Genomic DNA, 116,577 nt, shown 5'->3' with positions numbered 1-116,577 from the left:
TTCATTTATTCTCTTATGAAAACAAACATTTCCCTTAGGTACTTAATCTCTTCTGAGAACAAACGTCTTTATTCTATAACCACTTGGAGTTGCCAGTCAAACTGCTCACTTAACAGGTACCCCACTGTGATGATTTTAGGTTGTAACATAAACTCATGCAGCACGGTAGCACAGTGGTTAGCACTGCTGCTTCACAGCTCCAGGGACCTGGGTTCGATTCCCGGCTCGGGTCACTGCCTGTGTGGAGTTTGCGCATTCTCGTCGTGTCTGCGAGGGTTTCCTCCGGGTGCTCCGGTTTCCTCCCACAGTCCAAAGATGTGCGGGTTAGGTTGATTGGCCGTTGTAAAATTGCCCCTTAGTGTCCTGAGGTTTGTAGATTAGAGGGATTAGCGGGTAAAAATATGTAGGGATATGGGGGTAGGGCCTGGGTGGGAGTGTGGTCGGTGCAGACTCGATGGGCCGAATGGCCTCTTCCTGCACTGTAGGGTTTCTACGATTTCTATGAAATCCTATAATGATAAACTTATGTCAACAGACTGAAATAGCCAGCATTTTTTTTTAACTGCCCAATTTTTTTAAAAGCTTTAATAGTTGCAATGAGCTCTGTTAGTTCTTTGGTAGTTGTCAGTTGTTTGACAGCTTGACAGTTCTTTGACAGTTCCAATGGGTTTATGCACTTTTTACATACATTCCAGTCTACTTTCAACAATTTTAAATGGACACCTGACTTCTCCGAAAGGGTACTTTACCTCTCCCAAAGGGCACCTGATCTCTTCCAAAGGTGTCCTGGAATCATATGAAAACCCTTTTCCAAAAGAGTTATCCTGGTTATCCAAATGAATGCGCAAGGTTCAGACCTACTCCAATCAGATCGAACCTGCACAGCTGGACATTACTGATTTCAGAAACCTAGTTCATCAAAATCACATGAATAACAGTTACTGATTTACATGGGCAGCTGCCTCGGGAAACCATAGATGTGCCAATTAGAAACTGCCCCCACCCATGAGAATGGCAGAGGCTGCGTTCAGGGGTAGAGCTTCCAGATTTGGACCTCTGCGGGCATTTCCGCAGAGAAGGAGATCTCTGTGAAAATACAGACCATGTATTTCTTTTCCTTTCACATTCAGGATATATAATCTGGGATTGCACAAATCAAGTAAATCAGTCATTTTATTCAAGAATGTTGCTGCCAGCAATTTTTATGTAAAATGACCCCCTTGAAAAAATAAATCTGATCACTATAATAAACCATCACTGAAAACAGGTATGTGATAATTGCAAACTAACTATAGCTTTATCGTTTCTGGATTACAGTGGCTCACTTCTTTTCCAAAGGAAGAGAGTTGGTAACCAACCTGTGTGAACTACTGAGAAAATTACACCATGATTCCATGAAGGGCAGGAGCGATGTCCTTGATAATGTAAGAGAAATCTTTCAGTGCTGTGTCATCCAGTGCATGCTGGACACAACAAACCAGCCTGTGGACTACAGTGAAATCCAAACTCTGGACCCATACGAAATCTTTGAAAAAGCTCAGCATGGCATTCCAGAAAGTGCCATCAGAGACATCCTGCACCTTCAAGATTTATCAATGCTCGACAAATCCACCACACTTGAAGATTTTGCAGAGAAACTCACGATGAGCATGCACCGTCTATTCTGGATTGTGAAACTGGTCTTCGTCAAGTGTGTAGGTAAGTCATTAAATTGAGGGAATTTAATGCTTTCTTCCATTGTATCTTTGCCGTATCTTAGCCCTTATCATTCTCTGTGAGCACGTCTTAGAAATCTTAGAAAATCTTAGAAACCCTACAGTACAGAAAGAGGCCATTCGGCCCATCGAGTCTGCACCAACCACAATCCCACCCAGGCCCTACCCCCATATCCCTACATATTTACCCACTAATCCCTCTAACCTACGCATCCCAGGACAATTTTAGCATGGCCAATCAACTTAACCCGCACATCTTTACGTGTGGGTAATGCTGGTAATACAATAATATGAAAGTAACACTTGCAGCAAGTTTTTCCCTCACATGTTATTAATAACAGGAGATTTCATCTTGCCTTACAATTAAATCATTTAATTATTAATCGAATGTAAGTATAAAATCATCAGTTCAGGGCAATGGAAGACAGGAGAGAGATGTTAAAAAACACATTCTATACAAAAGATGAAAGAGGACCTGAATATTGTGAGCACTAAGGTTAATTGGTTGAATATGCTTTTCTTGTTCCTGTCATTTTTATCTGACGAATTCTCACTAAAGTAATGACAATTGAAAAGTTGCAGCTGTGTCAGTGCTTTAGTCAATCTCCCTTGTAGTTCCAAAGGGGAAACCAAGACCAAGTGCAGTAAGTGAACCTTGGTGAAGAGAAGGGAGGCCTGGAGAAGGGAGAGAGGTAGAATAGAGGAAGAATGGGAGAGAAGGAGAAGTGGGCAAAGGAATTGCTACTGGAGGAAAGGAGGAACCAGAAGTGGTGGTGGAGGAGAAGGAACAACAGAGGACAACGGGACAAGGCCCATTTCTTTGCGATAGCAGTGGATGGGGGATGGGAAGAAGCGGACAGCAAGAGTGGAAAAAATTGTGGGGTGAAAGCGAAGAGAGCTGAGGGGTAACTGAAACGGGCCAGCAAAAAGGGAATGAAGGAGAAAGACGATGGGGATTAGAGAAGAATTGACACTGGAGCAGGGCAATTTTCTTCCCAGTGGATTTGGAGCTGCATCATTACAGGGCCCAATTTTATTTGCATAGGGAAGTACTTTTTTTATTTTACTGGGGAAGGGGGGGAAAACATTACAGAGAGAGGTTTTTGGCTCAGGTTGCTGCTGAGTTGCATCTGGATAAGGGGTTGGAAGAGACATGTTGAGTTTGTGGGGTGGGAGCAAGAGATTTGCTTCTCAATGGGTGTAAGGCCAGTTATCGCTCATGGGAGGCCATGATTTGTTTTATATAGAAAAGGGGTGAGGAGGCTTCAGCTCAGACAAGGAGAGGAATTTAGTGGACAGAGGAATATCAAGAGGTTGGCCCAGCGTGTGCTCAGAATGAAGGAGAAAATATAGCTTGTCCTCACTGGGAAAATGGGTTTTCTTCCATGAGGGTCTTTGACCTCGGTGGGTAAACCAAGCTTATCTTCACTGAGGGTATGGGTAGCTCTCAATGAGAGGTGGGGCAATAATTGCTGAAAACTGTTCCATGGGGAGGCAGACGTCAATTAAGTCATTGAACCCAATTAGTTTTTCCCTTCCTGTCAGGTCAATCAAGCAGTGAGAGAAGCGCAAACAGATTGGCCTTTTTAACAATTTCTTTACTTTCCTTGTGGAGTCAGGATGGACAGGAGTGCTCCCGCTAACCCCCCCAACCCACACTGAAAGCTTAAGCCTCCATGGCTTCGGCCTTCATGAGATCCTGCAAAAGTTTGCTCTTTCTGACTTATTCAAGTGCTGTTGCTCTGCCGGCCAGGATGTGGGCAGGAGACTGACCAGAGAGATGGAGATAGTGCTCAGTCTTCACGCTGCCAACACCAGCATGGTTTTCTATAAGTCTCAGCCTCGCACATACCATTCTTGCCCGAGATTAAAATCGGGGAATCACAGTCTAGGAGCTGCAATTTTCTCCTACATCGCATCAGCATTGCATACTCTTCAACTGAAACCATTACCATTTCTAACAACTGAACGCATTTTGCAAAGTCTTTGGTTCCATGTGGAGCATATATTTTTGTTTTACAGATGGAAAAAGTACAAGAGAGAAAAGCTTGGAGGAGTCCATTAGCATTCTGTACTTTCAAAGCTATCAACGCTACATAGAAAGTGAAAGGGAACTTGGTGCATTGAGGAAACAACATGAATTAATAAAAGAAAGAAACTCAATTCACAAAAGAACACATTGCAAAGGTAAAGATCTGTTTCCTGATTTAAGTTTTATTTGATGGTTTGACTTGGGTCAAGTATATTTTTCTGAAGGAACGGTTTAGGAAGAGGTTTTGAGAGGATTGTGTTTATCATTGCTGGGATAAAAACAAATCTTTTTTTTAAAGTTTAGCCCGGTAATGGTCCCTTTGCCTCAGCCAAGAGTTGGTCGTAATGCCAAAAGTGTGCCATGGCAGGACTCACTCTTGACATTAGATTCACTGCTCACTCGGCTGTTAAGCTAGATTGTCATCTGCATTTCCAGATGAGCTTGCCTTAGTGGTGCTGCGGTGTGTGCCTGGAGGGTTGGTGTGGCTGGTCCTGGCATTTTGCATTGTGTTACTTGACAGGGAGGCTCTGCGCTACTCTGTTTAATTTTTGTTTTGTTATGGAAAATTGTACCTATGCAATAGCTCACACACCACATTCCCTCACAATGCTGTGCTCCAGGACTGAACAGATATTTTGCACTCTGGATTTCTCCAGCAGAAGCAGCGAGTCAGGTGTGTCACAGTGTGGACAGTATTTATTGCAGGCAACGGAATTGCACTCACCATCTGGAGCGAGCCAGCAGGAGCCCCGCATCACACCTCTTTGTGAGGGAGGCATGCTGATATTAATTGCCACTCAGGCACTAAGGAAGCCAGTGTATGCCTTCTCCAGGAACAAGGACATCGGGAGTGGAAGTCCTGCCCCCAAAAGCTGCCGGTCTATCAGAAGGCAGCAGCTATCTAAGGCAGGCATTGGGAGTGGTGACAGTTGCAAGCAATGCATCCAGGGTGAGGCCTAGAATCACTGAGCAACCCGGGCTACAGGTGAGCGAGGGCTGGATGGAAGTCCTGGATAGGATGGTAGGGGCTCTCAGGAAGGCAGAAAGGGTAGCCAGGATAGCTCTCAGCAGACATTCCCCCCCACTCTCCACCCATTCCCCTCATCCCACCCCCAGACGGTGGGTCCCTCAATCAGGCACTGAATGCCTTTAAACGAGAAAATTCCCCCCCACCCCCACCACTGTAAGCTCACAGCCAATGAGTTTGGTTTTTGAGCTTCATGTGTGATAGATAACTCCCACCACCAGCTCAATATCGGCTGCAGCGGGACCAGACCCTTAAGTGGGTGTTAATTGGCCTCGGTTAGCGGTGGGGTGAGGGCATCCCTGAGTGTAGACTTCATCTGGGCAGAGACTGGCAGGCAGCGGGCACCCCACCAGGAACTCCCCCACCCCCAATTAAGTGATGCCTACCTCCAAATGTGCCTCGGTGGGTGGGATGGGGGGAGTTAAATTCTGCCCTGAGTTTAAATCTTCAGAGGAGCAGAAATAATGATATGTGGGACCGACACTACATAAAACTTAGTTGATCTCATGTGCATTCCGCACACTGAAATCATTGGATACCTGCTTTACAACAATAAGAATGTTAATGCCATGTTGGGAACAATAATGCCGCTGATTTACAATAATTGAATAAATCAAATTCCATTTTAATAAAGTGATATTCTGTGATTCATAGAATCCCTACAGTGCAGAAGGAGGCCATTCAGCCCATTGGGTCTGCACCGACCACAATCCCACCCATGCGCTATCCCCATAACCCCATGCATCTTTGGACTGTGGGAGAAAACTGGAGCACCCAGAGGAAACCCACGCAGACACAGGGAGAATGTGCAAACTCCACATAGACAGTCACCCAAATCCAGAGTCGAACCCAGGTCCCTGGCACTGTGAGGCAGCAGTGCTAACCATTGTGCTTTGTGTATTAACGGCAGTTTTTATCTGCAACATTCATAAAATCATACTTCCCATCTATTGGGGTGTAAAACACCTCTGCTCATGGGTTGACCCAACCGTGTGTCTTCAATCTGTGCAGGCCTGGACAGGGTTGTTGTCCTGAGAGGCATATAGGTCATGGACCCTCCCAGCCTCTACTCCCACACACCCCCCCCACTTGACTTAATTCTCCCTGACCATCCCTCACTAACCCCACTCACCCCTACTCCCACCCACCCTCCACACCCTCACTCTATATCCCTACCTCCATCCCTCCCTCCATCACCCCTACCTCTACTGCATCCATTGACCTCACCTTCCTCCAACTGTCGGCTTTACTGAGTCGCAGAAAACCTAGTATTAAATTCAAAATGGATGTAAAGTCTGAGACATGGGGATTTGAATGGGCAACATGCCCCTGGTGGCACATTGGTCACTCACCACAAATATCTCCTGGAGTTCTTCCCCAGAAATGCATATTCCTGAGGCAGGCAGGCAACAAAAGTGAACATCTATCTCTCCCTTTTGTTACATCCATCAAAAACATGTTTCCTTGCACATCCCACATTAGCTGGCATATTGACTGTGTTGAAAGTTAACTGCAATATGTTGCCCTTCCAATGTGTTCTTCAAGAGAACCACAGATGAAAGAATTAAGCACAGACATCAGCTTCAGTCTGTGCACACACCCTTATATTCTGGTTCAGGTGGATGTTCATTTCTCCTATACTCACGTTTGTTTCTTATCAGATTGGTTACGCAAGAACTTCAGTGGCTTTGTACAGAAAATGGGTGAAGGGATTCAGAAGCCTGTGGTAGATACACTTTTTGAGAAGTGTCTGAATAAAGAGGAAGTGAATAACGTTTCATCAAAAACTACCTGCCAAGAAAGGAATCGGGAATTGCTGAGCATAATGCTCGACAAAGGTGAAGATGTCTGTAGAATGTTCCTTACCATTTTCTGCAACAAAGATCCTTCCAATGAGATGACTAGAAAGGTAAGTCAAGTAACAGCAGTTAACTTTAGTGATCAGTTTTTGGAGTTATTTACTGTAATTCCATCGCAAACCCAACGAAAGACAGGCATTGAGTGTTATATTGGCCCAGGACCACTGCATAAAGAACTGGGAATTCATTGTTTTGTGAGCAAATGGGATCAATTTAAGACAGTCCGAGCGACATGGTGGCACAGTGGTTAGCACTGCTGCCTCACAGAGCCAGGGACCCGGGTTCGATTCCTGGCTTGGGTCACTGCTTGTGTGGAGTTTGCACATTCGCCCCGTGTCTGTGTGGGTTTCCTCCTGGTGCTCCAGTTTCCTCCCACACTCCAAAGATGTATGAATTAGGTTGATTGGCCATGATAAATTGCCCTATGGTGTCAGGGGGATTAGCCATGTAAATTCATGGGGTTACGGGATAGGGCCTGGGTGGAATTGTTGTCAGTACAGGCGCAATGGGCCAAATGGCCTCATTCTGCACTGTAGGGATTCTATGTCCACTCTCTGCTCGCCAATAGTACAGATGAAGGAATCAATATTCTCAATTAGTTATTATTCTAATTTTCCAGTGATTGAAATGAATTTCAGTTTCCATTTTTGTGCTCTTGCAAAGCAGACTCGGGCAGTATGGAGTGATGCTTTATAATGGTTACTTCAATCTCTATAGATAATAATCCTCAACATAGAAAGTTTATGCAAGTAAGGATCTAGATATCGCTAATCTGTTCAAGTTGTAATACTGTTTCGATATGAATACTTTACTTAAATTCAATTTCTGTAGAAGGTCTACCCTGACCACTTTAGGTTTGGTTGGTAGTCAGTCAGTTGCCAAAGATTTTTTCACCACGGAGGAAAATAACAAAATAAAACCAAAGGGTCAATTCTCACAAAATGTATTCTGCTAAATAACTAACAAAAAAGTGGACCATTTCATGTCACAGCTGCTGTGGGAACATTACTGCGTTCATTCAACCACTCAAGGGATCAGAGTCAGTCACATGAACATCACAAGTCGCACTCGAAACCTCTGTTCGCACATCTGTCACAAACAATTACAGTCAAAGAACAATTAATTGTTGAACTGAGCTATGTGTAAGCTAAGTATAATTAACAGAAACCTTCTGCTCCTGACCAGAAATAATCAACCAGTTTTTACCAGAAAAGTTAATTGTACTTGCTATAGATGAAAAAACACTGAACTTGATAAAACACAATCAATTATAAGGTTGTCACTGATAATTAATTTGCATTCAATCTTTCAGTTAAAATGTACAGTTGAAATTTTCAAATTCCGTGCTGTGTCCTCAGTGTTAAAATCAATGATGCTTTTCATAAGAACATAAGAACTAGAAGCAGGAGTAGGCCATCTGGCCCCTCGAGCCTGCTCCGCCATTCAATAAGATCATGGCTAATCTTTTTGTGGACTCAGCTCCACTTACCCGCCCGCTCACCATAACCCTTAATTCCTTTACTGTTCAAAAATGTATCTATCCTTGCCTTAAAAACATTCAGTGAGCTGGCCTCAACTGCTTCATTGGGCAGGGAATTCCACAGATTCACAACCCTTTGTGTGAAGAAGTTCCTCCTCAACTCAGTCCTAAATCTGCTTCCCCTTATTTTGAGGCTATGTCCCCTAGTTCCAGTTTCACCCATCAGTGGAAACAACTTCCCTGCTTCTACCTTATCTATTCCCTTCATAATGTTATGTTTCTATAAGATCTCCCCTCATCCTTCTCAATTCCAATGAGTATAGCCCCCATGTACTCAGTCTCTCCTCATAAGCCAATCCTCTCAACTCCAGAATCAACTTAGTGAATCTCCTCTGCACCCCCTCCAGTGCCAGTATATCCTTTCTCAAATAAGGAGGCCAAAACTGTACACAGTATTCCAGGTGTGGCCTCACCAGCACCTTATACAGCTGCAACATAATCTCGCTGTTTTTAAACTCCATCCCTCTAGCAATGAAGGACAAAATTCCATTTGCCGCCTTAATTACCTGCTACACCTGCAAACGAACTCCTTGAGATTCCTGCACAAGGACACCCAGGTCCCTCTGCACAGCAGCATGCTGCAATTTTTTACCATTTAAATAATAGTCCATTTTGCTGTTATTCCTACCAAAATGGATGACCTCACATTTACTAACATTGTACTCCATCTGCCAGACCCTCGCCCACTCACTTAGATTATCTATATCCCTTTGCAGACTTTCAGCATCCTCTGCACACTTTGCTCTGCCACTCATCTTAGTGTCATCTGCGAATTTTGACACACTACACTTGGTCCCCAACTCCAAATCAACGATGTAAATCGTAAACAATTGCGGTCCCAACACTGATCCTTGAGGCACACCAATAGTCACTGATCGCCAACCAGAAAAACACCCATTTACCCCCACTCTTTGCTTTCTGTTAGTCAACCAATCCTCTATCTATGCTAATACATTGCCCGTAACACTGTGCACCTTTATCTTGTGTAGCAGTCTTTGGTGCGGCACCTTGTCAAATGCCTTCTGGAAATCCAGATACACCACATCCACAGGTTCCCCGTTGTCCACTGCACATGTAACGTTCTCAAAGAATTCCACCAAATTAGTCAAACATGACCTGCCCTTCATGAACCCATGCTGCGTCTTACCAATGGGACAATTTATATCCAGATGCCTCGCTATTTCTTCCTTGATGATAGATTCAAGCATTTTCCCTACTACAGAAGTTAAGCTAACCAGCCTATAGTTACCCGCCTTTTGTCTACCTCCTTTTTTAAATAGTGGCGTCACATCTCATTGCAGAACCTGAGACACTTATCTATGCGTCATGTTATGTCAAGTAATTCTTTCCCCTCTGTTACAGGCTCTTGCTGAATTAAATATCAGATTTTCCACAGCAGAAATGGATTCTCCTTCAAGTCTGTAACTCCTAGAATCTAGACGTGTTGACTTGGGATTCATGAGTGAATCAGGGCAACTGATGAGTTGGGAACAAAAACAGAATTTTGGATATATTGCAGGAAGTTGCATTCATTTACGCTGACAAGCTTTTGTTATACGAAATGGAGAAGTAATAATTTTGCTCCAAACTGAATTACTCTGATTTTTTTATAAAATGCATTTCTGTAATTATGTACAAGACTGTGGGTGGGATTTTCCAGCTGCGCTCGGCACAAGACAAATCCCGCCAAGATCAATGGCTTTTTGCACGTTCCTGTCCCACCCGCTTCGATTCTCGTGGTGGACGGGATGGGAAAATTCCGCCCTATGAAAGCGACAAGACATTTGCAGTTATAACATTGTAAATTTGCAACTGTTAACATGTGAGTTTATAATTCCGCTAAAATATTCTCAGCTAGCAACTATCTAGTCAAATCCAGTATTACTAAATCCCTTGTATATTTTCATGTTTGATATTCCATCACTGACACTCAGTAGCAGCAGTGTGTACTATCTATAAGATGCACTGCTGCAATTCACCGAAGATCCTTAGACAGCACCTTCCAAACCCATGACCACTTCCATCTAGAAGGACAAGGGCAGCAGATACATGGGAACACCACCACCTGCAAGTTCCCCTCCAAGCCTCTCACCGTCCTGACTTGGAAATATATCGCTGTTCCTTTGCAATCGCTGGGTCAAAATCCTGGAATTCCCTCCCTAACGGCATTGTGGGTCAACCCACAGCACATGGACTGCAGCGATTCAAGAAGGCAACTCGCCACCACCTTCAGGGCAACTAGGGATGGGCAATAAATGCTGGCCAGCCAGCGACACCCATTTCCCACGAATGAATTTTTAAAAAATCCTACAAATGTCACAATTTAAGAGTTAATTTTGTAACTTTATGATGACAACTATTTGTTTCCAGACTTTTTATTTTTACAATAAAGGCTAATAATCTATAATATGGTTCGTTTTTGTTCAGTGTATTGCTCAGATTATATTTAGCATGTGGAATTGATTTACAAGAAATGTTTCTCAATGCTAAATGATTGGGAAATGCTGAAGTGGCATTCTGCTGAACCTAGGTTTGCTGGTGCAACATGATATAAATGGCAATGGTACTAGATACTATGACCAAAATGTTACTGGTCCGCCCGCCATGAGAATCGGAGTGGCCAAGGGGCAGAGCATGAGAAGGCCCATTGACCTTGAGTGGGATTTTACGGTTTCGGGATGAGCGAGTCTGTAAAATCCCACCCGATTTGATGATGTAATGGTAGTTATGATGGACCTGGATGGTGCAGTAAGTTAATATATCGGGGGCAATTTGCAACTTCATCCAAGGTGGGAAGCTGGTAACTTGACTGCTGATATACACTCTGCATAATTTGGGGCCTGATTATCCTGATTAACATCAAATGTTGGAAATGTCTGTCAACAGGAGGTGGCTCCCTTTCAATCATCAATATACCAGAAAAAGAGATATGGGGGCAGGGTCCCGAGTAGGACTGGAATAGTGAATTTTCCACATATCCCAAGAAAAGGCAGGAATAACTGGGACCCATCTAAGTTTTTCGGGCAACTCAGGCTTTTTTTTTATGAGCTGGGAAAAGAACTTGAACCCTAAAGAACTGTGAAAGTGGCCACGCGTGTGTGCGCGTGCGCGTGCGCGTGTGCGTGTGTGTGTGCAGTCCAAAAATTGCAAGCAGCCAGAAACCAGACAGACTGCTGATTAGGTTATCACCAAACTAGGCCGGCAGCAAGACAATGCACCTGGTCTGGACTCAATACAGGTGATAATGGCCTTGTCCCAGAGCGAGGAGAAGCCCATTTCCCTAATGGGAAAACAATTAAATGATCTCCGATGGAACAATACAGGACAGCAAGGGACCTATCACCTGGGATGGGACCATCTGGTCTCTATGGACTGTAAGATCGCAGCTGCAGATAACCCTAGCAAGCCTTTGTCTGTGGAAACTGCCGGTTGGAAGGGGGGGCGGAGTTGGCTGGAAAAAGAATTCAAGTTTACAATATAAAAGGATGGTCAGGCCGGCCATGTTCTCTCTTCGGACCAGCATGACAGCACTCTCCACTCGGTCATCTCCAGTACGCAGCCTGAAGCCCACTGAGCAATTTAAACTAGGATTGTGAGTATCCCCTGGTAATTCACGAAGTTCCCGAGATCATCATAGTGGATGAGGCTTTGGGGAAAGTGGGGGGGGGGGCTTTTGCATGCACCTTTCATAGTTTAAGACACTGGTAAACTTGTATAAAGTAAGAATTCCGATGCATCCGTTTTAGTATTTCCTTGCATAGTTATAGTCTCATAGAGCATAAGGCAGTGTGTGTTGTTTTCCTGGTGTTTGGTGACCTTTGACATATAGATATATATATATAGATATATATATTCTAGAACTGAGGGTACCCTGGGCGCTTCGGAAAGGCTGCCAGGTAGTGGATAGGCAGCAGTTTCCTTTTCTCTCTCTTGGGAGCACTACTCTAGTGAAGTAGACGCAAGGTGGCCGTTGTTCCATCGGCGAGAGAGAGAATCACTCGGGCATTGGTGGGGTTTGGGTGACGGAGAACCCAACCTAAAATAAGCCCAGTGGAGTTAAAAAGAGGGATCCCGCTACAATCCAGGCATCCATAGTGTTATGGTTCAGGTCAGGAACTCCAAAGTGTTCTATGAAGCCTGCTTGAATCATAAGTTTTGCATCTTAAAGTTGGCTAGGATAAACATGATATGTTCCATTTCAAGTGTGATTCAAAAGAGCCACTAGCGAGCTTTTATCAAATAATGTTTATTTAAGTTAACATGTAGAGTAAGAAAATTAGCAAGAACTTTTATCAATTGAAAACAAGAAACAAAATAATCACGATAATATATAATCCTTAACAAAGATACCTAACGTGTTCCAATGAAACCAAAACCCTTGCCATAGACAAAACCCATTAAACAGGTTCAATACAGAAAAGTCGACTGCTCACGTGATAATAGAAATTGAGTCCTTTGGTTGAAGTCTGCAGTTCTCTGGATTCACTCCAAACAGTTTGAAGACAAAACAGCTTCCCAAAACACCAGAGACATTCTGTTCCAGCCCCCAACAACAGCAGATTTTCACCCTTCAGGAAAACAAGATCTTCTTTTCAGTTAACCAACAGAATTTTCAAAAACAATAGGGAGAGAGAGAAAACACTTCTTTTTAGCTTGCTGTCCCTCCTAAAACTCAAACCTGCAGCTCCAAACTGAAACTGAACTCCTGTCACCTGACCTGCCCAGTTTTTTTTTTCCCTCCCAACAATGACATTACCTAAGGCTGTGAACACAAGACACACTGACTGTGAAAGCTGCAGAGATCAAGATTTAAAAAAAAACACTTCTTAAAGGTACACTAACATCACAATAGCAACATCTTCTATTTGGAACTTCTGACTTTGGTGTTTACATGCTGGAAGTGGGCATTTTTAAATCTTTCAGCGTCTTCAAGGCTTTGTAAAGTCACATGCTTCACACCAACTGAGAGGTGTTGTGAGTTACATGGGACCAATGGTTTGGAGTCAGGCACCCAATGAAAAGGAAGTTCAAAATGTGTTGCCAATTTTACATGTGTTACATGTCAAAATGAAATAGAATGTCATAAGATATAAATGATTTTAATACAGTGATTTGCTTTTGAAAAGGTAAATGATGATTAAATTGAACAGCATTATTATAAAAGTGTAAAAGTCTTCAGGTGCTTTAGAGTACATCGGCCACTGAATAAAGACCTATTCTGCATTGTTCAATAATGAAATGCAGGTTTGATCATGCAAAATGTCTCCTTTACTTTCATTATCCCGTGAAGTTTGTGTGTTTGACTGTTTCAAAGTTTTGACAGGAGACTAATCATCTGGCTGCCTTCAAAGTCTTTAATGTATTCAGCTTGGAGATTTTGTTGACATAGATATTCGATGAAATCTCATTCAAATGCTTGGCTGATTTACAAATCCACTAATGGATTAATCTTAGCAGGAGTAGTTTATACAGCTATTCAGTGGAATCTCATTACAGCTGTTTTTCTAAGTTCCAAAATGTCTAATGGATTCTGTTCAATGGGGTTGTTGAGAAAGCTGTCAAAATTAACGTGACCTTGAGTATTTTGACAGATTTATGAGCTGTGAAGAGGATTATGTCCATCGGATGGATATCAAAGTGCTATTTGTTTATTTTCACACAGATGTATAAGTTTCTTAAAGACCACCGAATATTTAATAGAGTTCATTAATTCTATACATAGTAGATACTGGGTAAGTGTGTTGGGGGAAAGGGAATGAGGGTATTTGAGTGCAGGAGTAGAAAGTTAGGAGATAGGGGATGAGGCTTAGTGGATCTCACATTCATCTCCAGAACTGGACTGATGTATCAGTGAATTGTGACAAACCTTTCAATCTGACGGCCCAGACTCCAGCTATTCCCAAATCCTGCCGTGAAAATACCATTGGCAGACACTGAGTTTGTGGTATTGGGATTGTGATGTCAGAAAATCTCCCAGCTTCCGATTCCTGCCTACAAGAGGAAAATCAAGCACCAGGGCTAATAAGGCATTCAGCAGTTAAACTGTACAGAAGGAGACCACTTGATTCTGCACACTGTCGAAGAGCTGTCAAATTTAATCCCACATTCCAGTTTTGTTTTAAAATTACCCTGAAAATTATGTCCAGTCGCCTTCAGCAAGTCGCAGACCTGAAATGTTGGGCATATTTTCATTTTGGAGGCAGGGATCAAGAGCCAGTAGGTTTCCTAATATTGTAATCCCGCCTCCGGACCTGCAGTGCCCACCCACGATATTTTTATGGTTAGGGCTGGAGTCGGGCCTGCTGCTGAAGATGGCCAAACTAAAAGGTCTGCCTCCATTTGCTGAGACACCAGCACAGGTCTGGAAATGAATGTGAGCACCCCTAAGCTTCACCCTTTACCCCGTTAACTCCATTTGACATCCTCTGTCTGCAGCTCCTCAAGCTTATTTGTAACAGTCCTGACATTAAATACATATATATTTTAACAGCAAGCTAGTCTGCTGTGCTTGTTTTTCTCAATGTAATTCCTATTCATTATTAGGTTGCTACTTGTAATTCTATGTTTTCTACCTCTCCTCTGCGCTGCAATATCCTGCTTCCCCTCCCCTGCCAGATTAGTCGATGGTGCCTACACTAATTGATGGTCACAAGAGAATGAACAGACAGCTTTTGTGAGACCACAGCTGATGACCCCAATTCCAAACCCCCACACAGCCGAGCACAGGTTCTGCAAGATACATGCACATTGTCCAATCACCACACGGTTACTTAGGCAACGGTTTGATTTTTTTGGATCGTTCAGGCAGAATTGTATTCGGCACTCCAGGCAAAATCTTCAAAATCATTGTCAACTGCTGAATACAATCAGGAATGGTAGCATAGCGGTTATACTAATGCACTAGTAATTCAGAAATCTGGACTAATCACCTCAAGGCAAGCGTTCAAATCCCAAACTATCATCTGAGTGACTTAAATTTAGTTAATTCAATAAATCTGGGGGATAAAGTGCTGGTGCAAAAGTAATGGAGACCATGAAACTACTGGATTATTGTAAAACCCCACCTGGTTCCCCATTAGCTGATAGAAATTCCTTACCTGGTCTGGTCGATGTGTGACTCCAAACCTAAATGTGACTGACTCTTAACTACCGTCTGAAAAGGGCCCAACCAGCCACTCAGTTGTATTAAACTGCCATAGTAAAGCCAAGTAAGAGCAAAGCTGAATGGACCACTTTGCATTGACAAAGTGCTAAACTTTCTATTTTGGGTGGGACGGACAATTTAATGGACCATTAAAAGGTCCATTGACCCCGGATGGGGATTTCCGGACACCAGGTGGGCTGGACTGGAAAATCCCTCCCAAAGGGTCCGAATGCACATCTTCAATTGTATGTCCAATTTCCGATGATCTGGAGACTGGAAGATTTGACCTATTTTTGCTTTTAAACTCATGAAAGGACATTTCAATTTTATAGAAAAAAACCTATCCATTTACACTTACTACTTCAGTAAATTTTGTTATTTTCCTTCTTTTTTTTTAAGCCCTTTTTGTCCTTAATTTTTATTTCTTGATATGAATTTTCTCCTACTTTAAGGTCATATTTGTATTTTTAAATTAACACTGAGATCCACAAGTGAATGTTGGTGTAGTGTTGCCGTTCTGCCAAGACATGGTGCCGGTGCACTTTGTAACAGAGCTGTGAATAAACTCAAAATAGTTATAGTGAATGACAACGTTGGGGCAATTTGAACGTTTACCACGAGATAGCAAATGGTCAACGGTGATCGTTCCACCCGCAGGCGTTCCAGGAATATCCCTCCCTTTCACATGAATGCAAATGGGTTCTCAATCCTCTCACCCTGCTGGGAAGCCTTTTCCTTGGCCTCTGCTGGAAAGAGGTCAGACACCCTTTCACTTCCCATTCCTCCAACTCAGCCAAACGTGTTCAACGTGCAGAATATAAGCTCAGCTCCATCTGACCAAAGCATTTTGCAATATCCACCCATCGTCATTTCCTTCCTTGCCCAATTCTCTATATTGTATTTCAAAATCCACTTCAGCAAAGGATGTGCCTATCGCCCGTCACTACTTCTGGCAATTGAGACTGCTGATCAGCTTCCGTCATTTTCATTACGGGCCTTGCTTATGTCTGCGTGACTTGCAATGTGAAAAACCTGAGATGGAAGTTCATTCAGGCCCCCTGAACAATATTATTATTTACAGAATCTCCCAGCATTTTCACTGGTCACACTTGCACAAGCAACTCGCTGGATCAACTTCAGGCCATGTACATCACTGGGAACAGCCCAAGTGCAAGTGGGGAGAGGAATGAAGAGACAACCGGAAGTGGATGTGAGGAGGTATGATAGGAGAAATTGTGGAGTCAGAGAAACCCTCCTGCTATACAGGAACAGCTTTTATTTATTTTAACAAGGCAAAATCTTGATTTTTGTTGGCCACAGCGATTGCTTAAGAATCATAGAATCCCTACAGTGCAGAAAGAGTCCATTTGGCAGAGGGCTGACTACAATCCCACCCAGGCCCTATCCCCGCAACCCCACGCATTTACTCTACCAATCTCCCTGACATTAAAAGCATGGTCAGTCAACCAAACCTGCACATCTTTGGAGCGTTGGAGGAAACCCATGCAGACACGGGGAGAATGTGCAAACTCCACACAGACGGTCACCTGAGGCCGGAACTGAACCCAGGTCCCTGGCACTGTGAGACTGTGGTGGTAACCACTGTGCCACCGTGCTGCCCTACATCCTAAACAGAAGAGGCAATATGGTATTTAATTTTACAAGTTAAATATTAGACCTTTTCCTTTAGGTGACTTCTGGCAAGGACACCTGTAAAATGGCTCAACCCAAAATTGGGTTGGACAACTATCAGTCCTATTTTGGGAACAAGATAGCAGCCCCTAAAACTGACCCGTGTTACACTCAGAGAACAGGTGCAAAGAGATACCCTGCTGAATCTATTGCTATTTTGTGGGTTTTTCAAGTGCTGTAGCAGCATGCTCTTTGCAGACGTCAGAAACCACAGCTTTATCATATCACTCAGACTGTGCTGGTAATTGCTGCACTCGGTTAGTTAGTTATCAGCCCATTTGTTGCATGACTTCAATCTTACAACGAAGGAGGCCCAGAAAAAAATTGAAGGTTTTTTTGTTCTGGAAATACAAATTCTTATTTTCGAAAATACCTACAGGGCATCACTGGTAAGCAGTTCTCTGAATTTGATTATTAAGCATGAAATTATACTCAAAGTAATTAACCACGATATTGCTACATGCTGCTTATTGCTTTACGAATATTTTTAAAATGCATTTGATCTTACAATTGCACTGCGTTTCTGTAAATTAGTGCTACAGGAGTGTATTCTGTCAAATAATAATTCTTCGTCCAAAAAATTCTTGAATAAATATAGAATAAGTGGAACTATAGCCTTCAAAAATTGAATTTTTTACATCCTCTTTGAAACAGAAATCAGAGGTGATGCTAACCTATTAAAAAAAAATGCATCAACCATATAGCTGAAAGTCTCATCGGGAAAATCTTGATGACAGATCAATCCAACCTCGGAGCATTCTAACTGAGGCTTACCCAATGCAGTTCCATCCCGTCTTGGAGTTCTTCGCAAATATGAAATATGCCCGTGATGCTACAGGATTTCAACTCGGTTCAGCATTTGAGTTGATGTTCAATTTTGCCGAATCATTTGACTTCAGCTCAGAAAAAAAAAGATAGAACTCAACATTCAGAGTGGTAAGATATATCTGGGCGGCACGGTGGCACAGTGGTTAGCACTGCTGCCTCACAGTGCCAGGAACCTGGGTTCAATTCCTGCCTCAGGTGACTGTCTGTGTGGAGTTTGCACATTCTCCCCGTGTCTGCGTGGGTTTCCTCCGGGTGTTCCGGTTTCCTTCCACAGTCCAAAGATGTGCAGGTTAGGTGGATTGGCCACGCTAAATTGCACCTTAGTGACAGGGGGACTAGCTAGGGTAAATTCATGGGGCTAGGGCCTGGGTGGGATTGTGGTTGGTGCAGACTCGATGGGCCAAATGGCTTCCTTCTGCACTGTAGGAATTCTATGATTCTATCTGTGTGCTAACAAGGCAATGGGAGACATTTAATGGTGGTGGTGTGGATCTCACCCTCAGGCAGAAAAGCAGCTAGAACCCTGCATTGCATCATTTCAGAAAGGCCCACATCACAGAGCAGCCTTCCCCAGGATCAAGAATCTCATGGGCAGTAGTCCTGCCTGCTAAGAGCTCTGGCAGCTTTTAATTGCTTGGTACTACCACGAAGGAGGTGGTGGCTGCTGCTGGTAGTCTACCTCCTGAGGCCTAGGATTTCTGCTGGACCCAGGCACAGGTAAGTGATGGCTGGAGGAAGGATTCACGGAGGAGAGGAGGGTCAGAAGCTAGGGAAGGGCTCAAGGCAGGCCCCCTTTTCCAATCCAGGTCCATCAATTAGCCATTGGGTGCCTTTGAATGAAAGATTCAAACCCCCCACCACTATTCTGAAATTTCACAGGTAAATGCACCAAGATTTGCTTTTTGGGTTTCCATTTAGAAAAGGTCTTCACCCACCACTGGGTGCATACCAGCAATGGTGGCTGGGTCAAAAACCTGGAATTCCCTATCTAGCTGCATTGTGGGTGTACCTACACCACATGAACTGCAGCTGTTCAAGAAGGAAGTTCACCACAACCTCCTCAAGAGCAATTAGGGAAGGACAATAAATGCTGGCCTCGCCAATGATGCCCACCTCTCATGGATGAATTTTGAAAATGATATCCTCTAAATAGGTATGTTGTGGGGAATTTTTTAAAAAGGTGGACATGGTCTAAAAACTTAGACTCTATTCAAAAACTCACCAAAGGCAAAGTCTGTAACAAAATTTATTTAAAACACAAAAATCAAACAGGGCAAACAATACATAAACATATGACCGTTTGGAGGTCTCCAAAGGGTTAAACAGCTCAGGTTCAGAGTTGTAAAACGTCTCCAAAGATCTGGGGCAATCAGCCAAAATACAGAACAATTAGATCTTTTGTTATCTAAGAGATGCCTCTTCATTAGCTTAAACTCAATTTCATTTTCACATGTCAGTCGTCTTTGACAAAGCATCTCAGCCAATTGCAATATCTCATTAGTCCATTCAATCCGGACAGCCTTCCATTTTGGCTAAACCCATTTCCTGGTTGCGATGGAATTACGGAATCTTTCCATAGATGAACCTTTCCCACAGGCACATTGCCAAGACAGAAATATATGTGATTTTTGGGCCCTGGAAATGCATTATCTTATGTCTGCACAATGTATGCTGCTATAAAGCCACAATATTTGTCCCAAAAACTTGAAACTTTCTAATACTCACTTTTGCTAACCAATGGATTCCCGGTTTATAGTTCTAACCTTACTATTACACTTTGCAGCATTTGTTCTTTTTGACTGAGCCGAACAATACATTTTATATATTAAAATAGATTCAATACTTTGATATATATACTTTAAAATCATATTCATTTGTTTTAATAGTTATTCACATATGAGCAAACTGTCCATATTAACTTGTTATAAAGCATCATTTAACCCCTTGTCGCTATCCTGTCTCCTAAAAAGACTACATCTGTCTGTGAATTGCACTAGCTGATTTAAAATTCCCTTCTACAAGGTATTAATTGCCCACTTACAGACCTCAATTGGCAGTGGGATGAGAAGGCGGACCATGGGCCTTCCTGCTATGGACTTCATTGGGGCAGTGGTGAGACAGCAATGAGTCTCCACCCACAATGTTCCTGCATGATTAAATGCCCCTCCCAACATCAACCCTACCGTTAAACTTCCTTCCAAAGTTTCACTTCTCTCCATTTCTGTGTGCATATACATACACACCATGCAATATTTTACTGATGACAGCCAGAATTCTCCAATGTCGTTCACCCCACCTCCACTGCCAGTGAGAATGGGGAATTTGGTACTCAGCCAAAACTCCATTTTTAGCATCGGGGCTGGAGAATCCCAGCCGCGGACAAAGTCAGAGAATTCAAATCAAAGAGGGTCTCTGTAGTTGGAACTGTGGTTATGGATGAGTGAAAAGGGCTATGCTCTGATGAGATGGTTCATGATTTCAGTCTGAAACCCACACAGATATGCACAACTGCCCTGCAATGATAACCAGACTGCCATAAGAAGCATTATGGAGCACAACACCTGTACCCTCAGCAATGTTTCTGCTACCTGGGCCCGCTGGAGGAGCCCTGCAGCGCTCAGCTGAATGGGAATCAAGATTAGTGGCAGCATCTTGCACAACCCGGCTATTATGAGGGAACAGTCCTTGCCAGCAGTAATCAGCTAAGAAGCATGAGCATGAGCAAGAAAAGGAAGAGTGGAATGAGGTGTAAAGTAACGCTTATTAGTTATAAGTAGGCTTACATTCACACTGCAATGAAGTTATTGTGAAAATCCCCTAGTCACCACACTCCAGCGCCTGTTCGGGTACACTGAGGGTGAATTTAGCATGGCCAATGCACCTAGCCAGTACGTCTTTGGACTGTGGGAGGAAACCAGAGCACCCGGAGGAAACCCATGCAAATGGCAAGTGGAGGAACAAGACGTGGAGAGAACAACATAGGCACCTGCTTTCTAACTTGGGATGTAGGAATCACAATTCCTGAGTAAGACCTGCAATCATAGCAAGTCCCCATTCTCCCACAGTCCGTATCCTTTCCTGTCAATAATCATTACATTTCTCCCCTTTCCAACAACACAAAAATAAAACTGCATAGCCCAATCTTTATATATTCAATCATTACATTCTGTGAGCAAAAATAAGTTAATCACCTTGGTGCACTCCCTCAGTGCCTACCCTGTGTGTGCCTTTGCATGTCCTGGTGCTCCTGTGTCACCAATAGCTGCAGTAAAGCTCTGGAAGGCTGCTGACCTTCAATGATGTAGTCTGCACATGATTTTGCAGACAATCCCAAGTGGGCCTAGCTTCAGGCTGTGCCAACCCGGCCTAGGCAGAAGCTGATAGACAACAGCAAATTGCTGTCTATCGTTAGACAACAGCGGCATGGTGATTCTGCGGTTAGCATTGCTGCCTCAAAATGCCAGGGACTCGGGTTTGATTCCCAGCTTGGGTCACTGTCTGTGTGGAGTTTGCATGTTCTCCCCCTGTCTGCGTGGGTTTCCTCCGGGTGCTCTGGTTTCCTCCCACAGTCCAAAAGATGTGCTGGTTAGGTATTAAATTCTCCCTCAGTGTACCCGAACAGACGCTGGAGTGTGGCATCTACAAGATTTTCACTTGAGTAACTTCATTGTAGTGTTAATGTAAGCCTACTTGTGACACTAATAAATAAACTTTAAAACTTTAAACTTAAAGACACTGGCAGAGTGGCAGAGGTAAGAGCTGGAATGTTGTCATCCTGAGGGTTCATGCTCTGTAATGCCACCACTGCCCTGTGGGAGCAATGCTCCTGCAGTCTGACTAAACTATTGGAGAATAGAATGATGGATTGTTGCAAAGTCCTGTAAGCTCCTTTGGACATTGGTATCCAGAATGATAAGGACAGCGATCTAAGCTTGTAAGGCAGTAGCTGGAGCTTTCACTGCAGTATCCAGACCTTGGCTAGGAGCACTTGTGCTGCTATTGGAAACAGTGCAATGTAACATTGGCCATTCGACAATGCAATTGGTTGCACAGGCCCAAACTGGAAAGAAATCATAGAAAACCTACAGTGCAGAAGGAGGCCATTCAGCCCATCGAGCCTGCACCGACCACAATCCCACCCAGGCCCTACCCCCACATATTTACCCGCTAATCCCTCTAACCTACGCATCTCAGGACTCTAAGGGGCAATTTTTTTTTAACCTTGGCCAATCAACCTAACCCGCACATCTTTGGACTGTGGGAGGAAACCGGAGCACCCGGAGGAAACCCACGCAGACACGAGGAGAATGTGCAAAATCCACACAGACAGTGACCCAAGCCGGGAATCGAACCCAGGTCCCTGGAGCTGTGAAGCAGCAGTGCTAACCACTGTGCTACCGTGCCATACCAAAGGATGGGCTCTACACAACAACCTGTGCCATGGACACCTCTATACTACTTGCCATAAAGTGCATGCCCTCTGGCAGGCTGTCTCTTACACCAAGCATTTGGTTGTACACAAGCCTTTTTCACTGTCACATTGAAGTCCTCAACCAAATTCATGTGTGACCTCGCCCTCTGCCAGGACACCTGCGCTATCCTTTCCCTCGCCCCGGCTCCCATACATGCGTGCTTGCTGTTACACCAAAGGCAGATCCCTCCGCTACCCTAGCCATTGAAAGACACACAGTGTCAGTGTCTAAGATGACATCCATGACTATCTGACATCGAGCAACAAAGTCTCTTCATTTTCATTGTCTTCATCCTATCCCTCCACTGACTGCCCAAGTTCCAGTTCTTGGGAATCTGAAATAAGGAAGAGAGACAATGGCTGGGTTGTGGTCAGAGCCGAGGAGGAAGTAAATACATGTGCTTACACCATCAACAGCTCCAGTTGAAAGAGACAACTGTTCCTACCCACTGGCAAGGTCTTCCAGTCTCACCAAAGGCAATCCTCCCACTGTGGGTCCCCAGTGGCATGACTGGTGAGCAAAGCAAATTGTCATTGACTTCAGTGGGACTGGAAGATCCTGCCAGTGGCCATTAACAAGCTGTCTCTGCCGCGAGAAAACCCACCATGGAGGTGCCATAAAATCCCAGCCTAGGAGTTGAGGTAAAAGTGGGATGAGAGAAGGAGCATTAGATACCTTGAAAACTTCAGCATCAATCATTTCAGCGGCATACCTAACCAGAACCTCAGTGACACCTCACTGATGGTCAGCACTGTCTCCTCCATAGGTGATAAAACAGGTAGGTACAGTTGTCTTATTTTTGCTGCTGCCTGCTGTTATTTGCTACTTTCCCCTGCAAGAGAGAGAGGGAGAGATGTCAGTGAGTGTCCTGCAATTTGTCTGGGCAATTTGGCTAACATGGTTGAATAGTTACAGGCATGTGAAAGCTGTGAGGTTGGAGATGTGACGTTTGCAACAATGTTAAGTGTATTAGAGTGAAGTAAAGCAAATGAATGTTAGGGCAAGTCCTGGTTGATGGTTAATGGGGTGTAATGAATTAATCGGTGAAGGAGGCCAGCTGTGAGGTTGGTAGGATATGCCCTGAAGATGAACTCACTTATCTTGTCAACTCATGTTAGATCATTAAACTTCTTTCTGCACTGCCTCCAGGTTCTAGGACCAACAGTCCAGGTACTCACCTCCACCGATACTGCCTCCCACTGTCTCTTGTTGTATTGGGTGGACCTCCTGGCCCCTGCAGACACAGGACATCTCTCTTGCTTGCCACTAAATTCGACCGCAGGGTTTGAAAACCTTGGTGACGCTCTCTCTCATGTTTAGCAAATTTTCAAGGAGAGATTCACTTGTGAAATGACTTCCTGCAGCCACCATAGAGCTCCCTCTGCCTTTGAGTATCTTTGGCTACTCAGGATATTGGACCACCTCCTGATATAAGTGGCTAATGAAAAGCATGGTTAGCGCTGGCTGCAAGCAGCAATCATGCAAATCAGTAATCATGCAAATCAGCAGGCAGCACTCATTCACTGTGCTTCCTGCAATTAAACAAACAGGCGTGGGTTAAGAGTGCACCACGTCCATTTGTGGTCCCTATCCACTTAACCTCCATTTTGCTTAATTCCTGGCAGCCTGGGGAGCTTTGTAACAAACCATTGGGATTGAACTTTATCTGCAATCATGAATATTCAGATTTCATGTTTTTTTTAATATAAAACTAGTTCCTAATATCATCCTCTGATAAACTTCCCCACAAAATAAATTATTCTGAAATTTCTCATTTGGTGTTTATCAACTGGGAGCAGAAATCATAAATGAAAGGGTGAACAATGGGATTTTAAAAATCTCCCAGTATTTCTCTGATACTGCATTTTGAAAATTTCTTACTAAGTGAGAAATGTATTTCCATCTGATAAATCTGTCTCATATTAGAAAACCATTGTTCTTTTTCACCAAGTCACATGAACAACCTTTCATCTTCCTTGGCTGGCCGTAGAAACAATTTAAAAAATGCTGCAGCTTAATTCACGGAGTTGTGAGCATTAATCCAGCACTAACAAGGGATTACTTGGCCTTTCTATTTTTCTTTGAAGACCAAAGGATCTATAAAAACAGTGCCTTGAGTCCAGATAGCTGTACATTATGTAATAGGATGGCTAGAGCTTCACTCAAAGTGTGACAAAAGTAACCAGGAACTGGAAACATGAACTTGCATTAATCAGTGCCTCATCATTGTACCCTGCTCACCCTAATAACATGCTCACTGCGCGATGATTGTTTTTTATCTTGCAGTGCAGTCATTGTTACCCGGATGGAATTTACCATCTTGTTGACAATTGTTACTCACAACTAGCCTTCTGGGATTGACTGTGTTTCTGCGCTCCATTATCCCCAGGGCTCCCAATCTTAGTCCAGCTGTTACACTTGTGCCTTGTCAACAAAACAGAAAAACACTGGCTCAGAAATAACTTTGATCCAGGAAGGCCCTAGTGCCTGCTCAGGAGTGGGAAGGCAATCCTCCACCCAGTCAGCTGAAATGTTGCTTCCCACGGAGCATTGAGATAGAGGGCAAAAATACCTATTAATTCAGTCAGCATCCGTGGACAGGTAACATTTTTGTTGCAGTATTTTCAGAATGTTAATCTGATTTTAATCTCATGTTAGTGCCTAGTTTCTAAAGCTGCCAGATCTGACATGCTATTGTTTTGTTTTAGATGTGGCAATGATCTAGACCGAGAGCTGCAATTTGCACAGTTGTTTTCCTCCCACTCCCTGTGCTCCAGAAATCACTGGTATAAACAAAGGTTCTACACTATATGGGTAGTTTGGACTATAACTGGAGTGGGGATTGATATAGCACAAATAGGGATTGCTGTTTTTGGGACCTTTCTGTGGGTAAATTGGCTGTGACATTTGCCTACAAAATAGCAGTGGATGCACTTTGAAAAGAATTAGTTAGATTTTTAAAAATTCATTTGTGGGACATTAGCGTCGCTGGCTGGTCAGTATTTATTGCCCATCCCTAGTTGCCTGAGGGCCGTTGGGAGTCAGCCACAATGCTGTGGTTCTGGAGTCACATGAAGGCCAGACCAGGGGTAAAGACAACAAATTTCCTTCCCTAAAGGACATTAGTGAACCAGATGGGTTTTTTTCTACAATCAACAATGGTTTCATGGTCATCAGTAGATTCTTAATTTCAGATTTTTTTTATTGAATTCAAATTCCACCATCATGCTGTGGTGCGATTTGAACCCAGGTCCCCAGAAATTAGCTGAGTTTCTAGATTAATAGTCTAGCGATAATACCACAAGGCCATCACCTCCCTTTACTTTACTTTAGAAAATGAAAGGCAAATTCTTGTTTGAACTTCAGGAGAGAATGACTAAAAGGTTAATCAAGAGAAAGAAATTAGAGCATTGGAAGAAGTTAGCTAGCAATATTAAATGGATCGCAAGTTTCTACATGTATTTAAACAGGAAAAGAGTAGATAAAGTGAGTGTTTGTCCTCTAGAGAGTGAGAGGGGAGTTAATAGTAGTTAATAGGATGACATGAACAAATATTTTGCTTCTGTCTTTAATATCAAGTATATAGAAAACATTCCAGTAATCAATGTAAATCAGGAGTTGGAGGGAGAGAGGAACTTGGTGAAATAATAATCACTAGGGAAGTGGTGCTGAGCAAACTGATGGAGCTGCGGGCTAACAGGTCCTGATGGACTTTGTCCCAGAGTCTTAAAAGAGATGGTTAATGAGGTAGCAGATGGGTTGGTGTTAATTTTCCAAGTTTCTTTAGATTCTGTAAAGGTCCCATTAGGCTGGAATATAGTAAGTACAACCCCTCCCACCCCAAGAAGGGAGGAAGGCAGAACACAGGAAACTATAGGCCAGTTAGCTTGATTTCTATTATTGGGAAGGTGTTAGAATTGATCATTAAAGAGGTTATAACTGGGCACTTAGAAAAATTCAAGGTACTCGGGAAGAGTCAACATGGTTTTATGAAAGGGAAATCATGTTTAACCAATTTACTTGATTTCTTTGAAGAAGTATAGCCTATATATAAGCTATACCTATAAGTATAGCCTATATATAAGCCTAGGTAGGTAGGGACATGACCGGGGCAACTTGTGGGCCGAAGGGCCTGTTTGTGCTGTATTTTTTTCTATGTTCAAAGTAACATGTGCTGCGGATAGTGGGGAGCCTGTACTTGGATTTATAGAGAGCATTTGATATGGTGGCACATAAAGGTTATTGCGGTAAATAAAAACTCATGGTGTATTTGGGACCAGTTCTGGAGATTGTGGTGTTATCTAATAGGTTCTGTTGATAGATGTTAAATACACAGTAGTTTAAGATTATAAGGTGAAATGGTGTTGGGTATTGAATATTTGATGTATATATAAAAAAGAGTCAGCCAGCACTAGGTGTCTAGTGTTAGAGTGGAAAATTAAGATCTGTAGTGAGCAAACAACAGTCTCTACTAAAGCATCTTGGTCTCAGTGTCTTTGTCACAACCAGGCTTGGGAATTCTCTGACATCACTGACAGAGAATGGCTGCCTGAAAATGAAGATTGGAGAGTAAGATTTACTTTCAGACAGAAGGTTAGAATTGGAGGTAATTTTTTTGAGAAAAGACTGTAATTGGAGACTCTTTGAAGAAAGATGACTGAAACCAGGTATAAGGTGGCGGGAGATGATTTCCACCAGTGTTTTGTGAAACTGAATTTTATGATTAATGGATAGACACGGGTTATGTCTCTACCAAACAGAAAGCGAAGGATTGCTCTGGCACTTTCACTTCCTGCCAGGCGCAAGATCCGCTGCAAAGTGTTCTTGGAACATGACACTCAAGATCTGGTCAATGGTTTAAGTTGGGACATACTCTGAAAATTCATGGATACAATTTGGATGAAAGATTACTTATTCAATGGCTATGGGGCTTGGATTCAGTTTCATAAATTTAGGAAAATGTATGATTTTTCTATTCAAGAGTACATCAAGGAGTTTAACTGACTATGTATGGGATTGCAACAATTCTACTTGGAAATTCCTAAATGATTGGACTGTGCTAGGATATCAAACATGAATAGGTTGTTGGTTTTAACCAAAGTTAGATTCAAAGAGAAAGAAATGCCTTTGGATCAGATGGCTGAGGTATACTTTGCCTGTATGACGCACAAGAAACAATACTTTTCACTGTATCCCAATACATGTGACAATAATGAATCAAATCAAATCAAAAAGGTGAAGAGGACATTACTGACCAATCAGAAGGAATTGCATTGGTCACCAGAAGCTTTAGACCAGTAGTGAGTACCCTAGTTGCAGATTTGTTCGGATGTACAGTTTTAGACAGTAGGTATGCAACTATGGTATGTGGAGTGTGGACTGGCTAAAATTTTACATGGATTCTTTAAGTAAGGAAGACCAAAGGAAAGACAAAGAATAGAACGGTTCTGCTTGTTTCAGGTCCAGTGGTGGCAACACATTGAAATCACTAAAAAGAGTAGTACTTCTGTGAAAATAGCTGGGGTAAATCATGTTATCATCATCGATGTGGCATCAAGTGAAATACCTTTACTGTGAAGTAAGCCTTCAAAGAAAAAGGCCCAAATAAAATTGGACATGGAGTATGAAAAAGCAATTTGTTTACAACTGACACGGTTAGAAGATTATTGTATTCCTTTAATACCTATCATCTCTAGACAGAATGTTAAAAATGTATTGATGGCAGCTGGGAAAGGGATCTAAAGGAGAAGAAACAAATTATTACCAAACTGCATCGACAATTTGCCGCATCCCTCTGGCCTCAGGTTGAAGATTCTGTTAAAGGATGCAGGGCTACAGGATGAGGAATACACTAGACTTGTTGAGAATATTAGTGAAAAATGCAATACTTGTATAAAGTACAGGAGAACGTCATCGTGACCGGTCTTCCATTGGTGACAGACTTTAATGAAACCATAATGCTGGACCTCAAAGCATGGGATGAAGAAAAATATTTTTCTTTTACATTAAAGTTAAAAAATTAAAGTTAAAGTTTATTTATTAGTCACAAGTAAGGCTTACATTAACACTGCAATGATGTTACTGTGAAATTCCCCTTTTTACATTTTGCAGATGTAGTGACTAGGTTTAATTTGTCAATGGTAACTTTTAGTAAAGGAGAAATGTTATTATGGGTAATATGATGGAAAGACAGATTGAAATGGGGCTGAGAGCACCAGCTAAATTCTCAATGAACAACGGAGGAGAATTTGCCAATGATGAATTCGGGAGGATACGTGAAAATCTGAATATTGTAGCAATGCACACAGCAACAGAAAGTCCTTTTAGCAATGGAATATGTGAGAGAAATCGTGATTGATGAAATGCTCTGAAAATATTTAGCTGACCAACCGAATTGTAAATAGACAACTGCTCTAGCGTGGGCAGCAAACGCAAAAAACATGCTCCGAATGATTGAGGGCCGCAGCCCCATCAATTAGTTCATGGCAGGAACCTGAAGATTCCTTCAATAATGTGGGACCATCCCCTGGCTTTGGGGGGGAAACCATTAGTTCAATTTTTGCTGAATATTTGAAAGGCATGCATGAAGGGAAGAGGGTGCTTATTCAGGCAGAGGTTCAGAAAGAATCAGGGGAACTTTGAGGTGTTGAATCAGCACATCAGAAATGGAGATAGAAGGCAGGATTTACTGTGTAACTCACCGTGTGTTTCATGGCAGCAGGAAGTAGCCCGCCATTGGACAGCGGCAGGATCTCCTGGTCGCCATTGTCAATGGGGTTTTCTGCTGAAAGCACCCCTCGCCGCCGTGAAACCCGCAGCAGGTGTGTCGTCGGCAGGGCCAGAAGATCCTGCTGACATGAACAGCCATAGAGGTGAAATTATAAAGGCTGAACAAATGTGTTTACATGCTAAACCCTGAAACCTTACTGTTTGTTGTAACTACAAATGATTTGGACTTAAATGTGGGAAGCATGATTGGGGAAATTTGCATATGACACAAAAATTGGCAGTGTAGTTTATAGTGAAGAGGATAACTGTTATCTCCAGAATGATTTCAATGGTTTTATTGAGTGGGAGAAAAGTGGCAAATAGAATTCAATCTGGAGAAGAGTGAGATAATGCATTCGGAGAGGGTAAACAAAGCTTGAAATAGACAGTAAATGGGAGGGTATTGAGAGGGGTAGAAGAAGTGCAAGATCTTGGAATGAATGTTCACAGATTCCTGAAGAGGGCAGAACAGTTGGATCAGGTGGTAAAGAAAGTATGTGGAATGCTTTCCTTTATTGGATGAGGTATTGCATACAAAAGCAGGGATGTAATGCCAGAAGTGTACAAAACGCTGGTTAGGCCACAGCTAGAATTCTGGCATTATAGGAAAGACATCATTGCTCTGGAGAGAGTACAGAGGAGATCTACAAGAATGTTGCCAGGGCTTGAAAATTGCACCATGAGGATAGATTACAAAGGCTAGGGTTGTTTTCCTTTAACAGAGGAGGCTGAGGGTTGATGTAATTAAGATGTACAAAATTGAGCGGCTGACCTGTTTCGCCTAGCTGTGGGGTCAAATAACAGGGGTTTAAGGTGATTGGTAGGATTAGAGGGGACATGAGGAAACACTTTTTCACCCAGAGGGTGATGGGCATTTGGAATTCGCTGCCTAAGATGGTGGTTGAGGCTGAAATTCCCAGCTCATTTAAAATGTACCAGGATCTGCATCTAAAGTGCTGTAACCTACAAGGCAATGGACCAGGTGCTGGAAAATGGGATTAAAATAAGTAGCGAGTTTCTTTTTTTCTCTTTTTTTGGCCAGTGCAGATATGATGGGTTGAATGGCTTCTTCATGTGCTGTAACTTTTCTAAGATTCAACATATTAGCCTGGATAGAAGATTGACTGGCTGGGTGGCAGAAAACAGAGTATGTATAAATAAGTTTTTGTCTGATTGGCAGGATGAAAAGTGGAGTCCCTCAGGGATCTGTGCTGTGGTCTCAACTCTTTACAATTTGCATCAATGACTTAGATGAGGGGAGCAAAGGTATGGTAGCTAAATTTGCAGATGACACAAAGATAGGTAGGAAAGTATGTTGTGAAGAAGACATAAGGAATTTGCAGTTGGATATTGATAGGCTCAGTGAGTGGGGAAAAATCAGGCAGATGGAATATAGATGTGGGAAAATGTGAAGTTGTTCACTTAAGTGGGAAGACTAAAAAAGCAGAGCATTACTTAAACAGAGAACGACTGCAGAATTCTGAGGTACAGAGGGATCTAGGTGTTCTTGTGCATGAGTCACAAAAAGTTAGTATGCAGATGCAGCCTGTAATCAAGAAGGCTAATGGAATGCTATCCTTTATTGCAAGAGGAATTGAACATAAAAAGAAGGATGTTATGCTTCAATCATACAGGACTGCAGCTCGAATACTGTGTGCAATTTTGGGCTCCTTATTTAAGAAAGGATGTAAGTGCGTTGGCGGCAGTTCAGAGAGGAGGTTTACTATGAGTGGGTTATCTTATGAGGAAAGTTTGGACAGGCTGGGCTTGTTTCCGCTGGAGTTTAGAAGAATGAGAGGTGACTTGATTGAAGTATGTAAGATCCTGAATGGACTTGATAAGGTGGATTGTGGGTGCATCCAGAACTAGGGGTCGTTGTTTGAAAATTAGGGGTCGCCCTTATAGGACAGAGAGGAGGATAATTTTTTTTCTCTCAGCGGATTATATGAATTTGGAACCCTCTGCCTCAGAAGGCGGTGGAGGCGGGGCCACTGAATATTTTTAAGGCAGAGTTAGTTAGATTCTTGTCAGACAAGGGAATTGAAGATTATCGGGGCATAGATAGGAACGTGAAACTTCATGATCTTATTAAGTGGCAAAGGAGGCTGAAGGGGCTCAATGGCCAACATAAATATGTTCATATTTATATTACCTTCCCATATTCTGGGTAAACTTAGCCCATTGAATTGTATTTTTATAAACAGCCGTGCCCCCAAAAACAGAATTCCCAGTTTAAAAAGTTGTTTGCTGTATGTTTTTGGAGCCACCAAGCCATTATAACTCCCCATGTGTGATATATTTTATCAACTGCAGACTTAACAACTTGGAAACAACAGATTGTCTAGAGTTCATTTGAAGTATGATGCCTTCCAATTGCAGTCATTTGGCATTTAAGTCAAATGAGCCTTAAATCAGTGTGAGGTTCTGACATGTTTACATCACCAAGAGGAGACTATGAATGCAATCAATAAGTTGGTAATGTGATCATTTGAAGAAGACAGGAAGGATAATTGCTAAATTAAAATACATAAAAATGAAAACAGAAACAAAATGACAGAGACTAAAAATTGTCACAAACTTTTAAAGAAACCACTACTGGTTTCAAAAACATAGAATATCAAATATTATCATTTGCAATCTTCATTTGTCTTTTTAATTAATTAGTAGAAAATGTAAAGTATTTTTAAACTGCTGATGGCAGTTGTAGAATATACAGCAACAGATGTGCGCATGTAAAGATGGAAAAGATTGTTCAGCGACAGGCCCAGAACTGAGTGACCACACCAAACCACATCCTCTTGTTTCTTCATACTTTAGACATACTTACTGAAAGTAACTTGCTGAAGCCAGAGAGTATTCAGATTTAAAAATTAACTCTTATGACATATTTTTCACCAAGTGTGTACTGCCATCATTTAATATTAACACACAACCAAAAGTTCTTTTCATGGACTTGAAGACATTTAGGTACACTGCCCAGTAAAATATTTTGCACACAGTTTGTGGCTCAGTTGGTAGCCATCCAAAAACTGAGCGTTGGGCGGAATTCTCCCAAAAGCCGATTGTCATAGCAGTGACAAAACAGGAGCAGTCCGTGCCGGTCTATTCGGTGTGCTCCACACCGCAATCCTCCCACATTTGGTGCACTGAACGAGCATCCACATGAAACATGCCATGATGGAGTCGCCAGGAGTTTGACTTGCCCAAACCAGCTGCAGCTGTGCACCATTAACAAGGGGCAGATGCATTTAAATGCTCCCCCTGCACTCAAAGCCAGTCACGCCAGGAGGGCGGCAGCGCATAGACCAGCCCCATACTTCACGGAGGGAAATTTAGGACAGCTGCTGGATGCTGTGGAGGAGAGGTGGGCCATCACGTACCCTCGAGAGGGTGTACAACCTAGGAGCAGGTACGCCAATGCGGCTTGGGATGCGGTGACTGCTGCAGTCAGTACACACGTTCTGACACTGACGACCAACGCCCAATGCCACAAGAAAATGAATATTCTCATTTGGGCTGCAAATGTGAGTGTCCATCCGTCTCATCTTGGCAACAGTCCAGTTCCTTAGGAAACCTGCATCTTTGCAACTCCCTTGTCCTGTCCAGCTTCTCCTGGCAGAGTTGAGAACTGTTCACTCCTCAATGATTTGTCTCCAACTGCTGTGGCTTCCAGTTAAAACTAGGAACAAAAGAAGGCTCTTTTTACCTTACAAGACCCCCAGTTGCCAAGCAACACCAATATGCTTACACCTTTTATTTATCCTTCACGCCTTAGACCTCTAAGCACAATAGAAACACAGTTGCAACTTAACCAACCTGCACAAACAAATACCTTTGTTGGACCTAACTATAAGTCCCTTCCAGGTACAGAAACACTAAATTAAACCCATTTAAAACTATATCTTATTTCTAATATTATCAATACAAATATAAATCCCTTAAAACTATTTTGGTTTTGTTAACAATTGATGGTAATCTTCCAAGAATCCTTAAATTCCAGAAAAGTCCTAGAGGATTGGAAAACTGTCAATGTAACACCCTTATTCAACAAAGGAATGAGACTAAAAATGGGTAATTATAGGCCAGATAGCTTAACATCTGTCATTGGGAGTCCGTTATAAAGGATGTAATAGCAAAGCATTTAGAAATGCATAATATTTCTATGATTAGAGTCAGCATGGCTTCATGAAGGCAAAATCGCGCCTGACAAATTGATTAGAATTCTTTGGGGATGGTAACAGGCAGGATCGATAAAGGAGAACCAGTAGGTGTAATATACTTGGATTTCCAAAAAGTGTTCAATAAGGCATGCATAAAAGGCTACTTCATTTTGGGGGTAGTATATTGGCACGAATAGAAAATTGGTTCACTAATAGAAAACAGTTACCAGAATTTTACCGCCTTGCCCGCCTGAGGCTCGTAAGATCCTGCCTGAGGCCAACAGAGGCCTTGCTCACTCCAATTCCGGGGCGGGTGTGCCGGTAAAATTCCAGCCAGAGAGTTAAGATAAGAAAAGCATTTTTAGGATGGCAACCTGTAACTAGTGGAGTGCCACAGGGATCACTGTTGGGACTACAATTACTTACAATCCAAATTACTGACTTGAATGAGGGAAGTTGCCAAGTTTGCGGATGACACAAAAATGGGTGGAAATTGCCCATCACCATTTCCCTGTCACTATAGAACTTGGCAAATGAACCTGATAGAAGCATGCAGGTGACTTTGTTTCACATGGGGAACAACAAGCTTCCGCTGGCATCATTCAAGGGATTGTCAGAGCACACAAGTCTCTCCAATACATCAAGGTGGCAATCTGCAGAGGTCTACATGATTAATTTTTAGCTTCAGCTTTTATTTGTTATGAGTTCAGGGTCAGGAGATTTTTTTGGATCTACTCCAGTAGTACTGCATTGTTTTGTCGGAAGTGCAGTGGAAACCCCGTTTACCACAATTGAGCCAATTTAAATATGTCAGATAGAAATACTATCTGGAAGTCCCCTATACTGCACCAGGAACTGGCAGACAGCAACACATTACAGGGCTGTGGTTACACCTATTGAGCTAATTCCTTAACATTAACCTAGAATTATTCTTTTGTGAGGGTGGGCAAAGGAAGAGACGGTAGTCCAGGGATTGGACAATGCAGCAGGATATTGGAGGTCTTGGGTAACAATATGTTGAAATGATAAAAGATAGTTGTGATAAGTTCAAAAGTGAAATATTTGTCAGCATGGCCTGCATACATGAACAATTTTCACTAAAACAGCACTTGTAGAACAAGGTATATACACCTTGTATCAGAACAGAAATTGGCACAGAGCTGAATAAAATATGCAGATGGGGATTAACATCCCATCAGTGGGCCCAGGACTGAAGCCTTCGTGTCTGCTAACCTCTTCCCCCCAGCCCGGCCAGGAATGTTTCACTCCAGCGGGGTTTACAATAGCTTCCCACTTGCAGGGAGCTGATGGCCTGACCCCACTGGAGTGAAGTGGGGACATGTAGGCACCCCAGGAGGTCAGGTGCAAGGGGGCTGCTCCCTGGGCATTGCCAGCTTGGCAGTGCTAGCCTGGGCCCCCTGAGCCCAAGGGACAAATTGGCAATGCCCAGGGAGCATCTTGGCACTGCCCACAGGGCATCAGGCAGTGCCAAGGGGCGAGACTTGAGACGGTGGGGCCTAATTGGGGTCAGGGCCTCGGTGGAGTGGAGACCATTGGGGGTGGGTGGTCCCGCTGCCACTCTCCACTCTGACAGAGGAGGAAGGCCAGCGAATGGGGCTGGCCATCGGGGTAGGGAGGCGTGGTCAGCCTGCTTGGCCGGTGGGGGGGGGGGGGGGGGGGGGGTGGCGGTTCAGGACTGATGGGGGGTGTTGGGGCTGCTGGGAGCGTTGGAGATCGAAGTGGGCTGGGGGGGGAGGGGGTTCGAGGGTGACCCGTACACATCTGGCGGGCCAGCGATCTGGCCCTGGGGGGATTGGTGGGGCAGCGATGCGAGGGTCGAAGGGCTGGCCAGCGATTGGGAGGCCAGCAGTCTGGGCCTACTGTGCATGTTCCGATCTCGGCGCTGACAGATCGGCTCATGCAGTGACCCACTCAGTGCTACACTGCCGGCCTCTTCAGCAGGAATTGGCCCCGTCCCCAGGTTTTTAATGATATTCACGCAGTGCACTCTGCAGTGCACAGAGTGTGGGAGATTCATTTTGAAACTCCTGCTGAAGAAACCAATGGGATTTACTCCCGTTTTTACGTGAATTCGACACTTAGAATTTTTTTGGGAGAATCCCACCCATGATGTTTCAAATGCTGATCCAGATATTTTTTAAAGGTTGTAAGGTTTCCAATTTCCACTATCTTTCCAGGCAGTGTATTCCAGATTCCCACCACCCTTTGAGTGAAAAATATTTTCTCCAATCCCCTCTGAATCTCCTGCCCCTTACCCTCAAACTGTGCCCCCTTGTGATTGACACCTCAACCATGGGGACTAGCTGCTTCCTACTTAAGACCATAAGACCATAAGACATAGGAGCGGAAGTAAGGCCATTCGGCCCATCGAGTCCACTCCACCATTCAATCATGGTTGATTTCAACTCCATTTACGCGCTCTCTCCCCATAGCCCTTAATTCCTCGAGAAATCAAGAATTTATCAATTTCTGTCTTGAAGACGCTCAACGTCTCGGCCTCCACAGCCCTCTGTGGCAATGAATTCCACAGACCCACCACTCTCTGGCTGAAGAAATTTCTCCTCATCTCTGTTCTAAAGTGACTCCCTTTTATTCTAAGGCTGTGCCCCCGCGTCCTAGTCTCCCCTGTTAATGGAAACAACTTCCCTACGTCCATCCTATCTAAGCCGTTCATTATCTTGTAAGTTTCTATCAGATCTCCCCTCAACCTCCTAAACTCCAATGAATATAATCCCACGATCTTCAGACGTTCATCGTATGTCAGGCCTACCATTCCTGGGATCATCCGTGTGAATCTCCGCTGGACCCGCTCCAGTGCCAGTATGTCCTTCCTGAGGTGTGGGGCCCAAAATTGCTCACAGTACTCCAAATGGGGCCTAACCAGTGCTTTATAAAGCCTCAGAAGTACATCCCTGCTTTTGTATTCCAAGCCTCTTGAGATAAATGACAACATTACATTTGCTTTCTTAATTACGGACTCAACCTGCAAGTTTACCTTTAGAGAATCCTGGACTAGGACTCCCAAGTCCCTTTGCACTTTAGCATTATGAATTTTGTCACCGTTTAGAAAATAGTCCATGCCTCTATTCTTTTTTCCAAAGTGTACGACCTCGCACTTACCCTGATCATACCCCTCAATCTTATACACTTCACTCATTTCCTCCCTCAGCCTTCTCTGCTCTAAAGAAAATAGTCCAAGTCCATCCAGTCTCTCCTTATAGCTCAAATGCTCCATCCCAGGCAACATCCTGGTGATTCTCCTCTGTACCCCCTCTAGTGCAACCACATCCTTCCTACAATGAGGTGACCAGAACTGTACACATTGGAGTAGTAAATTGCAGTGGAAGCATCCCAAGCCACTCAATGTGGCAACCAGAAAGGAATCGGGAGGAAGGGGACTGAAAGATATGATTAAATAGCCTTTTGTAGATCGAGAGAGATGTACAAGGAGGAGAGATTTAATCAAACAATTCCAGAGTGTAAGCATCAGGTGACTGCAGACTCTACCACCAAGAGTGGAAGTGAGAATGAGTGAGTGTATGCCAGAATCAAAATAGTAAACAGTGTGAGCTGGGAAATACAACAGAAACAGATAAGAGCAAAACTGTGTACTGAAACTTGACAGGTTGACAGGTTGTATAGGGTTACTCATCCTTCTGATGATACAGAAGTCACAGAAGGAAATAAGACAAGCTATTTTTCATCTTTTAACCAGAGGGTTAACCTGCACTTGAAAGAAGGTAAATTCCAACTAATCTGTGGAAAAATCCCAACCAGAATTGGCTGCCCTCCCACTTGACTACCTTCTTGAACCAAGCCAATAACCCCCCACACCTGACTACCCTCTCCACCTGACCAACTGCTCCCTCCACCCAAGTACCCCCTGCCTGATTACCTATTCACCCACTTGGAAAGCAAATACCAATACCAAGAATGCATAAATATTCTAGACATCCCCAAAGCCTCTAAATGTATATTACCCTCTTTGTACTTAATATGATCCATTCTGCCCCTTACTACACACTTGCTATTTAAATACTGGTAGAGGCATGATACATGTTTCGGTTACTTTTTATGTTGACTGCCATTCTATGCTCATACTCTCTTTGCCAGTCTTATTTGCCTTTTCATCCTATTGTATTTGACCTGATTCTCAGTTGAAGAATTCACCTGACAATCATCATACATTCTCTTTTCCACCATAATCTCTCTCTTCCACATCATCCAAGGACCTCTTTGCCTTTTGCCTCTGTTGGAATGTACCAAGTGCAATAACTCTTTGGAGGCAGAAGTCCCCTCACCAAAATCCCTTTATTTACAAACTCTAACATGAGTACACAGAGAGTTAGCAGTCTATCTTCGGGGGTATCAGAGAAACTTACACTCCTGGTTAAGAACAAGGCAAAGACTTCCTGATTGGCCCATCAATTGGATTCTTAATCAGGGACATCTTTTGTTGTCCAACCAAATAAACTAAATCAAATGAACTGAGGGATAACTCAAAAGGGGCAGCTCCCAATCCTTAATCAGTGACATCTTTTAGTGAATCCTTAATCAGGGAGTTCATACTCCATTAGGCCAACCTCAGTGGCCTGATTGAAGTCATTACGCCTAGCCTGCCCTGAAGCACAACTTCCTTAAAGATCAGCCATTGTTCAAAAACGGAGGTCTTGTGGCACAGTGGTAGCGCCTCTACCTCTGGAACAGAAGTTCGGGGTCCAAGTCCGACACTGGGGCTTGTTGGCCACAGAAGGAGCATTCATAATGTGGTTCGAGGGGCTGATAATCAACTCGGGAATCCTTCCATCATTATTCCTCAAAAGGAAAAACAGTGTGGGTAGGAAGATATGCTAAAAAAGAAACATTGTTCCGTCCCTGGCTAGATCCCTTTGCACCACATTGGAATTAGCCCATTTGCAATTTAGAAGTTCAGCATTAGATTGTTCCTTGCTTTTTTCCATTACTAATCTAAACTTTATGATACAATGATTATTCTTACCCAGATATTCCTCCACAGACAGTAGGTCCACATGGCCCACATTATTCCCCAGCACTAGATCCAGAAATTACTCCAAAACCTCCTGTCTAGCTGAGCTGAGGGCACACTCATCAAAGAACTTCTCCTGAACAAATTTCAGAAATTCCTCCGCCATCCCTGCAGATTTGTTCCTTGATCTGTCTCTCACTATTTAAGGCTGATGGAATATCCCAAGTAGTGTGAGCTATATTTTGCTTCTCGAGAGAGGTGTTAGATTTGACACATGGAATCCAGGGAGAACTCATAGAATTATAGAATCATAGAATCCCTACAGTGCCGAAGGAGGCCATTTGGCCCATTGAGTCTGCACCGACAACAATTCCACACAGGCCCTACCCCCGTAACCCCACATATTTACATTGCTATTCCCTCTAACCTACTCATCCCAGGACACTAAGGGTCGATTTAGCATGGCCAATCCACCTAACCTGCACATCTTTGGACTGTGGGAGGAAACCGGAGCACCCAGAGGAAACCCACGCAGATACAGGGAGAACGTATAAATTGCACACAGACAGTGACCCAAGCCAGGAATTGAACCCAGGTCCCTGGAGCTGTGAGGCAGAAGTGCTAACTACTGTGCCACTGTGCCACCCACTCCTGCTAGTTCAGATTCCAGAAGATGGTTTTTAAAAAAAATTTAAGCAAATGTACTTTTAGTTGGAAATTGCAGCTGGAATCCTGAGTAGGACAGGTCCAGGACACATTCCTGCTCAATTTCTGTTGTTATTTATCTATGTAATAAACAGAATAGACATTTTAGGTGACAGGCAGGGATGCTTGCAAAATCCCCTACATCAGACATTTTTCAGGCACTTTCTGCAGCATGTTGCTTGCAAAAACTGGCCCTTGTTACACTTGTAAATTGAGCACACGGTCCAATGTCTATTGCTTAATATCTGCAAACCATAGGACCTTCCCACAATAATGCTTCCATCATTTTATTGTGGTGAATAAACCTGACACAATTGCCTCACTAAAGAACGGAATTGAGCCAACTTTCAAGGCTGAGAGATCGATGGATTTTTGTTAGAAAAGAATCTATATGGAACAAAATCAGGTAAATTCAGCTGAGGTTGAGTTTATTCATGACATAATTGAATGCGAATCAGGCTTGTGAGGGTAAAAGACTCACCCTTGTTCTCATCTAACTGTTTTCCACTTCTGCTTTCTAAGTTAACTGATTTCTTGACTGCAGAATATGCACAGTATCGAATTAAGAATGGAACCAAATTGATTTCCTGATTGCAACTGACTTTAAATTGTTTCCTTGACTTGTAAAGACCCAAAATTGAATTATGTTGACATTGTTGTTATTCTCTGAAACTGATTATATCTGCTGTTTTATTTTGAGTATCAACCTGACTGCTGCAGAAATCAAACCCTCTTGAATGTTAATCATTGTGAAGTAGAATTTGGTCTTCAGTGTGCCTAATTTTTTGAGGCATGCATTTGTAATGAGGACAATGAAAAGCACAAACATTACTAAGAAACAAGTAACTTACTTCTGGCTGCAGCAGGTTAACACAGGAAACTGAATTCGGCTGGTGGTTTGAACAACACTCATTCTTCAAGATTTTATCTCAGAAGTGCATGCGATGATGATTGTAGATAGCACTGTGTGGGAGGATATCACTTGCACAAACAATTTAACCCTTGCGTTGCACAACGGTTTTCACACATTTTAGTGGGCCTTCCCAGCTTTGGCGAATCTGGCAACTTTCCTTTGTGGTCGCTGCCGCCAATGAACCAGAAGTTGCTGGCCACAGCCTCATCACCAATCTCTCCGGAGCCATGAATGGCACCCACAGCGAAACTAATGAGGCAGGTGGGACAATTCCCATGGTCCTAAAACTGGACTGTTTGAGACTGCACCGGGATCAGGGCGCCATCACATTTCTAGACCATCATTTTTGAATTCCGGCATATGGTCTGCTTTCCTACCACGATTTCATTTTCACACCAGACCATTTTCTTGGATCAAATCAGACCATGCAAATGTTGTTGTCATGATCGACCCTTAACTGCAAACTCCACATCCTATTTGCCAACAAGGTATATTATACTTGGGGCGAATGGGATCAAAGGTTATTGGAAGAAAGCAGGATTAGGCTATTGAGTTGGGCAATCAGCCATGATCATAGATCATAGAATCCCTACAGCACAGAAGGAGGCTATTCAGCCCATCGAGTCTGCACCAACCACAATCCCACCCAGGCCCTATCCCCATAACCCCATGCATCTATCCTACTAGTCCCCCCGACACTAAGGGACAATTTAGCATGGCCAATCAACCTAACCCATCATTAGACTGTGAGAGGAAAGCGGAGCACCCAGAGGAAACCCATGCAGACACGGGGAGAATGTGCAAACTCCACACAGACAATGGCCCAAGCCGGGAATCAAATCCGGGTCCCTGGTGCTGTGAGGCAGCAGTGCTAACCACTGTGCCACCATGCTGCCCTATGATCGTGATGAATGGCGGAGCAGGCTCGAAAGGCCAAATGGGCTCTTCTTGCTCCAATCTTCTATGTTTCTATATTACCTGATTTTCCATTATCTACTGTCAACCCTGGACTAAGTAGGAATGAAGTCCACACATTTTACGCTGGGGTCAAAGAGAAAGAATATCAGGCAGAGAATAAAATAGTCTGCCATGGCTTTGTTGTGGGATCACCTCCCACCTTAAATATTGAATTGAATGCAAAGAAACTTTTATCATAAGCAGATTGTTCTCTGTACTTTATAGTTTTCTTGAGATGAAAAGTTTCTTAAACAGGTTCTGTCTCCTGGTCTTAAATCACTTCCTGACAACCTATCGCTACAGTTCATCACTCTCAATTTCATTGAATCCCTACAGTGCAGAAACAGGCCATTCAGCCCACCATGTCTGCACTGACTCTCCGAAGGTGCATCCCACCCCAGACCCTAACCCGTAACGCCACATATTTACCCTGCTGATCTCCCCCCTAACCTACACATCTTGGGACACTAAGGGTCAATTTTGCATGGCCGATCCACCTAACCTACATATCTTGGGATACTAAGCCTGGGATTTTATGACCTTGCTTGGGCAAGGCTCGTAAAAACCCACCCGAGGCCAATGCCAACGGAGAATTCTGTTCTGCGAGCCTAGTCCACCCCAATTCTGGGATGGGTGTGGGGGTAAAATTCCAGCCTCAGGGACAATTAGCATGGCCAATGCACCTAACCTACCCTCCTTTGGATTGTGGGAGGAAACCAGAGCACCCGGAGGAAACCCACGGAGACACAGGGAGAAGGTGCAAACTCCACACAGTCACCAAGATCAGAATCGAACCCGGGTCTCTGGCGCTGTGAGAGAGCAGTGCCCATCACTGTGCCACCATGCTGCCACGGCTATTTCCGACATATGTCCTAAATTCATGAATAGGATCCTTTATCACAGCCATTTTGTTAGCTGCCACTTCACAATATTTGAAGCGAATAGAAATTAAAATTGGGAGAGGTATAGAACGGGTGACTGAATCGTAATCACTTGTTTCACATTCGCAGCCAGAGTCAAAATGCCTCTGAATGTGATGAAGTAACAACGCCCCGATGTGTATCAACTTTCCGCTTGGCAAGTGCTATCCCACATGTGCCCACTCTGCAATCAAGTTGAAGTGCTACATATAGCATAATATTTCTTTATATAGGCTTGTGTATTTCGTTACAGTTTCCACATTTCAAAGGAACAAAATCTCATTAATTAATCTTTAGCAAATGTAGAATTCGATGGCCCTGATTAATTCTGGAAAATTCATTTAATTTGATTTTATTGTCCAGACATTCTTATCAAAAGTTTGTTAAGTTAATTAGAAGCTTGAGGTGTCTTACAGCAATGTTTGGACAGAGGGTAACCTTTACAGAAACTCGTTTATCATTGTCTTGGTGTAGCTGACATGACTAAACAATTAACCTAATCAGATGGGTGACAAATAAATGCTTATTATTACATTGCTGTTTGGATTTTACTTTTCTGCATATTTTAGGCTTATTTTTGGCAGCTTTGTTACGGTCAGATTTGAAATGGCACTCCAACACCCAGCACATGCTGTATGGTTCGGTGAGGTCAGTCCGAGATCAAGCTGCAGATAACTTGAATTCTCAGAAAAGGTGACAACTAATTTGAAACCCGCTGAACTTGTTTCAGTAAAATATGCAGCAAAGAGGGTCAGATTTTAAAATAAGCAAGAGACTTGTTACCAGAAAAAGCGAGTTGGGTTTACAGTGTAGCAGTCTATGGGATTACTGTAAATTAATTGAACTGGGTTTGGTAGCTCAAGATCTGTTGTTATATGTGGAGTAATTCCATTATATTTAAGATAGTTCCATTATGTTTAAAGTTGCAATAAAATAAAGAAAGTAAGCTGTAAGATAAAGAAAGTAATGTCGATAATAAGGAATGTCATATTGCCTCAGTTTTCGCAGACACAGTTGATATTAGGATAGTCATAGTGTAGAGCTGTGAGTAGAGCCCAGAGAATAGAGCTAACATTTCAAGTTTGTGGGATGGCATGGTGGCAGAGTAGTTAGCACTGTTGCCTCACAGCGCCAGGGACCAGGTTCAATTCCAGCCTTGGTCACTGTCTGTGTGGAGTTTGTATATCCTCCCTGTGCCTGCGTGGATTTCCTTCGGATGCTCCGGTTCCTCCCTGCCACCCCCCCTCCCCCCCCCCCCCCCCCCACCCCCCCCCCCCCACCCCCCCCACACACACACACACACACACACACACACAGTCCAAAGATGTGTGGGTTAGGTTGATTAGCCATGCTAAAATTGACCTTAGTGTCAGGGGGATTAGTAGGGTAATGTGTGGGGTTACGGAAACAGGGCCTGGGTGGGATTGTGGTCGGTACAGACTCAATGGGCCGAATGGCCTCCTTCTATACTGTAGGGATTCTATGATTCTCAGAGCTGATGAAGAGTCATCCCGACTTGAAACGTTGGCTCTGTTCTCTCTCCACAGATGCTGTCAGACCTGCTGAGATTTTCCAGCATTTTCTGTTATGTTTCAGATTTCCAGAGTCCGCAGTATTTTTCTTTAATGTTTAATGGAGGCAGTTCTTCAAATAGTAGTAGTAATAATGAGTGAAGGTTGCAAAATCAAAGGGTAGTTTGCCTACAAGGATACTTGGGGAAACTCGGAAGAAATACCGAGAATTGTTTTTTTATTTTCTGAAATCCTGCATAGTTTAGAGGGTAAGATGGAGAAGGGGCCTTCACGTGATGAAATATTGGACAGAATTATGTTGGGGCAAGAGTTGGGAATAGGACGGCACAACAGTCAGCTCGCCAGATTGTGAGATCAAATGCAAGCCCTGCTCCAGACTGCACAGGTGTTGACTTCAAGGACTTAAACTTCTGGCCTTACACCAGGAAATGCAAAATGTGCTGGCTGACAGCTTAAACGTGAGTCAGGACTTCATCCAGAAGCTGGTTAAAATGGCATCGCTGTCATTTAGATTGGAAATGGGGTGGGATCCTGACCTGAATTATTAATAAGGCTTCCACCAGAGTCTCAAAGTATCAAAAGCAGCATTATTGAAATCACAGCAAGACCTGGACAACTTCCAGGTTTGAGTCGATAAATGTCGATAACTGATGCACCATCAATCAAGCAAAGACTAGTTTGTATGCAAGAACAAATAGGCTTTTATTAGCAAAAGACTTGGAGCACACCCATGCCGATGAACTGGTCCAGACTGAGGCAGGGGGGTGGGGAGCAGTCGCCTTTATACCTGGACCAGGGAGGGGGAGGAGCCACTGGCAGGGCCGGCAGGGACGTGTCCAGGCATGTCACACACACACACACACACACACAGGCAATAAGCTAACAGTGGTTTACCACAATAACTTTGACATACAAAAGCGCCAGTGATAACCATCTCCAATAAGAGAGAGCCTAACAGCCTCCTTTAACATTCAAAGGCCTCACCATCACTGAATTCCACCACAATCAACACCCTCAGCCTTCAATGCAATCAGGTCAAACAACCACAGCTCGCCCCCTCGGCCTGTCAGTGCCCGTCGGCACTCAGTCTCTTACGCCTCTGAGCGACACTGGGGAGATGGCCAGCCTTCAATACACCTCCACACAGTTCCATGCCAACTCGGTGCTCACTCTTGCTGACCTCAGTGGCTCATTAAGCCTTTTTCTGCACTGGACCACATCATGGTGGCTCACCTCGGCTACCACCTCTGACAGGCCTTCTTAGTCAGGTGCTGTGCCTTCCTCCTGCCATCACGCATCATCAAAATATCCTTCCTGGCGCTGACCTCCTCCACTTGTACTTCGAGGCATTCATCCAAAAAATGGGGATAGACAGCCCACTGGACTTGTTCTTCCACTGGCTGTACCCACTGGATGCTGAGGCCATGACTGCTGAGAAGGATAAGGTCAGTCATTCTCTTTCAGACAGCTCCCTGAGGCTCCTCACCAAGAGAGCTGTCCCCACCAGGCTACCATTGGACCTGGCACCAGACCAGCTCTTGCTCTGCTTTCACTCGCACGTCCCACCCTCCCAGGGGTTGCATTTCATACTGAATGGTCTTGAATTGGCCAGGCAATGTGAAATCGCACTGCTAATGTGACATAGCACAGTGGTTAGCATTGCTGCTTCGCAGCGCCAGGGACCCGGGTTTGATTCCTGGCTCGGATCACTGTCTGTGTGGAGTTTGCACTTTTTCCTTGTGTCTGCGTGAGTTTCCTCCGGGTGCTCCGGTTTCCTCCCACATTCTGAAAGATGTGCCGGTTAGGTGCATTGACCTGAACAGGCGCAGGACTGTGGCAACTAGGGGAATTTCACAGTAACTTCATTGCAGTGTTAATGCAAGCCTTACTTGTGACTAATAAATAAACTTTTTCTTTTTCTTTTCTTTACGTTGCCTGGGAATGGATTCCACATCCCAAAGCATCCGACAGGCATGAAATTCAGGCCATGAAAGCATGTGACAATTATGTAACAACAGAAATAGACAAACAAATAGGGGAGTGGTGGACGGGATATTAAGGAAAGAATATTGAATTAAAATTATATTACAATTACAAACCAAAACACTATTCCTACATTGCAGGTACAAAAGTGCATTGCTTATTAACTACGAGTCATCGACAATGATAATGATCTGTCAAAATCACAGTGACGTTATTAGCATTCACTATTTATGTCAGTGCAAAGACCACTGCATCCTCGGGCAAGAGCAGATGCACACTAAAACATGGAAATCTAAAAGTTGTTGCCAGAGTTGCACCTGATTTCTCTGTAAAAACAGCATTGTGCTGTTAGATTCTCTGTTCAAATGCATCGAGCAGAAAAAAGTTGCTGTACAAACTAAATTTGCTACAGGAAGTTAAGTCAATTCTAAGTATCATTTTAACAGCATTGGTGTTCATGACTGCCAGACAATCTCTCTGGCATTGAAAATTAACCATCACAAATGTGGAATCTCACTCCTTCAGGTTATAATTGTTGTTGGAGTTTTAAAAAGACACATTTTTGTTTAGCTTTCTCTTTATGTTTTTTTCTTTCTCTCTTAATCCAATCTTTCCTTCCCTCTCTTCCTTTCTCCTTCTATCCCTGATCTGACATTGAATTCATCCACTTCGCTTCCTCTAAAACTTGGGAGTGGTTTTATATTCCCTTATTCTGACCTTGTGTTTTTCAACTCACAGTGGCTCCAGTCAAATTGGTTAAAGAGAAAAACAGTTACTTGTCAGATCCTCAGATCTCTTATGACGGAGGTATGGATGCCCAAGAGGTCTTGACCCAGTGGCTAGTTCAGCGTATAGAAGGTTTTTGGACATACAGCTGTCATCCATCCAATTAATGCGCCGAGCCAGTGCCAACGGCCTTGGCTTAGCAATGAGTGTATGCTGATTGAATTAGCATGCTCCAGGTCCTCTGAGTTGGTGCCTCTGTCCTACCAAAAGATGCCAAGGATACATTTGAGAGATCAAAGGTGGAAAATTTTCAGCCTTTTCTCCTGACTGGCATATATTGTCCAGTTCTCACCATTGTAGAGGAGTGCAGGGAGGGCATAGGGTCAATAGACCCACAATTTGGTGTACAGAGTCAGGTTGCTGTTGGTCCACATTCTCTTACTCAGCGTGACAGGTTGCTGGTGATTGTGAAGTCTGGATATGTGAAGATATTCACAACATCCAGTGTCATATTGTCAATGCTGATGGATGCAGTATGGCAACATCTTGCACCATGATATTTGTCTTCCTGATGCTGAAAGTCAAACCAAACTCTATACAGGCATGGGAGAGTGTGTCCATTTGCACCCGATGGTATTCCTCGGTATGTAATGCTAGTGTGGCATTGTCAGCAAAGTAACTCTCTGATGAGGACTTGACACACCTTTGTCCTGGATCTCAGGGGGACAAGGTTGAACTGAAAACCAGCAGTTCAGTTATAGAATCCCTATAGTGCAGAAGGAGGCCATTTGGCCGATCGAGTCTGCACCGACAACAATCCCACCCAGCCCCCATCCTTGTAACCCCACGTAATCCCCTTGACATTAAGGGGCAATCCCACCCAGATTTGTTGCCCGTAACCCCACTTATTCACCCTGCTATTCCCCCTAACCTACACATCCTGGGACACCAAGGGGCAAATTATTATGGTCAATCCACCTAACCTGCACATCTTTGGAGAGTGGGAGGAAACTGGAGCACCCGAAGAAAACCCACGCAGACATGGGGAGAACGTGCAAACTCTACACAGGCAGTCACCCGAGGCTAGAATTGAATCCGGGTCCCTGTCACTGTGAGGTAGCAGTGCTAACCACTGTGCCACCGTGCCACCCGTGTGTAAGTAAATGCCCTCTGTAGGTGACCTGAAAGCTGAAGGCTAAATAGACTAAGACTGGTTGAACACAAGACAATAATTTGGTTCTGTTTCGAAGAGCAGACCTGGGTGATATATTATTTCTATCCATTTCTAATCAAAATCTTGAAGATGTATGCACTTTCAGTCTGCACCAGTTGACCTCCTGTTGTCAGCTTTTTGTAACTTGTTTGAGTGAACTTTTACCATTATAAATGCCTGTGGCATGTTTATTCTGGGAACCAGCAAACTTTGTCACCCATTGTATGAAATTCTGAAATTTCTGAAAAATCTCATAACTCTTGCCCTCCATCCTGGTTTCTCTGCAGGTTTTTTTTTGTTGGTATAAATGTTTTCCTCACATTTGGAGACTTTGAGACTTTGACCGAGCTGAAACCAAGATGTAGAATGACTTTACCACAGTGTGGTCAAACCTACCTTCTCAGACTTAAAAGTTCTGCCTCTGGGTAATCAGCATGGTGGCACAATTGTTAGCACTGCTACCTCACAGCACCAGGGTCCTGGGTTCGATTCCCAGCTTGGGTCACTGTCTGTGAGGAGTCTGCATGTCTGCATGTTCTCTCTCAATCTACATGCGTTTCCTCTGAGTGCTCTGGTTTCCTCCCACAGTCCGAAAGACATGCTGATTAGATGTGTTGGCCATGCTAAATTCTCCCTCAGTGCACCCGAGTGCTGGAGTGTGGCGACTAGGGGATTTTCACAGTAACTTCATTGCAGTGTAAACGTAAACCTACTTGTGACACTAATAAATAAATAAACTTAAGAGCACCTGCCTGAATTAGGCGATAGGCCTTTTTTAAATATTCACATGAGAATCCAATAAATGTTATTTTGCAACTGAGTGAAAAGAGTATCAAGCACACTCTGTGCAATTTCCGCTGACAATCTGGCCGAACCACAGCCTGGATGGTAAATGTTTATTATTTTTGAGTGACTGGGAAGAGTACGATTGCTCCATCAGTCTTTACTAAAACAACTCTGGTGGCCAGCAATGTAATTATGCACCAACACCCTCATGCTCAAAACACCCCTCGTTGTTGAAAACAAGCACAATGGCACGGTGGCACAGTGGTTAGCACAGCTGCCTCACAGCGCCAGGGACCTGGGTTCGATTCCCAGCTTGGGTCACTGGCTGTTTGTTCTCCCCGTGTCTGTGTGGGTTTCCTCCAGGTTCTCTGGTTTCCTCCCACAGTCTGAAAGGCTGTATAGCCAAATTTGCAGATGACACAAAAATAGGCGGGACATTAAGTTGTAATGAGGAAATAAGAACCTTACAAATGGATATAGATAGGTTAGGAGAGTGGGCCAAAATGTGGCAGATGGAGTTTAACGTGGATAAGCATGAGGTCATGCATTTTGGTCGCAAAAATGGCAACGCGACTTATTATCTAAATGGGGAGAGACTTCGGGGTGCTCCAGAGCAGAGGGATCTGGGGTCCTCATTCATGAGTCACAGAAAACTAACATGCAGGTGCAGCAGATAATAAAGAAAGTGAATGGAATGGTGGCTTTTATAACTAAAGGAATAGAATATAAAGATAAGGAAGTATTGCTGCAACTATACAAGGCATTGGTGAGGCTGCACCTGGAGTATTGTGCACAGTTTTGGTCCCCGTATTTGAGGACAGATGTTGACATTGGAGGCAGTTCAGAGAAAGTTCACTTAGATTGATTCCAGAGGTGATCGGTTTGTCGTATGAAGAGAGATTGAACAGTTTAGGCCTATACTCTCTGGAATTTAGAAGAATGAGGGGAGATCAAATTGAGGTATACAAGAGGGCGGCACGGTAGCACAGTGGATAGCACTGCTGCTTCACAGCTCCAGCGACCTGGGTTCGATTCCTGGCTTGGGTCACTGTCTGCGTGGAGTTTGCACATTCTCCTCGTATCTGCGTGGGTTTCCTCCGGGTGCTCCGGTTTCCTCCCACAGTCCAAAGATGTGTGGATTAGGTTGATTGGCCATGCTAAAAAAAAAAATTGCCCTTAGAGTCCTGAGATGCGTAGGTTAGAAGGATTAATGGGTAAATGTGTAGGGATGTAGGGTAGGGCCTGGGTGGGATTGTTGTCGGTGCAGACTCGATGGGCCGAATGGCCCCTCTTTCTGTACTGTAGGGTTTCTATGATTTCTATGATAAAACATATGGATAAAATAAATGTGGAGCGGATGGGGGCATTCTAGGATAAGAGGCCATAGTCTTAGGATCAGGGGCAGCAAATTTAAAACAGAGTTGAGGAGAAACTACTTCTCCCAAAGGGTTGTGAATCTGTGGAATTCGTTACCCCAAAGTGCGGTGGATGCTGGGACAGTGAGTAAATTTAAGGAGGAGTTAGACAGATTTTTAATTGGTAATGGGTTGAAAGGTTATGGAGGGAAGGTGGGAAAATGGGGATGAGGAGCATATCAGGCATGATCAAATGGCGGAGTGGACTCGATGGGCCAAATGGCCTAATTCTGCTCCTATATCTTATGAACTTATGAACTTATGTGCTGGTTAGGTGCATTGGCCATGCTAAATTCTCCTTCAGTGTACCCGACAAGGCGCCGGAATGTGGCGACTAGGGGATTTTCACAGCAACTTCATTGCAGTGTTAATGTAAGCCTACTTGTAACTAATAAATAATAAATAAACTTGATATCTGAAAATTGCTGTGCCCTGTTGCCAGTTACTCCAGCAACATGCTTTCTACACACATCACCAGCAAGAACCCCTTCCACATGAGTGCAGGCTTTAGGGAGATAGTCTGCCTTCCCGAGTGGCGAGATTAGCCCTGACAGCTCGCCACTCCAAATTAAATGAGGCCCAATCACAAAACTTGATGGGCTTTTTATAGAAATGGTACATCCTAATCCCTGGTCGAGTAACTAAACTGGGAGACCTGTAATGGCCTCCAGAGAGTTTGTGCTTTCTACGCGATGTATATTTATTTATTGGTCTGTGCCACCAAATGTGAAATGCAGCTTGTACAAATTCAGCAATTTTACACTTAATTTTACTTTGGCTTGGAGCGTGACTCAAAGTGATGTGTTGGTAAGCAGAAACGATCGTGTTTGATTTCTCTGTAACGCTGTGGCGTGCAGCAATGCATTTTCTAACATGTCAGTCCAAGATTATAAATCGGCCGTGACCGTTGAGAATCTCGAAGAAAACTGTGACACTGACCCTGAGAAAAAGGAAATGTGATCAAACTTGTTCTGACAGCTATACTTAGTGACCAAATAATAAATGGCAGAAGTACACTGGACTCATAGTGCATCACTGATGCCAGCAGGTGCTGCATTAGTGCAGCATCCAGAACTGCCAACAATTATTGTCACAATTGGTACAGAGGAGAGGGTTGTGGGGGTGAGCCAATGTTGATAAAACCTTTAAATCGTCCATAATCCTAATTGACGTTTATTCTGAGGAATTGCCATAGTTTTTACAGTTAAGATTTTATGGTGAAGATCTCCCTGTATATTACTTGTGGTAAACTGGACATTTATAGTGAAGCTTATATTTTCACTGCAACTGAAAACAAAAGAAATCTTGCCCTTGTGTGAGACATCAGTGATCCACACCGAGTAGGTTTGATATCAAATGTGCACATTCGAAGCTGCCCAGATTCATCTTTATTATATCAAAGCATACACGTATCTTTAATGAGCACTGCCCTTTTTCCAGGATTTTATTCAGTGGGAAAAGAGGACAGAGAAGCGCGTAAATGTAGTTGGTGTCATTATATCATTCTTTCTGCAAACAAATTAAAACGTTTACCATCTTTGACGAATGACTACGTTTCCCTGGAAATTTCCATTTCATAATATCTTGATCTGCACAGGAATCTGATGCTTGACAGCGAGATTTCCGCTTCCTCCTTTCTTTATTTTATTTAAAAAATTGCAACTACAGCCTTTAATTTTGGTAAAATGAGTGGCGACAATTGTTGAACTTTAATCGATAAACTGCTCTGGAAACAGAAGTGATAATACTTTAAACTCATAATCGGGTTGTTTCCTGATCTAACCATAAGTAAAAAGTAAGTAAATTCATTTATTAGTGTCACAAGTAGGCCTATATTAATACTGCAATGGAGTTATTGTGAAAATCCCCTAGTCGCCACACTCTGGTGCCTGTTCGGGTACACTGAGGGAGAATTTAGCATGGCCAATCCACCTAACCAGTGCATTTTTGGTTTGTGGGAGGAAACCAGAGCAGACACGGGAAGAACGTGCAAACTCTACACAGACAGTGCCTCAAGCTGGGAATTGAACCCAGGTCCCTGGCGCTGTGAGGCAGTAGTGTTAACCACTGTGCCGCACCACAGGTGACAATTGGATCCTGAGATGTGTAATTTTTGTCCTCAGTCTCATCCATGACGGTTACCTTAAATCCAAATGGTGGATATTTGATGTAAAGGAGCTATTTTACTCTGGCAGAACTTCCTTTAGCTGGCAACCATGAAATTTTGATCACGGTAAATCTGTAACTAATGCCACCTCAGTAGGTGGCTATGCAATTAGCGCACATCCTTAATTGTATTAGAGATATATTGAATGGTCAGGGTCTGTCTAATCCAATGAACCAAAGCAGAAATCTTACAGAATATCTTGGTCCACAATTGAATCTCTGCTGACTTCTTATTGTATCTATTCTTCCCCTCCCCCTCTCAGCTTCTCGACAGTGCCACAGGCTGTGAAGCTGTGTCCCAGTCAAGAGGATGAAATCATCTTGGACAAAGGCTTCTCCAAGGAAGACATGTCTGAGTAGCACTCAGCTCTGGGACTGAAACCCATGGGCTGTTTAAAACGGAAGACATCGCAACAGCTACTGTGCTGAGCTTCTCGATCCTTTCAATTCAAAACATAAATACAATATAAACTGAAATAAATACAAAAAAATGCTTGAAATGCACCGCAGGATATAGAGAACGAAAGGTTAATGTCGCGACTGTAGCCTTTCATGTTGTTTGCTTTTTTATGCCATCGTGTCAGGTTGTGAAGTCTGAAAGTGCTTCACACAATGAAACACTTTTGGATTGCTATGACAGGTGATATATAGAGGTACAGTTCTCATAAAGGGTCAGAACCACAATATAACCTTTAGTTGTCTTGCAGATTGTTATTTTTCCATTTTTATTTCAGACTTTCCACGTTTGAACTCAAAAACAAAATCTCTACTTATCAATGGCTCCAAAAAGAAACTTGTTTCAGATCAGTATTGTGAATGTAAACCAATTCTGGCTGCCCCTTCGGATAAATATCTGTTTGTGGGGAAGAGGAGGGAAAGGCATTGCCATATTAAGAAAGAACTTGAATTTAAATGGTGCTTTAAGATGTCAATAAGAAATATCCCAGATTATTTCACACACTTTGAAATGCATTCACTGTTGTTGTTGAGACAAACCTAACAGCCAGAACACATCAAACTCCAACCACCATTTAATGAAAGGCTTGTTTATTTTTTTCAGAAGTAAAATACTGAAGATGCTAGAAATTGGAAATAAAAACAGCAAATGCCGCAATATACTCAGCAGGTCAGGAAGCATCTGTGGAGAGAAACAGAGTTAATGCCTGGAATTTTCCGGCCATCCACACCCCGCCGCTGCTGTAAGCAAGGACAGAGAATTTGGCGCTCAGCCAAATCTCCGCTTACTGCAGTGGAACCAGAGAATCCCACTGGCCTGAACAGCCGGCGAATTCCAGCCAATAAATACTTCATGTCGACGACCCTCCATTGGAACATCTGATGAAGGATCATTAACCTGAATGACTCCGTTTCAGTTAACTCTGTTTCTCGCCACAGTTGGTGCATGACCTGTTTCACTTAGCTTTTGATGATTTTGGCTGAGGAAGAATAGCAACCAGGAGACATGGGGGTACAGTCGGCTCTTGTCCAAAAATTGGAACTCTTAGAACAGATCGACTGGTATCATTCAAAAATGGAGCTGCAATAATGCTGTACCAAATGAGCATTTGTTTTGATTTCTTTCATCAGTCCCAAAGTGAAACTTAAAAACCTATCCTTCTGACTCGAAAATGGGAGTGCTTCTAATTGAATCAAGTTGACACTCAAAGCATTTTCTGGATCGCTTCTGTCTTTGCAACTAATTAAATCCAATTTCTTTGCCCCTAATTATATTTTGTGTAATGCAGATTTGTTAGTCTAATCACGGCCTCATGCCATCCAAGTTGATGTTTCACAAATGCTGAAATCTCCGGGGAAAACAATGGGACCAGTGTCCAAGTTGTCAATTATCACCATGCTCATTATAAAATGTCGGACAGATGATCCAAGAACCTCCTGAGCTTGTCCTAACCAGCAATGACAGCAGAGGTCACAGGCTGCTGGAGGGTGCGCAAATTTTCAATTAGAATATAAATTTTTGGTGCAGTGCTGTATAAAGTAGCAGGCAGACATTCATAAGCTCAAGTACTCTTTTAGCCGCACAACAAGATTGAACGTCAAAGATTTTCCCTAAAGTTTCCAGAAACTCTAAACCTTTTCGTTTAACATGATTCTTTTCCTCCAATGTATATGACATTCTAAAGAACGACTTGGCCCCAGCATGTAACAGCGTTTTAATATCTATCATCTAGGAAATACAGGTTTTAATTGCGTTTTGTTTTTCCACTTAAGGATACAGATTCATTACCGCCTTGCAAGTCACATTTTTTAAAAAAAAATTGTTATTTTCACGGTGGCACAGTGGTTAGCACTGTTGCCTCACAGTGCCAGGGAACCCTAGTTCAATTCTCGGCTTGGGTCACCGTCTGTGTGGAGTTTGCACATTCTCCCTGTGTCTGTGTGGGTTTCCTCCGGGTGCTCTGGTTTCCTCCCGCAGCCCAAAGATGTGCGGGTTAGGTGGATTGACCATGCTAAATTGCCCCTTATCGTCAGGGGGACTAGTTAGGGTAAATGCATGGGGTTATGTTACTTGTGACACTATTAAATAAACTTAAATCTTTTCACTTGTGAGTAATGTTTTGTACCAATTATCCAATCTGTTGGAACTGTGTCTATTTAGCAAGCATGAGTACAGTGGATGTTGCTGGAAACGCTTCAAAGTTTTCTTTCCCATGATTATTTAACCGTCAATTCTGATAGGCTTATCAAATATTCTCTGGATTTCATGTGCACGCTGCTTAGCAGTGCTGACATTCTTCAACCCTCCCCTTTCTGTCCTGACAAGCCTGGAAAGGGGAAAGTTAGGGAAATGCTGCACTGCCTGCAATTTTATCGAAGCGACTATCATATGTCCACTTAGATAGAATCCACAGTAAACAGTTTGTCAAAAAGCCAGAATAAGGAAGAGAGAGGGAGCCAGTGAGAAAAGCTTCTGACTATAGCAAGCTTATGTTCCCCAATCTGCCAGGTTTAGAAGCTGATGGCGTTAACTAGATCATGTCCTGCTATTTTTAGAATATGCCTCCAGAATTAAGTTACCTAGAGGGGAGAAGGACGTAATCTGAGGGAGTGAAAGGACAGATTCTGCTGTAAATAAAAATGCATAGCATTGTTTGCTGCCTTATCTAACTCACCATGCCATTGAAATGGAAACTCTGTAATAGCCCCAGTGACAGAAGGTTCTTGGTTTCTGTTCTCAAGGCTTCCAGGACAGCTTCAGCCTCTCCAACATATATGTAAGTGGAATTTTATTTTTCTTTACCAGCATGCTTCTGTGATCAGATAATCAGAACAGGAGTTACTAATCAGAAAGCTGCATAAACTATCTCAGAAAATATATAAGTAAGAATGTAATGAGGAGTATTTTAGCAGGAAAAGACATCATGGAATTATTTTGATATCAAGACACTTTCTTACAACCTTCTAATGGTACAAGTGAGATATGTCATTCTAAAAAGCTGACATGATTCTGATTAATGTTGATCAGAAGCTATCAACCTGCCACTTTGACATGACGAGACTGTATATGTCCTGTGTTGGTCTGAACCACTGTGGTTGATATTTATAAATACAGTTCTTATGATTTAATTGTTTTAAAATCTGAGTGAATTGTATCATTTTGAACTCAAATCGTCGAATGCCGACTCTCTTTTAGTACATCCACAAGTACCGGAAAGATATTTTGGGAAGTATATCGTGGATGTTTTTAAATGGCAACATTACAGTAATGAGTATACTATTTGTGGTTATCCAGTGGCTTTTATTTAGCTCAACCTCCTTTTACAAACATACCCACTCACAGGATATCCATTAATAGCTGGAAAAGGCATGTTTGGCTTTTTATTTAGAGAGAACAACAGTATCAAATTATATTTCTCCCTCTTAGCTTTGTTGTCCTTTGTTACCCTGTTTCCCCATCCCTTTGTGTGCAATTCTTTTTCTCCATTCAAAACATGTGAGCATCACTGAAGGTCAGCATTTATTATCTTTCCCAATTGCCTTTGAGAAGGTGGTGGTGACCTGCCTTGTTGAACCACTGCAGTCCATGTGTTGGAGGCACACACACAGTGCTGTTAGGGAGGGAGTTCCAGGACTTTGACCCAGTGACAGTGGAGGAACAGTGATATCAATCCAAGTCAGGATGGTGTGAGGCTTGGAGGGGAACTTGAAGGTGGTGCTGTTCCCCATTAGCTGATCAATAGTGTCTCAGATCTACATTATCGGAGACAAGCAACTTTTTGAAAATTCCTGGAATCATGATTTTTTTTCTCTCTCTCTCTTTTGGCTTCTACCTTTCCCTCAATGTGCCAGATAAGAGCTGGTGCTGGAACTCACCAGGTGGCTCAGTGATTAAATGCACAACTCAGTGTGGAGCTGATCTCCACACAATGAGTTTAATGTCACAGCCTTTGCCAAATTTGCTCATCACAGCTAGGGACAGTAACGGAGATGAACCAATTAGCCACAATATCCATCAGTTCTAATTTGGAAGAAATCATCCTCGGTTTCAACACCTGATCAATGTCCAATTAATCCTGCAGCAATTGCACATCCATGGCTGTGAGGTGAGGATAAGATCTAGTTTCCATCTGATACCCCTCACGGTCATGCAGGCTGCAAACATTCATTATTTAGGCTACTTGGACCATATACCACAATGCCCATGGAATGATACGCCAACATTAGACAGTAACTTGAGAAGAGGAGGGGAAGAAATACATTTTCCACCACTCCGTGGTATAACTTGTTTTGCATTAAGTTACAATAAGGATAAAATTGTACATTTGGCTATTCTATAGAACATAGAACAGTACAGCACAGAACAGGCCCTTCGGCCCACGATGTTGTGCCGAGCTTTATCTGAAACCAAGATCAAGCTATCCCACTCCCTATCATCCTGGTGTGCTCCATGTGCCTATCCAATAACCGCTTAAATGTTTCTAAAGTGTCTGACTCCACTATCACTGCAGGCAGTCCATTCCACACCCCAACCACTCTCTGCGTAAAGAACCTACCTCTGATATCCGTCCTGTATCTCCCACCACGAACCCTATAGTTATGCCCCCTTGTAATAGCTCCATCCACCCGAGGAAATAGTCTTTGAACGTTCACTCTATCTATCCCCTTCATCATTTTATAAACCTCTATTAAGTCTCCCCTCAGCCTCCTCCGCTCCAGAGAGAACAGCCCTAGCTCCCTCAACCTTTCCTCATATGACCTACCCTCCAAACCAGGCAGCATCCTGGTAAATCTCCTCTGCACTCCTTCCAGCGCTTCCACATCCTTCCTATAGTGAGGTGACCAGAACTGCACACAATATTCCAAATGTGGTCTCACCAAGGTCCTGTACAGTTGCAGCATAACCCCACGGCTCTTAAACTCCAACCCCCTGTTAATAAAAGCTAACACACTATAGGCCTTCTTCACAGCTCTATCCACTTGACTGGCAACCTTTAGAGATCTGTGGATATGGACCCCAAGATCTCTCTGTTCCTCCACAGTCTTCAGAACCCTACCTTTGACCCTGTAATCCACATTTAAATTTCTCCTACCAAAATGAATCACCTCACATTTCTCAGGGTTAAACTCCATTTGCCATTTTTCAGCCCAGCTTTGCATCCTATCTATGTCTCTTTGCAGCCTACAACAGCCCTCCACCTCATCCACTACTCCACCAATCTTGGTGTCATCAGCAAATTTACTGATCCACCCTTCAGCCCCCTCCTCTAAGTCATAAATAAAAATCACAAAGAGCAGAGGACCAAGCACTGATCCCTGCGGCACACCGCTAGCAACCTGCCTCCAATCCGAAATTCTGTTTAGAATTTACAGCACAGAAACAAGGCATCTTGCTCAGCTGGTTCACACTATGTTTGTGCTTTCAGCATATCTTTATCGAACCCTATCAACATAATCTTCTATGTCTCCTCCATGTATTTATCTGGCTTCTCCTTAACTGCTGATAATTCATCTACTATTTATGCATCAGATTTTAACTGCTCCTGTCAGGTGGCAGTGGCAAGAACTCCTTGTTTAACACCCCAATTAATTTTCCATCTTCATTGACTTCCCAGCAGGCAGGAATGGTTAACATCAAATCCTGAGATTTGTATAACATAGCTAACAAAAGGTCAACTGATCAACTGACTTTGAGAGCTGAGAGATTAAGCTGTGGTCTGATACAACAGTTTTTATTGTGCTCTGCTGTATAATATCTAGATACAAAAATACTAATGTAAAGGATATATGTAGAGCTGGCACAGACAGCTCTAGAAAACTTCTGATCTGCATTGAGTACACATTAGCTACAATGCAATTAAAGTCATCAAAACAAAATTTAAGCAAGGTACTATAACAGGTATGGTAGTTTATCAACAGAGAACAATAGTTTCACACCTAGTGATTACGGATGCAGAAGGATTTTCCAGTACAATCTTTAAAATATTTTGTAGTCCCCACTGTGCACTGTAAAATAAAGCTGAATGTTTGTGTATCAGCAAACTTAAGTTATAGTTGGTGACAGCGACTGGGTCTCGGGGAAAAGTAAGGTCCCAAAATTATGCTATAATATTTTTTAACTGCATAAATTAGCTTATTCACTAAAACAGGAAAATGCTGGAAAATCTCAGCAGGTCTGGCAGCACCTGTGGAGAGAAAAACAGAGTTAATGTTTTGAGTCTGTGTGACTCTTGTTCAGAGCTTATTACTGCAAATTCATTCTAAATGATCTAATGTTTCCCATTCACAACATCCAGGTGTAATTTTGTGGCCCCAGCAACAAGCAGTTTTTTTTCATAAGAAAGTTATCGTTAAAGCAATGTTCTGTACCAATAATGAGTAGAATCTGTGGTGGTTCCAGATTATAAAGCAGTTCAGAGCTAGGATATAATTGGACCATGTCTGATCAGCACTATGGAACGGCATAGGTAGGGGAATATTTTTAGCAACAATAAAATGCATTTTTTGCCACCAGAAACATGCCATCTACAGTTTGGCACCAAGCCAAGCTTTTTATTTAATTAGTTGGTCAGGAATGTGTGTAGGCTGCTTTTCCAGTGAATGTAAGAACCGTTTGTTCAATTATACTCTTGGAGGGCAGTGGCGATTTTTAAATAAATAGTTCTAAAGATGACCAGCTGGACAGGAATTAATAACAATAATGAATTTAATATGCCAGGTGATTAAAGTACTTTAGCAAACACTTTATTCACTAGACAGCATGCTGAAATGTGTTACATAAGAAAGTTAAATAATGGAAATATGCAGCTGGTTTATCATCCATGTGAGTTAGACTTAGTTCCGCTATGCGGAATACTGGGCAGCAAAACCACACCACCGACCTTAGTCCATCATAATCTCTTTCACTCCAGTCCATTATAGACCAGTGAGCCTTTCTTCTGTTGTGGGCAAAGTTTTGGAAGGGATTATAAGAGATAGGATTTATAATCATCTAGAAAGGAATAATTTGATGAGGGGTAGTCAACACGGTTTTGTGAAGGGTAGGTCGTGCCTCACAAACCTTATTGAGTTCTTTGAGAAGGTGACGAAAGAGGTGGATAAGGGTAAAGCAGTTGATGTGGTGTATATGGATTTCAGTAAAGCGTTTGATAAGGTTCCGCACGGTAAGCTATTGCAGGAAATGCGGACGCAAGGGATTGAGGGTGATTTAGCGGTTTGGATCAGGAATTGGCTAGCTGTAAGACGACAGAGGGTGGTGGTTGATGGGAAATGTTCATCCTGGAGTTCAGTTACTAGTGGTGTACTGCAAGGATCTGTTTTGGGGCCACTGCTGTTTGTCATTTTTATAAATGACTTGGATGAGGGCGTAGAAGGATGGGTTAGTAAATTTGTGGATGACACTAAAGTCGGTGGAGTTGTGGACAGTGCGGAAGGTTGTTACAGGTTACAGAGGGACATAGGTAAGCTGCAGAGCTCGTCTGAGAGGTGGCAAATGGAGTTCAATGCGGAAAAGTGTGAGGTGATTCACTTTGGAAGGAGTAACAGGATTACAGAGTACTGGGTTAATGGTAAGATACTTGGTAGTGTGAATGAACCGAGAGATCTCGGTGTCCATGTGCATAGATCCCTGAAAGTTGGCACCCAGGTTGATAGGGTTGTTAAGAAGGCGAACGGAGTGTTAGTTTTTATTGGTAGAGGGATTGAGTTTCGGAGCCATGAGGTCATGTTGCAGCTGTACAAAACTCTGGTGCGGCCGCACTTGGAGTATTGCATACAGTTCTGGTGGCTGCATTATAGGAAGAATGTGGAAGCGTTGGAAAGGGTGCAGAGGAGATTTACCAGGATGTTGCCTGGTATGGTGGGAAGGTCTTATGAGGAAAGGCTGAGGGACTTGAGGTTGTTTTCGTTAGAGAGAAGAAGGTTAAGAGGTGACTTAATAGAGGCATACAAGATAGTCAGAGGATTAGATAAGGTGGATAGTGAGAGCCTTTTTCCTCGGATGGTGATAGCTAGCACGAGGGGACATAGCTTTAAATTGAGGGGTGATAGATATAGGACAGATGTCAGAGGTAGGTTCTTCAGTCAGAGAGTAGTAAGGGCGTGGAATGCCCTGCCTGCAGCAGTAATGGACTTGCCAACATTAAGAGCATTTGAATGGTCATTGGATAAACATATGGATGATATTGGAATAATGTAGGTTAGATGGGCTTTAGATTGGTTTCACTGGTCGGCGCAACATCGAGGGCCAAAGGGCCTGTACTGCGCTGTAATATTCTATGTTCTATGTTCTATATGGTGTCCCACTTTTGATGGTCCTCCTTAAATGCACTTTGCCAGGTCTTCTTTGGTTGAACCCTTCTTCCTTTGCCACCTTGTGATCGCCATTCTCTCCCTGTCGGTGTGGGTTTCCTCTGGGTGCCCCGGTTTCCTCCCACAGTCCGAAAGATGTGCTGGTTAGATGCATTGGCCATGCTAAATTCTCCCTCAGTGTACCCGAACAGGTGCCGGAGTGTGGTGACTAGGGGATTTTCACAGTAACTTCATTGTAGTGTTATTGTAAGCCTACTTGTGACGCTAATAAATAAACTTTAACTTGTCTCTTCATATGATGCCCAGAATCTTACAACAGCAGTGTTGGTGTAAGATGTTCACCTTACGTGACACCTTTGCCGTTCTCTTCCATGTTTCACTGGCATAGATTGCAATTGGTTCTACCATGGACATGTAGGCCAGAACTTTACCGGCCCGCCGGCCACGGGAATCGGAGTGGCTGAGGGGCAGACCATGGAAAGGTCCATTGACCTCGGTTTTAATGGTTTCGGGACAAATGAGGCCATAAAATCCCACCTGTAGAATCACAGCTTCATGGTTGCATTGATAGTGTTGGATGCCGAAACCATGCGGAGTACTAGAAGATCGATGCTGTTTTGCCAATTCTTGTACAGTCTTGACCTTTACAGCACCCTCCCTGGCAATGTTGCTTCCTAGTTAGGGGAAGTGGTCAAGACCCTTGATGTCCTGTTGCCCGATCTTGACGGAAGGACCTTGTTGCCATCCCGTCACCATTGTCTTGATCTTTTTGCAGCTGATGCACAAATAACCTTGGCATTGCTACTCTCAAGGCTGCTGGTCAAGTCTTGGAGCACACCCAATTCTTGGACCAGCAAAATGATATCGTCTTCAACATCCAGCTTCATCAACCTGTGGCGTTGCCATAGTCTGCATCCACCATCACCTTCCTCATGATGAAATCAATAGCCAAGAGAAAGAGGAATAGGGAGAGTATGCAGCCTTGCCATATTCCTGTGATGATGTTGAAGGAGTCTATAATACCCATGCTGGAGCTGTGGTGTAAGGCTTTGAAAATGTTAGTGAGGGGATGCAGTACTGTCTTGTGATATACCAGAGTGATTGGATGTGATTAAAAACCTTCTTGAAATGAATGATGTTGATAACAAGTGGTTTCTGGTATTTTAGACTTTGGTCTCCCATGTTCCTGAGTGGAATGACATTTTTGCTGCATTACTTGCCAACCCAGAAACCTGCCTGTGATTCACAAATGGTTTCATATTGGTACTGACCATTCGACAGCCCTTGGGTTCAGATGTCTTCATTTGAATTCTCCCTGCATAACAGATGCATTCATCCACTGGAGTTAATAGCACTCACATTCACCTGGGATAGAAATACCTGTAATTGCATCCTATGTTAGTGACAATCAGATAACTAAAATTAATAGAGTCTTTTCTATCTACACGCAATATATTAATTCATAATATAAGCAAATGGATATTAGCTCAGATCGCAACATTTTACTTAGCCTGCAAAGCCATGCTAGTCACATTCTGTGCAGTATATATCATTGCTTTGGCTATTTCACTTATCTACAAAATTACTTAAGGTTTGAAATATTAACCCTGTGTCACTCTTCAAAAAACATTCTAAATCTCTGAGAAATTCCATGCCAAAGAGTTGTTACTAATACTTCTGATATTGTCCTGTGCGGAACTGGTAATAAACACCTTGTATTTTTACATAATACTCATTTATATACTAATTTAATGAAAGGATCAACGTCCTTGCTTGAAATGGGTTAATTTGTAATAGGAATTTTATGTGAATATATGGGTGAGTCTGTTACTAATCTTGTACAGCCCGATTTGAACGCAAAAATGCTGATCAGGCATGTTCTGGCATTCTATAATCTCAGAATCCAGTAGGGTTGAAAGAGGTGTGTGCTGCCTTAGTAGATCAGAGCCTCAGAACACATCCTATGAAGCTGCACGGTGCACATTTATACCAGAAAGCAGCAATCTCAGCTGTATGTTGTGTGACAGGTTGAGACCAGATGTCTTATGAAGCAGAGGCAGGAAAAACTACAAGGACAATTATCTGAGCTGCCTTTCGTAGCACTTTGAAATTGAGAATTTCAAGACAGTTCGACAGAGGTGTGGATGCTGGGGTTTTTTCTCTCCCTCTTAGCCAGGTTTGGTGTGTGACATGTTGAGACCTAAGGGCAAGGTGAAATTAGATGAAAAAAACTGATGATCCCTCCCCTTTTAAACAGCGGTCTAAAGATGACTGGTTCACTGTTTAAACAGAGAGGTTTCCTCTGTGCATGACAAAATTGAAAATCCACTTATAAAAAGCAAATTTACAATTTTGTCAACCGCACAAAGGAAAACTCTCTCCCAATAATATATTTCCTAGTGTTTTTTATATTATTTATTCTTTCATGAGATGTGGCTGTCACTGGTTAAAGCCAGTATTTCTTGCCTATCTCTAATTGCCCTTGAGAAGGTGGTGGTGAGCTGCCTTTATGTGGGGTCGTTGCACCCAGAGTGCTGTTAGGAAAGGGGTTCCAGGATTTTGATCCAGTGACAGTGAAGGAACGGTGACAGATTTCAAAGTCACTTCCTACTTCTTCAGTTGGTTAATAAATAAGCCAACTAAAGTATAATTCAGAGGTGCAGAAATTACTGCTATTATGCCTTCGGTGTAAGTGCTGGTAAAATGGTTTGAGCATATTTGCACCAACATTTCCCTCTCCAGAGATTAATGTCTTGATAACAAAACACTTTTTGTTTGGTGATAACTCTGCACAACTATATGGTTTGGTCCTTTTATTTTGAGGGCACCAACCACTTTGTTTTGAACTGATTTTTACATCCTCCTTTACCCCTGATAATCCCCAGAGCTGCCCAAAAGGTAGAGGGTGGGTTGTGGAGAGGGACATCTGGCAACATCATTCTGATCAGTAAGGTTTGTACACCAGCCCATAAAAATCATTCCTTTTCTTGGAAAGTATCTGCCTATAGTTGTAACACTTAAACTGAAAGAAAAAAAAGGACTCGCATTTATATAACTTCACAACTAGTGAAGTACTTTTGAATTGTTCACACTACTGTATTGTAGGAATCACAATGGCTAAATTACACACAACCAGGTTCCACAACAATGAGACAAACGTCCAAATAACATGTTTTAGTGATTTGTTTGAAGGATGAATGTAGAACAGAACACTGGGAGAAATCCCCTGTTCTTCTTTGAAGAAAGCCACGGGATCTTTTATGCCTACTTGGCAGGATCCATTTGCATAATGAGTACTGAGACGGGTATGTCATAGGCCCTGATTCAGATACATAATGGGAAACTACAATGGGTATGTAACAGGAATGATCCTGGTGGGTGATGGGGAGCTATTCCTAGGTTCGTAATGGGCACATTATTCACAGGTATAACATAAAACAGAGTTGATCTGGGTATGTAACGGGCACTGATCTGAGCATGTAATGGTCATTGATTTGGGCATTTAACGGTCATTAATCTGAGTATGTAATGGGTTGCTGCTGTGGATATGCGTAGTTTGCATGGACCCACAAATACAACAGAACTGATCCAAGTATGTTACAGGATTCTGACCTGGATGTGTATTAGGCACTAATCTGTGTATGTAATGGGCACTGATCAGGGTATGTAACAAAATTGATCCAGGTATGTAATGGGCACTGAACCGCATGTGTAACAGAGCTGCCAGGGTATGTAACGGGCATGCAGCCAGGTACATGATAGGCAGGTGACCTGTGTATGTAATAGACCTGATCCAATGATGTAATGGGCACTGATCCAGGCACATAATGGGTAGCTGATCTGCTGCTGCCAGATTTCCACCCAGTGGAGTTAAAATCTATCTCATTTGCCAGCAGAATTAAAGACCACAATTTACCTTTCATTGCTCAGGCGGCTGCTTGGTACCAAAACAGAAAATGCTGGAATATCTCAGCAGGTCTGACAGCAGCTGTGGAGAGAGAACAGAGCTAATGTTTCAAGTCCAGATGATACAGACTCAAAACCTTGGCTCTATTCTCTCACCACCTGCTGAGATTTTCCAGCATTTTCTGTTTTTGTTTCAGATTCCAGCATCCGCAGTATTTCGGATTTATTTGAGTTGGTCGGGCGTTGGGCTGGAGTGAGCCACAGTGATCTTTAAATGAATCTAACAAAGCTTTAGGTGTTTCATCTGAGCATCTATCCTGTATCCTCCAATTCGTTCTTTTAAGGGCAATTAATGCAGCAAACCTGAAAGTTGACAAAGGTGAATTAATATGCGTGTCGGTTTGAGGAGAGATTACAATGTGCTGTGTGTGTGTGTAGGTTTGAGGAGAGATTACAATGTGCCGTGTGTGTGTGTGTAGGTTTGAGGAGTGTTACAATGTGCCATGTGTGTGTTTGTGTGTGTGTAGGTTTGAGGAGAGGTTACAGTGTGCTGTGTGTGTGTGTAGGTTTGAGGAGTGTTACAATGTGCCATGTGTGTGTTTGTGTGTGTGTGTAGGTTTGAGGAGAGGTTACAGCATGCCATGTGTGTGCGTGTGTGTGTAGGTTTGAGGAGAGGTTACAGTGTGCTGTGTTGTGTGTAGGTTTGAGGAGAGGCTACAACGTGCCGTGTGTGTGTAGGTTTGAGGAGAGATTACCGTGTGCTGTGTTGTGTGTAGGTTTGAGGAGAGATTACAGTGTGCCGTGTGTGTGTGTAGGTTTGAGGAGAGGCTACAGTGTGCTGTGTGTGTGTAGGTTTGAGGAGAGGCTACAGTGTACTGTGTGTGTGTAGGTTTGAGGAGAGTTACAATGTGCTGTGTGTGTGTAGGTTTGGGGAGAGTTACAATGTGCTGTGTGTGTGCAGGTTTGAGGAGAGGTTACAATGTGCCGTGTGTGTGTGCGCGTGTGTGTGTAGGTTTGAGGAGAGGTTACGATGTGCCATGTGTGTGTGCACGTGTGTGTGTGTGTAGGTTTGAGGAGAGGTTACAACATGCCGTGTGTGTGTGTATGTGTGGGTTTGAGGAGAGATTACAATGTGCCAAGTGTGTGTGTGTGTAGGTTTGAGGAGAGTTGCAATGTGTCATGTGTGTGTAGGTTTGAGGAGAGGTCACAATGTGCCGTGTGTGTGTGTGTGTGTGTATAGGTTTGAGGAGAGATTACAACATGCCGTGTGTGTATGTGTAGGTTTGAGGAGAGGTTACAATGTGCCGTGTGTGCGTAGGTTTAGGGGAGAGATAAGTGTGTATGTGTGTAAATTTAGGGATAGATTACAATATGCTGCATTTGCAGGTTTGTGGATGTGGTGATTGTCCCTTTAAAGACAACACAGGAGAAGAGGGTCACCTGGCTTGAGGGACCAATGAGGACTGAGAGTGGGTAAACACCCAGGTGGTGGAGGCCTATCTTGAGCAGAAGACAGTCTGAAGACATATGGGAAATTGGGCAACTGGTGAGCTGTTCCAGGCCAGCCAGGGAGGTTGCCAGCCACTGTGCTGCCCATTTATACTTGATAAATAGAATCTTCATTACTGCTTGTCTTAACTTCAGCTAAACCTTTTTGACTTCACTGTTGGTTGGGTCTGTCTCTGACGAAGTGTTGACTTGTTTCACATGTATATGATATATGTATATCATATATTACTGATATTTGGGATATCAATAATCCAAAATTACTGATAACTTGGGATATAATAATGATGTTTTCTGACACATTACATCAATAAACTAAAAAAAAATCCAACCTAATATTTTCTCTCAGGGAATCTTGGAGAAACAGGTTTTGCCTGTGGCAAAATGATGACTATCCTTTATTACCTATCTAACCATGTGTCTATCTTGTCCTTCCTTTCAGTTCACTGCTGGAAGAGGACACTTTCCCTCTGAAAGTGTCTTTGGCCTGTCGGAGGATGGGAGTGTCAAAGAATTGCCAGCTTTCTGCTTCTCTTGCGGGCTCTCAAGCCTTCAACAGTGAAACACACTGTTCAGCAGTGCTGCAGGTAACTTCAAACATCTCATTATTACTGTCACACCTGCTGCTGCTTTGTGAGTAAAAGAAGTTATTTTTCAGGTGAGGTAATACCCAGCAGAGTTTGAGAAGCCAATTTGCTCTCGCTTATCAAAATTGCTTATAGGATCATAGAATCCCTACAGTGCAGAAGGAGGCTATTCGGCCCATCGAGTCTGCACCGACCCCAATCCCACCCAGGCCCTATTCCCACAATCCCACATATTTATCCTGCTAATCCCCCCAACGCTAGGGTCAATAGGTAGCATGGTGGCACAGTGAGTAGCACTGCTGCCTCACAGCACCAGGGACCCGGGTTCAATTTCAGCCTCGGGTCGCTGTGTGGAGTTTGCACATTCTCCCCATGTCTGCGTGGGTTTCCTCCGGGTGCTCCAGTTTCCTCCCATAGTCCAAAAATGTGCGGGTTAGGTTGATTGGCCATGCTAAATTGACTCTAGTGTCGGCATTAGCAGCGTAAATATGTGGGGTTACGGGAATAGGACCTAGGTAGGAATGTGGTCAGTGCAGACTTGATGGGCTGAATGGCCTTCTTCTGCATTGTAGGGATTCTATGATTCTTTACTGACAGATGGCTATGATCGAGCTTTCATTGCAAATCTTGTCTACATATTCTCTTTGTGAACTTATTTTACAGTGAGAAAGTATTAGAATGTCAATATTTTTGCATGTTTTGCTTTGTTTCTTTCCAAAAGCCACATGAAGCACTCTTTGATCATGATCATGTCCACGATGCATGAGAGTTAAAATGAGTGGCCCGTTAATCTTTGTATAATAGTTTGTTCATCTTTAGATAGATTGTTTTGGCTCTTTTGCTTTTACCTCTGCAGTGGTTCACACTTGCCATGATGTTTTCCAATTGTTAAATTCTAATCTCTGTGTCTTATCTCCCCCTTTTTCAGGGATTTAACAACTTGAGAAATAATGGTTTACTCTGCGACGTAACTTTAGTGCCGGAAGATGGCGATGAGAGGTTTCCAGTGCACAGAGCGATGATGGCATCAGCAAGTGACTATTTTAAGGCAATGTTCACAGGTAATTAGGAGTTCTGTCAATTGGCTAATCTAACCTAGTTTCATTATTTTGCCTTCAGGCACGATTAACAAGAACATAAACAATGAATTGAAGAGTGATCCATACCTTCCAACAAAGGATATCTGTAGGCATTTTCCTGATGCTTTCCCTGCCATAACTTCAGCAAAAGCTTTGTTTAAACCATTTGTGGGATTGTGGGCAACATAGCAGAAGAGGGTCACCTGGCTTGAGGGACCAATTGGGACTGAGAGTGCGTTATCAACCCAGGGGATGAATCTCTCTTTAAAGTTTATTTATTAGTGTCACAAATAGCCTTACATTAACACTGCAATGAAGTTACTGTGAAAATCCCCAAGTCGCCACACTCCGGTGCCTGTTCAGGTACATTGAGGGTGAATTTAGCACGGCCAATGCACCTAACCAGTCATAGACAGGAACAGTCTGAAGGCATGTCGAAGGCATGTAGGGACTGGGCTAGCTGGTGGGCTGTTCCGGGGCAGCTGGTGAGAGGATGCTGGTCTCTGTTCAGTTTTTCCTTATCAATAAATGTGCTTTGTGTTCCTGACAAAGTCTGTAGCGTGCATCATTACATTGGCGACAAGGATAAAATGGATTATGATGATACAGCTAAAGACCTCAGGATAACAATAAAAGACCTCACAAGGAGGGCAACTAAAGACAATAAATGACCAAATAAAGCACCATGTGAGAATTGCAGAATAGAAACAAGTGAACATTTCATCAGAGACAGACCCAAGCAACAATGAGATCAAAAGGGTTTAGCTGAAGTTATGACAAGTAGAAATGAAGATTCCATTTGTGGAATATATATGTCCAGTAAGAACATAATGGATTCACCTTGGAAGAAACACAGAAATTAAAGACTTCGGAAAAAAAACTAGAAACTATTGAACATAAAGAGGAATCAGCAAAAAGAATTAAAGCTCTAGAGGAGATGTTAAAACTACAAGATAAAATGACTGACAGCAAACTTGAAAAAACGTTGCAAAAATTGAGTAAATGAAGTTAAGAAGAAGGAGAGCTTAATGGGACAATAAAGAATAAGCTGAATTCCTTGAAAAAGCAACTAGAAAATAAGAACATGTCCATTGGAGAATTGAATCAGGAGAATAAGAGATTGAAGACGGAAGCTTGACAATGAGAAATTAACTGAAGAGGTAAAAACATTGAAATTGACAGCAGATCAACAATTCAGACAGAAAAAGAAACAGATTATGCTGGCAGAACAAGATTGCTGAAATGGTCACGCAAAGGGAAAAGCAGCAAGCCTGTCTGGAAGAACTCCTTGCAAGGCCATGCTTGAAACTGTACATAGTTAAAGCATTAAAAGTGTTTATGTTTGGACACACAAGCCTCAAGATCTCATCAATGAGTCACCACCACTGCAACAATAAAAAAAACATATTCAGTACATAATATGACATGGTGCCATAATACGAAACTTCAGTAACAGATCAAATTAGATCCCTGGAATTATTGTCTCTGTGACTGGACTCCTATTGTACCTAGTAGATGTGGAGGGACAGATCATTCGTAAGCATGTGGATCACCAGCGGAGTAGAGAGACACACCAGCAGTCAGTGTTGCCATCAAGAAATGTTTTCAAACCTGAAAGAACCAAAGTACCTGATCGACCTGTTATAGACATAACTGCTGTCGCAGTGGAAGCAAGTAGTAATGAACTGCCTGTTCCAGAAGAGGTCATTTGCAGTTCTTGTTAATGTCAATCTGATGGAAGCATCTCAGACCACAGAATTACGCTTTTCTTCAAGAAAGAAAAAAAACCCTCAAAGACTCGATTTTTAATTGCCCAACTCGTATATAATGTTTAGTTAGAATTTGGGCTTGAGTAACTTAGTCATTGTATAAAAGAGTTAAAGGGGAAGGGATGTGATGATTATCCTTTGAAGGGAAACACAGCAGAAGAGGGTCACCTGGCTTGAGGGACCAACTGGGACAGAGAATGGGTAATCAGCCCAGGAGGTGGGAGCTCTCTCTTAGACAGAAGACAGTCTGAAGGCATGTAGGAAACATGTCGAGACTGGGAGAGTCAGTGGGCTGCTCTAGGGCAGCTACTGGCCTCTGTACAGTTTTCTTTGTTAATAAATACCTTTTGTGTTCCTGATGAAGTCAGTAGCATGCATCATTACACCATTTCGATTAATTTTCTGCTGATCTTCCACGAAAATTACCTTGAGGAATTAGGAGAACCTCTGTGAAAAATGTATGCTTGAGCTATAAGGAAGAATCATAAGGAAGACCAGCTACTCTTCAGACAGATTTTTGATAGGAAGTTCCTAGATGAGCCCCTAGTGGGGACAATGACAATCACTGCTAAGCAAACCCCCAATTTTACAATGGTGAAAGTCCTGGGCAGAGATGCCACTCTTCAAGAACATAATTTCATCTTCCTCATTGGCATTCTGCAGTCCTTCATTCTGGAACATCATGTAAAACTGCACATCTTGCCTGTCTCTCCCATTCTCCTGCTGGTTTCTCCAATTCATCTTGCAATCTCTGTTTCATTTTTCAGCTGTTTGACTCATCTTTTGTTCTTCTAAATAACTGCACAGACTAAACTGAACAATACATATTATCCATGCACTTTCCATCTCTTTCCAAAGCTGAACAGAAAAATCAGTTCACAATCTAAAAAAGTCATCGGATGTTACTTTGTACTCATAATTACTGCAGTGGCAGTGGCATAGTGGTATTGTCACTGGACTAGTAATTCAGCGATCCAGAACAAGATCTGGGGACACAGGTTCAAATCCCAGATAGTGAAACTTGAATTCAATAAAAGAAATCTGGAATTAAAAGTCCAACGATAATGAAATTATGGATGATTGTCAGTAAACACCCATCTGGTTCACTAATGTCCTTTAGGGAAGGAAGTCTGTACCTGGTCTGGCCTACTCCAGATCCACAGCAATGTGGTTGACTCTGAAATGGAGGGCAGTTAGGGATGGGCAATAAGAATGTTGGACCAGCCAGCGATGCTTGTATCCTATAAAATGAATTTTTAAAAAATATAATGAAAAATGCCTGACATCTATTTGGTAGTTACAGCAGTGCAATGCTATAATTCTGGCAGGAGATGATCTGAATTCTTCTGGGGACACTTGGAATTACTATTTTCAGACTTACCCCCTCGAGGATCAATGGTTATTCTGTGGTGGTACTGACTGCCCAGTCCTCCATGGATAGGCACCAGCGTTTCCAGAGAAAATGGGAAGGTGGGCTGGTAATGGTATACATGCCCACAGTGATGTCTGTGCCCAGCTATCCCATGTAAATGATATGTGCTCCCATCACCCCGAAAGGAGGACTAAAGAATTTCAAGGTTGTGACCTTTATTGTTTTGTTTTCTTTTAATCCCTTTGCTTTATATCATTTTGTAAAGATGTTCGTCCATTTTCCTTTGTTAGATCTAAGGGTAGTTCAATTATCCTAAATGTCTCTGCTGCCAAGAATCGAGTAACCTGAATTTCTTTACTTTTGAAAGCTTTTCCTAATGAGTGCTTAAAAATAGAATTTGTGGAACTTTAGCAAATGTATTAAGGGCATGCTCTCGCATTTGGAACCATTGTATATCTAATCTTGAGTTCAATTGTTCTTAGGTGGTATGAAAGAAGAGGAACAGATGTCTATCAAACTACATGGAATAAGCAAAATAGGACTGAAAAATATCATTGAGTTCATCTATACATCAAAACTGTCTCTCAATATGGACAACCTTCAGGACATTCTGGAGGCAGCCAGCTTCCTCCAGATATTGCCTATCCTTGAGTTCTGCAAAGAGCTTTTAATTTCTCAGGTTTGTCTCACTATCTCTTTCATACCCGTGTAAAATAATTTCTCCACTTTTTGCCATAGTAGGATATGTTTTGGAAATATGCTGCAACTTTTTGCCTACAGCTTCACTTTGCTTTGGTTCCATACTACTCTTTTCCATGATTCACTACAGATTTGGATTGCTACTCAATTCCAAATTAATTATATTTGCCAATTCTCTCCTTCAAGAGCTTAATCTCATGTTCTGTTGATTCAATCAAGAATCAATAACTTCACTATTGGAGACTAGGATTCAGACTGCAGCTTTTGAAAGAGAAAAATTCTCCCATGTTTATTAACCCAGACGAACTGCTCATTAAATGCACAATCCAGAAGTTCTGGGGTACAAACTTGATACCACCAAAGGTACACATGCAAAGTGTCCCTGTGCAACTTTGCGCCCTGGGCTTGTTCTTCAGTTAACCAGGCAAGTATACTCATAAAGTCAATGAGCAGAATGTCAAGTTGTACATTATCCCAAATTTTAGACATATTGTGTGTGGGACCCTCATGACATTTACATTTCAGTCAATCCTTTCTGACTTGTTCCCAGTACAAAACTTGACCATCTTTTTCACCTGTTCACTTGTTCAGCATTGCTCAATCCTCAACAAAATTGTTGCTTAAGGTGGAAATGACAGCAGGTTCAATGGGAATCAGTGGGAGGACCTCCACTTGTTGGCACAAAGAAAGATGGTTATGGTGTTTGGAGGTCAATCATGTCAGCTCCAGGACATCACTGCAGGAGTTCCTCAAGGTAGTGTCCTAGGCCCAACCATATTCAGCTGCCTCAATGGCCTTCCTTCCATCATATGGTCAGAAGTGGTGATGTTCGCAGATGACTGCACAATTTCAGCATCATTCCCAACATCTCAGATATTGAAACAGTCTATGTCCAAATGCAGCAAGACCTGGACAATATCCAGGCTTGGGTTGACAAATGGCAAGTAACATTCACGTCACACAAGCACCAGGCAATGACCATCTCCAACGAGAGAGGATCTAACCATCGTCACCCCTTGACATTCAATGGCAATACCACTGCTGAATCCCCCACTATCAATATCCTGGGGGCTACTCTTTGACCAGAGATTGAACTGGGATAGCCATTTAAATATAGTGGCTATCAGAGCAGGTCGGAGGCCAGGAATCTTGCAGCAAGTAACTCACCTCCTGACTTCCCAAAGATTGTCCACCATCCACAAGGCACAAGTCCGGAGTGTAACTGAATACTCTTCACTTGCCTGGATGAGTACAGCTCCAACAACACTCAAGAAGCTTAGCACCATATAGGACAAAGCAGCCCATTTGATTGCTACCCCTTCCACAAACATTGAATCCCTCCACCACCGATGAATCTTGTGCTATTTACAAGATGCACTGCAGGAACTCACCAAGATTCCTTAGGTAGCACCTCCCAAACCCATGACCACCTCCATCTAGAAGAACAAAAGCAAAAGATGTCTGAGAACACCACAACCTTGATGTTCCCAACGAAAGTCACTCACCATCCTGACTTGGAAATATATTATTGTTCCTTCTCAATTACTGCCCCTAGCTGTGATCAGCAAATTCGGTCAAGGCTGTGATATCAGCTCCACATTAAGCTGTGCATTTATTTGCTGAACCATCTGGTGAGTTCCAGAACCAGCTCTTATCTGGCATATTGAGGGAAAAGTAGAAGCCAAAAGAGAGAGCGAGAAAAAAAGTAATGATTCCAGGAATTTTCACAAACTTCCTTGTCTCCGCTAATTAAAAGAAAAGTTTAAATTATTTATTAGTGTCACAAATAGGCTTACGTTAACACTGCAATGAAGTTACTGTGAAAATCCCCTGGTTGCCACCCTCTGGCGCCTGTTCGGGTACACTGAGGGTGAATTTACCACGGCCAATGCACCTAACCAGCATGTCTTTTGGACTGTGGGAGGAAACCGGAGCACCCAGAGGAAACCCATGCAGAAATGGGGAGAACGTGCAGACTCTGCACAGACACTGACCCAAGCCAGGAATTGAGCCCAGGTCCCTGGTGCTGTGAGGCAACAGTGCTAACCTCTGTGCCACCATGCAGCCCCATCTGAAACACCACTGAACAGGTAATTGGGAACACCAACTTCAAGCTCCCTCCCCCAAGTCATACAACATCCTGACTTGGATTGACATCACCCTTCCTTCATGTCGCTTGGTCAAAATCCTGGAATTCCCTCCCTAACAGCACAGTGGGTACACCTTCAACACATGGACTGCAGCGGTTCAAGAAGGCAGCTCACCACCACCTTCTCAAAGGCAATTAAGGATGGGCAATAAATGCTGGCCTAGCCAGCGATGCCTACATCCTGTAAATGAATTTTTTAAAATGTAATACAGTTTGGGACCACTTCTGCCCCAACAAAATTGTAATACAGGTGATTAATTTAAATTGCCTTATGAATTAACTTGCCTGTGTGACTGTGTGCAATGTTGAATGAAAGAAGTTCAGTTCTGTCTAAGGGTACTGAATAACATGATTTGAGTTCCAGTACACTATTGAAGAGTAAATGTAACTCTTACTGCATTAACATTTCAATTAGAAAATTCCCCCATGTGTATTGACCCAATGAAACAAAACAAATCTCTACAGCACGTTGTATGCACTTTTGAAATTGAGGCTGTCTTCTTGGCAGATGATAAAGTTGTCTCTTTAGTAATTACATTGTATGATGTTAAGGAGTTCTCCTCCGTTCATCCTGCCCCTTCCCAATAATTGTGTGAGCAACCGATATATATGAGCTGATTGCTTTATAAAGCAATAGACTGATGAATTACTGTACTAATATGTAAGGTATAATGGTGTAATAATGAGTCAGTAGAAATATGGGATCTACAACTGATCTTCAGAACTTTGATGTTGGAATTTCCCATCTTCATAAGATCTCCCATTGCTACATGATTCATGGTGTTGGGACAGTGTAGAGTTATGTTTTTGGGGTCGGACAGAGAGAGGACATGTTCCCTTTTCTTCATGCTCTGCCACTTTTCTTTCCACCACATCCAACCCTTGTTGCCCCCTGTGATGCCTTGCCCTTATATTTCGGCTTGTTGTCTTCTGGGCCTCTTCCTTTTTCCTTGCTGCATGATTCATGGCGTTGGGACAGTGTAGAGTTATGTCAGATCTGAACTATTGATGGTGCTTTATGCTTATTAAGTAACCTTCCTTAATTAATTTTCAAGGTTTCTCTCGAAAGCTGTGTCGAAATTGGTCGTATTGCCAATGCATACCACTTGACCAAAGTAGATGATTACATCAAAGACTGTATCCTGAAGAATTTCTCAATGATGTTAAACAATGGGGAATTTCTTAAGTTGTCATATGACCAACTTGCCTTTGCACTTGGCAATGATAGCCTGAGAAACTGCTCTGAACTTCAGCTATTTAAAGCTGCCTGTCAGTGGCTACAGCACGAGGAGTGTCGAATGCAATTTTCTGCAAAACTGATGAAGCACATTCGCTTCCCACTGATGTCACCACAGGAGCTTCTTGAACACGTTCAGAAAGTCGAGTTCATGCGAACTGATACCACTTGTGTTAACCTTCTACTTGAAGCCAGCAACTACCAGATGTTGCCCTACATGCAGCCAATCATGCAGTCGGAAAGGACTAGGATCCGTTCCAATTCGACCCACCTGGTCACCCTGGGTGGTGTTCTCCGCCAGCAGCTGTTGGTGAGTAAGGAGTTGCGTTTGTTTGATGAGAACGCGCAAATGTGGAAGTCTTTGGCTGCCATGGACGTGCCACGTTACCAGCATGGTGTAGCTGTGATCGGAAACTTCCTCTTTGTAGTTGGTGGGCAGAGCAACTATGACACGAAAGGGAAAACAGCTGTTGATACAACGTACAGATATGATCCTCGCTACAACAAGTGGAAACAGATGGGCTCCCTAAATGAAAAGAGAACTTTCTTCCATTTAAGTGCTCTTAAGGGAAATCTTTATGCAGTAGGAGGCCGGAATGTTGCTGGAGAATTAGGTAAGCTGCGATCCATATACATCCACTTATTGCTCAGTCAGACCAGCTGGTAGAATTTTGGAACAGATTATGAATATAAATCCCATCTCAGAACTGCAATTTCTAGCACATCTTAATACTATAGTTTGTAAACTGGAACTATGCAATATCAAGAATATACCTTCCCTTGGGTCTTGGATTACTTTTTCAAAAATTTGCTCTTAACATTGTTTCTTCTTTATCCCAATATTGCCACACCTCACAGGTGAAAAGCAAGCAATTCCATTCTGTTTTAAAGGACAGTTATAAAGGTTTCACTTCATTAGACCAGTTTCTTTTCATTGCACAGCCATTCACTCACCTTCTAAATGTTTTAAATTGATGTTTGTTGTATTCAAACATAAATCCCAGTAGTACCTTAGAGAAATCCTGTTGCTTAAAACTCAGACAACTTTGCAAAGAGAGGGGTATTGTTACAATTGCAATTAGGGGTTTCCAGTAAAATTGGACAATTACAGGTGACTCCAGCACTTGAGTTCAATCCTTTGTTAAAAATAAACAAAAAATCTCTCTTCACATTTGAGCGGTAATCATCAGGCTCGAGGATTAACCTCTACTCTCCTAAAAACATGAGCCCAGGCAACTCATCCAATATCCTGGTCTTGCGTTTCTACGCAATCACACTAGTTTATTGGTGCAAATCGGACTACAGAATTTTAAGTACAGATTGCATGTAGTGAAACTCAGGTTGGTGATCTTTTGCACAGTATAAAGAACGTCACGCTAGTAGCCAGACCCTTCCATAAAACTGGCTCACTCCCAGGATGGTCTGTCACCATTGGACGTTTCTATTCAATTGTGCTCATTCACAGACCTATGAGGAGTTCTAAAATTAAGCTGGTTATTTTGGGCCCAAGGACGCTAATAGGCACAAGTTAAAAGATTTTGAATATAAGTTCTTCATAAGTTGCTAAGAAACTGGCAAATTATCTCAATACAGAGAAACGTAGAAAACAGGAACATGGTAGGCCCTTTGGCCCTTTGAGCTGCTCCACCATTAATTATGATCATGGCTGATCATCCACTTGAATAGCCTGATCTTGCCTTCCCCTCAATTCCTTTGATCCCCTTTTTCCCAAGTGCTATATCTAACTCCTTCTTGAAAACATACAATGTTTCGTCCTCTACTGCTTTTTGTGGTAGGTTTATCACTCTCTGGGTAAAGAAATTTCTCCTCATCCCAATCCTGAAAGACTTACCTTGTATCCTTAGACTATGATCCCTGGTTCTGGACACCCCCACCATCGGAAACATCTTTCCTGCATTTACCCTGTCTAGTTCTGTTAGTATTTTATACATTTCTATGATGTTCTCCCCTCATTCTACTGAACTCCAATGAAGATAATTCTAACCGACTCAATCTCCCCTCATAAATCAGTCCCGCCATCAAGCAACTAGCAAAAAGCTCTGCATATTTTTACAAAAGTCATTTTCCATCATTTAAAATTGGGTTACTCGTAAACTCACCACCAGCATTTTGAAAGTAATTAGGGAAGGGCAACAAATGATGGCATTTCCAGCAATGCTCTGGTCCTGTGAAAGAATTTTAAAAAGTTGGTGGATTGACATATTTATCAAAAATGATATAAGAACATAAGAAATAGGAGCAGGAGTAGGCCATCTAGCCCCTCGAGCCTGCCCCGCCATTCAATAAGATCATGGCTGATCTGACGTGGATCAGTACCACTTACCCGCCTGATCCCCATAACCCTTAATTCCCTTACCGCTCAGGAATCCATCCATCCGCGCTTTAAACATATTCAGCGAGGTAGCCTCCACCACCTCAGTGGGCAGAGAATTCCAGAGATTCACCACCCTCTGGGAGAAGAAGTTCCTCCTCAACTCTGTCTTAAACCGACCCCCCTTTATTTTGAGGCTGTGTCCTCTAGTTTTAACTTCCTTACTAAGTGGAAAGAATCTCTCCGCCTCCACCCTATCCAGCTCCCGCATTATCTTATAAGTCTCCATAAGATCCCCCCTCATCCTTCTAAACTCCAACGAGTACAAACCCAATCTCCTCAGCCTCTCCTCATAATCCAAACCCCTCATCTCCGGTATCAACCTGGTGAACCTTCTCTGCACTCCCTCCAATGCCAATATATCCTTCCTCATATAAGGGGACCAATACTGCACACAGTATTCCAGCTGCGGCCTCACCAATGCCCTGTACAGGTGCATCAAGACATCCCTGCTTTTATATTCTATCCCCCTCGCAATATAGGCCAACATCCCATTTGCCTTCTTGATCACCTGTTGTACCTGCAGACTGGGCTTTTGCGTCTCATGCACAAGGACCCCCAGGTCCCTTTGCACGGTAGCATGTTTTAATTTGTTTCCATTGAGATAGTAATCCCATTTGTTATTATTTCCTCCAAAGTGTATAACCTCGCATTTCTCAACGTTATACTCCATTTGCCATATCCTCGCCCACTCACTCAGCCTGTCCAAATCTCTCTGCAGATCTTCTCCGTCCTCCACACGATTCACTTTTCCACTTATCTTTGTGTCGTCTGCAAACTTCGTTACCCTACACTCCGTCCCCTCCTCCAGATCATCTATATAAATGGTAAACAGTTGCGGCCCGAGTACCGATCCCTGCGGCATGCCACTAGTTACCTTCCTCCAACCGGAAAAACACCCATTTATTCCGACTCTTTGCTTCCTGTCAGATAGCCAGTCCCCAATCCACTTTAACACACTACCCCCAACTCCGTGTGCCCTAATCTTCTTCAGCAGCCTTTTATGGGTTATGTGATAGATTTTTAATTGTGGTAATAAATGTGCACTCAGTTACCCACTAAAGTTACCAAGCAATTATTTTCTAAACCAAATTTAAAATAAAGTTGAATCTTAAAAAACTGCCCAATTGCATGGCAGATTTTGCGTTTGAAGATAAGATTTTGCGTTTGAAGATAATTCAAGGAAAAGCACTTTTCAAAGGTGGCCCGATTTTGCATGTAAACTGCACCTGTGTTGCTGACTGTGCTCAAAACAGAATCACCTTTAGAATACCAATGTGAATATGTTGTGACATTTAATTGGCTACCCTGGATAAAAATATGGCCATACGTCTCCTCAACCTCTGCGTTACATTATCTTTCTTTTCCAATCACTCTATCCACCTATCTTCCATCAGTTTTTCATCAGCTTCCTGCTGTGTTTGTTCTGCTGGGATTCTTATAACTCGTGTTTCCTCCTTCAAATGTTCCAGCATTTTTCACGGCTTGTTAGTGGTCTCCAGTAAATCATTCTCTGACTGTGATAGTGTTAAGCTGCATCTGAGGTTCTCTAATTTGCTGTCTGAACTCAGCACTGTCATTCCTTTATTTTTCAAGTTCTTTGATTTGAAACACATGCTGTAGAAGTTTTGGCTTGAGATTCAGGATTTCCCAATGCGATGCCTCCTCTGTGAACTGTACAGCATGCAGTTTCTCTTTTATATACTCCTTTTCAGGCTGCCATTTCATGTCCTGCTGAGCCTTCAGTCTTTCCAATTCAGGGACTTTCTAGTTCCAACTGTTCACAAAGAACAAAGAACAATACAGCACAGGAACAAGCCCTTCGGCCCTCCAAGCCCATGCCGCTCCCTGGTCCAAACTAGACCATTCTTTTGTATTCCTCCATTCCCACTCCATTCATGTGGCTATCTAGGTAAGTCTTAAACGTTCCTAGTGTGTCCGCCTCCACCACCTTGCCTGGCAGCGTATTCCAGGTCCCCACCACCCTCTGTGTAAAATATGTCCTTCTGATATCTGTGGTAAACCTCCCCCCCTTCACCTTGAACCTATGACCCCTCGTGAACGTCACCACCGACCTGGGGAAAAGCTTCCCACCGTTCACCCTATCTATGCCTTTCATAATTTTATACACTTGGATATCTTCACCTTATTCACCTTGGATATCTTCTTGTTTAGCTGCCTGAACTTTCCAAATTAGTTCTCCTTCCTTCTTTATCAAGAGTTTTTGTGCTTTTCAGTCCTGGCCTCGAGGATCGATATTTTGTTGTTTTGATTACGCAGACTGTAGAGCAGTAGTGAGCGATGTGACATTCTAGATATTTATGTTTGGCAACTAGTACAACAATATAACAAGTTTCATATGATTAGCAGGTTGGTAAACAAATGTGAACTCCATGCAAACAATAATGCAATTCTTAGCTTCAACCATAGTTAATGATTGAGAAAGGTAGACAGAATTGTAAATTCAAAGAAATGGTTGAAAGGAAGGCTGGTGGATCAACCCATTTGATGCTCTGCACACCATGATGTGCACAAGGTTCTGATTGAACAGGACAAGCTGACAATATCACAGGCTGTTGCTACTGCCAGAGCATGCCAAGCCATGAGTAGACAGATGAAGACGCTATCTACCCAACCATGAAACTCTTGCCAATGCTGCATGTTTTGTTATGAATAAATTCTACTTGATAAAGAGTGAAATTTGTGCTCAGCAGTTAAGCCATCAATCTTGATGAAAAGAAATTTTACACCAAATGTGCTCAATTGTTCTGATATTTCAACAGCCACGGTTGAACGCTACAATCCAGCAACCAATGAATGGACCTATGCTACTCGAATGAATGAACCTCACTATGGACATGCTGGAACTGTTCATGGGGGATACATGTACATATCAGGTAGATAAAAACTAAGAAGGCTGTACGATGTTTGGAAGCATTACAACTTCATTGTAGTAACATTATTTTACTTATAAGGATATAACTGTTCTCTTTATAAAGTGAATGTCACTGCTCACACACAGCTGGAAGGACCTGACTGCTAACCATGGCTCTGTTGCTAGTATTTTCACCTCTGTATTGCAACGATCTGGATTCAAATTGCACTCCACAGATTGAGCAGGGAAATCATAGTTAACTCCCCAACAAGGTACTGAAGGAGCGCTAAAAACAAAATACTGCGGATGCTGGAATCTGAAACAAAAACAGAAAATTCTGGAAAATCTTAGCAGATCTGACAGCATCTGTGGAGAGAGAATAGAGCCAATGTTTTGAGTCTAGGTGACCCTTCAGGGTCATCCAGACTCGAAACATTGGCTCTATTCTCTCTCCACTGAAGGAATGCTTTGCTGTTGAAGGTACCATCTTATAGATGAGACTTTGAACCAAGGCCCCATCTGCCCGCTTGGGGGTATGTAAAAGATCCCATGGCATTATTGGGAAAAGGAACAGGGCACTGCTGCATCACAACGGCAGGGACCCAGGTTCAATTCTTGCCTTGGGTGACTGTCTATGTGGAGTTTTCAAGTTCTCCCCTTGTATGCGTCTGTTTCCTCCAGGTGCTCTGGTTTCCTCTCACAGTCCAAAGATGTGCAGGTTAGATGGATTGGCTAAATTGCCCCTTAATGTCCCATGGTGTGTAGTTTAGATGGATTAGCCATGGTAAATAAATGGGTTATAGGGATAGGGCAGGGGAGAAGCACTGGGTAAGATACTCTGTCAGAGAGTCATTGCAGACTCGATGGGTCGAATGGCCTCTTCTGTACTGTAGGAATTCTATGATTCTATGAGTTATCCCTGATGTCCTGACCAATATGCATCCCCTCAATCAATATCACAAACCAAACAGGTTATCTGGTCATTATGACATTGCTATTTGTGACAGTTTGCTGAGTGCATATTGGCTGTGGCATTGCTATTATTACAACAGTGACCACACTTCAAAAAGTACTCCATTGGCTTGAAAGCGCTTGGAGGCATTGGGTGATTGTGATAAATGCTATATAAATGCAAGTTTTTCTTTTTTCATTGTTTTAATGTTTTTAATCCTCATTGTATTTATGTTTAAGATATGTAAATTAGATGGATGGCAACAAGAAATTTGAGCAGTGACTCAGTTGATACTGCTCCCACCTATGAGTCAGCACATCATGGATTCAAATTTTCCCTCCAGGACTTGAGCCCAAAATTCTAGGTTCATGCCACTCCAGTGCAATACTGAGGGAGAGCTTCATTGCTGGAGTTGCTCTCTTTCAGTGTGAAGTTAAACAGAAGCCCTGTGTTAAAGAACCCGTGATTCATTTCAAAGAAGAACCAGGAAGTTATCCTGGTGTTCTGGCCATTGTTTTTTAAAATGTTTTATTCTATCCTTAAAGTTACAAAGGCAATACTCAGAATGGACCGGCCAAATCCATTCCTTGCTTGCTCCAAAAACCAAATACAAAAATCCAATTGAATTCAATTCAATAAACGCAAATTACTGCAGATTCCTAAATCTGAAACCAAAAGAGAAAATGTTGGAAAATCTCAGCAGGTCTGGCAGCATCTGTAAGGAGAGAAAAGAGCTGACGTTTCAAGTCCAAATGACCCTTTATCTGGACTCGAAAGAGATTTCCAGCATTTTCTCTTTTGAATTCAATTCAATGTCCCCTCGAGAGAGACAAACAAGATCCAAGCTGACAAAAAAAGGCATTTCACCCCATCTTGGGCTTAATTGGACACTTGAGGCCCTATTTCACCATTTTGATTCTAAGTGCTGGGTGGACTTGAAACTGGGAGTGTTTCATATCCGACTTTTAGACCTGATCGCGGCCATTTTCGGGCCTTGGTAAGGGGGGAACTAGCGTGGAGGCAGGAGCGGATTGTGCTACTCACCTCATACCTAACTTTACCAAGTTTCCGCGCCTGAAAACAGGTGCAACACGATGGTAAAATCGGGCCCTTGATCTTAGCGAAAAGGCCAAGAGGCCCTTCAACCAACATCACTCAAACAGATCATCTGATCATTATTACATTGCTGTTTGTGGGAGATTGCTGTGTGCACATTGGCTGTAGCATTTCCTCCAAGAGTGACTGCATTTCAAAAATACTTTATTAGCTACGAGGTGCTTTTGGACACCCTGTCATCATGAAAAGCATTCTATAAACGCAAGTATGATTCTCATAAGGGTAATGGACTTTTTGCATTTAATAAATTGTGCATTACCTGTTTTTGCATCTCTGTTTGTAAAGTATTATGGATGGTTCTTATGTCCAAGATTAATGAATTTAAAATAGAAGCAAGATAAACCCTTTGGTAACTATTCACTATTGTTATATGAGGATAATGGTAACCCAAATAGCTCAATCAGCAAACAAATCATCCAAGACTAAAGCATGGGTTAGCCAACTGGAAGAATCAGATTTTCAGGAAGAACGGCAAAATTAATGGGTCTTCAAATATAATATTCAATATTGTCACACTAACTCTCTGTCTCTCTAATTATAACTACTTATAACATCTACTTATATATATTTATAGGTGGAATTACTCATGATACATTTCAGAAAGAACTGCAGTGCTATGATCCAGAAACAAACAGCTGGTTCCGAAAATCAGACATGTCTACTGTCCGTGGGCTGCATTGTATGTGCTCAGTTGGAGATCGGCTTTATGTTATTGGAGGGAACCATTTCCGAGGGACAAATGACTATGACGACGTATTGTGTTGCGAGTACTATTGTCCCATTGCAGATCAGTGGACTCACATTGCTCCAATGCTGCGTGGACAGAGTGATGTGGGTGTAGCAGTTTTTAACAACAACATATACGTCATTGGAGGCTACTCGTGGAACAATCGCTGCATGGTAGAAATTGTCCAGAAGTACGACCCGGAAAAGAATGAGTGGCAGAAAGTTTTTGATGTGCCTGAGCCGCTTGGTGGTATTCGGGCGTGCACCCTGACGGTTCATACACCAGAGGACGAATTGGAATCATCACCTCGAGAATCACCTCTTGTGGCTCCACATGACATTTAGTGATTTGAATCATAGCCAATGACTACTGTGGGTTTCTCCTTCCTGTGCCATCCATTTATTGTATTCTTTCAACAAACTCTACTTAACGTTTTTCAAATCAAGTCATCCACCACATCCTTGCTTGTAAGAGGCATTGATACTATATGAAATCTAGGGCTAATTGGTTTACAGATACTCTAAATCCATGAAAATAGTTCAAACTGTAACATAACCTCTATTATTCACTGGAAATGCTAAACGTTTCTCAATCACTGCATGTCTGTACCATCTAGCAATTTAAATTACAGAAATAATTATTGTCCCGTTGCTAACACTCAAACATCTGTCCGTACAGAAATTTTCCATCTTGTACCATCTCTTTATTCATTTCTGTGCCTAACTAACCATCAAGACTGACTAGCTTTCTGCAAAAAACACAAGTGGGCACCAATGAGTACTGGTCATTGTACTTCAGATTTTAAAATTGTAGCCCAAGGACTTTATTTTGTGGCAGTATAGTGTATTCGATTATTGTGTTTTTGAAACATCACATTTTGAAAAGTAAATAAGAATAAAATAGTTAAACTCACTTCTTCAGAAGGTTTTCTTTTCTGAATTAGTTTGCAACAAAATACTCACTTGTCTCATTGACACAACTCAGTGAAAGCAAGGGAGGAATTTAAGCAAATTACTGCGGATGCTGGAATCTGAAACCAAAAGAGAAAATGCTGAAAAATCTCAGCAGGGCTGGCAGCATCTGTAAGGAGAGAAAAGAGCTGACATTTCGACCCCAAAGGGTCGTCGGGACTCGAAACGTCAGCTCTTTTCTCTCCTTACAGATGCTGCCAGACTTGCTGAGATTTTCCAGCATTTTTTCTTTAGGTTGAAGGGAGGAATTTTCCTGGCCCTGTGGTGGTGGGTTCAGGGATAAGAGGTGGAATTTTCCGGTCGCGCTCGCCCCAAAGCCAGAAATTCCTACCCGAGGTCAACGGATCTTTGCTTGGTCTGCCACCCGCCTGCTACGATTGCTGTGGCGGGTGGGATGGGAAACTTCTGCCCGAAGTTTGTGAAAATAGAGGGGATATGAGAAAGGATAGCTCCCTGACAGGCAGGGGAAGTTTGGGAAGGCAGCCAATTAAAATGTTTAAGGCCCCAAGCAGGGGTAGTGTTTTTTTTGTTGCCAGTTGAGCAAACCCCTTCCCCTCCCCGCTCCACCTCCTGTACAGTCTGCCTGCTCAATGGAGACTGCCTCCATGCAGCAGGCTGGAGGGTCAGCAGAGCTGGAGGCCCCAAGTCTCAGAGAGTGGGCTCTGGGTAAGACACCGTGTACCTGCAGCCCAAATGATTCACCCAGTCAGGTTCCCCCTCCTCTCCAAGGGACTTAATGGCATGGCTCCTCATAATTTTTATTTTGGCTCCACCCTCCAAGGATGCCTTCCTGTTGAGGCACCTGCACGGTTCCTGATCTGCCTCAGCAGTACCCACCTCCCCTGTCGGCACTGTCTTTCACCTATGAGGTCCACCTCATAGAGCTGCTGGCCAATCAGAGACCAGGGTCGGTGGCCACTGCTGGCATTGCGAGGGAAAGAGAAAATGTGAATGCCCCCAAACCCAGGTAAGCGCAGAAGGAGCGGCACAGGTGTAAAGGTGGTTTTACTCCACACAGACTGGTCTCGGATGCCACTGATAACTATGGGTGTCTCTTTCCTGCAGGTGTTGAAACCACAACCCAGAAGTGCCGCAGGAGAGAGGGAGAAAGGCTCACTGTTTATTCCTGAGCAGTGAGCTCGCCCTTATGCCGCACGAGGTACCCTGGCTGCCACCTACGACCGTGCGTGTCTCTCTCTTATAGGTAGTGAAATACAACCCAGAAGTGCCACACTGGGACAGCTTCACAAGAAAGAGAGAGGGACCACTGTTTATTCCTGACCAGTAGACCCCCTTGAGTGAGCCTTTTTGAAGGGCTCGGCCCCTTTATGGTTCTGTACCCCGGAATTACGTTCTGGCTTTTTAGTGACTGATGCGCGATAAATCACACGGGAGGCAGGATGTACCCGGGAAATAAAGGCTTTTATTGCCAACAATAACGGAGCTACTATATACAATATACAATCCCAGACTAAAGGGTCACCAGGCAGAGCAGTGACCTTTATACCTCTCCCAGGAGGCGGAGCCAACTGGGGTGTACCATAGGACTATATTAACAGGTAGAACAGCCCAACCCTAACCCCAACAGTAACATCTCTACAGACTCATAGTGCTGGCCAAACCATGGCTCAGCACTCCTGGTGGTAACCAACAATGGTTCACCACAGTGACTCACCAGGACAAACGATGAGAGAGAGAGAGACTAGTTAAAGTTAATTTAAAAATAATTTATTCAAGAATAACTTCAACCAAACTCAGTCAACAAAACACAGACAGCACAATACTATGCTGTGGAAAGAAAACTCTAACGGCATGACGTAAATTCTTAGCATTACATGATTTACATAAAAAACAAAAAATCCTAGACCCCTCCTCAACCTTTACTTAATTGGGGGATTTCTGAAGGTGGGGAGAATATACTCACCACTCCTCGGATCGTTTTAAAAACAAAAGTCCTTTCTGCTGCTGAGAAAATAGTTGATCTGTCTTGCTTGTATTTGTCTCTTAGTTTTGCTGCTGGATGTTCCTTATTCCTTCCTCTGCCCACGAAGTAGTTGTCTGGCTGGACACCTGAATTCACTGCTTTCTGACACACACACACACCTCTCGGGCACTGTCCTTTTCACTGGACTGCCTTTGAATTTACTGAAAAAGCAACCACCCATCCTTTCAGCCGGTGTTCGGTACTTTAAAAAATTTTAATCAAATTGGCTGACTCCTCCCATCGGTCAGTTTCAGAACAATGGGGTGCAAAGCGCTGACAGGATGAAACTGACGTTGATCAGTTTCAATGACAAATGACAAAGAGCCCAAACTGTCCAAACGGGTGGGAAGGGGGAAAGTGCCTCCCTCAGTGCTGGCCCCTTTCCACAATGGTTACACCCCCTCAATGTATCCCACCCCTCCCCCCCATTCCCCGGCCTCTCCTTCAAGGCCTGCCACCCCAATGCTCAGACCTCACTTTCCATTTCTGCAGCGAGACCCCCAAAACTAGCTCCATCCTGGTGCCATCAATTAGACTGGGTGACTGCTCGTATCACAACCCCCAACCACCCTCTGAAATAAAAATCCAAACTTCCGGGGTACTTCCTCCGCAAATTGTCCGGATTCTGTGTTCCCGACCCAGGAATGAAGATTCAGGCTGAAGTGGGATATTCACTGGTGGATGTAGGTATCCTTCCCCATCATCATAAATGACATGTGAGTCCTTAAATTTCTCACATATAGGATTAGCACCTTATTGTTTGGTATTAAGACAGTGGAAGGAGTGTTCATGTCCTGTCCTGTCCTGTCAGATTATTAATTACAGTAAGTGTTTTAACAACACCAGGTTAAAGTCCAACAGGTTTATTTGGTAGCAAATGCCATTAGCTTTCGGAGCGCTGCTCCTTTGTCAGATGAAGTGGATATCACTCCATCTGACAAAGGAGCAGCACTCCGAAAGCTAATGGCATTTGCTACCAAATAAACCTGTTGGACTTTAACCTGGTGTTGTTAAAACTCTTACTGTATTTACCCCAGTCCAATGCCGGCATCTCCACATCAAGATTATTAATTAGCCAGTGATTCCTTCCATTGTTTCACATTATTTTTCGAGGGGAAGAGTGTGAAAATGTGAAAGAATGATGATAGCTTATCTACTTCTCAGTCACCTCCTTCCAGAACATAAGTTTCTCCGGTCATTCCTCAGAATTCAAAGCCCATCACTAGGATTAACCTCCTAGGTATGTACCACCCCAAAACCTTGATTATTTCCCTTGTGATTAACCTGCATTCAATAGCAGGCAGACCATTCTTAACAATCATTTTGATAATAGTAGAAAAAGTAACATACTTAAGGCTTTATCTCAGATACTAAAACATTTGGCAGCGTGTTGAAGACTTGGACAATCCAGTACAGCACAATTATTATTGAATCATAGAATCCTACAGTGCAGAAGGAGGCTATTTGGCCCATCAAGTCTGCACCGAGCACAATCCCACCCAGGCCCTACACTCACACAGGGACTATAAGGCCAGCATAGTATATTGGTTGCTGATCTCACTAGGACAGTACCAATGAGCTCTGAGATACCAGAGGCAGCCCACCAGTTGTGCAGAAATCAATTTTTGTACAAGATATTAAGGATAGATCTTGGCCTTTTTAACATGCTACTGGTAATTCCCTAACTAGCTTGTAGTGTTATAACAAAGCGATTGGGAAGTTTGCATATAACACAAAAATTGGCCGGGTTGTGGGTGGTGCAGAGGATAGACGTAAGCTCCAAAAGGATATAGATGGGGTGGTGGAGTGGGCAGGAAAGCAGCAGATGGAGTTCAACTCTGACAAGTCTGTAATGCATTTGAGGAAGTCAAACAGTAAAAGGGAATGCACAATAAATAGGAATATACTGAGAGGAGTAGGTGAAGCAAGAGACTTTGACTTGCAAATGCACAGGTCCCTAAAAGTAGCAGTACAGGTAGATAATCTTGTGAAGAACGCAAATGGATGACATGTTTGAGGTATACAAAAATGAGAGGGGTAGAGGTAGAATAGACAGGGGGAACCTGTTTCCCTTGGAAGATAGTTCAAAAACCAGGGATCATAGATTCAAGCTAAGTGGCAGAAGGATTAGAGGGGACTTGAGGAAAAACTGTTTTATGCAGAGGATGGTGGGTGTCTGAAATTCGCTACCTGAGTTGGTGGTGGAGGCAGGGGCCCTAAACTCATTTAAAAAGTACCTGGACCTGCACCTTAAGTGCTGTCAGCTGCAGGGCTATGGGCCGGGTGCAGGAAGATTGGATTAGAAAGGACAGCTTGGTGTCTTTGAGTCAGCATGGACAAGGTGGGCCAAATGGCCCTCTTCTGTGCTGTATCATTTTTGTGGTACTGTGATTCTATCTCTCAGAGAGTAAGACGATGGATGCCAGACCAACGTCAAGAAGAAGTAATGGCAAGTTGGAGTAGGGAAAGTGCTGGTTGGTAAAGATGGGTAAGGGTCTTTAGGTATCTTCTGAAAACAATAGGGGATAGTAAGATGGTAGCATGGAAAACAGAGCATCAGAGGAAGGATGGAAGAAACAACCAATAGTGGAGTATAGGAAACTGGGAAGAGAGGAGGAGGAGCGAAAGGTTACTCCACAAATCAATTCCTGGATTCCTGCACAATATTAGACTCTGGCAACGCTCTCAATGCATCCTCAAGGAGTTAATTGGTGACTATCTCCAAAAGCTTGACTAGAGGCTAAATGTATTATAAAGCAGTCTGTTCAGGTACCAATGCCGGAATTCTCCAATCTCTTCTGCCCTGCCACTGCTGCCAGCAAGAACGCAGAATTTGGCATTCAGCCAAATCTCCATTCACAGCAGCAGGACTGGAGTATCCCAGCCGCGGGCAGGGTCGGACAATCCGACTCAAATATCTGACAGATTATGGAATATGCGTTGGGAGAAATGGTGACATAGTAGCAATGTCACTGGACTAGTAGCCTGGAGGTCCACACTAATGCTCTGGGGACATGGGTTAAAATCCTACCATGGCAGCTGGTGGAATTTAAATTCCATTAATTAATAAAAAATCTGGAAGACATAGTTCAATAAGAAGTATAAATACATCGAGTAGGAACTGAAGTCTTGTTATTTTATAATAGAAGCAGCCCTAAAACAGTGAAGGCACACTGTAATAAAAACAGCTGAAAATTGCTGAATAAACTCAGCAGGCCCGGCAGCAGCTGTGGAGAGGTTCTGTAGAAGGGTCATTTTGACCTGAAACATTAACTCTGTTTCCCACCGCAGATGCTGCCAGCTTTGCTGAGTTTATCCAACATTTTCTGTTTTTATTTCAGATTTCCAGCATCCGCAGAATTTTTGCTTTTATTGGAACTCCAGTAACACGGGAAATATTTTCTCGGCCAATGCAATTGGAGCTGAATTGATTCAATCCTTCAGAAAGAAACCGGATAAATACTTAGTTGATAATGAGGTTGAAAGTTACATGATTATTGAAGTGAAATGATATTTCACAAGACATAATGCTACCTCATGATACTGGACCCAATGAGGTACCAAGGACAGCAGACTCAGGAGATGTGGGAATGTGAGGGAGAATTAATGGCCGACATTCTCCAGCTGTTCATGCCGGTGGGATTCTCCTGTACCGCTGGCAGCGCACCCCTTCCCGCGGGTTTCACGGTGGTGTGGGGTGACATCAATGGGAAATTCCATTGGCAGTAGTAGGATGAGAAAATCCCACCGCTACCAAACAACATGTCACCTTCCACTGCCAGAGAGGCCGGAAAATTTCGCCCACTATTCTACATAGTCAGCGAGTATAGACACACAACTTTCACATGGGATATTTAAAAAAAATGTGTAGGTTCCATTGTGGATTAGATTGCACAAGAAAGGAATAGACTTTTACTCATTCTATGCTTGCATATATTCCCACTAACATATCAAAGACTTTCCCCTTTAACCATGCTATATTGATCGCTGATTGTGACCAAGGGCACTGGTGCCCTTAAGAATGCATCCCAAAATGCATGCAATTTATCATTTATTTCCCCGTAATCCATCTAGCTTAAAAAGATTGTTCTGAAAATTAAATTAACTGCTCTAAGACATCCTTTTGTTATTCCAATGATCAAGTGGGTGAGAGCTGATTAATTCAATTAGCTAGAGGGCTAGAGTGTGGTGCAGAATAACACCAACAACGTGGGTCCAATCCCCATAGCGATAGTTCTTGAGATCTAACTCCTCACCATGCATATTTTGATATCATTGCATAAAGTCCTGATTACCAATCCGCAGACAATGAGGACACTACATGAAGAGAGAGAAAGAGGGAAAGGTCAAATGGGTCAACAAGAATCTTTATTTTACTTCCAGTGAAGGAACTGAATCATAACTTTGGGTGCAAAACTCCCGCTGCCAAAGGTTGTCTTTTTAATGGACCATGCATTCTCAATGTGTTTATAATTCAGTTAAATGGAAACCTATTACTCAATTGGGTTGTAACTGAGCGTGGATAGATTAATTGAAGTATGTGTCCTCAAATCATTTACTTCAATGAAGCTATTTAATCATGATTATAACAGACTGCTACTGTGCCACAACATTGTTCATTATTTCTATGATACATTGGGTTGAATTTTAACGCCAAAAATGGCTGAATTAGAGTCAGGTCAGAGGTTAAAATTTCTAAAAATTTCACATGTGAATCCAACTCACTTCCAAATTGCCAACATCAATGTCCAGGTTTAACGGAGGTGGGACTTGGGGCAGATGACCAGGGGATGGGTTGACAATTTAAATACTTTAATGAGGCTTGCAGCTTCAGATTTGCCTGTTTTAAATGCTGTTCTGTCGTTTCTTGGTTATTTTTGGCTTTAGACAACCTGAAAGCTCAAACAAGGCAGCAATAGCTTTGGGATGAAGGTAAGCACCTTTGCAGCACTCCTTGTGGGCTGAAGTGCCTTCCCTGCTGTAACACCCCCTCTCCCTCCGCCTCTCCCCTCCACACCCATAAAGCTCTCTTATATCAGAACCCCCTGAATAGAGAGATCTCTGTGATAGTGGATCAGACCCCTATTTCATCCGTTCTCTTAGACAATCCACTTAGACATCTTATTCAAACATACAGGGCATAAGAGCCAACTAAATAGTGTCCTTTCTTGATGCACGCTCACTCTTTTCAGCTGAAATAATTGATAGTGATCAGGAAAAAGGTTATGATTTTTTTGCCCTTTCCCCAATTCATAAATACCAAGGTGAGATTGTGAAACTATTATTCTCTGCTGGCATTCAGTTAACTCATCTGGGGTTGGGCAACTAGCATGGAATCCACCTGGCTCACCTGTCTCTGTTATACATTGAGTAATTGGGCAGTGGATTTATAAACTGAGCTAAGGAATTCTTTCTTTTTGCCTCATATCCTGCATGAGCTGAGGAATCAAGCCAAGTTTTTTTGAATATCAGGCAGATTTCAGAACTTGGAAGATGGATCTGATTGATCTAAATTTCATGTGTGGGTGTGTACTGTGTTGAACAATTACATACTTGCTGTGGTGCATTTCTATGTTGAAGATTACACCGCAAACTGACAAACAGCTACTATCCTGGTGATATTGGCTATCTTGTTATCCCAGAACAACTATCATTCTGGAGCATGCAAAATTGTAATGATATTCTGTTAAGTCTGTTAAACTGCATTTATTAAGTTTAAAATATAGCTAGCAAATTCACATGACATTGACAACAGTAATATACAGAGATTTGTCATATAAAAGGGTTATTTTTGTCTCATAAACTGGTATGCTTTATGTAATTATACATTTTACTGAAAACATCCAATAAGGATATACACTTCAGAAAATTGCATTTCCCTCCAATTTGGTTCAAAAATATTAACATCAAATCTGATTTTAAATTCATTTGCCGTAAGGGTTATCAATCCTTTTGTGTTATCTTAATGTTTATTCACTATTACAAAGGGATTAAACTGGAAGGACAAACATCTGCAAGTCCCCTACCGTGCTGATAATCTGATGGTTCACAATGCTGATTTTAAACAGAATATCTGCATTTATTTTCATTAAGTAATGAGAAGCTTCTCTGTATCTGAACCACCCACGCAACGTGGTTCCTGCACATAAAATGCATCATGAGAAACCATTGGGGCACCTTAAGATCTGGGTAATATTTCAACTGCTACTGTATGAGAAAATCTTTATTTCTCACACATTTGTGATGTCTGTTGATGCATATGCCGTGTCCAATCTATGAAATAAAAACATGAAATGGCAGAATACATCAAAGATACGCCAGTGTCCATAAAGAGAAAAGACAAATTAATGCTTTGGGTGTAGATCCTTTGAGAGAATGACTTAATTAATTTCATGCTTAACTTGATTCAGAATTTGATGAATTTAGATTGCTTTGAATGGTGTTTATAAAGTACAAAGAAATGGCCTCAGATATTGTGACAGAACTCATCAATACCAGGACAATTTATTTATTTGACTAATCTGTGTATTTCACTTTTAAAAAAATCTTCAGCTGCTCAGTTTCCTCTCCCAAACTTATGATACAGGTGAAAGGGTTGAAATATACACCGACAGTGGGAGGGAGCTAATTGAAGATATAGAGATGCAATTAATTATTCCACCCTCGGGTTGTTGCCGGGGAGAGAAATGGAGTCAATAGCTAAAGAATGGAGTGGCGGGGACCAGAGCCTGGTCTTCCCAATATTTAGTTGCAGGAAGTCCCAGAAACGTTTTGGGACTGTCTCAAATTTTTTAACTTTCTAGCTCCACCCACAGGCTTAAGCAATCAAGCAAGTGTATGAGGGTCAGTTATCGAGTGAGCATTATCAAACACAGATGAAACAAACTATTGAACACTCCTACTTCTTTTGATAATTACCTTAAGTCTATGCTCTCTGGTTCTCAATCCTTCCATCAATGGGAAGAATTTCTTCCTTCCTACATATCTCATGATTTGGAAGACCTCTATCAAGTGTCCCCACAACTTCTGGTCGCCTCATTACAGGAGGGATGTGGAAATGATTGAAAGGGTGCAGAGAAGATTTACAAGGATGTTGCCCGGATTGGTTGGCATGCCTTATGAGGATAGGTGGAGGGAGCTCGGTCTTTTCTCCTTGGAGAGACGAAGGATGAGAGGTGACCTGATAGAGGTGTACAAGATGTTGAGAGGTATAGATCGGGTGGATTCTCGGAGGCTTTCTCCCAGGGCTGAAATGGCTGCTACGAGAGGACACAGGTTTAAGGTGCTGGGGAGTAGGTACAGAGGAGATGTCAGGGGTAAGTTTTTCACTCAGAGGGTGGTGGGTGAGTGGAATCGGCTGCTGTCAGTAGTGGTGGAGGCAAACTCGATAGGGTCTTTTAAGAGACTTCTGGATGAGTACATGGGACTTAATAGGATTGAGGGTTATAGGTAAGCCTATATATAGCCTAGGTAGGTAGGGACATGACCGGCGCAACTTGTGGGCCGAAGGGCCTGTTTGTGCTGGGTTTTTTTCTATGTTCTAACTTGCTTTTCTCCAAGGAGAACAGTACCAACTTCTCCAATCTTTCTACATATCTGAAGTTTTGCATGCCTGGAGTCATTCCCATGAATCTTTTCTGCACCCTCTCTAATGCCTTCCCTTCCTTTCTAAAGTGTGATGCCCAAAGCAGGGTGCAATACTCTGGTGAGGCTGAACCAGTATCTTTTACAGACATACAATAACATGTTTGCTTTTGCACACTATTCCCCTATTGATAAAGCCAAGGATGCCATATGCTTTATTAAGCACTCTTCAGCCCACGCTGCCACCTTCAATGATTTAGGTACTTATGCACTGAGGTCCCTCTGCTCCTGCATCCCCTCTAGAATTGTACCCTTTATTTTATACTGTCTTGCTGCCTTCTTCCGACTGAAATGAATTAGTTCACATGTCTCTTCATTGAATTTCATCTGCTACTTGCCCGCCCTTTCAATGTCCTTTTGAAGTTCTACACTATCCAGACAAACATCTGCACCTGATCAATTTTAAACCCTTCAGATGTATGACTACCTCTGCTTTCACTATGACCTGGACAGCATGTTCTTCCTAGGTTAATACAGATGCAAAATATTTATTTATATCTCAGCAATGTCTCCTGCCTACATACGTAAATGCCCATTTGACCCCTAATTGACCCCACCTTCTCTTTTACCACTCTTTTACTATTTATCTATTTATTATTTAAATAACCAACAGTGCTGGTTCAATTCCCGTACCAGCTGAGGTTATTCATGATAGCCCTGCCTTTTTCACCTTGCTCGTCGCCTGAGGTGTCGTGATCCTCCAGTCAGCTCTCCCTAGCAAAGGGGAGATCAGCCTGGGTCATCTGGGACTATGGCGACTTTACCTTTTACCTTACTATTTATATATCTTCAGAAAATATTTGGATTTGTTTTAATGTTAGTTGCCAGTGTCTCCTGAGACTTTATTTTTCAGCAATGGCCATGCTCTGTGCTGAACGAAGGTGGTACTGTTGGTACAGCTCTCACTGATTGCTAGAACTTGCCTGCCTCACCCCAGATTCCCCAGAAAATCTCACCACTTTTCAGTGTTGAGATGGAGCTTTCAAGGCAGCTGAGCTGTTTGCCCTCTTATCCCTCTGATTCTGCCGGTAGCTTTCGGTGGGGCGTGGACCACCAGTCTCAATTGGACAGCAGCACCGGGGTTCCCTGGCCCCCCGGAGTGGGATCACATCTTGTCTTCTTACCACTGGGGGGGCCTTCCATCTCCTCCATATAAAATCAGCACTTTATTTCCATACTGGGCCTTTGGATATGGGAATCAGCTGGTCACATTGTGACTGTGAAGAATGGGATTGAAATGTATCCCTAAAATCCAGGATGCTTCAAATCTAAAAGGGTGTGTTGTGCAGTTTCTGCGAAAAGCTGGAATCATTGGAGATTTGTTTAGCGTTTTTATGTGGTTTTTTAATATATGTGTTATGTGACAAGTTTTATTTTCAAAGGAAAATGATGAAGTACAGAACTATCTGATAGTTACATCCCATGATACTTCTGGCTGAAAATGGCAGTCTCATTTTTGGGAGAACCAGATTTATACTTGCAATCTCTGGGTTGCCAGTCCAGTAGAATGACAATTTTACCATGACAACTATACAGCATATTTTCAAAGATAAGTACATGTGGCACAGGAACAAGCCATTCAGATCAACTATTTCATGCTGGTGTTTAATGTATCACTCACTTAATGATCTTAGCTCATCTAAATCTATCATTGTTACCATCTATTCCATTCTCCCTCATATGATCGTCTAGCTTCCCCCTAAATGCATCTATATAAATGACTCCAGCCACTCCCTGTAGTTGTCAGTCCCAGATTCTTATCACTCTAGGGAAAGAAGCTTCTTCTGAATTGCCTGTCAGATTGCTTGGTGACTATCTTATATTGATGGCCTCTGGCTAATCTCTTCCCCGAGAGCATTCTCTCTGAATCCACTCTTACCAGAATCTTTCATCATTTTAAAGACCTTGCCCCCCCAGCTTTCTTTCTTCATGAGAAAAGAGACCCAGCCTATCAATCCTTCCCTGGTTGCACTATTAATGATTCAAAAGCAAAAATGAGTTTATTTTGTCATTAAGTAAAATAAGTAGCTGGTACATTAGATTATTTTAGTTTCTCTTCATTTAAATTTTCTCTTATATTCAATGTTTACTAAACAATGTTTAATGCAGATAAATAATGTTGCTTTACTTCCATTTTTGATCTCGGTGTGAATACCAAACTATCTGACATGGTAGTTTTTATAATTTATTAACTATTTGGGCTATATAGCTAGCAGCAGATAATGTTACAGTAAGAAGCCTCATAACACCAGGTTAAAGTCCAACAGGTTTATCTGGAATCATGAGCTTTCAGAGCACTGCTCCTTTATCTGGTGAGTCTAATAAACGAACAGCGCTCCGAAAGCTCATGATTCCAAATAAACCTGTTGGACTTTAACCTGGTGTTGTGAGACTTCTTACTCTGCCCACCCCAGTCCAATGCCAGCATCTCCACCTCACAGATAATGTTTGTCATTCATTATAATCTGATTTTATTATGTTTATACTTCAAGTATAATTCTTATCATACTGACACCAATTAAATTAAAAAACAAAATTGGAAGCTGATATATTAAGTTTTGTATGATATTGTAAATGATTGGACTGGACTCTGAATCATCAGAGAATGGATGTATGACTGAAGATGCAGGTCAGGACCCTATGGAAGATCTGACATGCGAACCATGTGGGAATTTCCAAGGTAGTTGAAACTTCCTATGGGAAATTCCCCTGCTCCCCAGGACCCTGTGCAAATGTTTCCAACTCTGAGCGAGCGTCAAAGCCTTTAGACCAAGCTTGTCCAACTTTTTACATGAGACACCACACTGCAAACTTTTTCTCCAGCAATGGTTCGATGACCAAATTTCGGAAAGGTAAAGTTTAGCATAACATTAAACCTGAATTTCAAAAAATAAATGAGGTATGAAAAGAAACGACTTGCTGAGTAAAAAACAATGGGGGCAATCTTACCTTTTTGTCCCACCGGTCGATGGGTGGGGAGAGCCAGTAAGATCAGGAGAGAGCCGAAAAATCGGGTCCGATTTCTCATCACTCGCCATCTTACTGGCACCAGATATCCAGTGAGGGGACTTTTCAGAAGGGATGGATATTTCTACTTCCAGAGTACAACTGTGTGTTAACCAGTTCTTGCAAATTGTTGAAAAATAAGTTTTATTTTATAATAAACAATAATTCCGAGTTTATTGAAAGAAGCCTAGTTCAAGTCTCTTTTAGTCTGGATACCAGTAGAGAAGGTAAGCAATTGGCCATTTTGGTGAGTAAATTGAAGTTTTAAATTAATGGTACAATCTGCAGAGTTGCGGGGGGCTAAATACTGGGTTCTCTCCCTCCATCCTGGTCGTAACATATTACATGATGACTTATAAACTGGAAACTTGGGTAAGAGACTGATCAACTAAGCAATGGTGGCATTTACAATTTTTATAATTCATATGGCATGTTCAAATATACAATTGTGAAACATTGAACAGGCCAAATTAGAGCTGTTGTCAGAAGGAAATGGTGATTTTAAACAAGTGTTTTGAGACGATTTGAATTGCTCCGGTGACAATTTCTCACGCATTATCTTCTCTTCCTTTGCAACATTAATGAAATTGTGTTGCTAAGTGCATAGATCCCCCAGCGTGTCCCAGTCATTGCTGTTAACCATGGAAATGGCTGTCACATCTATAATATTTGAAATTCCCTAGTACGTTCATTTGTGATTTTACTTTCCTGCAGCCTCACCATCCAGAACATTATCTGATCATGTGCTGCCAGTTCAAAATATTTCAACAACCCTAAAAACCCCTTTCTTTGACTGTGATGAAATCCAAATTGTAAGTCGAAGCTATTGTGGTTTAAAAAAAACCAAACAATCCCCTAATGCCTAGTAAAGAATCCTGGCCCTTTCTCCTATTCATAGTTATATCTTAATCTCACTAATATGACATGGTGCTGGGATTCCCAAACCATGATCATTTGATCCAAATGGGAAGTCGCCAATTATTCTGGTACAATATGATAAATGTTTTAAAAAACAAAGTATTAATAAATTCCAAGTATTTCTGCCTGGCTGGATTGCTCTTCATGATGTGGAGATGCCGGCGTTGGACTGGGGTAAACACAGTAAGAAGTTTAACAACACCAGGTTAAAGTCCAACAGGTTTATTTGGTAGCAAAAGCCACACAAGCTTTCGAGGCTCTGAGCCCCTTCTTCAGGTGAGTCTCTTCAGCAAGTGTAATAACAAAGGATCTTTAAATAGAGTATCCATAAAGAAAAATGATGCATCTTCCTGCAAATGAATATATACTGGCTGCTATGCATGCCACACATTTGAAAACAGTGGTTGAACTACATTATGGCACAATGAGTTTATTGCCATTTTAAGAAGAGATCTCAAAATATTGTATCAGACTGGCCAAGTCACGCAAAGACAATAACCACTCGAAATTGAAAAGCTATCTTTAATATTATCATTTTAAAAATACTGCTGTTCGGTTGCTAGATTTTGATTTCTTGTCAAAAACTTAATTTAAAATATCTGCATTTAGTATTGTGTTACTAGGGAAGGCGATGGCCTAGTGGTATTGTCACTAGACTATTAATCCAGAAACTCAGCTAATATTCAGGGGACCTGGGTTCAAATCCTGCCATTGCAGGTTGTGGAATTTGAATTCAATAAAAAATATCTGGAATTAAGAATCTACTGATGACCATGGAGCCATTGTTGATTGTCGGAAAAACCCATCTGGTTCACTAATGTCCTTTAGGGAAGGACATCCTTACCTGGTCTGGCCTACATGTGACTCCAGAGCCACAGCAATGTGGTTAACTCTTAATTGCCCTCCAAGGGCAGCTAGGGATGGGCAATAAATGCTGGCCAGACAATGACTCCCATGAATGAATTTTTAAAAATTGTGTATTTACTTTACATTATTTTTGGTGGTTGCTGTGTGCACAGAGCGATCACAATGGGGAGATTTCCCAGCATGGCCTCATACATGTGCTATCACCCCTGGTTCATCAGTGGAACCTCCATTATCCGCAATTCTATTATTAGTTTATAAGGCAGGGTTTTTCAGGAAAAGGCCTTGTGGGAGATACCTATCTTATCTGGATCTGGATCCCACCTATTAAACCACAATAGCTTCCTTGATCTGGATCCCAGTGCCAGGCTGAATTCTGGACTGGGAACCTGGAGGTAGGCATGGTGAGGCCGGGAGGAGATTATCTTCTGGGAGCCTGTCCAATTAGGAATGATGATCAGGCTCCACAGCCCAATGGACAAGTGGGAGTGCTTGAGGCACAAGGTGACCAGCAGCCCCTCAAGATGGAGGCACGCTCTGAAGATTTGTAAATGATACCAAGTAACCTGTGGCCACAGCAGCCAGGCCATTATATTAGAGGGGGAAACAGTTCCACAGGTTGGCCTGTAACCACAGCTTTGTCCTTGCAGCCCAGCAGACCCATGCTGTGCTGCTTTGCAGGATCTGCCTCAGGCCTCAACCCCATTGGCCTATTATCCAGGGACCACCATTATTAATTTATAGGGTCCAGCCACATCGGGGGCTATCTGCCAACAGAAAGATCCAGATGGTGTGGGAAAAATGTGTTTAATTGGCATATTAACTGGACTAATTGTGCTGCCAGTCCCCATATCATATGATCATAGAATCTCTACAGTACAGAAGGAGGCCATTCAGCCCATCAAGCCTGCACCAACAACAATCCCACACAGGCCCTATCCCCATAACGCCACATATTTACCTTACAAATCCTCCTGACTATAAGGAAGAAGTTAGCGTGGCCAATCAAGCTAACCCACATATCTTTTGGACAGTAGGAGGAAATTGGAGCACCCGGAGGAAATCCACGCAGACACGGGGAGAATGTGCAAACTCCGCACTGTCACCTGAGGCCAGAATTGAACCCGGGTCCCTGGTGCTGTGAGGCAGCAGTGCGAATCACTCTGCCACCAATATGCCACCTCCCTGAAACTGGACAGGAGGCAGGAATATCCTGGCCGACTGGCCGGCAAGGCAGTAATGAGAAATGGCTGAGATTCCCACCTCCAAACCCACCTTCACTTTGGGATGAAAATTCAGCCTATTGTCTCACTGTGTAACTTTTTCAGTTATTTGTATTTCATTTTTTTCTTTGGTGAATAAAATTACATCCTTTGCAATTATGTGTTATTTGTCTTCATTCTTGAGTATATGGTATATAGTAAGAAACAACCGTAAGGTCAACATTTTGGAATGCTCGATTATCATCCACTTTCCTATAACACCGAAACATTGGCTGCATTAAGGCCAGCAATGAAGGTTCCACTAGTATTCTCTGTTACTCTTATGGATTCAGATGGTATCTTGGGATGTAACATGAACATGGAACTCTAGCTCAAATTTTAACAGTTGTCCTGGGACTGCTGCAGTCACAATATCGCTGTGCAGTGGTGATCTGTCGATATCCCTTTAATATTATTGATGGCAGACCTTGGTTCCAGATCAACACTCTCATCAAATTTGCTTCCTGTTTTGACTGCACATAGTGTAGAAGCAAGAGTTTACTCTGCAGTCCCCAGAACAGGGACAGAATATTCCACCAGCGGATATATTGAAGTTACGTACAACATGGAAATGACTGATTATCGCAAATCAATCTAAGTTTCCTTAGAATCGTCACTTTTCTACGAAGTTTGCCAGTGTCCTTTGCTATCTATTTGTACAATATATGATTGCCAAACCAAGCAGTTATTGTTTTATAACTGGAATGAGTTTACGGCCCCTAAAGAAGAGATTGAGGTAGATGGACAATCTTTCTTGACAGAGCTATTAATGTTTACCTTATAGTGCCTGAATTTAACTCTGTCCCACTGTCTGAACTCTGTCTATATATGCCTGAAATGACCGGGTTGCTTTTTTTGTCTTTCTGACGTGTGGTTAACCATGTTATATTATAGATTTGCTCTGGAGTCAAATTAGTTACCAGACAGCAAGAGACTGTGATTGAAATGTTACAGCTACTTTTCATTCATTATGTTCATGAATACAGGGGAGCTCTTCTCTTGTTACTGGGGTCTGACTTTGAATGCTTCTTGTGGGCAGGCTCAATCTTTGCAGCCACCCACCCAGATGGAGGAACTCAAAAGTGTTTTTTCTTCCCCTTTCCTTATTTTCTGCTCCGAATGCTGCCAATGCACTGGCAGCTCTTTGGAACTTCATCCAAGAGGTAAACTCAGCATGATTCAATGTTGTCAGACCTGCTGAGATTTCCCTGCATTTTCTGTTTTTGTTTCAGATTCCAGCATCCACAATATTTTGCTTTTGTGATTGAATATTGTCCAGGTTTAGGGATCACTGCCGTTCCAATCCTGTATTCATCTGATGGTCATAGGGAATATAAAGGTAACCCTGACTAATTCTTTGCTTTAACATCGATTTTACAGGACTCAAATTATAGCATCCCACCACCTCCACAGCTGAGACACAACTGTCTCAGAATAGATATAGGATTTTCTGATCAGAATAGCCTGTTATTACACCATGTAATATTAAATATTACACTACTTAGCCACTCAGTTATTTCTGTGATACTGTGACAATATAGTCAGGAGTCAGAGAAGCCAAATGTGCCAGACAGAACTCTGGCCATAGAATCATAGAAACATACAGTGCAGAAGGAGGCCATTCGGCCCATCGAGTCTGCACTGACCACAATCCCACCCAGGCTCTATCCCCATAACCCCATGCATTTACCCTAGCTAGTTCCCCTGACACTATGGGGCAATTTAGCATGGCCAATCCACCTAACCCGCACATCTTTGGACTGTGGGAGGAAACCGGAGCGCCCAGAGGAAACCCATGCCGACACGGAGAGAATGTGCAAACTCCACACAGACTGTGACCCAAGCTGGGAATCAAACCCAGGTCCCTGGTGTTGTGAAGCACCAGTGCTAACCACTCTGCTACACCGTGCCGCCCCGCCTTATGTCATTGTGGCCAAGAGCACTTCGAAAAGAGCATTTTGGTGATTGTTCTTGTCTCGAACGACCAGATGAATATGCATAGCACACAGATGCAATTCGCATTAGTTAACTTCCATGCAGTCTACTCTCTAAAATTATTGCTTCATTATACAATATAGTGTAATTATTACTCAGTCCCAGCAGAAGGTAAGAGCCCATGTTATCAACAGAATATTATCAATTAACTATAAGAAAGAAATTGCCACTGAACTTTTCATTTGACATTCTGAAAATGTAGCGTGGCTTCTGTCAGTTCAGAATATCCTGATTTTGATGACATATTTCAGCCCACAATCTTGTTGGTGAATCAACGCAGAAGCTATTTAATTTTCAGTGATTTTTTTCCAATTTGTTCCAAATAAATAGCGTTATTAACGACAACACAGCAGTTTTTCTCTATGAAGAAACAAAAACAAAGAAAATATGCATTAAAGCATTTTTAAGATGCTCAGGATGAGTCAAATCATATTCTAACTAATGATGTATAGTAGTGTAATCACTACTGTTTACTGGCAAGTGCAGTCAACAATTTGCATAAAGCAAAATCCTGCCAACAGCAGTCAGTTGAACGCCCAGTTCATCTGTTTTGGCAGTTGTTGGTTAAGCGAGGGAGGTGAACAGCAGGCCAGATTCCACCAGTCTGAAAGAATTCCTAAATAGAATGGTCAACTAGTATTGAACTTGCTGGTTTGATCCATTCTACAGTAATGAAATAAATTGTGCAAAACCAAATTGATATCTAATAGCATGTTTTAGAAGGGATTTTGAAGAAGAGCAGCTTGGGGAGTTATTTTTGTTGTTTTCTTTAGAGCAGAGGAGGCTGAGGGACGACATGATTGAGGTGTAGAAGATTATGAGGTGGCAGCTGTTCCCCTTAGTTAAAGGGCCAATAATGAGGGGGGCAAAATTTTCAGGTGAGGGACAGGAGATTTGGAGGGGATCTGAGGAAAACCTTTTTCACCCAGCGGGTGGTGGGAGTCTGGAATGCGCTGCCTGGAAGGGTAGTACAGGCGGGAAACCTCACAACCTTTAAAAAGGATAAGCACTTGAAATGTCATAACTTTCAAGGCTATGGGCCAAGTCCTGGAAAGTGGCATTCATGTCGTTTTGTCAGTACAGACTCAATGGGCCAAAGGGCCTCTTCTGTACTGTGTGACTCTATCCCTTGTTGTCTTGGCCAATATCACAAATACAGATGATGTGGCCATTATCACATTTCTGATTGTAGTTATATGTTCTTGTTGTGATAATGTGTATAAGGGATTAATATTTTCATTACTATTTTGTAGAATATTTATGTTCCAGCTACATAATGTTTGAGTTTTATAGAATCCCTATAGTGCAGAAGGAGGCCATTTGGCCCATCAAGTCTGATCTGACCACAATCCCACCCAGGCCCTATCCCCATAACACCATGCATTTACCCTAGCTGGCCCCTGACACTAAGGGGCAATTTAGCATGGCCAATCAACCTAACCCACACATCTTTTGCCTGTGGGAGGAAAGCAAAGCACCCGGAAGAAACCCACGCAGACACGGGGAGAATATGCAAACTCTACACAGATAATTACCCAAGCCAGGAATCGAATCCGGGTCCCTGGCATTGTGAGGCAGCAGTGCCAACCACTGTGCCACCGAACCGCCCAGTTTGTGTTAGCAATAATACAATGTCTTTCGCAACCTTTCATATCTTCAGAGCAACCCAAAGCATGACAGAGTACATTTGCAGGGTGGTCATTGGGATAATTCAGGAAACTGTAACTGTGCTTTTATGTTGGATCCTGCATTCATTTCCAACCAAGAAAGTCCAGGTCAACTTTAAACCAAGATCACATGGTTAAAAAACCACAGGATCTGAAATTACACAGTGGGAAGCTAAAGTATACATCTTTCATGTGTTTGTCTGAAATTTCCCTCGCTTATATTATCAAGAGACATTAACGTATTTAAATAAATGATCAGAAGTCTTGGCTAAAATAACAGAAAAGGACTGCAGGAAAATACAAGATTTCAAGGACACTGTGATAAATCCTGAATATGTAAACCGAGGGGGAAAAAAACAATTGTTTTAAAATTGACATAAGCCTTTACTAAGTATGGCCTTGGGCTACTGTTTGTAAGAATTCAGACCATTAATGAAATAGATCAAAGAATACTGCCTTGGGTTAATTTGTACTGATGAGCTAGATAACACCAGGAGTTACACATAGCAGCTCGAGTTGCCCCTTAGCAGACTTCTGTCTGAAATTATTTCATCATTTTGAGGGGGAGTGATTGGAATCCATAAGAACACAAATTGGATGTGAGAAAGGAGTTTGGTATTGATGAACTGTTTGTCAGTAAAATGAGCTTCATTTCTTATCATTGTGTTAATGAATAAAAATAAGTCCTAATTTGATGAGGTTATCTTTTCAGGAGTTTTGCATTAACCTATTATAATGGAATGTAATTAATTTGTTAATTTGTGGAGCACCTTGTCATAATAAAAGTTGAATTTTCATTTTCTTTGCGATACATTATTCATGCTACCTACCTTTTAAAAACCAGACTGATAGAGGTCCATTTCAGTTAAAATAAAACTTTGTATTTCTATAGTGTCTTCCATGACAACAGGAAGGCCAGTGAAGTACTTTTAAAGTATGGTCACTGTGGTAATGTAAGTAATGCAGCAGAAACACAGAAACTAGAATCGAGAAGCAGGAGTAGGCCATTCAGCCCATCGACCTGCTCCGCCATTCATTTTGATCATGGCTGATTATCGAATTTAATATCCTGATCCCCCTTCCTCTCATATCCCTTCATCCCTTTAGCCCCAAGAGCTATATCTAATTTCTTTTTGAAATCGACAACGTTTTGGCCTCAGCTACATTCTGTGGTAGTGAATTCCACACATTCACCACCCTTTGGGTGAAGAAATTTCTCCTCACCTCAGTTCTAAAAGGCTTACCCCTTATCCTCAAACTATGACCCCTAGTTCTGGATTCCCCCACCATTGGGAACATTCTTTCTGAATCGACCCTGTTTAACCATATTAGAATTTTATAAGTTTCTATGAGATCCCCTCTCATTCTTCTAAACTCCAGTGAATATAATCCTAACCGACTTCATCTTTCCTCATATAACAGACCTGCCAGCAGACAATTTATGCATAGCAAGCTCCCACAAACGACAATGTGAGAATGATTAGATCATCTGTATTTGTGATGTTGATTGAGGAATAAATATTGGGCAGGACTGGGACTAACTCCCCTGATCTTCTTCGAAATACTGTCAGAAGATCTTTTACATTAATTTGAGAGAGAAAATTGAACTTTTGGTCTCATCCAAAAGACAACACCTTTGACTGTGTAGCAGCTGATCAGTACTGCCCTGGGCTATCAGCCTTGAATTTTGCACTGACGTCCTAGACTAGGATGATGTTGGGCCGAAGGGGGTCATAGCCACCAGTCAAGGACTGATGGGGAACTCCATCAGTTCCAGAGGCGGAGGATCATTGTGGCATCACAGTAATGGTGGGATGGGGATGGTGGGGTGAGGATCGTGGGAAGAGGGGTGGGGAGGGAGAGTGGTCGGAGTTAAGGCCACCCTTCTATGTTATGCCGAGTTCCTCAAGCAGGTACAGAGTGCCTGTTAGCGAAAAGCTCCACCCCACACATCGCCCGCAACCCCAGGAGGTACTGGCAAACCCAAAACTGAGGATGGGGGGAAGCTATCTGGCCTTCATTTAGGCAGTGTGTGTCCACAAACATCCTGCTGCTGAGAGTGCCACGTTTCAACTTCTCTGCTTGCTAAAAATAAGATTGAGACTTGCCAAACTAAAATCATTTTGGGCTGCCATAGCTGATTTGCAGAGGACCAGATAATAGCAAGAACCCCAAGAGGACAGAATGAACACTAAAATATAGCGAAGCATGTCTAATTGTATTTAAATATGATTATGTGAAGAAGATATTTGGAACCTTTTTCATGTTAAATGTGCTATATAAATAAAAGTTGTGGCTACCAGATATATTTATCTTCGCAAACCTGCTACTAAGAATGCTCAGAAAATTAGCTGCATGCTGCTATACTGCTATTGAAGCCCTCTATATATATATTATATGTATATACTTCAATCAAGTAATGAGAAGGTACAGATTTGGCCAAGGAAACTTAAGTTATTTTACTGTTTTTCTACAATTTAGATCCTGAAAGAGAAAATGCTAATTAAACAATAGGCTATGTCAGTTTTAGAGATGGACAGAACAATGACTGACAATACATCGAACGCAAACAAATGGAGGCAGTGATTTATGTACAAGGTAAACTGTCACCATGTCAAAATGATTATCTGTAGACTTATTGCTGTCTAACCCACTGTGGATGAATATGACAGTTTGACACTAACATTGATTGTTAATACTGTACAGACAAGAAGAACACTGGGGAGAGGAAAACAGGGGAAAGTTTGGAAGATACTCTCCTGCATTGCTAATTTTCTGAGCATTATTAACAGCAGATTTGTGAAAATAAATATATCTGGTACAATTACAATTTGGGCGGCAGGGTGACACAGTGGTTAGCACTGCTGCCTTATAGCGCCAGGGACCCGGGTTCGATTCCGGTCTTGGGTCACTGTCTATGTGGAGTTTACACTTTCTCCCCGTTTCTGCGTGGGTTTCTGCCGGTGCTCCGGTTTCCTCCCACAGTCTAAAGATGTATGGGTTAGGTGGATTGGCCATGCTAAATTGCCCCTTAGTGTCAGGGGACTAGCTAAGGTAAATGCATGGGGTTATGGGGATAGGGCCTGGGTGGTATTGTGGTCGGTTCAGACTCGATGGGCCGAATTGCCTCTTTCTGTAACTTATGGATTCTATGAATCACAACTTTTATTTATACAGCACATATGACGTGAAAAACTGCTTCTTCACACAGTCATCAGGTAAAATGCACTCTTACTAAAAGTTCTGTCGAAGAGGTGGGTTTAATGAGGGTCAAAGGAAGGAGGTGGAGAGGGAGGGGCTCTTAAAGAGGGATTTCCAGATCATGAGGCTGAGGCAGCTGTCAGCTGATGGGACAATGGGGGTGTGGAAGCACAAGAGGCCAGAATCAGAGGATTGGAGAGTTGGGGAATGCGTAATTGCAGATATGAAGAAAATAGAAAGAAGTTTTTCCAATGTACGCGTGAGGGAGAGAAATAAACAGTTATGATATAATTATATTTGGGAAGAAGACAAGTGTCTGCAGAACCATAACCAACAAGCCAATTAGTATCGTTGTGAGAGGAAGGGAAGAAAAAAAATTACAAGAGCAAGTGAAAAATACAACTTCAACCAGTGGAGTGTTTTTATGCAGAGTTTTGACTTGTAAGCTCATTACATTAATGTGCAGCAAACACTCATATTGGTCAACCAATCCAAGGTGTGATCAGGTATATTGCTAAAAATGTATTTACCATATTCCAGAAATGACATTGAGCGCATGTAGTTTATTTCTTTTCGAGTTATTTTCTGAAGGCGATTGGTACGGTTGTAGTTAATGCCTGAACAAACATTTGAGTGAATGGACATCATCTGTATTTGGAGTATCTGCCATATACAATCCCATAGCCTGTGGTCTATATTCCAATTAGTCGACAAAATGTCAAACAGAATTACACACACTTTATTCAAAAAAATAATTTCTTGAGTGACAAAAATAGCATTTTCTGCTGCAAAATGTGCATGTCTTCCTTCTGTATCATTTTAAATTAGGATGTATCCCAAGCGCTGTGCTGAAAAGCTGCAAATAGCTGCTTGGAGTCAATTTGATTGCTTCAGATCTCCATGAATTTTGACCCAGAATTAAGGACTGGCTTTTCAGACAAGAATTTAACTGATGTGCCGATAATGTTAGCAAGGTTTGGATGTCCTAATGTCAGCAAATTAACTTTTAGATGCAGACAGTCCTTTGTTGCTATGGTTATGAAGCAATTATAAATGCGGTTCAGAGTTGGTATCATTGTCACAAGTCACCATTACTGGGAGGACGAGTAATGTGATCAAACTGAGTTTCAATAGATTTGCTTGAGTTTCAAAAAGAAATCAAACATAAACTATAAAGGGATGTTTTTAGTCTCCCTATTGTTCCACATCAGAGCGGAAACTAAGCAGTAACAATACTCCTAACCGTGACCATCTGCCACCTTCCTATCCAAAACATTTACCCAATGCCAGTCTTCTATTGGAAACGGTCAAGAATTTTATTACTATTTACTAATCAGGGACCAATGATACAGGAGCACAATAACAATTTTGGACAAAGTGGTGTGATGCTTGCACTGTGCATTTCCCTCTCACTGACTCAAACTAAGAAGCTGCCACTTAAAGGGGTCATTAGAGGCTCAGAAAAAGGGGAACAAATGCTTTGTAGACAATCCTTTGAGCAGGGGGAGTGCAATTACATTTCCCACGCCCCCGCAGTATCCTCTTAACTACTGCATTGGCTCCCTTATCCCTTCCCTCAATTGGCCTAGCTCTCCCATTTAATGATTTTCTGCTGGTTTGCCTACATGGAAGGGCTGTTGGATTACCTGGCTCTTCCCGGTGAGCTGTCCATCGATGCTTGCCTGCACTGGCAGCTTGCTGCATTTTGTAAAATGAGGCCCGCCTGTGAAAATGGTTCAAATCTCTTGCAAGCTGCATTCAGTATACATTGGGCTCACTGTGCCCAACAATTCTTTGATATATGCTTCACTTCAAATCACCCCCACATAGTTTTCAATGCTCTTTGGTTAAGCTGAAAGCATTGGTTCTGTAAAAGTGTTACTCACATGTTCCATACACAAGTGAGATTTGTGAATGTGTATGTTTGTGAGAGATGTGTGTATGTGCATGGGGTATGTGTGATAGGCATGTGTGTGTGTGAGAGAGGCATGTGTGTGCATGTGAGAGAGGTAAGTGTGTGTGTAAGACAGGTTAGTGTATGTATGGGAGAACGATAAGTGTACGTGTATATGTGTGAGGGAGATGAGTGTGCGGGAGAGAGAGGTAAGTGCGTGTAAGTGAGAGACAGTTGGGTGTTTGTGATTTTCACATGTATTGGGTTACGGTGAAAAGTATTGTTTCTTGAGTGCTATACAGACAAAACATACCGTTCATAGAGTTCATAGGGGAGAAGGAAAGGAGAGGGTACAGCATATAGTGTTACAGTCATAGCTAGGGTGTAGAGAAAGATCAACTTAATATATGGTAAGTCCATTCAAAAGACTGATGGCAGCAGGGAAGAAGTTGTTTTTGAGTTGGTTGGTATGTGATCTCAGACATTTGTATCTTTTTCCTGACGGAAGATGGCGGAGGGGAGTTTGTCTGGGGAGCATGGGGTCTTTGATTATGCTGGCTGCTTTTCTGAGGCAGTGGGAAGTATAGACGGAGCCAATGGATGGGAGATTGGTTTGCGTGATGGACTGGGCTTCGTTCACGATCTTTTGTAGTTTTGTGGTCTTGGACAGAGCAGGAGCCATACCAAGCTGTGGTACAACCAGAAAGAATGATTTCTATGGTGCATCTGTAAAAGTTGGCGAGAGTCATAGCGGACAGACTGAATTTCCTTAGCCTCCTGAGAAAGTACAGGTGTTGATCTGAGAGACGTGAGTGTGTGTGTGTATGTGTGAGAGAGAGGTGAGTGTCTATGTGAGAGGTGAATGTGTGAGTGTGTTTGTGAGAGGGAGAGAAAGGTGAGTGTGTGTGTGAAAGAGAGAGGTGAACGTGCATATTTGAGAGAGATAGAAGTGAGCTTGTGTGTGAGAGGGCGGCGTGGTAGCACAGTGGTTAGCACTGCTGCTTCACAGCTCCAGGGACCTGGGTTCGATTCCCAGCTTGGGTCACTGTCTGTGTGGAGTTTGCACATTCTCCTCATGTCTGCGTGGGTTTCCTCCGGGTTTCCTCCCACAGTCCAAAGATGTGTGGGTTAGGTTGATTGGCCATGCTAAAAGAATTGCCCTTAGTGTCCTGGGATGCGTAGGCTCGAGGGATTAGTGGGTAAATATGTAGGGATGTGGGGGTAGGGTCTGGGTGGGATTGTGGTTGGTGCAGACTCGATGGGCCGAATGGCCTCTTTCTGTGCTATCGGGTTTCTAAGATTCTAAGAGGTGTGTCTGTTTGTGTGTGTAGGAGAGAAACATAGAAAATAAGAGCAGGAATAGGCCATTTGTGCCTGCTCCGCCATTCATTATGGTCATGGCTGATCATCCAACTCAATAGCCTGTTCCCACCTTCCTCCCATATCCGTTACTTCCTTATGCCCCAAGAGCTATATCTCACTCTTTCTTGAAAACATACAATTTTTTGGCCTCATTGTTTTCGGTGATAGCCAATTCCACAGGCATACCACTCTCTAGGTGAATAAATTTCTCCTCATATCAGTTTTAAAAGGTCTTATCCTTGGACCCTTATCCTTGGACTATGACCCCTGGTTCTGGAGTCTCCTACCATCGGGAACATCCTTCCTGCATCTACCCAGTCTAGCCCTGACAGATTTTTAGAGGCCTCAATGAGATCCCCACTCACACTTCTGAACAATGGCAAATGTAACCCAACTCAATCTCTCCTCATACGTCAGTCCCACCATCCCAGGAATCCGTCTGGTAAATCTTTGCTGCAATCCGCCTAGAGCAAGAACATCCTTCCTCAGATAGGGAGACCAAAACTGCGCACAATATTCCAAGTGTGGCCTCACCAAGGCCCTTTATAATTGGAGTAAGACATCCCTTTTCCCGTACTCAAATCCTCTCGCTATGAAGGCCAACATGCTATTTGCCTTCTTTACCGTCCGCTGCATGCTTGCCTTCAGTTACTGGTGTATGAGGACACCCAGGTTTCAGTGCGCATTCCCCTCTCTCAATCTATAGCCATTCAGACAATAATCCGCCTTCCTGTCTTTGCTACCAAAGTGGACAACCTTACATTTATTCACATTCTTTTGCATCTGCCCTGCATTTGTCCACTCACTCAGCTTGTCCCATTCACACTGAAGCATCTCTGCTTCAATAAGAGAGAGAGGTGAGTGTATTTGTGCTTTTGGGTGTGAGTCTGTATGTGCGCATGTGTCTGAAATGAGGCCCCAAGCTCTCCAGCAGCACTCCCAATATTCAATGAATTTGTGAGCAAAAGATCAGAATTACTCCTCCCATTTTAAATGGGAGGTAGACCTGCAGGTATTTGTTGAATAACATAACTCTTTAATTGTAATAAATGTATACATATTGGACATAGAAAAATATTTTAAATTTGTTTTTGTATGTTTGTACCTATTGCACAATAATAACCGCATCGCTGTGGTTTAACTCTTCAATATAATAAGAATGTTCCTTCGGGGTTCTGTCAGCAACCTTGGGAGGTCAAAAGGGTTCTGTAGCTGGAAAAGTTTGGGAAACCCTGTAATAAAAGATTACAAAAGACATCTTTAGAGACGTGTATATTAAGCTTATTCCTGACCTCATCACAAGCATTATGCTATTAAAGTTTTTTGTTTATGTTTCTGCTTCTGTATATTATTTTATCTGCAAGTAAACCTATTTAATAGTTTTAATTCGCATACAGTGATCTTGTGGGGTGACATTATCAGCTTCATAATGTGATGGAAGAAAGTATAACATTCTTAGAGGGATTGACAGGGTAGATGTTGAGAGTCTGCCTCCCCCATCTGGAGAGTCCATAATCTCAGCATAAGTTAACCACTAAGGCCCGAAATTAGGAAAATTTTCTTTGTTTTGAATTTTCTACCCCAGTGAGTTGTGGGTGTTCAATCACAGAGCGTACTCAAGATTGAGAGCAATAGATTTTTGGACATTAAGGAAATCAAAGGATATGGAGAAATGGCAAGAAAGTGCAGTTGAGGTATATCAGTCATGATCTTATTGAAAAGTGGTGGAGACTCAAGGGGCCAAATAACCTACTCCTGCTCTTGTTTATTCTGTTTTTATGTACTGAGCACTCTATACATTCTTCCGTAAGCATTTTGCCATGAATAAATTAATTGTTAGATCTTTTAGAGACAATAACCTGAGACAAAATTAAATGTAATTTGGGAAAAAATGTTTAAAGTTTATTTATTAGTGCCACAAGTCTGCTTACATTAACACTGCAATTAAGTTACTGTGAAAATCCCCTAGTTTTGCCACACTCCAGCACCTGTTCGGGTGCACAGAGGGAAAATTTATCATGGCCAATAACCAGCACATCTTTCAGACTTGTGGGAGGAAACCAGAACACCCGGAGGAAACCCACACAGACCCGGGGAGAACATGCAGACAGTGACCCAAGCTGGGAATTGAAGCTGGGTCCTAGTGCTGTGAGGCAGCAGTGCTAACCAATAAATGACAACCAACATTAATTTGTTAAAATTAAATCATGTCCAACTAACTTGATTGTTTTTTGATGAAGAGTTGATAAGGGCAATTAGTAGATGTGAATATGGATTTCCAAAAAAAATGTTTAATGTAGTACCAGATCTACAACTTGTCGCCAAAATTGAAGCCCATGTGATTAAAGGGGAATGGCTGTGTGGACGGCAAATTGAATTAAAAGAAAATAAACAACAATGAAGAATAGTTATTTTTTGGACAGGAGGGGGGTCTATAATGGTGTTCACTAGCAGTTGATGAAGGGACTACTGTTCTTTTTGCTTGCCCAGCATAAAAACTAAATGCAATTTTAAACTTGATTATTTTCTTTAACTTCCCCAGATTTCAGATTAAATTCCAATTATTTTGAAACCTTGTCAGCATTTTGTAAGAGACAACAGCTTCTTAAATAAAAACACATTGCAGCCTCACAGACTCTAGAAAAGGAACTGAAAGTGTTCTTCTTTATCCTTTTCCCCCTTAAACTAATTTTCAGTTCCCGATATTCACTATCTGATCAAATTTGAAAGAATTAGTCAGCAAAACATGTCTTCAATTTGAATTGCAGCAGTTCAGTTAACTCATATGATTATAAAATGTTCAGATTGGATGGATGCCAAATTGCAGACTTACTGCATTTTGGAAACAAAATGGCCTTCATAGTTATATACTATACCATTTGTGAAATAATTTTATAAACAGAACCTCACAGCAGTTTAGTCAGTAAAACATGTTTACTGAATATTAAACATTTTGGCTTCTTCCTTAAACCCAATTTTTTGGAATCACTCATGCTTGCAAACAACACCCTGCTTTAACTTGATTTGAATGCACGGTATACTCTCAACTAAGCAAAAGAGGACTTCATATGGTCGGGGTAAGGATCATGAATAATGATGGGACAGGAGTCAGAACGCTCTGCGAATACACTTGGACTTTTAGTGGGGATCTGTTCAATGCTAACTGGGGCCTTGAGTGTCCCAGTCCATCTTTTCTTTAATTCCAGGGAGCCAGCAGCTAGAAGGATCAGCCTGGGACTCTGGCAATACCAACTTGGCATCCTGGTGCTGCCCACCAGGCACCCTGGCACTGCCCACTCTGTAAAAATGATTTCTTCCTAACTGTTTGGAACCTTCTGGTTAATTCTGAAAAGAAAGAGTCACGTGGCTTCTCTGGATCCAATTCAAACTTCATGGGTTCCAGTGTTTGGTCTAATTTTTCACCTTGTATGATGTAACTCTATTGTGTGCTCCCTGTTCGCAGCAGAACCGATCGAAAGGTCAATCCCTCTTGAAAATTACTGACCTGTTTCCTTAACTTCTTATACTTTGTATTCAGCTGTAAGGCAAACACATACACACCATAGACCAACTTATTTGGAACCATTTTCAACTCCACCTTTTCTTTCTGAACCTTTTGAGAAAGCTCATCAAAACATCCACTTGTAATCCCTCACTGCAGGCTCACTTGTTTTCACAGTCAAATCCTTATCAGTCATTTTTCAAAGTATGCCATTGTGGCTGCAGTCTTCACTTAATAGCTACACCACATGTTTAACTCCAATGTAAGACTGTAGCTCCTCCAATTCCAAGCCAAACTTGATTACAATGGGTCCCACTTCTGCCACCATTGGAAAGATTTTAAGCATATCGGGAACCAAATACCTAAATAGGCAGTCGACTAGTCATAAGCAATTTTAAGAGGAGCAACAATCTAGCTACATTATCTAATTAGACAAAAATATGCAATCCATAACAGACATAGATACATTAACTAATTAGACAAAAGTGCAACTCGTAACAGCTCGTGATAACAGCATTCTGCTCTCCAGATGGTGTTAGGAAACTCTTCCCTCGATCTTCCATCTAAAGAAGGCAACTGCCCACTGAGTACTGCCACCTCTTTAGCACCTCAGTCACATACAACCTGAGACAATATACAAACCCACTCCTCTGTGTGAACACTTGTTTATATATCCTTTTACTGGGGCTGGCAGCTACCCTTTATCAGTCATCTATTCAAACCTTTCCAACCAATGGATACAGGACAGGTATCCAAACTGTCAGGATGGTTGCCATCCTCTTTGCTCATCATCCAGCTCAAGGTTAGCTTTTTAGTTTACATCTTACGTGGGGCTCATATCTTGGTCTTTTCTTTTGGAGGATAAGGGGGTGCACAGGATGCCATCTAACAACTTAATATCAACATGGTAAGCTGGACTTAGGCTGCTCAGAGGTCAAAGTGTTTACAAACCCTCTTTCCAGTGAGGCAATCAGAGCTGCTTAGCAAATGCGGTGAAGGTTCTATATAACGCTGCTTATCCAAGACCCCAATTTCTGACAAATGCACCATTCTCACTGCATTTAGTGGAGAAGGATGAATGCAAGAACTAGAAGCACGAGTGATTTGGCTCAAGTTTATTCTACCACTTAATAAGGTCACGGCTGATTTTCTACCTCAGCTACATCTTACTACACTTTCCCTACATCCCTCTATTTCCTTAGTGTCCAAAAATCTATCAATCTTGAATATGCTCAACAACAGCTTTCTGCAGTAGAGAATTCCAAAGGTTCATAATCCTCAAATGAAGAAATCTCGTCTCAGTTCTAAATGGCCAACCTTCTATTCTGCATGAAGTATAAAGAAGGCATTACAAGGACATCAGATAGCACCAGAATGGAACTGGCCACATCTTTTGATTTGATTTATTATTGTCACATGTATTAGTATACAGTGAGAAGTATTGTTTCTTGCGCGCTATACAGACAAAGCATACCATACATAGGGAAGGAAAGGAGGGGGTGAACGAGATTAAAAGATACAATTAGAGGGCATGCTGGGGACAGATCGCGAGAAGTCACCACACTCTGCCGCCATCTTGAATCGGTTTTAACTCCGCACAGATAAAACACCAGTCTAAAGTTTTCATGAGGGACATTATCGTAAAATGCATTCAAATTACGTTGGAAATTGTGTCTGTGTGGATGAGGTGCAACCCACTTCCACTGAAACTGATGCACATAAGTTAAAATGTAAAGTCCCTCATGAATCAGCACAATCAAACAATGCTAGCGAGCATAATCAATTATTGACTGAAACATGGGTTTCAAGATTATTGAATTAAGTTAATTAAAACTAAAAATTTGTTCAAATAATTGCAGCAGCTTAAAAAAAAGGCCAATCAATGGTTTCAGTTGATTGTTGGTCATGGGTCTAGTTTATCTCAAGGACATATCAATGAACTGAACTTGGACTCATTTACACTGAATTGGAAGTAATTGCAGAATCAATCTGAGAAAACAGACTGGTGTGAAGCTTCATTTAACTGTGGTTATTCATAATGGGGTAATATCACCCTGGATGCACGTGAACCCAAAATTCTAAGTGCAACGTCTTAAACATTCCCAAACAGGCACAGACGGGGGAACCTTGCTTTGCCAGCCTGGGGGGATGGTCAACTTTGTGGGCATGGATCACCTCATGCAAATTGACTTTTAATCCAACATAAAAGATGATGGAAACCTGAGAGTAAATGGTTATGGGTGTGACTCTTTCCCGTGATCTTTTGTGCTATTTCAGTAGTCTCTGCCCAGATTGCACTGATATTTGGAAGGAAACCACTTGCAAACACCAGGCCAAGCTGCAGCCTTGCCTGTCATCATTAACTTTCTCACTAAAGTACCTTAAGGATGATACTGCCAGAAACAGAGTAAAGATGCCTCTGTTATACCTCAATAATCATTATAAAAGCAAGAGCCCCCTCTAGTGTCAGGCCCATTGCAACAACCGCAGTACAGTCAAAGGTACTCGGTGCTATTATCCTGAGCAACTTCCCTTAGATGACAGATAAATTGATCCATAGTGTGCTGTACATTTAAAAAAGGAAATGTAAAATGCATCAACTGAATCCTTAAAAATACAAGCACAACTCTCATTTGAGGAAGTAGAGGCCTACTTTGTCCTGAAACCATGTGACCATAATATGACTGAGTTTTACATTCAGTTTGAGGGAGAGAAGACCGAGTCTAAGACTAGTATTTTAAACTTGAATAAGGGTGATTAGGTTTAGGACATGAAAGCTGAACCACCGAACGTGAACTGGCAATTTAGGTTATGGTTAGGTCAATAGAGAAGCAATGGCAGACATTTAAGGGCATATTTCAGAATACACATAAACGCAGTGGCAACAAGAGCAGGTCAGAAGCTAGGAATACCACAGCGAGTAACTCACCTCCCGATTCCCCAAAGCCTATCCACCATCTACAAGGCACAAGTCAGGAGTGTGATGGAATACTTCCCCGTTTGCCTGGTTGGGTGCAGCTCCAACAACACTCAAGAAGCTTGACACCATCCAGGACAAAGCAGTCCGCTTGATTGGCACCACATCTACAAACATCCACTCCCTCCACCACCAACACTCAGTAGCAGCAGTGTGTACTATCTACAAGATGCACTGCAGCAATTCACCAAAGATCTTTAGACAACACCTTCCAAACCCACGACCACTTTTATCTCGGAGGACAAGGGCAGCAGATACATGGGAACACCACCACTTGCAAGTTCCCCTCCAAGCCACTCACCGTCCTGACATGGAAATATATCGCCATTCCTTCGCAGTCATTAGGTCAAAATCCTGAAACTACCCCCCTAATGTCATTGTGGGTCAACCCACAACACATGGACTGCAGCGATTCAAGAAGGCAGCTCACCACCACCTTTTCAATGGCGACTAGGGATGGGTAATAAATGCTGGCCAGCCAGCGACACCCATGTCCCACAAACAAATAAAAACACACAGAACAGCTACAGTCCAATGAGAGAGAAAAATTCCAAGGGGAGGACCCACCATCCACTAAAAAAGTCAAAAATTGTATCAAAATTAAAGAAAAAAATATATAATTGCACAAAGATGGGTG

The 116,577-nt window shown here is 42.5% G+C and overlaps 2 protein-coding genes across 4 annotated transcripts in view; both read left to right on the top strand.

The window, feature by feature from the left end:
- LOC144506167 (uncharacterized) overlaps nucleotides 1-10,578 on the top strand; it is a 30,421-nt gene extending 19,843 nt beyond the window's left edge. The window contains exons 10-13 of one of the 2 annotated variants that reach the window (XM_078232013.1): nucleotides 1,318-1,698; nucleotides 3,738-3,902; nucleotides 6,436-6,612; nucleotides 9,536-10,578. In XM_078232013.1, coding sequence (XP_078088139.1) covers nucleotides 1,318-1,698; nucleotides 3,738-3,902; nucleotides 6,436-6,612; nucleotides 9,536-9,546 — 734 coding nt within the window. In that variant the 3' untranslated portion in view covers nucleotides 9,547-10,578. Of the gene's footprint in view, nucleotides 1-1,317; nucleotides 1,699-3,737; nucleotides 3,903-6,435; nucleotides 6,684-9,535 lie in introns of both variants that reach the window. The other variant, XM_078232012.1, reaches the window with a different exon arrangement.
- A 6,684-nt stretch (nucleotides 10,579-17,262) lies between these two features.
- On the top strand, nucleotides 17,263-83,611 carry LOC144506497 (kelch-like protein 13). 2 transcript variants are annotated; one of them, XM_078232690.1, is made up of 7 exons: nucleotides 17,263-17,398; nucleotides 66,182-66,326; nucleotides 67,255-67,387; nucleotides 71,029-71,225; nucleotides 74,450-75,245; nucleotides 79,807-79,920; nucleotides 82,541-83,604. In XM_078232690.1, exons 1-7 carry the CDS (start codon nucleotides 17,295-17,297, stop codon nucleotides 83,035-83,037), a joined length of 1,986 nt encoding a protein of 661 aa, XP_078088816.1. In that variant the 5' UTR covers nucleotides 17,263-17,294; the 3' UTR covers nucleotides 83,038-83,604. The 2 variants fall into 2 exon arrangements, with proteins under 2 accessions (XP_078088816.1, XP_078088817.1); XM_078232691.1 differs by lacking the exon at nucleotides 17,263-17,398 and adding an exon at nucleotides 54,585-54,794 and having other exon boundaries at nucleotides 82,541-83,611.
- Nucleotides 83,612-116,577: the final 32,966 nt, after the last annotated feature.

This window comes from Mustelus asterias, chromosome 17 (genome assembly GCF_964213995.1).
Source record: "Mustelus asterias chromosome 17, sMusAst1.hap1.1, whole genome shotgun sequence".
NCBI classification, from domain to species: Eukaryota; Metazoa; Chordata; class Chondrichthyes; order Carcharhiniformes; family Triakidae; genus Mustelus; species Mustelus asterias.
The sequence above is the reverse complement of the archived record's forward strand: the minus strand, read 5'-3'. Positions and strand labels throughout refer to the sequence as shown.

Bases quoted from the DNA above. Each gene is read 5' to 3' on its own strand.
- LOC144506497 (XM_078232690.1), top strand. From the start codon at position 17,295: ATGACTTCAATCTTACAACGAAGGAGGCCCAGAAAAAAATTGAAGGTT. The intron at 66,327-67,254 runs GTAACTTCAAAC...CCCCTTTTTCAG, and splicing joins ACTGTTCAGCAGTGCTGCAG to GGATTTAACAACTTGAGAAA. The intron at 67,388-71,028 runs GTAATTAGGAGT...AATTGTTCTTAG, and splicing joins TTTTAAGGCAATGTTCACAG to GTGGTATGAAAGAAGAGGAA.